Source organism: Poecilia mexicana, unplaced genomic scaffold (assembly GCF_051168715.1).
Source record: "Poecilia mexicana isolate PSO_F unplaced genomic scaffold, ASM5116871v1 scaffold_16, whole genome shotgun sequence".
NCBI classification, from domain to species: domain Eukaryota; kingdom Metazoa; phylum Chordata; class Actinopteri; order Cyprinodontiformes; family Poeciliidae; genus Poecilia; species Poecilia mexicana.
This window is the reverse complement of record NW_028263385.1, coordinates 8,403,109-8,525,004: the sequence shown is the minus strand read 5'-3', so window position 1 is coordinate 8,525,004 and position 121,896 is coordinate 8,403,109. Positions and strand designations below refer to the sequence as shown.

General features: G+C 39.0%; 10 protein-coding genes, 1 non-coding gene and 1 pseudogene across 11 annotated transcripts; 9 read left to right on the top strand and 3 right to left on the bottom strand.

Annotated features, from left to right (window-relative positions):
* The first annotated feature begins 964 nt into the window (after positions 1–964).
* On the top strand, positions 965–14,768 carry lin28aa (lin-28 homolog Aa). The gene is made up of 4 exons (XM_014972545.2): positions 965–995; positions 1,442–1,614; positions 8,552–8,736; positions 12,314–14,768. Exons 1-4 carry the CDS (start codon positions 965–967, stop codon positions 12,531–12,533), a joined length of 609 nt encoding a protein of 202 aa, XP_014828031.2. The 3' UTR covers positions 12,534–14,768.
* An 8,979-nt stretch (positions 14,769–23,747) lies between these two features.
* mecr (mitochondrial trans-2-enoyl-CoA reductase) lies at positions 23,748–28,297 on the top strand. The gene is made up of 10 exons (XM_014972959.2): positions 23,748–24,036; positions 25,657–25,754; positions 25,853–25,984; positions 26,073–26,216; positions 26,431–26,533; positions 26,645–26,747; positions 26,841–26,914; positions 27,014–27,074; positions 27,813–27,885; positions 27,982–28,297. Exons 1-10 carry the CDS (start codon positions 23,846–23,848, stop codon positions 28,143–28,145), a joined length of 1,143 nt encoding a protein of 380 aa, XP_014828445.2. The 5' UTR covers positions 23,748–23,845; the 3' UTR covers positions 28,146–28,297.
* A 197-nt stretch (positions 28,298–28,494) lies between these two features.
* On the bottom strand, positions 28,495–32,858 carry smpdl3b (sphingomyelin phosphodiesterase acid like 3B). The gene is made up of 8 exons (XM_014972843.2): positions 32,669–32,858; positions 32,346–32,559; positions 31,153–31,250; positions 30,917–31,060; positions 30,641–30,810; positions 30,058–30,238; positions 29,847–29,980; positions 28,495–29,689 (listed from the first exon to the last, which is right to left on the bottom strand). The coding sequence occupies exons 1-8, from the start codon at positions 32,727–32,729 to the stop codon at positions 29,327–29,329; spliced, it is 1,365 nt and encodes a 454-aa protein (XP_014828329.2). The 5' UTR covers positions 32,730–32,858; the 3' UTR covers positions 28,495–29,326.
* A 1,322-nt stretch (positions 32,859–34,180) lies between these two features.
* Positions 34,181–41,822, top strand: rpa2 (replication protein A2). Its single transcript, XM_014973058.2, has 9 exons — positions 34,181–34,338; positions 34,534–34,628; positions 34,888–34,989; positions 35,838–35,951; positions 37,604–37,678; positions 37,902–38,018; positions 40,463–40,600; positions 40,733–40,827; positions 41,358–41,822. Exons 1-9 carry the CDS (start codon positions 34,326–34,328, stop codon positions 41,443–41,445), a joined length of 837 nt encoding a protein of 278 aa, XP_014828544.1. The 5' UTR covers positions 34,181–34,325; the 3' UTR covers positions 41,446–41,822.
* A 3-nt stretch (positions 41,823–41,825) lies between these two features.
* Positions 41,826–51,312, bottom strand: themis2 (thymocyte selection associated family member 2). The gene is made up of 6 exons (XM_014972741.2): positions 51,179–51,312; positions 50,684–50,824; positions 50,166–50,591; positions 46,971–48,184; positions 46,716–46,818; positions 41,826–45,660 (listed from the first exon to the last, which is right to left on the bottom strand). Exons 1-6 carry the CDS (start codon positions 51,279–51,281, stop codon positions 45,548–45,550), a joined length of 2,100 nt encoding a protein of 699 aa, XP_014828227.1. The 5' UTR covers positions 51,282–51,312; the 3' UTR covers positions 41,826–45,547.
* Positions 51,313–53,781: 2,469 nt separating this feature from the next.
* Positions 53,782–58,931, top strand: ppp1r8b (protein phosphatase 1, regulatory subunit 8b). The gene is made up of 7 exons (XM_014973255.2): positions 53,782–53,867; positions 54,235–54,295; positions 54,572–54,725; positions 56,123–56,340; positions 56,720–56,864; positions 57,287–57,351; positions 57,474–58,931. Exons 1-7 carry the CDS (start codon positions 53,815–53,817, stop codon positions 57,825–57,827), a joined length of 1,050 nt encoding a protein of 349 aa, XP_014828741.1. The 5' UTR covers positions 53,782–53,814; the 3' UTR covers positions 57,828–58,931.
* On the top strand, positions 54,350–54,504 carry LOC148154971 (small Cajal body-specific RNA 1). The gene has a single exon (XR_015765752.1).
* A 3,131-nt stretch (positions 58,932–62,062) lies between the features above and the next one.
* On the bottom strand, positions 62,063–69,167 carry cyp4t8 (cytochrome P450, family 4, subfamily T, polypeptide 8). Its single transcript, XM_014973370.2, has 12 exons — positions 68,910–69,167; positions 67,793–67,937; positions 67,649–67,693; positions 67,419–67,546; positions 66,388–66,512; positions 66,107–66,261; positions 65,922–66,028; positions 64,040–64,230; positions 63,769–63,902; positions 63,220–63,284; positions 62,776–62,858; positions 62,063–62,507 (listed from the first exon to the last, which is right to left on the bottom strand). Exons 1-12 carry the CDS (start codon positions 69,099–69,101, stop codon positions 62,330–62,332), a joined length of 1,548 nt encoding a protein of 515 aa, XP_014828856.1. The 5' UTR covers positions 69,102–69,167; the 3' UTR covers positions 62,063–62,329.
* Positions 69,168–71,317: 2,150 nt separating this feature from the next.
* LOC106907636 (uncharacterized) lies at positions 71,318–75,474 on the top strand. The gene is made up of 7 exons (XM_014973481.2): positions 71,318–71,571; positions 71,672–71,983; positions 72,087–72,368; positions 72,476–72,697; positions 74,298–74,414; positions 74,534–74,574; positions 74,683–75,474. Exons 1-7 carry the CDS (start codon positions 71,493–71,495, stop codon positions 74,809–74,811), a joined length of 1,182 nt encoding a protein of 393 aa, XP_014828967.2. The 5' UTR covers positions 71,318–71,492; the 3' UTR covers positions 74,812–75,474.
* Positions 75,475–75,555: 81 nt separating this feature from the next.
* On the top strand, positions 75,556–78,040 carry med18 (mediator of RNA polymerase II transcription, subunit 18 homolog (yeast)). Its single transcript, XM_014973584.2, has 3 exons — positions 75,556–75,891; positions 76,113–76,206; positions 76,976–78,040. Exons 2-3 carry the CDS (start codon positions 76,134–76,136, stop codon positions 77,530–77,532), a joined length of 630 nt encoding a protein of 209 aa, XP_014829070.1. The 5' UTR covers positions 75,556–75,891; positions 76,113–76,133; the 3' UTR covers positions 77,533–78,040.
* A 6,084-nt stretch (positions 78,041–84,124) lies between these two features.
* LOC148154970 (forkhead box protein O6 pseudogene) lies at positions 84,125–87,036 on the top strand (annotated as a pseudogene).
* A 30,785-nt stretch (positions 87,037–117,821) lies between these two features.
* Positions 117,822–121,250, top strand: LOC106907798 (forkhead box protein O3-like). The gene has a single exon (XM_088013889.1). It carries the CDS (start codon positions 117,895–117,897, stop codon positions 119,482–119,484), a length of 1,590 nt encoding a protein of 529 aa, XP_087870015.1. The 5' UTR covers positions 117,822–117,894; the 3' UTR covers positions 119,485–121,250.
* The last annotated feature ends 646 nt before the right edge of the window (positions 121,251–121,896 follow it).

Sequence of the window (121,896 nt, the reverse complement as noted above, 5' to 3'; positions counted from 1 at the left end):
ATGTTCGATTTTCAGTTTCAGACGAATCAATGAAACGTGACAATAATAATATTACAAGATATTTTTTTCAGAATCTCAGCTCATGATCCATAGTCATTTTACCAGATTGCCATTTTTGTTGCAAACATTTAGGATAAAATAAAACAATACAAATACTGAGAAAGTATTTTTGAACTAAATTGCATGTTAAATTTCAGACCTTTTTGCACATGAGGACACTTTAAGAGCAAAATAATGCAGATTCAGCATGTGTGGATCAACTGATGCTGCAGTTTGCCACAGCCACCCCACTGCTGCAGAAGTCCAGCTCTGAATGGAACATCAATTTATTCATTTTGTGTTGATTGGTCCTTCCATCACACAATGCATATGCATCCTTGGGGACTGTAATCGTGAATCACGTGGACATGACCGAGAGAGTGCGTGGGGGGTTTGTCGGATAAGAAATTGTCATTTGTATTGACCAACAGTGCTGACCACTGCAGGGGAGCTAAAAGCAGCGATCCAGGAGAGAACAGCAGTGGGAACTGGGACCGAACTGGCCCACAGGCATGGCAGAAGGTAAGCTTGAACGTCGGGATGCTTTTTGCAGAGTTTTATCTTTAAAGCGTGCTCGGAGTTGCCTTATGGAGGGGCAGGGTTTGGTTGCATTGTTTGGAATGTTATTGGGGTGTGAGGTAGTGGAAGTGGTGGTGGTGGTGGAGATTCTTCAGCAAAAATTCTCCCCCTCCCCACTTCTCATTGTTGAGCAAAGGAGGGGGGGATAGGTTGCCAGCCCCCTTTTGTTTACCTCCCCTCTCCCGCTTTCCCTCTCGCTGCGCAGCTTCTGCTTTTCGCAGCATTTTGCATGAAAGTGGCAATCTGTGCGGATTACCCAGTTTGAGGGCTACAAATTAAAAAAAAAAAAGAAAGAGAATATTGTATCTTGGGTGCTGATTTTTGACTCAAGGCTGAGGCAGAAGACATGGGTTCCGTTTCTAACCAGGAGTTCCCAGGTGGAGTAAACTTCATGAGCAGCACGTTAATGTTCCGAGTTAATTAAGCTGTTTTCGGATCGACTGTCTCACTGATTGTGAAGGAGCGTTGTAAGGCATTGTTCGCACACGTGACGAGCAATGTACTCAAATTCGACTCTTTAAATAGTTGCATTTTCTGAAAGTTTTGCGCACATTTGAATGAAAGTTTTACGCATATTTAAAAAAAGAAAGTTTTGCGCATGTTTCTTGAACAATGTTGTGCAACTGCTGGCGTTTAAATCGAAAATATATACTGAAGCCTCTGCACGGCATGCTCAGTCATTGATTCATATCGATTACTGATCCGCAGAAATTTACATTTTTACATTTTTACAAATTTGCGTTTTGTTGGTTAAAGCGGGGCGAGTTTTTTTTTTTCTTTTTTTTTTTGTAATCCTTATTGTGAACAAATGTTGAATTTGTAGGAGTGTGCAAGACGGAGGTAGATGAGGGACCGAGCACAGAGGAAGACACGCAGTCCTTCCATGGGGCCGGGGTGTGCAAGTGGTTCAACGTCCGCATGGGCTTCGGGTTCCTGTCCATGACCAACAGAGAGGGAGTGCCGCTGGACGAACCGGTTGATGTGTTTGTCCATCAGGTAGGTCTGGCCGCTCTTCCTGCAGAATCCCAACAAAGAAGTTCCAGGCTCCTCTTTTCTTTTCCTCTGATCACTTTTAGCCCACTGATCATTCGTTATGTCTCACTCGTTACTCGTTTCTAATCGAACACAATTAGTTTAAGTGTCTTAATCTTTTGTTCTTTTGCTTCTTGCAGCAATTGATTATAGAGTTTTGAAAAGGGACAAGTTTAGATGCATAAATTGTAAAACTGACTCAGCTTTGCAGTCTAGGGTAGAACGAAAAGACTAATTCACTTGACTTAGATGGATGTTTGCTGTAAGGTGTGAAGTTTTCTTTTGAAAAAAAAACAACGTTTTGTAATATTAGGATATCTCTTGGCTTTCTTTATAAAACTTTTTGGAACAGGAAATAAAAAAAAAAGACGATGGAATCACAAGAGGCACAGGGGCGGATTTAACAGGATGTGGGTTTCTGTGCTGCAGTTTTGGTGCCCTACTCACACAAGTTTCAGTTCAGGTGATTTGCACAGATCCTAATAACGACCAATGTCGATTTACAAGACTAAAAGATCCACTTTATATCCATGAATATATTTGGAACAGATGGGAATTGATGTATGTGCAAAACTCTTTGTGAACTTTTTCACTGAATTGGTCCCAATGTTGGTGCTAGTGTCGGCTCCTAACTGATTCTTAAAAAAAAAAAATGGTTTGCTTTTTTCTACAACTCATTATCTGAGTCAGAGCCTCATCTCATCTCCCTCGATTTTAAGTTTTACTTAAATTTTTATGGAGGATGGTAGAGCAGAAAGTTTGACTACACAAAACAGATTGTTAATTTCTGTAAGCTGTTGACCCCTTATTGCTGCTATAATTTTATTTTCACTGTTTCTTTTTTAAACAAAAAAAGGGTTGTTCGTGAACACAATCCTAACCAATGGATCACTAGTACCAGCAGCATAAAAAATGGGAAAAGAGCAATATTTACAGCATGCTTTACATAACACAGTGTTAAAGAAACTAGTTGGTAATGGCATTTATCAAACCAATGGAAAACATCAGCTTGATGCAGGTCGAAAGTCTACTTTAGCTCTGTGATGGGTGATATAAAAACAAGCAATGGTAAGATTGATTGCCTTGAGATGATGTACTGTGACTTGGTTCTTTAAAAATAAACTGAACTGGAACTGCTTGTGTTTCTCCAATTTAACATTTTTTCTGAATAATGATGCTTAGTATTGTTTTTAATTGGATCAATGTCAAAACAAACCCCTGAACAGTGATTTCTGATTGGCTGCTGGTCTCCCTGAGTCTTGATCTAGCTTCTGATGAAAGAGGCTCTTCTGTCCCGACTCAGACTTGGTATTGTAAAAGATCACTTATTTGTGTTAGTTTATCAGGAACAGAAGGAAATGATGCCAAGCAAGAATCAAACATCAGCTTAGCAGTAAAACCAGTTTGGTGGAGAAGTAAAATTGTGCACAGCACTAAACGCACCATTCCGAACGAGAAACAGGATGGTAGCGGCATTATGCTGTGGAGATGCTTTTGTTCAGCATGGACAGGGAAGCCAGTTTGAGTTGATGAGAAAGTGGTTTTAGAGAAAAGCTGGAAAATCTTGAAAGAAAACCTGCTAGAGGCTGCAAAATATTGAGGACAACAACCCTACACATACAACTAAAGCTGTAATAGAACGGTTTATATCAAAGTGTGTGTGTTAGAATGGTTTGATCAGATTCCTATTTGATCTTAATTATAATACAGCACAGTCAAAGTCAGTTAATCATATAATGTCAGGCTAAGTAAGCTGGGCCGATTGCATCGAGACTTTGCAGAAACAGAGCAAGAGTGGAAATTAATGGTATTAAACAGAGGAAACCCTCTGGCTCATTATTATCATCATCCATCTGCTACTACTGGGTTGTGGAAGAGACTGAACACACATTAGGCAGGGACACTGGTTCAGAGTTACTTTTTATCTTTTTCTTTAGATGTATTTTACTCATGCAAAGTACAATAGGTTGACAGTTAGGTGCACATAATCATCAAGGTTTTAAATTGTCCACAATTTATTTTTAGTCATTGTATGTTTTGTTTTTAGATAGTTCTCTACAAGTATGGGATTATTTCCAGAAAAGTCAGGAAACATCATCCAAAAATGTGCAACTGGCCTTGTCAGGCCTATATGTGGCAATGTGATGAATTCACCAAAATACACTAAAAACAAAGGAAGACACTTCAGGTGAATTCCAATTTTCAAAGCCAGATTTTGTTATTTTTGTCTAACAGTACTACAATTGCATATGTATATAGTTTAGCATTGCTAATCAGAGGTTATTTTACAAAGATAAAAGATTATACAAAGGCTAATTTAATTGCATAATCTGAAACCCTCATTTCCATTTTCTGATAGCTGTTTGGGTTAGCTGGTGGTAAAAATATGAGAAATTATGACCCATCTGTCCTGCTGGTAGATTTAGTTTCTCTTTAGTAGATTAGGAGTAAAATTTAAAAATGAATTAAATCATTGGTTGTAAAAGTACATTGTTGATCAGGGGGAGGGGGAGAACAAAACAAAATAAAACTCCTGAGGCTCCAATTTGTACAACAAAAAGTCAGCTACCTAACAGTCAGAGGGATGAAATGTCCATCATGAAGATGTGTCTGAGGTAAAAGGTTTTAGTTTGTGAGATACCTGTTTTCAAATAGTTGCATATTAATTATTGGCAGAAAAATCTAACAACTGAAACCACATGGACACTTCTGGAATACTGTCAACATATCATGCACTTATTTAAAATGATATTTTTTGAGGTTCCCAAAACTTCAAGTACTTTCCCACTAAGCCCTTGCTTAAGTCTGGCCTGGCTTACACACCTTAACAGGCTTACAACAAGGCTACTAAGCTGCACAGAATGTGTGCACATATTCATGACAATGAAAACTAAATAATCTTTTTTTTATATATCATTTAAAACGGTGCCTTTCTTCTGAATTGAATAACGGCTTGCCGATTAGACTTGTGATCCATGAACACACCTTAAATAAACTGTTAAATATCACTGCTTTTCTTATTTGTGCCCTTCTCTCTCTGACTTGATCATAAAAGTTAAGACGGCTACTTTAAACTTTGCCAGCAACAAGTTTCTGCCTTGCTCTCATATGTGAGAGAGCGCCTCCACTTCTGTCTGATAAGACGACGTTTAGCATGTGAATGAGAGGAATCCCTACGAGCTGCTCATTCACCTCAGAGTTCCTGTCATAAAATGATTAAAGGCTCTCTGCTGTCTGGTCAGCCCTTCCACCCTCCTCCCTGTGCCTGTGTGTGTGTTGGCAGTATAGAGGTACACTACAATTTATTGCTAAACCCTTCTTTGAAAAGGACTATTTTTAGGTGCCTTGTCTTGTTTATGCACCAACAGTCTATCTTGGGCTGTGAAAACATTGGACCCACTTGCATGAAGTTTGTATGATTTCACATGCAGCCCCTGTTTCAGTCTTTCTACCATCTGGCCATGATGGCGCTTACAGAGTTATAATTGTGAGTTTTTGTTTTTTTTTATTGTGAAAGCTGCAGGAAGCTGGGCATGATAGAAACCTGCAGTTTAGATCTCCAGTAGTTAGAGAGTTGAAGCCATCTGAAGTTTTATTAATGTTATTCTGCAAAGTTCCCCGTTGTCAGCATCCAATCCTTTATCAATTTCCATTGATAAGCTTTGGTATTACTACTTTAATCTACTAACCCTTCAGAGACTGATACAAGAATTAATAGCACAAACATTCAACCTTTTCAAAGCCAAACATTTTATATTGGATTGTTTTAAATGAAACAATAACTGGACTATTTTTTTTTATTGTATCATAATTGATACATTCGGTATTTTGTTATTATCATGTACTGTGTCCTCCTCAACCAAAAAGACACGGATTGCATGTTTTTAATAGCATAAACCTAATAGACAAACAATTGATGCACTGACCCCTACTCCCTTCTAAAGAACTTATCATTTTTATTACACCACATTATGAAAGACTATTTTACTGATAATCCATTTTTGAAATATCTTCTTTCCTTGTAAGCATTTGAAAGGGCCTTTAACTCCACAAAAACTTCTTCTTAGAAGGTGTCCGTGTCCATTATTGATTTAAATCTTCTACCTGAGGGAAGAAGACAAAAGTAGGACGTAACAAAGCAATTTTTTGAAAGCAGTAGCAACTTTCTTCAAGAAGGCAGAGTTCGCAGAAATATGTGTATCAAAAATCGTGCATTTGGTCTAATGGAGTAAAACCTCACATTCTGAATGGCAAGATTGATAGAAATTAGATATTTAAAGTGGAATTAAATTATTTCTCTGCAAACTTTACTCAGGTTGTTTTATATATTTTTTAATGGTATCACATCTCAGATCAGCTTTAACTTACTGGCTTTTATAATGGTGACCTTGTATTTCTATTGACAATACAATTTTTCAAATTAGCTTGTTAAAAGCAGGGTATAAAAAAAATAAGAAAACGCAGTCTTGAAATCTTCTAACAAAACCACTTTTCCAGTAACTGATTTCAGTGTATCATGATTGATCCATTAAGCTTTTCTCATTGTGTATTTATCCCATTTTCCGTAACCAAATGAATCTACAAGCACCTGATTCACTACACTGACCTTTAAGATACACCTGAAAACCTCAAGTATCACAAGTAATACACAGACTTTCATCACAGTTTTCTTTAAAATATCTATTGTTGTTTGAGTTAAGTCACATCTGGCTATCTTGGACTTTGGTCCTCAATAAGAGGCTACAAGATGAGAATAGCATGTGATACAGCAGGAAAGGCAAAGTACAAACATTTTAAAGAGGCAGAAGCCTCAGTAATGTGCATTCAAAAATTATATGTTGGGTGTTATAATAAGCCATAAATAAAAACAACCTGCTGAGTTAAACGTAGGTTTGTGAGTTGCATCGATCGAAAAAGTAGTAATGTTTACTTTTTTTCATTAGAGAAAATTGATGCAGAGAATCTGACAAAAAGTAAAGCCATGCATCCTAAAATTAGTGGCCACGCGTCGAGGAAAAATTAAGTCCCACGGTTCGCTGGCCTTTGTGCCGGTGGACAATAGAGCCATGCATCCGAATCAAGCACCCCTCAGCCGTGCCCCGAGCCTCTCTTTGTCCCAGCAGAAGTCTTTCTATTGTCCCTCTCCACTCTGATGTCTTTCTTTGCCTTGCTTCGCTTCCAGACATATTCTAATGTAGTTTACTCTAGACCCCACAAATAGCACCTCCACATCAGGTCCTTGAAGGATAAAGAGAAGAAAAGAAACCCCCCATCCTGATGCTTTACCTGTGTGAGAGTGGCCATGTGGTAGGTTGAGGGTGAGTTATGGGGGTGGGGATGTTCACACGTTTGAGAGAGGAAGTGGATTAACGGTCACCGGGTGAAGAGTGGTTCTGGGACGTCCATGTTGCCAATCAGATGTTATTTCTCACAAATGTTGTTCGAAATGTAAAATATTATACAGACCATGCTTGTTTTTCAAATGAGGCTGGGTGGGTGGTGGTGGTGGGGGGGAGGTTTGCAGTTCACCGAAACCTCTGATTGTCTTTTTCAGGAGCAGCATTTAAAGATTTAATCCATGTTTTCTTAGAAGCCCATTTCTAAAATGACTTCCCTTACAATGAATTGCATGTTTTGTTGGGTTCCAATGAGTTTTGACCTACAAAACATCCAGACGTTTATTTATAACACAAAAGGATGAAGCTTCGCTCCAAAATAAAATCAAAGAGACAGGATTACCGTTTTATCAAAGCAGATTTGCTAAATTACAGCAGGCTGTTCTTATGTCAACAGTTTGCGGCCTGCGTGACAATATAATCTTACAATCCCACCTAGGGATTTGTTTTTTGAGGGGCTTCCCATGATGCGTTAACCAGTCTGAGGTATTTCTCCACAAACCTGTGCCACACCTTTTCTCTGTTTTTATCTTTCCTGCATTTTGTTTTGGAGGTGGAAATGCTCTTTGCACATGTTAAGGAGAGGGCTCTTTTCTCTTCAGGTGACTGTGGCATCAATAAAAAGGCAGTTAAACATTCAAGCCTGCAGGCCCATTGTTCATTAAGTAAGCAGATCCACCTAATGTCATCAAACCTGTAACAAAGTGAAGTTATCAGCTCCTTCCCACAAAGATCTTGAGTGAAAACGATGCTATCAAGGTGAGATATTGGTCATTTGTGCTCCTTGTGAGTTTATATCTTTTCACATCTTTCTGCCAAACAACTATCCGAGGAATGTCACCCTGACCCCCAGCCTTCACAGAGAGATGCCTTGCTTGCCGTGTCACCCCACCCCCAACGCGAGCACCAACCCCTGCATCCTGTAGTTTAGGGTTAGTGGTGGTGGTCAGTGTGTTAGTGGAGCTTTGTGATGTGGGTGGGAAAAAAAGGTGGGGGTGGGGGCGGCAGTGTGGAATGCTGCTCCTCCGGTGAGGATGGGGGATGAGGAAGACTGGAGGTGGGGGGGGGGGGGCTTGATTGAAGATTATCCTCGTCAGTTTTTTTCTCCTAAATGCAGAAAAATAATAATATGAAAATTCAGCAGTGGGTCACCACCACTTTTGTATTGCATGATGTGAAAACTAGCTGTGGAGAAGGAATGATGAGCTTCGTATGGCTTATTTGGTTATAAGCATAAAATACCACATACTTGATAAGAGCGGTTGGGTTCTGATTTTAAACTGGGATAAATGTTTGGTGGTCAGAGTTTCTACAAGCCAACGGTAGCCAGGATCTAGTCAATGGGGGCAAAATCATCTGCAGTTTTTCCCCATACAAATGAGTTGAAGAGAAATCAAGCACCCCCTTCTATCAGATTTACTGTGAGATAAATGATTTCCACATTTGGAGTTTCCCAAACAACAAGAGGTTAAAGTTGAATGAGCTCTTGCTTTTTTGCCTTTCAGAGCAAGCTGCACATGGAAGGTTTCCGCAGCCTGAAGGAAGGCGAAGCGGTCGAGTTTACCTTCAAGAAGTCATCGAAGGGCCTCGAGTCGCAGCGGGTTACTGGTCCGGACGGCATCCACTGTGTGGGCAGCGAGCGGAGGCCCAAAGGCAAAAAGGTCCAAAAGCGCCGCTCAAAGGGAGACAGGTATGTACTGGCAAACTGGGAGGTTTCAACGCAACAGAGGTTTTAACTCTTTCAAGGTTTTGAATAAAAGAGAGTGAGGGTAATTTGAAAGAAAAAAAAGGACTACATCAAACCTCAAAAATGGAGAAAATGACCCAAAAGGGAGGATTTTAATAGATGCTGCACAGGAAAAGAAATATTCCTAAATAATATGCCTGAAAATTTCAGTGACAATATCAATTACAACACACATTTTTCAGACTCCTCTTCTTTCACCCCTCTCCATAAGCTTTAGCACCTTAGCCATTAAAAATACATATTGAGTGTTGACATTAATGACCAATATCCTGCTGATCACATATATTATCAACTGACAGAGCCTGAATCTGTTGCTCACAAAATATAATACGATGTCCAGGCAGCCCATTAAAACTGCAATATTTCACACAGTAAGGCAGAAATGATTGCACATCCATGTATTGTGGTTTCCTAGTTTTAACCCTTTATTACCTGAGGGGACAGATATCAAAATGTATCTACATTTTATAAATTGGGCAAAACATTTTTTTTCTTTAAAGTCTGTTAAGTTAAATAACGAGACTCACAATTTCACTTCAGATTTTTTGTGAAACATTTGGTCTTTTTGCAGTGAAGAATTACTTCATGTGTCCTAATCTTGGAAGAATTTCATTTAAGAAAATAACTGGCAAAGCCATAATTTGATACCAAGACCTCAGTCAGGGAAGAAATAGTATTTTGAACTGAGAATCGCATACAATTGAAGTTGTTGTAAAGTGTTTGTGATTTTTTTTGTGTGTGTGTGTGTTCTGCTTGGATCAGATGTACAATGGTGTTTGTAGTTTCTCCTCACTTTTGTGCCTTTCCCTGGATCCCAACCCCCCGCTTTGAGCTCTACCCAGGGTCACATCAGCAGGGCCTGACGTGTGACCTGGATCAATAACTGTTTAAATCTGCTCGTCCCTGGTGAATTCAGATCTGCCCACTTTCTCCCTCTTCCTACCAACCCTCCTCAACGGACAGAAGTTTTCCTCTAAATCCAAAATTAATCCTGCAAAGACAGACTTTAGATTTCCCTTTTACATTTCTCAAGATAAGATGCAAGTTTGTTGATTACTATAGGTGATTTTGTTTGGATATAACTTGATGCACACATGGAGGTGTCCAACAATCCAGCAAACAACTCACACATCGTAACTTTATCCAAATCCATGTTTTGAGAGTAAAAAGAAAGATTTAATCTAATTGGTCCAGAGGCAGAAATGGCATAAAGGGATTCGCTTACAAAGCCAGAATTAAAATGTATCTTTATCTTAAGACCCCAAGATGGACTACAAGGTAACTATGTGGCTCTTATCAGGCGAAACTAAAGGAGCTAAAGAGATCAGTGTTTGCAGATCACTCCGAGTGTCAGTATGATGCAAGGTTAGAGGTGTATCAACTTCACCACATGTCAGTTGTGATTACAACCAGAGCGAAGTGAGTGTGAGAACAGAGATCATTATGGCCTCAGAGTCCTGGGAGGCCGTCGTGGTTCAGTACTTCTCCACAGACCTCTCTGATTCATGGATAAGGTGCGTTTTCTCTTCATCGCTTTGTGTTATGCAACACTGGATTGTCCTCCACGGATTGGGATTAACTGATTACCTTTTATTAATAAACAGTCTATGTATGTATATAAATTAGAAGCACTGTGAAGCAGTTCTGACTTTGTATCTTATTTAGAGAGAGTCACTGTTCCAGCTTGGTTCAGATCACTGATAAACTCGCATATCTATCACTTTGCAAAGGAAAAAAGTTCCTGTTCATTTAATTGATAACAGATGCAGGAGCCCAGGCAAGGGGCGTTAAGGGTCATAGTTGTCATAGCAACCATGTATGAATAAAAGGAAGAGGGCTGGGGGCTTGGATGGGATTGGAGGGAGGTTGGAGGTCAGGGTTCAGAGGTCATTACTGCAGCTTTTTTAGACAAAGGGACCACTTCCACTTTCCTCCTGATGGATGCTGATGTGAGGAGCCTCTGTGATGGTGACGGTATAGACCTTGACACCACTCAAACAGCCAGGGCCACAAAGCCAACCTGACCCCTCAGCAGCCGCACCGTCCAAACCTCATCTGCTGCCACAAAGGTGGCCGGGGGGATCCAGGGAGGCACCGAGTAACTGCCCCACGCCCACCACCCATCTGTCTTCCACCCCTGTACGCGTGGCCATTCTATAACTGATGTCCAAACAGCGGTGGCCGATGGCAGCCTGATGCCTTCAGCTGACCCCCATGCATAGAGTCTAACTAAAGTTCAATGGTGATGACACTAGAGCCACACTTTGATTGAACTGGCCCCAACTGGAAGCTTCTCTCAGCGACAAGCTGACAAATAGCACAAACTGTACAACTCTAAAGAAAACCCTCCAGTAACTTCACCAAACTGCTTGCTAAAATATTGCCTTGAATTGCAGTTGTGTTTCCTAACCTGGGATTATTTCAGTGACAAACAGTTTTGAAATGTTCTTAAATCTTGTTCTCCTCATGAAGGTCTACACCATCCCCTCAAATGCCCTTTGAATTGGAGAGTTATGTAAAAAGTCAAGCTAGGGTTTAGCAGGTGGAATATTGCCATCTAGAGGCGGAAATGTATAATTTAGGATCCTTGAGAGTCAAAAACAGTCCCAACTTACTTTATTAAAATGCTTCTCCAGGAAGGTTTATGTATTTTATTTTTTTTGACTTAATTAAAAAGTGTTTTAGTAAAGTAGAAAATTTTGGGGAGATTTTAAAGGAAATATGATAGACTACAAGTTGTTGGCTAATGTTTTCCGTAAAACAAACAAATGGGAAAGTAAGATGTCTCTTTGAGGCATCTGTGATTAATATTGTAGAATTTATTGCATTAAAATAATATATTAATAGGAACTTCAAGATATGTTAACTCGGCCCTTATACTGGTGAAATTAGATTTGTTGCAATAGACCAACAGTTGAAGGAACAAGATACATATTTTTTCTTTAATATAAAAATCTGAAAAGTACAAAGTGCACCGTTGTCAATCCAGCTTTACTCTGACATGCTTAAATAAACTCCAGTGCCTTCAGAAGTCACTTACCTTGTAAGTATCTTCTGTGTAATTTCTTGTCAGTTTAATTACAGCTGTTCTGCAATGAGGGAGCACAGCAGGCAGGCCAGGGATAATGTCGAGACGTTTAGCTCACCGGAGCGAGTAACGAAAACAATATCCCAAGCTTGGAGCATCTCAGTGTTCACTGCACAACCCATTATCCAAAAACAAGAGAATCCTACACCTGCAAAGCTACCAAGACATGGCCGTCCAACCAAACAGATGGAGCCAAATAGAAGAACATTAGTTAGGGAAGTTGTGAAGGTGCAGCTGCAGAGATCCGCAGCTAACCCACCATGCAAAACCCTTACATGTCATGATGCTGTAAATCCAACAAAAAATTCTGACATGTTCCGCACCTTACAGTGTCCATACTTTCTCAAAAGAGTGATTTCATTCCATTGGATGCTCACGATATGTTCTTTCTCAGGTTTATGTCAAACGTAAACTTCATGTATTCTCTTGTAGATGTTATAACTGTGGAGGCCTGGATCATCACGCCAAAGAGTGCAAGTTACCACCCCAACCCAAGAGGTGCCACTTCTGCCAGAGCATTGACCACATGGTCGCCAGCTGTCCAGTAAAAGCACAACAGTCCTCACCAGTTTCTCAGGGAAAACCGTCCCCCTTGAAAGGAGACGAGGGGGAACACAGCCAGCCAGCGCCACCTCCTGAAACCTCTGATTAAATGGGAGATTGAGCCTCGCCGAAGCACAGGAGCCAATCAAATTGCTTCGACGGTTGAGAGAGGGGACAAAATTCTCCTCCCTTGCTGTTGAAGCTGCTTTTGGAATTACCTCAGGTTAAAAACACTCATGAAGAATGTTGTCTTTATTACTTTTTATTTGGTGTAACACTCAGGAATAATGCTTCATTGTTGCACTCAGGAAGTTTAAATGTATGAATCCTTGCTACCAGGAACATTGGAATACGTAGAGATAATACTGAAAGGTGTTCACAGGCATTTGCAGATTTCTTTTATGTAACTGCACTTTCCTTGTGAGTTTTATTAATCAGTTTCGTTTGCATTATACTCAGTGTGTTGAGAATAGACCTAAACTTTTGCTGCCTTACTGTTCAGTATCCTTCCTGACTGTTACACCTTTCTGTCGACAAAGCACAGATGTACCGGACAGTGTCTCTGTGATGAATGTTAGCAAATGGGTTGCGTGGGGCGGGAGGGATGGTGTGTTGATTTGGAAAGAAAAAAAGAAAAAAAAAACACAAAACGGGTTTAAGGGTATAGGTATAGGCAACGCACTGCTGTGAGATTTGCCAATATTGCTGTTGACCATCCAGATTTCTGGGGCCAAATGAATGTCAGACCAAAAAGTGTTTTCTGGGTTTTGGTCAATTATTTTGTTTTATAAGTTGATTTTTATCTTTTTAGTACTCAGCATTTTGCTGGCTGTTCTGGTCTACCTCACTAGTGCATGTTAGGTCTGATATTTATAGATATCTGATTTTAGTTGGGATTAAATCAAATCCTTTTTGCACTACAGAATGTATACAGGATGAAAACTATTCATCACATACCACCACAAAGAGTAACTCAACAACCTGACCTGCAGCGATTCAGTTTCACACTCTGCTGCACTCTACGCGTGTACTTTAAGACCTGAGAAATTAAAACCGCTTTGTGGTTGCTGGGTAAAACCATGAGGTCAATAGACTTCTGAAACACTCTTTTCATTTCAGCCAAATCTTGACAGCACAAAGCCAATATTCTCACCTCATCAGAGTGTCAATCTTGTTGCTTCGTTTCCTGTCACGATGTCCGAACATCAGAAGCTTGCGAGCGTACCGAGTTTAAAGCTCCAGGGCAAAGTTGAGGCCACTCAGCTTGGTTCTGTGATGTATCATTTCTCACTTTTAGTTATGCAAACACCATCATCTCTTATGGATGAACCACGAATGCCACCGAAAGGTCTTAATTTCAATCATTTAATTCAGAATTTGAAACTTGTTAAATATTCATTATACACAGAGTTTTAATAATCTCAAGTGTTTTATTTCTGTTAATTTTGAAAACGATTCAGTTTTTTTTTTTGGACAAAATTAGAATATTACACAAGATAATTATTCAAAAATAATATTAAGTAGAGAAACACCTGCTAATATAGGTATGCTTTGATCGGGTCTGGGCTCCTTTTGGGATAAATTGCTGTATCGATGCAGCATAGCATGGAGGTGATTAAACAGTGGTGCTGCAGAAATGCTCAGGATGTATAGCTTGGTTTAGAAGCAACTTTCAGCTCGTCTGCATTGGTGGGTCTGGCGTCTCATCTTCCCCTCGGCAACATCCATTGACCTTTTGACCAGGTTTAGGTCAGACAAGTATACTGAGCAGAGTAACACACTGACTTTGTTGAGGACACCAGTGATTGTCTTCTAGTATAACTAGTATTACGCAATACAGTAATTTTCCTCATTTATTGATTCAGTATCATCAAATTGAACAGAAAAAAAAAAACTTGCTTAATACATACCTCTGTGTGTAATGAAGCTAAATAATTTTCACTTTTTAAATTATTGATGTAATTTTTCGGTTGTTTTCACATTTGAGATGCACCTACATTCTTGCAAATCAATCAAAAATAGGCGAACGCCCGGCCTACAGAGGGCAGCACAATGCTGCTGTTTGGCTTGAGTTCAGTCGGTCTTCATTTCTGGGTTTTCTTACACACTTTTATCTCTCTTTGAACAGTATTCTATCTTTACTGGCTGATCTGTAAAAGTTTGTTGCTTTATGACTACTTCAAGTTGGATTTGACTGAATTTTCTCAGGATTAAATTATACGTACATGGCATAAATACTTGAGCTTCTACTGAGTTACTGAGGGCTCCAGCTTTACTCTGGATGCTTAAAATTAGAAACAGAAACGAGGCAAAAATCAGACATGATGTTTCTTGTGAGCTCGCTGCTGCTGTTACTTTTTTATGTCCAGTTGGATCTATTTCTAGGTAGATATTTAAGACACTGTGTAGGCTTTTGACTCGGGAGCACCCAGCCTGCAAGGAGAAGCATGTAGACCTAGCTAGTCAAACAGCATATTACTCCCGTTTTACAGGAGATGCTGACTGATACTTTAACACCCAATTAATATATATGTAAAATTATTCTAAAGCCTTTTTAAGAAATGCATACTACTTATTTATTTTCATCCAAAAGCAGCGCATCTTCTCCCTGTGCTCCTTTTGAAGCCTACCAGCAATGAATGTTTGAGTAGAGATCATCATGTAAAACACAAATGGGTCGGTGAAAGCTTGAAGAAGATCTGGTTTACAATCTTAACATCATGGTACTCTTGCTGCTGTGTACATATGTGCTTGAAAGATCATTCCCTTAATTTAATTTGACCTGAATGCAAGGTAACAGTACTATATTGCGACATAAGAATATGAATATGCAATACATACTGTGCAGGTACATAGAATAATGACGACTGATCTAAACTGTGAGGATTTTCTTTTCCTTGTTTATCCTTGATTTTTTTTTTCTTTTTAGTATATTACTTTTTTTATGCGCAATGAGCCTTTTAGGAGAAAAGCTCATTGTTATTCCTATCTATGCCAAACCCAATGCAATGCCACTCTGCTCTAATCATGTGCAAGATGCATTAATATGTTTTCTATATTTCATTTTTGTTGCGCCTGAGTATGTTTAATGTTTTTATATCAGATTTTAATGTTTTTACACGCTATAAAAAATACCTCCTCTTAAGCTCATCTCAGGGATTGCTAATCTGAAAACTCAGGGATGGTTTTAGATTGAATTTGAGGAGTCAGTGTTAACTCCAGAACAAGCAAGGGTTAAATGCTCATTTAACAAAATGTGAAAAATGTAACAAAGAAGCCAAACTACTGAAAATGGCTTTGTGAGTGTCTTGGTGCTTATCTTGTTTTTCTTTTAAACATGGTGAAAATTTATTGGTAGATTTTTTTAAACTTTTGGTCAGGAAAGCAATCTTGCCCTAACATTGTATATCAACACAGAGTAATGGTGTTTTTTTTTTTGTTTGTTTTTTTTTACATCTCCTTTGCCTAATATGAAGAAATGTTCCACTATTGTTGTATTCTTTCCTCTGTAATTGTTGTAGATTGGGATAAAAGTAGGATATTTTAAAGGGACTGGGGCTAGTAGTATATAATCGTTGTCTCATCTCAACACGTTGATAATTGGTGTTTCAGACTATCAATGCTTATGACAAAAAGAATGTGCTACAAATGACTTAACACACAAATGACTCCTTTTATTCCAAGTGGATTTCCCACAAATTCAGAATATGTGACGGAAAATCATTCAAAGGTTTGATTTAGATGTTAAATCATTTCACTCAAGAATTATCGTAATGTAAGACCTTACATTAAGTGAATATATTTCATTTACACTGCTAGTATTTACATCAATTATAACAATTTACTTTCTTTTCCTTATTTGTCACTTATCTGAGCACTGACTTCATTTGTTAAACTGACTTAGGCAATGTTTACATGTAATTCTCAAATTTGGAGTAAGCTAAACTTCTATAATGGGTTAGGGATTAATTAGTTGTACTTTGCTATCTCAAATTATAACATTGAAACTCAGAATGTATAAAAACCTACAAATTTATTGTCAAGTACTTGGTTCCTTTAAAGTTCAACAGCTTGTATGACTAGCTCAGGGTAACATTTGAAGCAGATCAAGGCGTTTCAATATTTTTTTGTTCTTTTTGTACTCATGTTGTTTTTGACCATCAGTCAGTTCATTTGTGGTTTTATTGTATTTTATAAGACAAATTTCTACAGAGCTACTTCAGAAAAATATGCATTTACTATTAATGAATGTATTAGTATTTACTGTCATAAAACTCACAATTATCTTTAACTCAGGAAATTTAATGATTATAGTCTGTCAGTGATGAGCAGCATGTGAGATTTTCAAAGTAGTTTCTATATGTAAAATGTTGCTTCATTTCATAATAAACTTGTCAATATTATCATTTTTTTCAGCTTTTCATTTTAAAAGAGGGGGTTGAGGGAGGTAATTGTTGTCTTACTTCTTTTTTTTTCTTAATTGTTTTAATTTTTGACCAGGAAAGATCCAGAGATTTAAAATTTCACAGGAGTGCTAACAACATAAAAGCAGCCCACAATGCACCTGAAATATAACACTCAGAGTCGACACAGTAAATTACATAAAAAGGTTTTCATTTGCAAACTTATCAATTTATATAAAAAGGTTCTGCAATGTTGAAAGATTGTGGTATAAATTCAACGCAATATGGAGCTTATTCTATAAAGTATAATATCTGAAGGCTTAAACACAAGCTACTTGGCACATTTAATAGGAATAGGTGATATAAATAAACCTGAAACTATTGCACTTTTGAGGAAATAGGAGTTTTAGTATAAAGGAAGAAAAACCTTTCGATTCAACATAAGAATATAATGTGGAATGAAAACCATAAATTGGTAGATCCTACCAAGTGTATGTTGGCACTGTGGACATACAGCACACAGACATAAATGTAGCATATATACAAATCGTTCACCAGCTCTAAAATAAAATAAGGTTCTAGAGCAGTTTTATCTTGATTGCTTTATTACCAACTGCTTGATGTGTGAGAATCAACAATTAGTATTCCTACATTTTTTTCAGACGCTAGCTCTGTCCTCAAAACAGAATAAGGACAGTAAATTCAGAGTACAACTGCAGTATTGTCAGCATAAAAATATTTTTAAAACCTGGTAGTATATAACATTTATGAGAGAATTTGTCTCTGCAGAACACAGAGTTTTTGGCTTAGTTAAATAGGTTCTACAACTGATATGTCAAAAGGTTAAAAGAGGTCACTGACAAAAGCTGGACTCTTGTTGCCTTTCACCTCCTAGAGCTGTTGTGTACTCTTTTCTAAAACCAAACAGTTTTTATTTATTTCACTAGATATGCACAAATATGATATTTTTTAAAAAGTAAATTAAAACAAATTTAAGTCTCCTATTTATATCTGATGTTCTTTGTTTCTGATGCTCTTTCAACACAACTACTTTGGCATATGAAACATACTAAAAATGGTGCCTGAATCATTCCTACATTCAATTTCTTTCTCTTTGACATGTTTCCTGTTGCTGATGCAGCACAGCCCACAGGGCCAACTAATCTGACCTTTCACTTCTGAATTCTTTAGTAAAATGACTCCTTTTGTGTATTTATTATAATGTCTTTTCTTTGTAATGTCCTTAAGAAATCTTGTGGGAGTGAGTTGGTTCATGTAAGGGCTGTTATTGAGACCTTGCCCATGTATTGCACATTCCTTTACTACATTTAGAAATAATAATCTAACAAGATTTTTTTTATTCAACAGCCCTAAAATAAGAAAAATAATAAATAGAATTTTAAAAATCTGCAACAAATCCTCAATAAAAGACTCCTTGACCCTAATTTGTGGCTCTTCAGCTTACATTTATAGATGAGAAGCTTCAGTTGTTTATCTGTTGTAGGGAAAATGCAAAGGGGCGTGACTCTCTTGCCCTAAAAACTGAAATTGCACAGGAATTTGAATAAAAGGAATAAGTCGTGTTTCGTAAATACACTCGTAAACTTTGGCAGTTCTTTCATAATTGGTGCTGAGTGAGTCCTTCCTTCTGTTGACCTCCAAGTAATCAAAATGAAGAAAACCACAAAGCACATAAAATATCCCCCCTTCTCAGCAACAAGCAGGGGATGCTAATACGCCATTGATTGCAAACAGATACATGTATCTATTTATTTATGATATATCTATTAGCTACCTTAGCTATACCTATCATTAAATCCTGGTGAATCCAATCCATTTGGAAGATCACAGCCATTTCTTGAGGAAATACATTAAAATCTTGATGACACTAAACGTTCTTCTTTTACCAAAACATAAATTGTCGTTTTTGGATCAGAACCTCTGATAAAGACACTGCTTAGACAATCACGTGATGAGGATGACATTAAATTCATAAAGTGAAGAATTTCTGATATTTTTGACAAGGATATGTCACTTAAATCCCGTTCTAAACAAGGTTTTAGGATTTTCTTATTACACCTCTGGAATATTGCCAAAATTAGACATATCTTACCCAGGAAAAATTCATCCATGCATTTGTTAGTTCAAGGCTGGACTACTGTAATTCTTTACTATCAAGAACCCAACAAAATGCAGTTAAAAGCTTTCAGTTGATCCAAAATGCTATAGCAACAGTTCTGATGAAAAAAGTTAATATTTGGCTTCCTCATTGGTTTCCTATTAAATACCAAATATAATGCAAGATTCTCTTACACCTAAACCAGTCAATAACCAAGCTCCATCAAACATCAGAAATCTGACTGCTCCATATGTTCCTAACAGAGAACTGAATGAAGTTTTGGTAGATTTAAACAATCCAAATGAATTGATAAAGAAGTCACTGTTTGTCACTGTTACGTCCACCAGGCTCGTTTGATGGGGTAACATTAAAAGGAGACCACACAAGGATTTAGTAACTGAATGAAAATAGAATTTATTAAATTATATTAAAGAAATAACCCTGAAAAAAGAATACCTGTAATGAGAAACCAAAATAGATTAACGCAGAACCTATAAGTGACCAGAAATGAACAAATGCTAAACAAACCTAACAAATCTCCACCAAAAGATACAAACCAAAACCAAATGGGGTTCTGAGGAGAGAGGAGGGAAAAGCCTCCTGACTGCTGCATGCCTGGCAGTTTTAAAGCTGCAGAACACCAATCAGGGCAACACGCATCACCTGCAGAGACCTGTCTGCAGAACCCTAAAAGGAAAAAAGGGCAGAGACCCACTGAAGCCGTAACACCTTCCCCCTTAAATCAGAGGATCCAACCAGGACCTCTGTAGGCATTTTTTCCTGTTAGTCTGGTCCATCAATGGCACGAGACAATGCATCAGCCAGCACATTTTCAGTGCCTCGAATGTGCCGAATTTCAAGGTTGTAAGGCTGTAGAAATAAGGCCCATCGCATCAACCGCTGATTGGGGCTCTGTAAAGAGTGCAAAAAGGTCAAAGGGTTATGATCTGAATATACCACAACAGGAAACTCACCCCCACCCACATACACATCAAAGTGCTGGAGTGCCCAAATAAGAGCCAAGGCCTCTTTCTCAATGGTCGAATAATTAAGTTGATGTTGATTGAACTTCTTAGAAAAGAAACACACTGGATGGTCAACCCCTTCTTCATCAGTCTGCAACAAAATGGCTCCTGCACCCACTTGACTTGCATCAACCTGTACCTGGAATGGCCGGTCTAATCTTGGAGCAGACAAAACTGGTGCAGTGCTCAAGAGGAACTTGACATTTTCAAATGCCTTCTGACAAGCTGTTGACCATCTAAACTGGACTTTAGCTTTTAATAGGTCAGTTAATGGAGCCACTACAGTAGAAAAATTCTCACAAAAGTTTCTATAGTAACCCACCATCCCCAAAAACCTCATCAACTCCTTTTTTGAGGAAGGAGGTGGGAAACCATCAATGGCTTGGACTTTAGCTCTCACTGGTTTCACTTGTCCTTGCCCAACTACTTTTCCCAAATAAGTCACTGTAGCTCTTGCAAACTCACATTTAGCCAAGTTCACAGTTAGACGAGCATCCTGAAGACGCTGAAACAACTTCCGGATACGTAGCACGTGTTCATTCCAGGTGTCACTGAAGACCACTACATCATCTAAGTAGACAGCACAACCTTCCAATCCAGCCACTACTTGATTCATCAACCGCTGGAAAGTGGCAGGTGCATTTCTAAGGCCAAAACTCATCACAGTGTAAGAGTATAATCCAGATGGTACAATAAAGGAAGACACCTCTTGGGCTCGAGCAGACAAGGGTACTTGATAGTAACCTTTGAGCAAGTCAAATTTACTCACATACCTTGCCGTTCCAACCTGATCGACACAATCTTCCATCCGAGGAAGTGGATAGGAGTCAGGCTTTGTAATGCTGTTCAGTTTCCTATAATCAGTACAGAATCTATAAGTACCGTCAGGTTTTTTAACCAGCAAACATGGCGAGGCCCAACTGGAACAAGATGGTTTAGCCAGGCCATTGTCCAGCAAATACTGAATTTCTGACTCCAAAAATTTACTTTTCTCAGGAGGAATACGATAAAAATGTTGACGGATGGGCTGCGCATCTCCCACATCTATGTCATGCTCGATTAAATTAGTACATGTCGGAATGTCACTGAACAAGGCTTGAAAATCCATAATGGACTGCTTCAACTGCTCACTTCTTTCTGCAGACAAATGACTCAATAATGTTTGTATGTTAGACAACATCTCAGAGTTTTTAAGTCTGGGCTGGAACACAGCGTCATCTGGAGTCTGCACATCCTCATCTAAGCCTGCGTTGCAGCTCAAGTCTGCCTTCACAGAAGCAGCAACTGCCTTGACATCTTTATCTTCCAAAGTACAACCAAAGTAAGGCTTCAGTAAGTTTACATGGCAAAGCTGAGTTGGTCGTTTACGGTCTGGGGTAGAAACCACGTAGTCTTGGGCTGACACCTGTCTCAACACAGAATACGGACCATAAAACTTTGCCTGAAAAGGTGAACCCTGAATGGGGAGTAAGGCAAGCACCTTAGCTCCTGGATGAAACACTCTGTTTTCAGCTTTCTGGTCAAACCATCGCTTCATTTTTCTCTGAGCCTTTTTAAGATTCTCAGAAGCTAGTTTGCCAGCCAAGAAAAGTCTGCGACGAAAACCATTGACGTAGTCAAACAGGTTTGATGGTGGCTCAGACCTCTCCAAGTTAGTTTTTAAAATAGCAAGAGGACCACACACATGATGTCCAAACACTAGTTCATTTGGACTGAATCCTGTGCTCTCTTGTACAACTTCACGAGCTGCCAGAAGTAGCCAAGGCAGACCTTCTTCCCAGTCTCTACTCAACTCTGTGCAGTATGCCCTCAACAATGCCTTCAGGGTTTGGTGAAAACGCTCTAGCGCCCCCTGGCTTTGAGCATGATAAGCACTGCTTTGTTGATGGACTACACCAAGTTGTTTCAAAATCTCACCAAACATGCGTGAAGTGAAATTGGTACCTCTGTCAGTTTGAATGGTCTTTGGGATTCCAAACACTGAAATAAAATTAGACAAAGCTTTGACCACCGACTTTGTTGTAATGGTTTTCAGAGCATATGCTGCAGGATAACGAGTGCTTTTACACATAACCGTCAGTAAATACACCGATCCTGACTTTGAAGGATTCAGTGGGCCAACACAGTCAATGATCAAGTGTTCAAAAGGCTTACCAACAGCGGGTATTGGAAAAAGTGGAGCTGGTTTCAAAGTCTGATTAGGTTTCCCAGTTAGTTGACAAGTGTGACAGGTTTTCACAACATAAGCAACATCTTTTTTCAGACGTGGCCAATAAAAATGACGTAAAACTCTATTATAAGTTTTATTGACTCCAAAATGACCAGACAATTCTCCATGAGCAGTTTTCAAGACAAGGTTTCTGAACTTGACTGGAACAACAACTTGATAAATTGGACCAACAATATCCTTGTCACTGTAAGGTAACCATTTACGTACCAACAGATCTTCTTGTAAAAAATACCCACATGACGTTTTTGTGTCCTGTTCAGCTGTCTGGACTTGGTCAAACAGAGCAGCTAAGGTTGTGTCCTCCTGCTGGGCTGCAATCAACTCACTGAGTGACAAAGGAACAGGAAGAGTTGGCAAACAGGCAGTCTTCTCAACAGAACTAGGCTTACCAAACTCAACCTCCTTATCAGCCAAAGCACGACTGATGGCACGAGTTACTGCACAAGCTGGAAATGCCTCAGGAAAGTCTTGAGCACATTTGTCTGACATGGAAACAGATGGAGACGCTCGGACCACTAGAGGAGGTGCAACATCTCGCCACACACGTCCACCTGCCAGATTGTTTCCTAAAATGAGAGACACACCTTCCACAGGCAGAGAAGGACGAACACCCATCGTTACATGCCAATTGCCTGTATTGCCTGTACAGGCAATACAGGCAATACAGCCTGTATTGCCTGTAACCTGCAATACAGGCAAACCAAAGTCAGGGGCACGTAACTGCAACCTGAACACAACAATGAGGCCAAACAAGCCTAATTAGTCCACATATCCCGGACGAGCCCCCACAATGTTACGTCCACCAGGCTCGTTTGATGGGGTAACATTAAAAGGAGACCACACAAGGATTTAGTAACTGAATGAAAATAGAATTTATTAAATTATATTAAAGAAATAACCCTGAAAAAAGAATACCTGTAATGAGAAACCAAAATAGATTAACGCAGAACCTATAAGTGACCAGAAATGAACAAATGCTAAACAAACCTAACAAATCTCCACCAAAAGATACAAACCAAAACCAAATGGGGTTCTGAGGAGAGAGGAGGGAAAAGCCTCCTGACTGCTGCATGCCTGGCAGTTTTAAAGCTGCAGAACACCAATCAGGGCAACACGCATCACCTGCAGAGACCTGTCTGCAGAACCCTAAAAGGAAAAAAGGGCAGAGACCCACTGAAGCCGTAACAGTCACAGAATCAATGTGTTTCTTTTCTGAATTGAAATACCTTAGTAATTAAACTTTTCGATGGTTATCTGACTAATTGGTAAGCACCTGACCTATGAATTAGGATTTACTTGTCTTATAAAAGCAAACATGAAGTAAACATGAACATCATCTCAACATTTTTGGTGTGACTAAGAAAATGAGTAATTAAGGTTAGTTGTTGGGTCTCTCTTATAGCTTCATGTTTCATGAAGTGAAAAAATAGGAAAAGAAATGAATTCCTCTCGACTTTGAGACAGAGTCATGTTATAACCACCAGGGGCGCTAATCTCTGTTTATATTTTCAATGACAACCTCATGCGAAACAAACATGGCTGCCGCCGCTACACTAGCCTGGCAGTCTAATGCTGCCTTAAATTACAGCTATTAATAAAAATATATTTATTACTGCTAGCTGTGAAGTTGTGTTCTGGGTTAAAATGGGGCTTCCGGTTCTCTCGGCTATTTTCAGAAGCCGGGTAGTTTGTCAAAGAGGCTTCGTGGCTATTTTAAATTGTCCGAAGCACATGAAAGCTAGCGTTTCTCTCTTCAGCCATTCAGCTGGACGCTGCACACAGACCTGTCAAGCTCTGATCTACCGAAAACACGGAGACCCTTCTGGAGTGGTTGAGTAAGAATATACGTCTGAAAAAAAAGCATTAAAGATTAAGTTTTTTCTTTATTTTGCAAAGACTTACCCCCCTTTGCATCCATGTTGCTTACTTTTTATGTCTCCTCTAACGAAACTTAATGCCACATCTGTTGCAAACCAGAAAAATCTCACCTCTCTGTGGTTGTCGTCTTTCTGGCTTTGTGCTCATAAGTGTCCGCCGAGGTTCTTGTAAGGGAAATCCCTGAGTAGCACCGAGTTTGTGGTGAATGTTTTTCCCCTCGAATGTGCCCATCTCACCTTCCGGGGGACTGATGGGCACATTGCAGCCCACACACCAAGATTGAAAACATTATGCTCAAAGAAACATAAAACAACATTGTGTGGTGGATACAATCACGCCTACCATATGAAAACGCAGATGTTTTTACACCTCAATATAAATTAATGCTCTTATATTAATAGGAACGTTTTGAATTTATTTAATAACCCCAAAAGAAATACCTTGAGTTTATGTTATTCACTATATTTATTGAACCCTTTCACATTTATTTCTTGAGATAATAAATTCCTGTCTCACAGTTTCATAGGACTGGATTTACCACTTTTCCAATCCCACTTTACTGACATTGGTTTTGATTATTAAGAAAAACTAAAACTTAGTAATTGTCCAAGGTAACAATTTTTTTTTACTCATTCTGGGACAATGAGAGCAGAAAAAAAGAAGCAATTTTAGCACAAAACCAAACATCAGAAACCAGAACATAATACTGTTTCAGGGAGGAATTTCTGTTCAGACCTTCCTCTGGATCTCTACTTTCAGCAACGTAATATTGAGGTAAAACAAGGTGTATTAGTCAAATTATGAATGACTCCAGGCTTGTCTGTTGACAGTTTTGTGTATTTTTTATTTTTTTTATAACTGCTAATATTTTGACAGATGTTTTTAATTCCAGATGGAGTCATTGACAGAGAGTTATTGGCAGTTTTACTGATGTGTATTTGGGGTTTTTTCCACCAAAGGAAGCACTTAGTTTCATTTTTGGCTATGTTTTCTCACTAACTTTCTGTGATCTTTGTTTCTCACTTTGAGAGAAAGTAGTTCAGTCTACTTATGTGCCTAGCTGTGTATATTTCCTGATGACATTCTTAAGTTTGCTACCTCTTTAATTTTTCTTTCCCATAGATTTCACTAAATCATTATGCCTGATTTATGAGGTGTTTTTTTTTTTTACCTGGATTGCTGCAACTTACTGTATCTGTTCCTTTTCATTTCCCATAAAGTACCCTTGGCTCAGTGGTTTTGTGCTTAACTATATCTATTTTTTCCTGCAGTGAAGCCTTTCACAAAGCTGTTATTGAAATTAACCTTATGTGTTACTGTGCTTTTTTGTTTTAAATTCCATTGACGGTACCGATGGGTACAGATGTTTTTGTGTAGCAAACCTAAATGGAAGGATTGATTGAGCTATGAACTCTGCTTTCCTTTTTTTTTCATAAAGAGTACATGTGGCACAGTTTTTTTTTTCACTTTTTCCAGATATTAATGTTATTCTGACTGTAAAGCAACATAATAAGACTAAAGATATCATGGTTTGTGTTTTTTAACTGAATCTTGTATTGTATTTTTTTCCATTCCAGGTTGGAAGATGTACCAGTGCATCAAACAGGTGCAAAGGAAGTCCTGGTTAAACTGCTGGCATCTCCAATAAATCCATCTGACATAAACATGATTCAAGGTATTGGTTGGTTTTATTCCACATAATGCAACAACAACAACAAAACTACATTCTTATGAAACTACTATTGTATTTCTAACAGTTTTTTGTGGGTTTAGGCACCTATTCTATCCTGCCAGACCTTCCTGCCATTGGTGGCAATGAGGGAGTGGCTCAGGTCATAGAAGTGGGCAGTCAGGTGAAGTCTCTTAAAGCAGGAGACTGGGTAATCCCCAGAGACGCAGGGCTCGGTAAATTAAAGCTCAAGATTTCTTCGTTTAAGAAAGTAACATTTTCTGTTATCTTTTTGATCTAGTGCTGTTTGATTTGTGCGGGCAGGAACATGGAGGACAGAGGCAGTGTTAGCCGAAGATGACGTTATCTCAGTGCCAAACGACATTCCTCTGCTCTCTGCCGCCACACTGGGAGTCAATCCCTGCACCGCCATCAGGATGCTGTCTGACTTTGAAGATTTGAAGCCAGGTAAGCTGCTACACACGTAGTCCATATGTTCTTATTTCGCCAAACTCTTAAGTCATTGGGTTTTCTAGTTTCATAAAAACACCTCAGTAATCATTCTGAGTGAAGACATTTTTCATTACATTTATTACAATTTTTCTTATGATAAAAAAAAATTAAAAATAGTTGGGAAGGTGTCTTCATAATATAATTTTTCCTCAATTTTCTGCCCTAATAGGAGACTCTGTGATCCAGAATGCAGCCAATAGTGGAGTAGGGCAGGCTGTCATACAAATTGCTGCTGCAAGAGGAATAAACACTATAAATGTTATTAGAGACAGGTAAAATGCCATTTAAGCACCCAAATTTAACAGGATTTTTATTAACCTTTTAAATATTTTTTCTTGTTCTAAACCATGCTGAGGGTCTTGTTTGTTTCATGCTCTTCAAAGGCCCGATTTCACACAACTCAGTGACAGGCTGAAGGCTATGGGTGCCAGTCATGTAATCAAAGAAGAGAGCCTGAGGCGACCTGAGATGAAGGAACTATTCAAGGTCTGTTGCTTTGAAGATAAGCCCACTGATAAAAACAGAAATGTGATGTGGTTTGAGCCTGTTGTTCAACGTATGACACCTTTTTTTAAACAGACATGTTCAAAGCCTAAACTGGCTTTAAATGGTGTCGGAGGAAAGAGTGCAACAGAACTGCTTCGTCATCTACAGTGAGCATCTTAGATAGTCTTTATTCATCTGTCTTTTTTATTCGGTCTGAACAAATGACCAGTTATTTTTCTTTTTCATTCATTTGGTTCTGTTTCTAGAGTTGGAGGGTCTATGGTGACATATGGAGGAATGTCTAAGCAGCCGGTGACTATTCCCGTGGTAAGGCATGATAACAACAGATAAAGATAGATACAGTGACTTATAAAAGCATTGATACGTCTTGAACATTTTCACATTTTGTCACATCACTACCATGTATTTTACTGGCATAATTATGAAGTGAAGGAAAATAAAAATCTTAAATGTATGACATAAATTTTTATCCAATGGTATTTTTTAAACTGCAACAAAAAGAACGACATTTTGTTGCAGTTTTGGCAGCAAGTATTTTGGCGCTCGTCTCTGCTCGCTTTTCCTATCTTGGAACTAAAATTACTACCAGTTCTCCATTAAAACAAAAATGATCAGACATTGAAAGGAACATCTTGTTTAAATTTAATTTTAATTAATAGATTCTCAATTTGAAGTAGGTCTGGACATTGACCGGGCAACTCTAAAACATAATCGAGCTTCAATCTAAAACATTGCTCTACAGATATGGCTGTATGATGTAAATCTCTACTGGTTACCAGAGGACTCTTGGCTGCATGTCTGATTAGAAAGGCTCTCCAATGATATGCTGTCAGCTTATAGGCGGATGGTTATGGCTTGGGTGGTTTGTAGTTTGAAAACAAACTACAAACAGATGACGATCCTTTTCAAACATTCAGATAAAATCAGAAATGTGAGAAAAGTTTAGGGATATGAATACTTTTGCAAGTCACTGAAAATTAGATTAGCTGTTGCTGAAATGTTTTCCTATTGCACACTAATTCAATGTGGTGTCTGTGTCTGCAGAGCGCTCTCATTTTTAAGGATGTAAAAGTTCGGGGTTTTTGGGTGACACAGTGGAAGAAAGATCACACTCACGGTAAGCAAGCATATTACCTGCAGTGTGAAATGAGAGTGAGAGTATCACAAAAGATTTTTAAAGTAGGTTTGCTGTTGTCATTTTTTTTTTCCCTAGACGGGAAGGCATTCAGAGCCATGCTGGATGAACTGTGCTCTCTCATCCAGCAGGGGAAGCTAACAGCTCCTGCCTGCACAGAGGTGCGCATACAAGACTATAAAAAGGCGCTGGATGCAGCCATGCAACCTTTTTCTTCCCGTAAGCAGGTCTTAATTATGTGAGGGTTCTGCTTTCATTAACCAGTCACCACAATGTCGTGACAGAAGTGAGAGTACTAAGGTGTAACCTCAGGCCCATGTCACATTATCGTTGATCGAGTTACCAGTAAACCAGTTACAGTGCTCAATAAACATGCTTTCTCAACAGCCTCAAAGTTCGCTGTCTGTCTTTTCACCTCATAGTAATGCATCTCAGTGTTCGGTTTACAAGCAGTAACAAAAATCATATCAAACCTTTATTTGAACAGAGGCGATAACAGAAGCTATAAAGATACTCAGATAACAGCTGTCTTGCTCAACAACAGATCACTGCGCTTTTAAAAAAAAAAAGAAAAAGAAATATGAAGAGGAGTGACACTGTTATCAGGAAGTGTATTTATTGCTGCAGAAATAACAGTGCAGTGAGGTTTTTTTTGTTGTTTTTCCCTCTTCATTTAAATAACAGTTTCGGTGGAGAAAACATTTACCATAACTTCATTCAAAAGTTTGAGTTATGAGAATACAGTTGTTATGCACAGTCTAATTTAAGCTGAATGTCAATTACAATAATTTTTTAACATGTAGGTAAAAATCTGAAACCACTTCTACATTAGACATTTACAAGAAATGTCACCATAGACCTGTCACTGTTATATATGGGGACTGTTATTCTGGAATCTCCAGCCTCCACCCCTCTATGTTCTAAAGTGTTTTCTCAGCTTTTATTTTAGGTGTGTAACATGTTTGATGTTCTATCTTCCAGTAGGGTGTGACACATTAAATTCAGCTGGTCAACTTAAATATGCGTTAAAATAAATGAACACTTAATTCTCCATTAATATTGATGGACACAGCTCTCTGTGAAAAGCCAGCTTCTTTAGCAATTAACTTATGTGTATTGCCCTCGTTACTGAGGGTGACTGAGCTTCTGGAGTTTTCTTCTTGATTGTGTAGGCCATGATATAGAGGCAGCATATTTTTATATAAATATTTTTTTATGTTATGTACAGTTATTACTTTTAGGAAACTGATTAGCCATAATCATAAAAATGAACAAAAATAAACATCTGAAACATCATTTGAAATTATTCTGCTTATGCATTTTTGGATTGAATGCCTAAAATAAATAAACTTTTTAATAATATTCAAATTAATTTAAGTGCACCTCTAAATGTCTTAGAAACAAACTGCGATGCCAATCATCTCTACCAGCCAGTGATCAACACAGTAGCTGTCATAGAAACAACCAACAGCAGCCCTCCATAAATAGAAACGGCTCCTTCCTTCAACAGGCATTGCTCATACCTCTTAAAATCTACTTCTCTTGCTGCACATACATGGTCAACACGGCAGTCGCCGTCACACGCTGTCAGGTCGTAGCTGACAGAGTTGAACTCGTAGTACTTCTGCAGGTAGCAGGGATCGGCCGCCATGCGCTCCAGAACCTGGTGCATGGAGCCCGGAGAGGCATCGGGTACTCTGAAGCTCTCTGTCAGGCGGTACTCTTTCTCCCAGCGTTCTGCGTCTGCATTGGCGTGTGTGAGGTTCAGATAATATGTCACCACATCCTGTTCACACAAAGGGGTTGAAAGACAACACGAAGCAGAACTTTAAGCGTGAGAAGTATTATTTTTCTGAAGAGCTTACAAACTCCTAGCATAGAAACGGTGTCACCTGCAAGCTACGGCTCCCATTGAAACGATTGCATGAGTGAGCATTACTTACTTTCACCAGCAATGTTTCAGTGTCATATTCAAAAACACGAATCCCGGGGTTGTTAGCTCCGTCCTTGACACCAGGAAGTGTTGTTTCCCACGGTGTGACCCCTGGGCTCAGAAACATTGCACTTATGGGCAAGCCTGTGGAAACAGAGTTCAAGTCTAATAGTTGCAAAGAAATACCATTTCAACTGCAGTCGTGAAACACTTTAATGTACCTTCTGTGGTATAGAACATGCGAAAGCTGTCAGTATGATGATGGCCAAAGAACTGCCCGATTATAACCGAATGATGCTTCTGAATCAATTCCAAATATCTCGTGTTGAACTTTTTCGTGAACCATGATGTACTTCTTTTCTTCTCAAAGAAACCTGGAGGAATATGACCAATGATGTAGACCTGAGAAAGTAAACCAAGTAAAGTTAGCCCAAATCATCTGTTTAGGTTTCTTTATTCATGTTAGAATTGAAACAAACTAAAGAGGTTTAATATTTCAAACATGGCCATTTTTACACATTGCTTAGTCATGTGAAAAAAATATGACACTTTGTTAAATACTCTTTTTTTTTTTATTAAGAAATGTCCGTGTCATTTTTATCTCTGGAAGAGAAAGTGATTAAATTACAGGTAAATCCTTCAAATGTCATTCTTTAAAGAAAATATATCAACAGAAATGTCCATCCTGTCCACTAATAACTAGTGTGACTCCATGCACCCACATTTTTTAGCGTAGGTATTACATTTTAACAGGTTCTGGTTTTTTCACGACTGTTTATACACATACAATGTCATGCTTTATACCTTCTCTTTGTTGTTGTTGGCTGCTGTAAGGGTCTGATCCAACCAGCTAAACTGACCTGCTGGATCATCATCATTCATGGTCTCCTTGTTCTGATAGTAGTAGAGGTTGGTGTTGAGGACCAACACTCTGTAACCTGCTCGGTTCAGGAGCTTTTCTGTGTAATATCCACCTAATCAAAAATATATACAGTATATTTCACTGCCTAGTTTTGCTATGAACCATGCAGTTGTTAACATTACAAGCTGATCTTTGGAGAACAAATGTGCAAGAGTCACCATTTTTAAATGATTCTTTGGAGTCTGCCTCCAGCCAACCATGCCACATTTCTGCTATTTTGTCATAGATGGAGTTTGGGCCTGGAGGAAGTTGACTCTTGGGGTGGTAGTCATGGTTCCCCAGTGCAGAGTACACTTTTGTATCTGTAAAAGATCAAAACATTTCATTTCTTAGATTAAATGTGTAGATATCGGTGTTAAATTGTTTTCTACATAAGCACCCAATGATGTCTTACGTGGAAACACCTCAGTTATGATCTGAGTTAGATTGCCAATGATGCTGATCACCTTCTCTTCTCCTAGATCCTCATTTTGGACATGCGGTGTGTCATCTCTGTAATATTTCAAAATACCCATTTTAGGGATTAAAGACTCTAAAAGAGGGAACTGGTTGTTTCAATTAAAAAAAATCCAGTGATGGTTTCTGGAATCGGTCATAACAGGTGATGACAGCTAAATTAGTTCATTATTGCTTCTTGGTATGTCCGCTAAGGCGGGATTGGTAGCCCAACTGCGTTATGCACATGGTAGGCATTAAAAAAAAAAAAAAAAAAAGAAACACACGACTGCATTAAGTTTGGTATTCAATGTCATGTGATTCACAGATTATTTTTGTTTTTTAAATCTAGATCAGAGGACTGCAACCTGCATCTCTGGAGCCACAAGTGGCTCTTTGTAACTCTGGCTAAGAAGATGAAGAACAACTAATGTTTATAAATACAGACGCAATATCAACAAAATGCAGGCTTTGCATTTGCTAAGCAATGTCAGTTTTTTCTTGACATTAGTTTGGAAACGTGTGCTTTTATTTTTTTCCCCCACAATTTTTAACGAATACCAAGAAGACAATGTCTCAATCTTCTTTTGTCAATATTGGTTTTAATTTTATTTTACCAAAGAAGAGAAATAAAATCTGTACTCTTCAAAAGTTGACAGCAGATCTCCGACAATACATATTCATCAAAAATGAGAAGTTGTTTTTTTTTTCTTCAAAAGGTCTTGTAGAATGTGGTTCTAAACTTGTTTTTTAGCTGCACTTAGGTTAAAATTGGCTCCAGAACCCTTTGTCTAGACTGCTTTTGAGATTTCAATCGCTATATTTTAGTTCTCACCGTTTCTCATAATGAGGAACAATGAGAACCAAAATAGGTGTTGAGCTTGAAGGGGGGGCAGCAGGAGGACATGTCAGCCCTGGACAAAGTTCATGCAAAAACCGCCACTGCCAACATATTTGGAAAAGCAAAATGATAGCATATGGTTTTCATATAGTTGCAGGGCAATGACGAATCATAAGTCAGATATTTTCCTTTATTGTTTTGTAGAAAGGCAAACTTAAGCCACGTCTCCTTTTATAGCGCTTCGGGTTAATCGGATTTAACCAAAAAGATGAATCCGGTTTTCCATCATAGCAGATCGATACATGGCCTACCCTGTCCACACAATGAAGTCTGGGTCTGGTAGAATCCTCTTCATGGCGTACACCGAGGAGTTGATCAGGTGCCATGGCGCGTCACATGCATAGGCTCCAAATTTGCCAGCACTGAGCGCTGGACGGTTACCGCTGGATGCGCACACTAGCTTCGGGTTGTCCGTTAGTTTGTACGTCGGGTCCCAGTGCAAATCCGTGATATGCCAAAACCTCCCTGGATAAAACCAGCGCGTAATTACCCACCGTAAGTCACCTCTTTAAAGGTCATCTGATACCGGAGAGATTTAAGAACTCTCAAAATGTGCAATGACTTTACTTCTTACCTGACAGTGCAAGAGCTTCTCCAAAGAATAGACAAGATAAAAGCAACCTTACAGGAGACATGTTGGACACATCGACAACGGGAAACGTTCGGCAAAAGCAAAGGAGAGGTTTAAAAGGCAGGTGATTAAAGGGCAAAGGACGATAAGATATCGGGACCTACACACGTCTTCGCCTTGACGTTTATAGATAAATCTCTCATGAAATCACTTCAGATTAAAAATAAACACGCGCATGTTGTGACGTTATCATTTTCATTATGCGCAATTAATGCAATAGATAGAAGGCAGAGTGACGAATCAATTTATTTGGATCTTTGACCCCACACTGATTACTTCAGTATATGCAATACATGGGAGAAGGAACTGCCAAGAAAGGCATTCATACATAAACTATTTTTATGTGGGCTAAAGATATACAGATACTGTTGCCAGTTAAGTAAGATCATGCTTCAGTCTACAATAAAGTGTCCAGAGTAATCTGTGTATCATCTCTGTATTACATAAGGCTTTGGGTTTATTTTGTCTTTGAATTATGAGAAAATGTTAAAAATAGTTTTGATTCACAAATTCATTTAAAATATGTCAACACCACACATGTACTTATTACACGAAGAGCGATATGGTCAATTGTTGATAATGATGTATGTGGTCAAGTCAATGAAAATTCTGAGTAATCTGGGATTTCCATTGTCAGCAAGCTATCATCAAAATAAACAGAAACATGTGACAAATGTCTCTGTGTGTGAATCTAGAATACATATTTTATGACTTCAACTACCAAAATAAGTTAATGTTTTTATTGACATTCTAATTACTGAGAAACACATAAACAGATGGCATAAACGGGATTATTCCAAATAGTGGCTCCTGTGTTGCGTTCATGGTACAGTCCTTTTTAATATCGCTTATTTCAGAGCAAAACTGTGGACAGTGAGATGATTAGAACTGAAGTGGGATCAAGTACAAAGATCATTATTGTAACAATGTCAGCGGCAAAATGTTTACTAAAACTTATTTTTAAATTCTAGGATTCAGAATTTTGTAACACTATTTTATTTTTTCGTGTATGTAATATAAACTATTTTAATTGGGAATTTAAATATTTACGAATGCACATGGGGAAATCATAACCTGCAAGATGTGCAGAGCATACCCAATATTTACAACCATAGACATAATATAATATAATATAATATAATATAATATAATATAATATAATATAATATAATATAATATAATATATCTTATATTATGTCTATGTTTACAACAGTGAACGGTGTCTTTTGCTATATTTTGCCCTGATGTTTGTCTGCGAGGTTTCCAATATCATATGGTAAGTCTTACTTCCTACAGAACCACTAAGTAAAGATATCCAACAAGCCTTAAATATATAATAACATCAGTGGTTACCTTCTTAACGAGACAATATTAAAATATATGATCTAATGTACGCCTAGCAAGCAAATATCGGGGCTAAAATATACCCACCTTCACTCCGGTTTCGCGGGATTTTAGGTTGTGCGCATGCGTCTTGCCTAAAGTTTAGCGCGGGTACACACAAGTAGGATAACAGCTGCTAATCCTCGTTGACTACCTTGGTTAGCAAAGTTTACAACGTTCACATCAGTTTTTAATACGTTATATCCGTAGTGCCAGTATGTGGAATCAGGGTGAGTTCACTTTCCACGCTGTTCTGTGTGTTTTTAAAGCGGACATTATTTTGTTGGTGCTTTCTCCCTAGGCTAACATTAGCTCAACAATCGTGTTGTTTTGTTGTTAATGAAGTGATTGTAGGTTAGAGTTGAATCCGATTTTGTTGGAATTAAGGTGGATATGAAATAAACGCCCACTTTTCGTACTTCCAGGAGGATACAGTGAGTCTGGGATGGTGGGGGGCTACACTCAGTCCCCTGGAGGCTTTGCATCCCCTTCCCTATCCCAGGGAGGAGAGAAGAAAGGGGTGAGTGATTATGTGATGATAATGTTAGAGTGTAAAATATAGTGGTTATGAAATCTAAAACTATTAAACAATTGTTAGTATTTTGTAATTTGTTACAGCCACCTAACTTAACATGCTCCTGTTCCCTTTTGTACATGTCTTTGCTTCCTATGGATGTCTTTTCAGCACGTTATGTTGAAGAATATAGATGTTAATAGACTGAAAACGGAATTACAGGCCCTTAAATATATTTCTATTTCTTAATTTGTCATCAAATTAGAGGACCAGGGCCACACAAATAATCCCCTGCACAGTGTCCCAGCTGATGTCCGCCTCGCAGGTTGATGAGGTCTTCAGAGTGGGAGATGTGGAAGTGACACAGGTATGCTGAAGAAAAACAGGGTGTGAATCTACATGTCGCTGGTTAATGTTCCAGATAAAAGAGGCTGCTCTTGTTTGAATGACCAAGTTCCCCTTGAAAAATCTACATTTTAATTATGTAATTGGTACTGCAACAAGCAACATAAAATCCATCCACATTTTCTATTGCACCAATAAATCAACCAGTTTATTCCAAGCTAATTTTTTTTTCTTTATTGGCACTGATTGGAGATTTTTTTTTTAATTCCATTAATCTTATTAAATGCATCAAAACCAATACATTGTTTTGAATTTATTAAAAATCAGATCAATATTATTTAGATAAACTTTGATTCTTAAATGTGTAATTCCTTTATCTAATGGATTGAAAACTATTACCACTGTTAAAGAACCTGCAGCGGTTGTTTATTTTATTGTTTGTTTCTTTTGCATGGTTTGGTCCTTGCCATTCAAGGTTGGAATTAGCAGGTTAGACGTAAAAAACAAACAAACATAAAGGATGTCATTATTGTCCATCAAAAATTTTATCAGTTAATTTTTATTGATGATGTAAAGAACCTGAAAACTCTAGAAAAGCTTCTTTAGCAACCAAGCACAGGTGGTTGCTGCCTAATAGCATAATTGTCTGTTTTATTGATCAATGTAGATAAACTACAGTCTCAGACATCCACTTGGTCCTGTGAAGAACAAGAAATTCTAATATTTTTGAAACAAATATTTTTATTTCTGTCCTTTAGTCAACAGTACATAACACACAGACGCATAAATATGTTTATTTATAAATATGAGTCTTTATGTTTACTTTATTTTTTTGTTTTTATGATTTTTTTTTTTGTATGTTTGTTCTAGGTCACAATTGTGGGCATCATTAGAAGTACAGACAAATCTATGACCAACATCCAGTACAAGGTGGACGACATGACTGGCGCTCCTATGGACGTGAAGCAGTGGGTAGACACAGAGGTACGTGGTTGACGTTTGTTGAGAAGTTTATATTTGCTCATCATCAGCATGACCGTTCATTGTTAGTGAAAATAATGAAGAGACAATGTACCGCCCTGGAGCAGATTTTTATTTATTTATTCACATTTGCATATTTTGTATTGTGTTTTGAATGTTGTAGATATTGAATTTATCTCGTATAAATACAATAAAGATACACTTGTGTCCTCATATGACTTTTATGATCAACGCTCTGCATTATAGTACACTTGAAAATGTTGAAAGTTATAAACTTTTACTCAGAAGAGATGCTGAAGTCAGAAGCAGCCGTCTAACTTCTTACTGTGGACTCAAAGTCTTGTTCATCCAAGCTTTCATAGCCTCATCACCACCAATCAAAATGTGAGGTTTGGGCTCATTTGCGAGCTTATTATCAGCTGCTTTTCCTCTTGTGAAGCTAATGGGTCCATGTACATTTAGGCAACAAAAACACTATGTAGAAAAATAAATGGCACTGGCGTGAAAGCAATGCATTGGGCTACAATGTCAGCCATTGGTGCAACGTGTGCTCTGTTTTGTCCATAAGGTAATGATTGCTTGGAAGAGTTCATACACTTGGTTGCTAGTTGTGTTGCTTGATTTTAGTTTCATATTTTAATTATTGGGTACAGTTCCTTCCGTTTTCAAACAAAATGTGTCACTTTGGCCATAAGTGCCGCTGTTTTTGTTTGAGGGTTAACTTCTTGAAAATGTGGAGCGTGAGTTTGCAGCTATATAGAAACAAGAAAGAAAAACTGTCTGTGATGTCACATTTAGCACTATGTACACACATTTATAAGTTGTGATAAGAAACTTGGCTAACAACATCAAATTGTCTGGGCAGACATGAGCTGACCAATTAAAACATTTAGAAAAAATGTAGTCGTAACAACAAAGAATTAAGCAATCAAACAAACTAACCACTGTAAAACTTTAATATTAGGAAATAATAATTCTACCCATATGTTTTAAAAAGAATAGGCAAACATACTTTTTTCTCTTGGCTCTTTTTATGGCGCCCCTGGACTGCTGGCACCCTGAGCATGTGCCTGTACTGCTTAAGCCATGGCCGGCTTTGGCATCACCATAACCGGCCACCAGTGAATCTCTATCTTTGAGTTTTCTGTGTCAGTAAAGCTAATATTTAACCAAATAGCATTAACTTGTCGTCAAGGAGGTTTGTGCATCACTGTTGCAGATAGAGGAGCTTTACTGAACTTTATAAATTGCTCTCAAACATCAGAGTTTAGCGTTAGCACAGCTAGCATCTGTCTGTCTTCCTGCCTCATAGGGAAGATGCTTACAAATAGCTCTTTTGTTAGGCTCGTCCACTAAGCAGGTTGCATGTGTATTTTTTGTCTGTTTTTCTGAATAACTCATGTTGGCAGAAGTCAAAATGTTCAGCACAAATTCATTGCTTTGATCAGACGGGTGGCTGGAGGGAGGGGAGGGCCTGAGTGTCTCTGTCATTGCACTTCTGCAGCAGAAAGAAGTGCAGCAATTTGGTCAAATGAGTATCTTTGAATATATATTTTTTTTGCATTGAATATATTTAAATAGATTATGTCTTACATTCCTACAGGAAACCCTGTTTTCCTCAGTTTTATTTATGCTTTTTATATATATATATCTAGGACCCGAGTGTGGACAGCACAGTGTTGCCCCCAGGAACCTATGTGAAAGTGTCAGGAAATCTGCGGTCCTTTCAGGTAAACAAGTTTGACCTTAAAAATGTAACCCTGTAGGGCCAGATAAGAGGTTTTATCTGCCACAATAGCCAGAAGTTTATTTAAATATAGAAGAAGTCTTTGTCATGTCAATTTTATATGAGGAAGCTGCTGCTGTTGTTTGTTTTATAACGATGTGAATTGATCCAAACTAAAGGTGTTTTTTTTTCTTTTTGTTTTGTTTTGTTTTTAATACATCCTCTAGAACCACAGATCTGTTGTGGCATTCAGCGTCAGGCCCCTGGAGGACATGAATGAAATTACATCGCACATTCTGGAGGTTGTCCATGCGCACATGGCACTCGGCAAACCTCAAACCGTGGTGAGACACTGACTGCTTATCCTGACTGAGTCAGTTATCTATTACTAAAACGTGTGAATAAGGAAGTACGATTCAGTTCATATGTGTCACAGCTTTGTTTGATTTCCTCATTTAAGTAAATACTGAGAAACCCAGTAGACCATCATGCGATCAGTTGGTTGTTTTATGAGGTGTACTCAAGCAGAATCTCACTTTTAGAAACTAAAGATGTTCGTTAAAAGCCGAGTGACTGTGGTTTAGCTTCTGCGTCGGTCGCAATTCAGAGAACAGCAGCCTGAATTTTAACACAGGAACTAAGATGCATTGTGTTTGAGTTACTAAGTGCATATGACTGTCAAGTCCAACATGGGTATAGCAGTGACTTGCAAAGGTTTTCAGATCCCTCAAACTTCATGGTTTGTGACGTTTTAACTAGGGCTGTTGTAAACGAATATTTTAGTAATCGAGTAATCTATCGATTATTCTTACGATTAATCGAGTAATCGGATAAAAAAAATTATAAAATGAAATATTGGTAAATCTGGCATAATACCGGTGTTACTATCAGATATCAATATCAGTCCAATTTTTCATATTTGAGCATCCCTAACAGTTGCTTTTTTGTAGTTTAGAAAACTAACCTGTAACAATAATAGCTCACTTTCTAAGTTAACCAGAAGAAAAGTTATAGAAAAATCTGAAATTATATTGAATTTAATAACAAAGAGGCAGGCTCACAAATATGCTTATAAAAAATGTCTACAATCCAGCTTTTAATTTATGTATTCATCTTCAGTGAGTTTAATAGATTAATTAAACTCACCTTGCCACCTAACCTGTCACGCTTTGGGTTTGAAAATACGGGAAATGCCGCCTGGAGTGGGAGGAGAGGGCGAATGAACGAACGTAAGATGGGGTGGAGGGGAGGAAATAGACCAGCGGACTGACGAACCGTTAGACCGGGGGACGAACACGGGGGAAGCAATACGGGATATTTACGACACCTTCACTGGTCACACTCAGAAACTCATCTACCAGCCATGTACGATGCGCTCCGCCACCCGTTTCTTCAGACCGGGATATGAAATTTATTGTGCGGTTCGTCGGTAAAGCTACATTTACACGGTAAGCATCAGCTACTCAGCCGCCCGCCCTGTTCAGGCTATCCGCTCACCTCAGCGCTCTTCCCGCCGTTCACTTTCAACCAGCAGCCCCGGAGGAGAAATGCTGCCGTACTCCAGGCATCCCCCAGTCATTTTAAGGATGCTTATTGGTTCCCCAAAAACGATAAAAAGTCGGGCATTATCATCAATCAATAAAATCCCCGGGCCAATCTTGAAGATTGGACTTTATGCCGCTGAGACTTAGCTTTTGTCAACAACTCAGAGGCGGAAGTGAGAGCTCCGCGCAACGCAAATGAAGTCCCAGCCGGAACACGGTGCGCTAACTAATAAAACATAAATTAACGAAGCTTCGAGGCAGGTAAATTTTCCTCGAGGAATTTTAGTAATCGAGGTACTCGAATCATTCGAGGAATCGTTTCAGCCCTAGTTTTAACTGCTGTGCGTACATTTCATTAGAACTATGTGGCAGACCAACTGAAAGTAGCAAGTAATTGTGAAGTGGAAGAAAAAAAGATGCACTCTTCACATTTTTTTTTCTTACGGTATAGCATGCTTTATTATTCATCCCTATTTACTCTGACACTCCTAAATCAAATTAAATGCTACCATTTTAATCTCTGTATTAATACAGATGTTCTTTGAAAGCCACTGATGTTCTTTAGATATTTTTCCACCAGAACTGAATGGTTGAGAGAGCATGATTCAGAGAAACATTCAATATAGCGGAGGTAACTGTGGAGGGGGTTCAAGGACCCTCAGCTACCGTGAAGCTAAAACCAGAAGCAAGGATTTCAGTTGCCCACAAACACAAGGTCACTTTAAACACTCTCAAGTCCTATGAGGTGGTGATGACATCATTTTGCGGTGGGTATTTTTTTCCCAGCAAGTACAGAAAAGCTAATTTGAGTTGCGGAGAACACAGATGGAAACTAATGAACCGTAACCCTGCAGGAATACCAGTCGAAACACCTTGGGTGGGCGACGTTCATCTTCCTACAGAAAAACAACCCTAAGTAGACGGAGTTAAAATGGAGCAGATAAGATCAAACTGTAATTCATACAGGATGTTGGAATGACCCAGTCAAAGGCCAGAGCTAAAACTTTTAAGAATCTTGGCAAGACACACAGATGCTCTCTAGCTTGACTTGTTCTAACATCAATTTTGATACATAGAAGAACACTTTGTAGAATTTCTCCCACAGGATTTTAGCAATAAACACACTGTTAAGGAATATAATTGCCCTCAACTCTCTCTCATATAAATGGATAATTGCATTTTAGGACTTGCTGCAGATTAAGGGAAAAAGCCCATCTGTATCACTTCTGTTTTTCCTCCAACAGCCAGGTATTGGTGGAGGAATGGCTGTAAACAGCATGCCAATGCTCCATCAAGGGCCGGGGATGAACGCAGGGAGCTACACAGGCACCAATGAGAACCCACTAATGGTCATTAATGGGTTAAGTGCAAATCAGAACCAGGTCAGTCTAAATAAGGAACAAAGTGTTTCCAATCATTTCAACCTAATAAGCTTCCATGTTGCTTTTATCTCTTATTTCTTTTTTAAAGCTTGGTTAATAAATAAATGTTCTTTTTCCCCCCCCTCTGACAAGGTGCTGAGTTTGATAAAAGGCTGTCCGGACCCTCAGGGTATTAGCATTCAGGATCTGAAGCAAAGGCTCAGCGGCATCGGCCTTGCAGTGATCAAGTAAGATGCATTTTGCTTAAATGAAGCAATGTGATTTTTCTATTGAGAACAACCAAGCTAGATAACTTGAATATTTCATTTTAGTCATCATTGGACAGATTTGTCTTTTTTTTTTCTTTTCTTCTTTTTCAATGTCACAAAACTGAGATGGTAAGAAAAACACCTTTTGAGGAAATGTCTAGTTTTCTTGGTACTTCCTAGCAAAGTAAACCGACTTTTATGTTGCTTTTTTTTCTAAATGTAATGCTAAATAAATGAGTTCAGGATCTTAATTTGACCTTCGGTTTATTTGAAAGAAACATTTAAAGCGACTTTCTGAAAGGTTACAGTTTCATAAATGTTTAGGTTCAAATTCTGAAAAGTTTATTATTTTTTTTTTTCACTAAAAAAGCTCAAAAATATGATATTTTTGTATTTTAAACAGTTAACTTTTATCATCTTTCTTCCTTTTGAATTAGGTTAAAAGCTACTACCTAAAAATGTTTTTTTTTCCATTGGTGGTGAGTTCAAATGTCTCTTTGATCTAATAGGCAAGCAGTGGAATTCCTGAGCAACGAAGGCCACATCTTTTCAACCATAGACGAGGATCACTACAAATCAACAGACAACGACGACTAACCCACTTCAGCAGCACTTGCGGAGTTAAATATTTGAATTTAAGCTGTTGGCTTGATTAGTAAAGAGCTAAAAACTGCAAGCGCCTGATGCCTTTACCAACAAATAACTAAGTGAAACTTTGCCGTCATTTATTTTGAGGTACTCTGGCCAATGTTTGAAGAAAATGGGGTTTGAGGAAACTTTCGATTTCACATCCTGTTTTCCCTGAGCTCACTTCTGCCTCTGTGCAAGTCAGAAAAAGAATCCATATATGTTTCTTTTTTTATATGTTCTGAAGTACTGCCTCCTGTAAAACAATTTTTACTTTTAATAATTTGCAACATATGTACTTTAACATGTAAAATTCACGTTTGATAAAATAAAAGATTCTACCAAAAGACTGCTTTCTTGAATATGTTTATTACTTCTTGACATTTTAAAAATGAAAGAGAAGGCACACATATACTTTTCACCATTTTATTGCATTGACTGTTCAACTTGATGCGTTTCATGACACAGTTTTTGTTTTGTGCAAATTTATTACATTTTAAATGACGGCTTTAAAGTAGATTCTCTACTTCAGCCTGAACCACAACATGAATTTGTATCTCAGGATCACACAGAAGTTGTCGCGAAGCACATTTGAACAGTTTCCAAAAGCCATATGGAGCCCAGTGCACTCACTGACACTTTTCTTTACAGCTTAAAAATATTTAATCAAAACCAAGTGCAGAGTTTTAACATGTTGTCTTTATAGATGCTTGTGGTTGGCGGAAGAGTTGAACTTTCTGAAGTGGTTTAGTTTGGCTCCCGTCGACTACTTTCTGTTTAGTTTGCATTGCCACAAGAGCACAATGACATACACAAAAAAATGCCTTTTCAGGCAAGTACAACCCTTACCTACTCCAATGAGTCATAGCAGTTTGCATTTTTAAAAGAGGAAGCTATTACCTTCGTCGTATAATTGTCTTTTACGTTTTGCAGGTGCTACGCAAAAAACGCCCTATATACAATAGATAATTGCTTAGTATTGCACTATAAATACAGGAACTGTACAAGTAAATACAAAAGTCCTCCCGACATATACACCACACAGGAAAAAAGATCCCCTAAAAGTTTTTTGAAACACGAGGATAGTATTAGTTTGAGTTTCAGCGTAGTAATCACAGGAGACTCTTGGACTCAAAAGGCAAGCTACAAGTTTTTTTCTTTTAAATAAGCACCACACCCAAATCTAGGAAGTTCTGCTCTTTTTATTTTTTTTCTCTTTCGAAGAAAAAACATTCTTCATAAAAACTGAGTATTCCAAGTACCACTAACCTTTGAGACATCTTAAAACTATAATAGAGAAGCAACTATAATTCTAGTATGAATTCTATGAAAATGCCTATGTCTGTTCAGCGCAGAAAATCATGTTGAAAATAATGTCGAAATACGCTTCATATCCAAATATAGCCAAAACAAAGACATTGAAGCTTGGTTTCGGTCAGCTTGTTCTTATTGATGTTTTGACATCAATAACGTCTGAAGCAACTTTTCAAGCACAATGTCCCTTTGCTTAGACATCGTCTGTTCCATGAAACAGGGGCTGCATGTTTGCAGGATGTGGTTTAACTGTGAATTTTCTATATACTGAAACGCCAGTATTTCCATGTTTCAGGCTGTAAAAGTAAATTGTCCTCTGAAGTCTGAACCACGGTTTGTACAGTTGGTGATTTCACAACAACCTAGACTTCAAAGTCCAGTATGGCTGCTGCGCGCTTAGAACGTACATAATATCTGCGCTTCTGGCTGTCTTCATCTCAACAATTTACTCCTTTCTAACACTGCAACTTTTATTAAAGAATATCTTGCTACAATTTCATTCAAAACATTCAAAGAACCATTTTTATTGCCTTGTATTTTTCATAGCAGTTGGCCTGGCCACTGAACACAGCACAACACAGCCAGCAGAACTCACTGCTTCACTTCAGCTTCTTATAGAGTTTCTTAAAATGTCTTGCACAATAACTGCTTTTTAAGTAGTTGTGACTGAAGCAAAGAATTATGTACTTAAGCAGTTCGCTTTTTTCGCTGCTTGTGCCTATTATATTTTTACCACAGTTCAGCTGACAGTGGCTTTTTCTGTTCATATTTATTTCCAGGCCTTGCAGAAGTGTGAAATCTATGTCCTACTTTTTGCATTGACAGGCCCAAACTAATCCTTGATCGAGACCTACAGTAGATCCAATTGAGGATCTGCTGCAAAACTCAAAAACGGTCCCATCCGAGCTGACGGACTGGAATAGGCATAAATGTCAGTCTCTAGATGTGCCAAGCTGGTTGAGAATACTGCAAAAGATTTGCAGCTGTAAATGTTGGGGAAAGTGAATCTGTAAAAATATTAATTCTGACTAAATACAAACGCATGCCACGCTTTTCAGATTATTATCTGTTTCCTTTTTCTCAAGCTCTAACATTAGTTACTCTTTTTTTATTGGGAAGTCACGTGTTTTGGGGTTGCAATGTGACAAAGCTATGAGATACCGTTAGTTTTTCAAAACAATAAATATTCAATACCTGTATGTCTTAAGTAGCACTGAAATGTCTGCAAGTAAAACCACTGATACCACTGAGTATCTGTACATCAGTTTGAGAAGTGTAGATAACTACTGTACAGCTGTAGGTTTTAGCAGCTGCAGACCTTAACAGCAAGACTCCATGTCTTGAGGCAACGCAAGACACGTTGCCTCAAGACACGGAGGCAACACTGTTCAGACACACTGTCTCTGAATAATGTTAACTAATAACTGCTGTCATGCAAATATACACAAGATCACTAAGAACTATTTAGTAAGTGAAGTGACTGGCAACTGATAAGAGAATACAGAAGTGTTTCGAAGCAACAGCCTCTTTCCCTTTAACAATGATGAAGCTAATCATTTTTGACAGGAGGGTACAGCTCCACACTTTAGCCATCAGAGTGGCAAAGCAGAAATGGCCAGTAATTTCAAAGAGCAACTGCATGAATTTGGCACGACAGCGCAAAACCCTACAAGATTTTGAAGTAATTAAGACCTCAGAGAAAATTGCCCATTCATCACTATTGCCCCATCAAAAGCAACAGTGAGGGGCATTTGCTTTGCTTTGACAATTTCCTAATTTAGATGGAGATTTATCTGACTATCTATTGAGTGATAAATACACATTATGATCCTATACCCCTGGACTTCTGAAGGTATCCATTAACTGGACTTGATTTCCCCGCAAATCCCACGTTTTCTAAAACTTGCTGTGCTCCCCACATGGTTTGAAGAACTTTCCTCACCATGTGGCTGGGTGTGCTATCCGCTTAAAGACACCAAAGCAATCAGGCAAGTATTATTTGTAACAATGCTTTGGTAAGTGTTGCTGCTGGTCTCATAGCAGCTTCCCTGTGGGTGGCATGCATGATGTCAGAACCAGCAGTGATGTCGTCTGCAGCAGTTTAAATTATAGTAGCTTGTCTGTTGACTCAAACCACTGGTCCGTGCCTTATCTTCCCCATGAAGCAATGAAACATGGTGCTTGTTCCTCACTGACCCACTTTTGATAAATAATTACCACCAAAGACTGGGGATAACCAATAAAAGCTGCATTTTTGGAGTTACTCAGACGCAGCCAAAATGTAGCACTCTTAAACTTTCTTGGATTCTTACACTCAGCACTGCTGATAGCACATCGATGTGACATTCAAAATTGACCTTGTTGCCTAATATATATCACCCTGTAACAGGTGCAAATAATGAAGAGATAAGCAGAGTGACTCTTCAGCTATCAGTGGTTAGAGGAAAAGTTTGAGCCTCACTCCAAACGAGTCTGCTGTGAAATAGGATCGTACTGGTATAAAGTTTTTCATTGGCGGAATAAAGAGGTAATTCAGGGAGGAGTCTTGCTGAACATATGAGAAACGCAAGTACAGCACAGGTACTTTCTCAAGACTGTAATATTACACTGTTACTCTGTACTAATAATAAAAGACTGAAGGATATGATCGCATCGTCTGAAAGTTCATGAACGATGCCGAGGGCTCAACTCTTCTAATTTAGTCCCTGTCTACATCAGATCCAGCTCAGAGGAATGTTTGCAAGATAGGACTTTCTTTTTAATAGAACATCACGTTTTCTTGAGCTGTCTTAACCACAGCCACCAAAGTCTCATCCACGGTTTCGTAGTCATGGTCACTTTCCACGTCTGCAGCCACATCACACAGTTGGTCTGGGAAAGAAAAAAATAGATATTTTAATCAAAGAGAATATTTCACTATATCCCTTTTCATCTCCAACCATCTTATTGTGAAATGTTGCTTTTTCTACAACGTGTGCTCAAAGAAAACTAAACAAATTCTGTTTATCTGAATAGCTTTGAATAATCAAGCCGAATGTTTTTTCTGAACTTCTGACAAGATGGTAGAGGCTCTTACGTGTCTGTCGGGTTTGTTTTTGTAAATGTGTATACCGTAAAATAATTTTTTAATTTATCTGCAAACTATCTTATCGAACGGAATTAGGAGAAGGTTAGTTTAATGTCCACTACATTATATATTCAAAGAGAAGGCAGTCACCGTTACAAAAACTGTTCATCTCTCCAAAACTGAGGAAAAGAAGAGACTGAAACTAGTCAGAATAAGCTGCAGCATCTTCTGGGAGGTACTGGTTATGTTTTATGTGCAACAATAAATATGTAGATAAAGGGTTATGGTTGACAGAACAGTTAAAATGTCCCATAGCCTTGCAAGAGTGTGTGTGACTTGGTGTGAAGGATCCAACATGGAACTGTTGGCAAACAAACAAAGTAAAAAAAAACATTTTGTATTTTATGGTTTTTATGTGGAAACAATGCTGTGAAACGATCATGAAAGGTTACTTTTCCAGATGTAACTGATAGTTTTGACAGGACGATTGATGTTTTAAAATTCAGATTTGATTCAAACAACTTTTCAAGTGGGTCTTCTGAAGAGAGCTTCTGACAACAGTTTTCCTCACAGTCTGAGAAATATGGAGAACTTTTATCATGTTGAGTGATCACATATTGTCAAGTCAGATTGTTGGAAGGTAATAGAAGGTAGTAGTCTCCAAAAACAAAAGACTAACAGCAGCAACTAAATGTTTCTTCAACTAAGTATTAATTTAGGGGTTTGCACTCTTTTGTTACCATGATTTGTTATGAAACCGACATTTTTAAATTCTCTTTGACTTCACAGATAAATTTAGAGAAAATATGTTAAAATTTTAACCTGGAAAATATCTCAAATATAAGAAGAAAATTCTTACCCCTTTTTAATGGTTGGTTTATCTTTACGTAAGTGTTTGGCTTGGCCTTGCTTGTGATATCTGCGGCTGAGCACTTTCGCGGTACAAGTGGAGGAGGTTCATCCTGCATTAGAAGAGGAAGTCAGAAATCTTTTGGTTATTACAGAAAATGACTGTGACCGCAACAAAAAAGAAGACAAAAACAAGTTGAAGCTTCTAAAGACAAAACGTTGCACTGAGCTTTAAAGAGAAATACGAAAACGGGGGTGTACTCACTGGAGGCAGTGGAGCCGGGGGCCGTTTTTTGTGATTCAACGTCAAGTCATTGAGCTTCTCCGTCAGTACACTTTTGTCTTTGTTTTTCTTTGGCTTGGAGGATTTCTTTGTGGATTTAGATTTTTTTGTGACTAAGTTTGATGATGACATGTCTCGTTTTGGCGGTCGAGGTGGAGGAGCCTCGTCCGAGTTACCCTTTTTGCGAAATTCATAAAAGAATGTGTCTGTCATCTCACTAACCTTTTCCGTGAAACACTTGGGGAATTGGTCCCGAGGCCAAGGAAGAGCATCTTTGGTAAAAGAGACGGACAAAGAGAGCCACTGTGGGAGGAGATGGAAACAGTGGTCGGGTTTGTCTGTAAAGCTTGCCTGAATGCTTGGCTCCAGCATTGCTCCCTCTATCCTCAGACAAGGAAACCCAACTAGTGGATCAGTCTCTAGGTCAGTGTCTCGACTCACCACTTTGACATCCAGTGGCAAACTGAACTCCTTACCCAAATCACAGAGTTTATACTTTTTGTTTTCACCAAGAACCTCTACAAAGTGACCCTGCATGTAGAGAGGCAGTAAGACCTCCTCTTTTGCCTCCTCCTGTTTATCCTTCTCTTCATCCTCATCCTCTTCGTCGTCCTCCTCGTCGTCTGGCTCTTGGAGACGATGACACAAAAGAGCCTCGACAGACTGCTTCTCCCCTTTATTGTTTTCAGAAGGCAACTCCATTCTAGTGCAGTCCACAATCTGTAGCCTCTCCCCAACGCTGAGGCCTGGCAGACCCTCCTCCTCGACTTCCTCACAGTTCCTCGTCACGCTCACCGTCAGGCTGTGTGTCTGCGTTGAAGCAACATACACCTCGTACACCGAGTTGAACTCTCTTGGCCTCCTCCGAAACCGTCCACCGTACTGCTGGGACACAAGGAAGTACTGCTGAGTCTTCCGGCCCTTCAAGCTGGACAACAGGACCATGGGCGTAGTTCCTTTCTTGTGCAAAATCAGGTTGGTGCTCTTGACCAGCCTTGGCAGCCACGCGCACTTGAAGAAAGAGCGGCTCTCTGGCTCCTCTAATATCTCTGCCACCACAGGAAATGATTTGTCTGGCTGAGACAGGACCTCTGTCAGGTTTAGAGGTGTCACAAAGTTTGCATCTTTACACACATCAGTGACATCGACCACATCCACCTCCAGGCTGGACGGAAACCTTAGTACGTTCTTCCTCACTGTGCAAATGAGAGAAAATACAATGAAGAGGCAGACAATTCATGACGTGAATCATAAAACACCTCCTTTCTTTTTCAGTATTTAAACTAACATTTTGTGATGCAAAAATAGCAGCACTGTTAATTGAATATTTCCATTTACTGCCCTTAACATCTTAAGGATTGAAAGGAATGTTTTACATACACTGACATTAACATGCCAGTGTTAATGTCAGCAATCTTATATCATAATATCAAACAGCTCAATGTTTTTGGAAGACTCTCATTCAGAACATCTGAGTTAATTGCAGGACACATCACTTCCTTTTATAATGTTATGGGAAAATCAGCACAAATCAACCAGTATGTCAAGAGAATTCAGATGCCTGGTTCATAAATCAGTACAACTGCCAGATGTCTAAACAATGTAAATATCTGGTTTCAGCTGTAACCTAGGAGGGTAGAAAATTGTAGAATGATTGCAATGGAGGGTTGCAGTCTGACAGTGAGAACATTTTCAACTCTGTCACCTCCAGCTCAGCGTCCTGAAATTTAAACAGTGCTTCTGTCTACAAACCATATATTACAGCAGCTTACACTCCTGTGCTGCAGTATTTCCTTTTCCTCTTTCAGGCTATCTCATTGTCATGTACGTCACTCCTGTCCTGACACTCACCTCCATCCAATCCACCCTGTCTGCAATCTCTTTTTTCCTGCTGTTTTTCACGGTCAGCTGTTTTCGATAAATGACCCCAGCTATGTGAACTCATCCACTTTCACTACTTTTGCTCCTTCCAGCTTCTTCACCTTCCAAGCCATTATTCACACACAAATATTCTTCTGTCTTGATCTTACCGACTTTTCTTCCTCTTCTCTCTCAGCAAACCTGCATTTCTCTTGTTGTTCTTAATTTGCTCTCTACTTTTACCAGAATCATGACGTCACCTTCAACCATCATGGTCCACAGAGCTTCCTGTCTGACCTCACCTATCAACTTATTCATCACCACTGCAAACAAGAGGAAAGCTGATCCTTGATGCAACCCCGCACCTACCTGAAGCCCATCAGTGACTCTGACGCATGCCTCACCACCGGGTCACTCTCTTCGCACATGTCCTATGTTATTCTAGACATTTTTCTGCCGTCCCTGACTTCCTCATACCATATCACCGTTCCTCTCTGAGTACCCTCTCGTGCTTTCTCTATAGGTTCACAAAGACACAGAGCAAAAACTGTATCTGTGGGATATTTTCTGCGCATGAAACCATCCCCCTTTTTCTTGAACATCTGTACCAACACACTCCTCCTCCCATCATCCATCATCTTCTCACTCTCCAGGATTCTGATAAACAAGCTGGTCAAAAACTCCCCTGCATTCCCTTCTGGACATATCTATACATATCTATACATTTTTATGTATGTAATCCAAACAAGTGCCTTTCCACACTTCATTGTACTCAAAGCTCCTATAACGCATTTCTTACTAATTTCACAAGTTATAAGAGGATTAAGGAATGCATGATCATGTTTTTTTAAAGATTCGTTGATATTGATCTCTTTGAAGCACAAGTGAGCTGCAAAATGGCAATGATGGTCATATAATAAAAACAAACAAATATGGATATACAGTGCCACCCACAATTATTGGGGTGGCAGTTCTAGCAAGAATGGCACCCTGGTATGACCCTAGCTCTGCTTTGATAGAGACAGCTGCTGTTATTTTTCTTTTTCCTATTCTTTCCAGACGAATCTCAACACTAATATGTGAAAAGTACATCCATTCAAATCAAACTTTTGTTTCTACGCTCCAGAACAAGAATATATTTTGTTATGATAGAGCAAATTGTGTTCATTTTGAAACAACCTTTTTTTTTTCTTTGTGCCTAACTTGAAATACATAAAACAACACTAAAAACAACTGAAAACATATTAATTATTGTCAAAACACTGAAATGTATGTTATTTTAAAGCAAATATTCAGTACAGAGAAGGTTATACTCACTGTTCATGATGGCCTGGACTTGATAGACTGGACTCAGGACAAGAATCCGCTCACACTTGGTGGTCTTAACAAAGCGAAATCTTCGACTGCGCAGGCAAGGAGAAGCCATGATCTCCTTCAGGGTGTAGGATTCCTCACTCTCGCATTCAGAAAATTCCCCTCGAGAAGACAGAGGAATGCACACCTCGGCTGAGGCCTCCGTTTGGCCTTTTACATGGCAACGCACCATATCCTCTTCACCTTCACGCTTCTCGATTGAGAGCACGGTCAGGGCTTTGCCAGCCCCCAGCGTGAGACTGCCGAAGGTCACCTTGGAGTGGCTGACGAAGGTAAAAGGAAGGGAATCATCCAGGCCCACGGGCCTCAGACTCAACATCTCCTCGACTGACGTGTACGGCATCTGCTCGGGGACCACTTTGAACAATCCTAGAAAAAACTGAAGTATGTTAGTGAACAGCAAATAGATTTTTTTTTAAAAAACGTATACATTTTATTCAAATTGTGTATTTCCAGCCAACCTGTGTGAGTGACTGGCAACTCAAACTTCTCATTGTTAGTGACATCTTCACAGGAAACAGATTGCAGTTCAATACCAATGACCTTTATGAGATCCCCAGTAGAAAAGCACACTTCACTTCCAGAAATTTCATATATCGAACCTGATAACAAAAAATAAGACAAGAAAAGGACAAAAGATAGATTTAGTCAGGAAAGATCCTGTATTTTATAATTGTTTGTGACTCTTTTTTCCCCCTCTTGAAACTCGAGGAACATGAATTTAAATCCGCAACAAATTCTTGACTGTCGTATTTGGAAACAGTAACCAATGATCCATAAGTAACTGAGGAAAACATACTCACATAAAGGTTTGCAAAAGACTTACACTTATTTAGACAGCCAGACACAATTAAATCCAGTCTAATCTCATGTGATAATTTCTGATTGTTTAATCCTTGTACTCGGACAATGTCAGACTTGAATTTCCCACCAATAAAAAAAAAGGAATTGCTTACCTTGGAAATACACTCCAGAACAAACTTGCAAAATTTTTGGCAAACTGGTGTTGTCCAGTGAGGCGATGAATTCTTGAAGCGGCAAAGCAATGTTGCCTGCCATTGCTGCTCACTGAGCTGCAAATAAGAAATGAAGGCAGGCGGCAAATGACGAGTGCAGCAAAAAGAGGAGTTGCACTCACAGCTCAAAACCACAGAAGTGAATGAGGAAGTTACAGGAGCTAAGCTTTTGCACAAGGTTTTTTTTTTTCATTTACTGAAGGAGTCTACGTGCTATTACTTGGGCACTGTTTTATTGTAAACGTGGGAAAAACTGGCTTTTAACATTTCACTTTTAATTCATAATTTACTCATTCATTAATTTCACTTTTGGGGCTCCATTACTTTGAATACTAACTGAAACAAGAAAAAGAGGGACATTTTTGAAGGAAATATGCTTAAATTGAAAGAATACAATCTATTTCTGTGACTGACAAAATATCCAGTAGCTGAATTTGTTATTTTGTCAAAACACAAAGCTTTTACATTATATTATGTCTGCTTGAATAACTACCCATAAGCAAAATAAATAAATAAATAAATCTTGCTCAGCCTGATGGAAAGTGCTGAAAATAAAATGTTAAAAACAGAGGTTGTAACTTAAAACACGAGCCAGAGAAAAAATAATCACCAATTTAAATTAATAAAGCATCAGCATTTTCCAAAAATATTAAAGCCATATGACACATCCTTATGCTGGGAAATTTAAGGCAGACTGACACATGCAAGGAAAAGTAAGCAGCCCCACTTCCCTATGCTGCAATGAGACACTACAATGCAGAAAGCATTCTCCTGTCTCTCTGAAAGGCCTAGAGTGTAAACCCACAGTTTTGAAATGAGGCAGAAAAAACCTCAAACAACAGCCTGATCTGCTGGTTTGATCCCCCTCCCCCATCACCATCAAACAAAAGGTGCTACGTCCTTGCAGCAAATATAATATTGCGAGAAACTTGTGGTGCTCAGGTTTTCAAACCAATGTTACAAAATCTTTTTTTTTACGGTGCCACTTTCATGCTGAGAAGTTTGGAATGAGGAGTTGGAGACCTCTAGTGCTTCTTTTTAGAATATGATCTTTTTTTTTGTTATTGATAACTTTGCAGTTGAGATCAGTAATATGTTATGAAAAGCAAAAGGAGGTCAAGGTGTGATCTAGTACCGAGTTCAATCAAGAAAAGACATATCTAATACTCTGATTTTCTGTGACACTTATTCCCTTTCCTTTATTTGTTTGGAGGGAAATTATCTCTGTTTTACTTTTGTCTAATGTGAAAAGTGTTTCCAGCAACAAAATAAGATCAGATTTTTAAGATACATGTTTGGGGGAGTGGGGCGTGAATCAGATCATCAGTAAAACATAGGAGATGTAAATCTCCTAACACCTGTTTTTTCCCACTCAGAAACAATTTAGCATGTTTTTGTCCTGTTCTGTTTAGATCAAAGCATACTGCAAAGCATTTCAGCCCAAGTGGGATTCGAACTCTTGGAGGAGACTTGAAAACCAATTTTTGCAGATGCTCAAAATAAGATCAGATTTTTAAAATCCATGTTTGGGGAAGTGGGGCATGAATCAGATCATCAGTAAAATATAGGAGTTGTGAATAAAAGCCATATTTATCTATCTCCACATGTACAAACTTTTAAGAGGCTTATTGCAAAAAATATGCACCTGTAATTGCAGTAAAAGGTGGAGCATGGAACCGGAAATGCTGAACTTTCATTTTCCTCTTCCTTATCAATTGTACTTTTTTGAGTAGGTTCATTTCCTAGGAAAAAAAAACACATTTAAAGTCTTTGAGGTGTAATGTGAAATAAAAAAATAAAAAAAATCAACTGCCCTGCTTCAACTGTTTTTCACGTTTTTAATGTTTTTCTTAGAGAATACAAATATCAACAGATTGCATGCGAACAATAATATTTTAATACTTTATTTGATATGTTCTAACCTTGAAATTACATGGCTTCATTATGCTGCACTAATCTGGAAGAAACTTCCAGAAATCTGCCAATCTGCTGAAACACTGAGTTCCTTTAGATCAAAGATAAAATCCCATTTGTTTAGAGCTGTGTTTGATTAATAACTGGGACAATTCTACTCTGTTTATTACTTTTCTTTATTTTGCCACTGTAAAGTAATGCTTCTTTGTTGTTTATTCATTGTGATGTTTTTATCATGTAAAGCACTTTGAAGTGCATTGTTGCTGAAATGTGCTATAGTCTATAAACTTGACATGATTTGACTTTGTTACACTTAGATAAAGCATAAAGTGGCGATTAAGGTACTAAGCTGCACATTTCTGAGTAGGTTAATAGTTATCAGAGTAATGTCTTTTCTACATTGTATTATTTTTTAAATATATCCCGCCTTTACAGTTTCTTATTTTTATATTGTGCGAATATTCATGCTCAGTTGCTGTTGTAACACCTGCATTTTCTCACTGCGTATGATGAGGGATATTTGTGTTCTATAATATTTTATTCCATTCAAACGTTGTGGCTTAGAAGCGTCGGTTTCGGGTAGAACAATAAAACTACAACTCCCAGCAACACAGAACACGGTTCTCCCAAGATGCACCTCGGCTGTAATGCGCTGAAGCAAGATGGCGAGTAAAACAAGCAAAGACGGTCCTCCTCCTTTTGATTGTCCATCATGGTGAGCCAAATGCACACGCCAAAGTACCAGCACGATGTTTGTAGATCATTATTAGTTGCAAACCAACAAAACAACAAACTTTAAAGTGTATGTGAGACTTTTATCAGAGATAAAATCATATCTGTTGCTAACATTAGCATTAAATAAAGCTAGCAGGTTAACCCGTCAATGTTGGCAATGAATTAGCCAGAAAGATCAATGCATCGTGTCTTTCATTTGCTGAATCCTGTTTACCAAATTAACAATATTGTAGTTGAAATTTTGATTATTTTTCTTAATTAATTTCCTCTTTGATTTGGTAAATATGACTTCTGCAGTATTTAAACTAAATAAATCATCACAGGAGTCTCTAACCTTTTGCTTGCAGGGCAGGGAAACCACCCACAGGGCTTCATCTGGACGTGATGAAAGGGGACAAACTGATAGAGGTAAGTGAAGCTCTACAGATGTAGGTTAACGGTGGTCGTTTTAATGTTAGCAATGTGCACCAGATACGAGTCTGACAGTCTGCTGTGTCCCAGATGTGGGGTTCCTCTGTGGCTGCTTGGCTTCAAACGGTGCGAGAGCAACATCAGCCATGAGATTTAAGCCCTTCAGTGGAAGCAACACTGAAGAGTTATAACTCAGAGGCACAGATGTATCAGGATGACCCGATTTAGATGTGCTTTCAGTGTGTTATTCACAAATACTTTTTATCCTTACAGAAACTGATCATAGATGAAAAGAAGTTTTACCTGTTTGGAAGGAATCCCGACTGGTGCGACTTCACCATCGACCATCAGTCCTGCTCTCGGGTTCATGCAGCGTTAGTCTACCACAAACACCTAAAAAGGGTCTTCCTCATAGACCTAAACAGCAGTAAGAGATATTTTACAGTCGCTTTTTTATTTTTATTTTACCAATTTTCATTTGGACTTCTAAATATGTGGGTAGAGTTTTAATTGTGCAGAAAGACCACAATTGCCTCAAAGTTAACGTGGGCAAGAAAGTAATAGAACTGTTTTAGCAATCTTGAATTTTTATTGTATTTTTGTGGTTCTTAATAGGAAACTTTGCTGATTTCATGTTATATTTAAAGCCTTTAATGCATTTAGACATGTTTTAAAATAATAATATTTTATAGCCTAAACATTCTTCCTTTTATAATCTTCATGGTTTTCTTAGAAATGTGCTTATTTGCTGATTCTCATTTTAATGGACTCAAATTTCACAATAACTTAGAAATACATATGTCTAATGTCTGGGTGAATTCAAAATGTAACCTTCCTTACAGTGAAATAAAAATAAGTAAATAAAAAAAAACTGATTTCCTAAAAACAACCCAATATTTTGGGCAAGTGCAACCCAATTTTAAAGAATTACAGCATATCTTCTTTACACGTTTAGATATTATAGACAGCTGCAACTGTAACATGCACCACATTATAAGATTTTGAAATACTCATTCAAAATGTATAACAGTTGTGTCCATCTTACATTTGAGACAATGAAACCCCTCTGACTTATTGTCGTACATTGGATCATTAAATCATTCATGCGTTCATTGTAACCATAGCCTCTCTGTTGTGAAGCGTCATTAATTATTTATCAGGACCAAACACACACGAGTCAAACGGTGTGTGTTGGAATGATCCAAGTGTCTTATGTAACACAGCAGATAAACTGGATTTTACAAGTATTTATACACACAGGCAAAATTTTTACATATTCCTCATCTTTTCTTTGCTATATCAGTGATTAGTGTGATTTTCCTTTCTAAGAAAAGTGTCTATTCTCTGCAGGATATGTACAGTGCATGTGAAGAGTATTCACCATGTTTCACTTTATCCACATTTGTTATTAACTGAAAACGGATGGATGGATGTAAAACAAAAAAAAAAAGTAAGATAGCACATGAACAAAGGGATTCACAGCCTTTGCCCAATATTTAGTTGATGCAACAAAGAGTTTGGGTCTTACATTTTTATTTAGTGGGTCAGAAGCTGCAAAGTTTGGGAACCAATTTCCTAATGGAAAAGGGGCCATTACACCAGCATGGTGCATTCACTGATCAGAAAAAGATCTGGTTATTTTAGCTTTTTGCAGCTGGTGCATCAATACATCTCTTGGTTAACATTGCAAATGGCCTGAAGTTAGAACACTGCCTTATGAGACATCAGTATAAACTTCAACACATGTTTCTGTGTAATATAGTGTCATTAAAATATTTTTCATCAGCTTTCAAGGTTTCCTAACGTTAGACATTTTTATTTCAGCACACGGTACTTTTCTTGGCCACATTCGCCTTGAACCCCACAAGCCTCAGCAGGTTCCCATAGACTCCACGATATCTTTTGGGGCGTCGACACGGACTTACACCATTAGAGAGAAACCCCAAACCCAAGGCACCGCTGGCACAGGAGACAGCAAATTGGGGGATGAAGAGGAGCTCAAAGGACTGCTTGGACTTCCAGAAGAAGAGACAGAGCTGGAAGTATGTTATTACTACGTTATTAAACATTAATATTAGTGTATTAATATTGGAAACATGACTATTTATCCGTTTATCTGCATTTTTGTTTATGTCAATCAACCAAAGTGAAGTTATAAGCAACTATTTATTGGACAGGCTTATGTTTGTTTAGGTTTTTGCTTAAATACATAAAATATATTTTGACAAAGTTCTAATTGTTTGAGGTTTTAGCTATATTATTATTTTTTTTTTTTGTAAATCTTTCCATTTACTAAGTATATCACTTTGAAGTGAATCATGTTTTGTGGTAATATCCAGTCCAGTGGAGAATAATGTAAAAAAAAACTGATCCTTGCTTGACAAAATAATAACTTAATTTTTTTTTTTTTGTAATTTCTAGAACCTGACAGAGTTTAACACGGCTCACAACAAACGCATCTCCATCCTGACAATCGAGGAAGGCAACCTGGAAATCCAGAGGCCAAAGAGGAAACGCAAGAACTCCAGAGTTACTTTCAGTGAAGAAGACTCCATCATTAATCCAGGTAAATGTAACGTTTTGGGATTGAGGTTTGTGAGAATAGTTCAATTTAGTTGTTTTTCTTGACTCAACATGAACATAACATTGTTAAAGATACTTTACTCATAATTTCTCCTGGTTGTGTGTAGTCTGTGACCACATGAGACTGAAAAACAACAAAGTGCAAGAGTAAACACATTATTTGAAAAATTGTTGTGCCCTAAATTTAAACTTGGAGAATAAAATATTTATTATCTATGAACTGATTTTAGCAGACTCCTCATCAGAGCTAGATTTTGAGTCAATATAACAAAATATAATAACTTTTTTATGTTACATTTCTAGTTAATTACTGTCAGCCTGGTCATTAAATACCCAAATAAGTCCTTTTGTCCATGCACTGAAGTGTAACTATGTTCTTTGTTGTTGTTGTTTTGTTCCATTTAGAAGATATAGACCCCTCAGTCGGGCGCTTTAGAAATATGGTGCAGACGGCTGTCATCCCCATGAAGGTAATTCTCGACTGTATTTAAAACGATTCTCTCAGCTAACAGAGTTTGCTACAAAGCGACTCTTAGTTTGGCTAATACACTGCTAGTCTTCTGAAGTTGTTGTTCTTCCATTCCTCTTGCAGAAGCGGAGATCTGACAGCCAAAATACTCTGGGTCTGGATGACCTGGCTTCCAAGCGCATTCACGGCTACAGCTTGGGTGGGGGTCTGTACGGGGACTTGCCTCCAACCAGCCACGAGAACAAGCCAACAGGAGCTCCAGGAGGCGCTGCTATGCAGGGCGGGCTGCCTCTGCCCTTCCCCAACCCGGCGCCTGAGGTAGACCTGGCCCCAGAGGCTCCTCAGCCCCCGATAACACTCAACCCCACACCAGTGACAGCCCCCTACCTACCAGAAACCGTCAACGAGCCACGAAAAAAGAAGTATGCCAAAGAAGCTTGGCCGGGGAAGAAACCCACCCCTTCACTTCTCATCTAACCAGTTTTTTAACGCTGCTGACTCTCAGGTTCCCAGCAGGACCATCAGGGACTGTGACCTGTCAGAGGTGGAGCCCTTCGCCTCTGTTTTTATTTGTTATATTATGCGAGTGCAAAATACACAACACATCCTCCACAAACTACATCGACAGCAAAAGTATTTAGTTTTTTTTACAAGAAAATACCTGGCAGTTAAATGAACTACAAAGTAATAGACTACATGGATATAATGATGGAGTTGTGTTGAATGACTTTGAGTTGATGTAAACTTGTATTTTATACATGTTCCAACATTTTTTCACTCTTTCAGAATATTGATAAAACTATTAAAGAATTGCAAAAAAGTGGTTTTATTCGTATCTTGCTGTGAGAAGTCAAGAAGCCCCAAGACTTCAAATGTAAGCAAAATTTTGTCAGAACAAAGCTGCCTTTTATTTTTAAAGCAAGTTGATAGAATGAGATCAGACATTTTACTAAAAAATGTTTAGTAAGCCGTCAGTTGAGCTGTGTTGTATTTCCCCCTTTACACCACTTGGTGGTGACTTAAGCAAACAGGCCGGTTTCTTTTAGAAGCTGAAAACTTAAAGCAGTGCTCTGTTATACTAACATCCTGGTTTTTTTTTTCTGTTACAATAAGTGTGAAGTACTTTCTCATATTCTCAGATCAAACATACTGTAAAAAAAAATAGTTTTTACGCTTTTTTGGATTAGAGCATCGCAGATTGGAGAAAAGCACAATAGCACAATAACAATTAACTGCAGCATAAAAGGCTAAAATGTTATTCAGACTGTTGTAATGCATTATTATCTGTAAAATGCTGCCTTTCTTAACCAACTCAAGATATATCTGCAGATTAGAAAAATTAACATTAGGCCCAGCCTTTTCTTAAGGCTTTTTTAAGAAAAGGCTTTTTTCTGTTTTTAACATGGTTTTATTGAGTGTTCAAATTTGAAGAAACGTCGTTTGAATCTATGTACTAAAATGATTCACATGCAAATGCCTCAGACAAAAATTGCATCAGCAACACTGTAATTATGCTTTCCAGTATTTTTTATTTTTTATTTTTTTATTTTTTTGAAAAATAAAGTCTGGCAGCTTTGACAACATCTGGTTGATTTATAATTGCTGAATTTCATATCATCTGGTCAAGTTGGAGATTCCCTCTAAGTCACAAAAATACTGACTTTGTGGATTTTCTGGCGCAAAAGAAAAATAAGTTGTTTTATTAAGAAAAAAACTACACCAGTGACTACATTTGATTGGTTGTGTGGATTTTGTAATATGTAAATAAAAACAAAAAATACTTTTTGACACATTAGCCTGTCTGTTTCTTCTGTAGACAGTTTGTGCATTGACAACTACCTTGGAAAAGTACTAAAACCTTTAACTGATAATTTCCTCACATTACCACAAATGTTTGTTCTTTTAGGATTTTATTACACATAAAAAGGAAAGATAAATGTGATTAGTTTTGTAATTATTGAATGAATAATGGGAACCTGAAAATCTTAGTTATCTTTTATCATCCTCGGTAACTTTGATTAAAAAGTCACTGCAAATCATTCAGAATAATCCATCCCTAAAGTGGTGGCTGCATCATGCTGTGGAGAGACTGGAAGATGATAATATTTGATGGAAGGAAGGATAGAGATAAACGCAGGGCAATCCTGAAAACAAGCAACTTGTTAAAGACGGCCAAAGACATTGGATTGGTGCAGAGGTTCACTTTATAACAGAACAAATGTATAGCAAGAGCTACAACGGAATGGTTAAGAAATAAAGAGTCTTGTGTTTGATGGTCCAGTCAAAGTCCAGTCGAAAATCCATGAGCACCCTTGAAATCTGATTGTCACAGATGTTCTCCATTCAATCTGACGGACCACTTTTGCAAAAAAGAGTGGCCAAAAACATCATCCTATGTGCAAAACCGACGGAGAATCCATTAGATTAGTAATAAAATTGAAACGTTTAGGCCGTAGAATAAAGACTCACTAAAGATTGACTTAAATGTGTGCCATTCTTTTAAGTTTTTGTTTTTAAACCATTTTGAAAGCCATGCATCCTTCTAGTATTACTGCACAATTATTAGCTCCTCTGTGTTGATGAGTGACAGCCAGCTCAAATTGTGGCAGTGTCGACTATAGTGGTTGGTCCACTGGCAGGTCACACTGGAAGTGCCGCTATCTGAAACCGGTGTTGGTTTGACACCTAAACTCCTACTAAAAAACAAATAGGTTTGTGGTTGCAAAGTGTCAAAATGTGACGTCATAGGTGTGGAAATACTTTTCTGAGGCACTGCCTGTGAAAATAAAAGCTTTCTGTTTGGTTTTATATGCATCTACTAAACTAGGTATTTAGAAAATAAGGCCCAGTAATTGTAACTGTAGATTCTATGGAGACCAAGGGGACACAGTAACACTAAAACATGTATATTTTATAATTTGCTCTCTTATTCTGGTGCAATCAACACAAATTTAGATTTCTTTTTTACATCTTAATCATTCATTCATTTTGAGTTTGGATCCTGCAAATGGGCAACACAACTGTCATGGTGTCAATTTTATTTTGTTTCTATCGGGAAAGAAGTTGAATGCAGAAACACAGTGCATCTCAAAACTGTACACACACTTGTCAAAATGTTGGGGTTATATGATTCAGCATGCAGTCTTGACTTGCATCCTATAGTGCCCAGTTCAAAGGTGTGATTAAAAAAAATGCCTCATTGTTAGAGTTGTGCTTCTCAATGTTGTAATTCCTTTACATCTTGAGGTCAATTCCAGTGAGCTCAAATTCAGACTGCGTTTTATTCTTCAGACTCTCGTGGAGTTAAACCAGTGTTTTTCAACCACTGTGCACACAAGTGTACCGTGAGTGATCGTCAGGTGTGCCGTGGAAATTATCCAATTTCACCTACCGTATTTTCCAGACTATAAGCTGCTACTTTTTTCCTACACTTTGAACCATGCGACTTATAGCCCGGTGCAGGTTTTTCTGTGGATTTTTCTTCAACCACCAGGGGGCTCTTTAGCAGGAAGTGAATCATTGTAAGTCAAAATTGGAAATCAAAGAAGAACGCGCTAATTTTCATTTCGAACAAGCACATGCTAGCTAGCAGCAGTCACTATGGAGAAATGTTTTCAAACTCATGTGATGCAGCTTCTAAGTTGAGTATTGATCTGACAGTACAGGAGGGAAATAAGAGCCGCTGCAGAGCCGGTTTTGTTCACTCGGCGTGAGCATAACCGGATTTGGAAACATCCTTCATTTATCAAGCAGTTATTATGACGCAGCCCTCTGCTGGGTCCTTATGGAAAACCGAGAGCGGCAGAGATACCAGCGGCCTGTAGCCCGGCGCGGCTGATATATGTAAGTTTCCAGGCGAGGGGTTGGGGGAGGGGGGTCAAACATTTGAAGGTGCGGTGAATGGTGCGCTGATAGTCCGGGAAATACGGTAATGGGTCTTAAATATTTTTTAAAAACGAATATTTAATTATCTGCAAATAATGCCATCTTTGAGTGTCTCTGCTGTAGTAGTGACTAGTGGCGCAATCATGTAATTTTATGATCACTAGATGGCAGTAGGTACAGAGCATTTTACTTTTAAACAAGAGAATTAGTGTTGTGGCCCTGTTCAGGTGTATTTTTTGAAGTAGACATGTTAAGTGCAATTTGAAATAAGAAATGTAAAATATGATAAAATATAAATTTTGTGTTTGATTCCTATTCAAGACACTTTGATAAGAATGACTTTATATATAGGCGGCTACAGAGTGTCTTTGTTTACATTTTTGGTTGGTGGTGTGCCTCGTGATTTTTTCAATTAAAACAATGTGCCTTGGCTCAGAAAAGGTTGAAAAACAATGAGTTGAACATTCACTAATGACCTAAATTAAATGGAGAAATGTAACACTGAGATTAGGTAACACAGCTCATAAATGCATACAAAGTAACTCTTTTTACTCTGCTACACAATTTTAGTTAAAACCTTGTAGGTTATTTAACCAACCTGGACTAGTTTAAAAACATTACACCCTTTTCTTTCCTTAAATGTTTAGTATTTTAACCATCAGTCTTAACTATTGAAGTTTCCATGACAAATAAGTGTGTGTACTTATTTTCTTTTTCTGTTTTATTTTGCCCCAACAACAGAAATATAACATATTCCTAGCTGCAGAAATGAACTGTTAATTAATGTAAAAAAAAAAAAAACATTCAATCCCACTATTTTAGACACATTCTACAGTATTACAACAATGTGCTTTATTATAATGCAATGCTTATAGTTTTGCTTCAAGATGAAGCTTATCTCTAAATATATAACAAACCCATTTTAAGATAAACAGTGCAAATATTTCTAGAAAAACAGTTTAAAACACAAATTTCCTCGTCATGAGACATTAGTGTAAAAATTTCCTCAAATTGCACTTCAGGTTTTTTTTTTTTATCCACTTTCTAAGCAATTTGTTTCTCTTTGATTGAATCCATCAGATTCTTTTTTTCCATCACATTTCTGGTTCCACTGGTTTGATCTTGATGTGGATGCCATTAAGAGAGCGGAGAACCAGTCTGGGAATTATCTTGGGCTTATTGTCGGGATCCTCTATCAGCTCGTAGCGCTTTAGTGTCAAGGCCGTCACCACCTTCAACTCATTCATGGCAAATGTCTGGCCGATGCAGTTTCTAAGGGAAGACAACATTAAGAAGGACATTAAAGGGTTAAGCAGAAGATGAACGATGAAAAACAAGTTGTGACAGAGCAGGCATGTGCTCACTTTACCTTTCCTCTGCTTTACTCTAGCACCAAACAACAGGACTTTTATTATGCATGTAAAACTAGGTGTGTGTGCTACGTTACACATTCACAAGCTGCAGGCTGATATAAGGTTAAAGACAAAGTGGCTATAAACTGAGATAAGTCAAACAGACACAGTGTCCAGTTTTTCCAAACCTTGGTCCAGCTGAGAAAGGCACAAATGCATGAGGTGACCTCTTAGAGACATTTTCTGGGAGGAATCGCAGCGGGTCAAAGACCTATGGCAACACAGGCGGAGAGAAAACATCAGGTTTTCTTACATGGATACCAAAGAAAATGCATGTCGAAAAAAAAAAAATCTGATCTAAATTTATTTAAATCAAATTTGTATCGTATATTAATTTCTTAATTTTCTAGGGAATTAAAAACTGAGAGTTGCAGAACCTGTAATACATTTTCTATGTTTTCTTGTTCTTTTTGTACACTCCTCAGGAGAAAAAAAAAAGATCAAAATAATAACTTCTGAACAGCCTGATCTGTCCTTTATTAATGCAGTGACTGCTTTTCTATAGCTTCAATCCATTTAAAAATTTTAATTTCCAATGCCATTATGGTTATAATAAACTTTGCATCACTTACATCAGGGTTTTCCCAGACTGTTGCGTTTCTGTGAGTTGCAAACATGCTTACTCCAATGTGAGAGCCTTTAAAAAAATAAAGCTGTACTTTAGTTAGGACAGTGAACAAAATGCAAAGGTGAAGTATGTGTACACCTCTTCTTCAAACATGCCTTGAAGTTAACATTGAGTCATCACTGTAAAGCTGCTTGTGTCAATACGTTTCCTAACATGTTGCAGGGATGAATTTGGTTCTGTATAGAAAGTGCTTTATAGCAATCTGCATAAAAAAATACTTATAAAGTCTGAAAGATAATATTTCAAGAAGTTTTTATGTGACTAAGTTACACAGTAACAGGGAGTGTACTGCACAGTGCACATGGGAAACAAATATTTTTTTCGCAACCACAGATTAATGTGTGCAGCTTTGTTAAGCTTGTTTTATAATGAGTTCCACATTAAACCAGTTCAGCGGTTTAGAAAGTTAATATTTTATTTTCACTTGTAAAGTTTATATGCAGTATCCGTCAACCTCAGCGTTTCTTTAAAATAACACACTAATGCCACTGACCTGCTGGCAACGTTCTTCCATCGAAGAAGGTGATGGGTTTAGTGATCTGCCTGGATATTCCCGGTACAGGAGGATAAAGACGAAGGGATTCTTTGATGCACATTGTGGTGTATGGAATTTTATTAAGATCCTCCCTTAATATGGGACAAGAGACTTAATGTTATTCACAGAGAGGCGGTAAAGTTGAGCATAGATTAGATTTAACTATCAATCTAGCACAGCTGAGGACCAGCTTTCTTATACAAGCATCATTTTCTCAAAGTTTTCCTACCACTCCATGGTGTCTTTGCCTTGTAAAGCTTCGCAAATTTCATCCCTGCAGAGCTTCTGGTGCTCCGGGTGGCAGGCCAAGCAGTAGAGGATGAACGAGATGCCGCTGGACGTGGTGTCGTGCCCCTCGAACATAAAAGTGTCCACTTCTGCTCGCAGGTCTTCATCCGACAGGCCCTGCTGGTTTTCGTCCTGCAGAAGGAATTAAAAACTAAAAGTAATTGCAGACCGTAAAGGCTACGTCGCAGGTCATTAGCCCAAGAATTTTTACAGGGACGTGCAGACTGCTTGGATGCGCCACATGTTTAAAATTACTCTGCATGTTATGTTTTCAACCAGTAGTAAAAATGCATCTGATAAAAACAAACAAAAAAAAATATTCAAAACACATTGGCAAACATTAAACACTTAGTCTCAATTATTTCTCATAGCTGTGACTCGAAGCAGCTTTTAAAATAGTGACATTCACAACTGTCGGTTAACCACACTGTTGCTATTAGTTTCATTTTATGATTCTGTAGTAAATTTTCTTTAATCTGTAGGGTCATTGCCCTCATACCTCCATTGTACCTCTGAGCTTCAGATAGAGGACGGCAACCTTGTTGTTCTGAAAGAAATCCTTATCAGCTGCTCAGAGTTGTTAAAAGACTGCAAATGTTGCAAAAGGAAATATTTTTTTTTAGCTCTATCTAGTTTTTCCCCTCAGCTTTTTAGCATAGAGAGACAAAATGGTGAAAAACTGCTTTAACAGAGAACATTAGTATGCAGAGCATGTTTACTTGCTGAGTCACTTCTGGCTGCTTTAATGCTCTGACCTTGTGTTGCCTCATCTCTAATCTGTTATCAGGTTTATATAATTCCTTTTTCAATTTAAATTTTATTTTTCAGTGCTGGCCACATTGATTGACAGCCTTGTAATGCAATTTAAGAAGCTTTAATGTAAATTAATCTTTTTACTGCACTGGCATAAATTCTACTTAAAAAAATTAAATGTTAAGCCATTTTTATTTATAACATCTCTTTTGATCGATTAGAGTTCCTCTGTTCTCGCTTATTTTCCTTCTCTTCAGTTCACCCAACAGGTTTTCTGAGGTATTTAGATTTGGTAGACATATTTGAAGAGTATTTAATGTTATGCACTCTAACAGGACTTTGGGAGAGAGATAGGCCCACAGCATCATAGATCCTTCACGAATCAACTGCACATGAAAGGCTGTTTTGCATATTAGTTCATTTGATTTTTGTTGTTGCATTTTTAAGTGTCAGATTTCATAAGCATGAAAAAAGTCTTCATTCTTTTAATGGTTTTACACATCTTTGCCCAACCTATCATTGGGAATGGTTCTCCATAAAACTCTAAATGTCATTTCGTCACTTTTGTTAAGAGTCCTTTAAACGTTAACATTGTAAGAGTCTTATCACAATGTATGTAGGTTCCTAGAAAGTCATATTAACTTTTAAAAAGTGAAAACAAAAATGCATGAGACATTTATTTAAAACTGTTTCATTTTGGGTACCAATAATTGTGCCACTGATGATTTCGTTAAAAACATTGTTCTGAATGCTTTTTCCTCCTATGAATAAATATTTTTTTAATGACTTTTTCTAATCTAATACCAAAAGATAATTTTTTGGGGGGGTTATTTATGTGTCTTCACCAGTTTTCCCTGTAAATATGCCCTAATTTGATGCATTTGGTACTTGCTTTACAATTATTTGCGATTATGGTGTTTGATAGTGTGTTTTTTTTTTTTTGCTTTAATCTTTCTTTTAAATATCATTTTATCTAAACCTCTGGCAGTACTTCAAGTCAGCTCTCACTGAACAAATAAACAAAAGCCACACTTTTGCTTTTAAATCAGATTTGAATTGATGTCACATACTCGTGCAAAGAGAAGAATGTCCAGAAAATCCAAGTATCTTTTGGCCTGTATGCGGCTCAGTTCCGTCTCTTGGTTCAGTGCCTCTTTCCTCTTTTTGATGACCTCATCTTGAAAAGAAAACAAACGGTTACTCTTTAAATGGACAGGTTATATTAATCAAAGATTTCACTGGGCTCAGGGCTTACCTGTGTGACTTTGAGCCACCTTGTATGCTTTCCTGTATCTGAAACCATGTGGGCTGAGGTGGAAAATGAGATCGCTGTGGTATGGAAACATCCTCACCCGGAGGTTAATAAGATTGGTGAGCTCATACACTGCTTTGATGTAGGCATTTGTTCCCCTGACAGAAAAAAAAAGCAGGGAAACATGAAAGGTGATATCTTCCTTCTGCTTGTTAATAAAGCATCTGAACTTGTTTTGGATGGACGCAGAAGCTGAAGGGGTGATTTTTGTTACGGTTACTCACCCCTCTGTCTGACAGTTGCTGTTGCAGCTAAAGGCACACTTCATGATGCTATCCAGTGTCATCAGGCTCACATGCTCAAACAATTCAAAGGACTCTTTAGAGTTGGCATAGCGTTCCCATTTGTCCTTAAAAATACAAGGACACAAATGTAGCATGTAAGCAGGAAAAAATGGGATACAAGGATTAAGCTCAGCTCAGGTTCAGTCAGAGATTACACTCAGCAACAGCATAAACTGCATATTAATCTGAAGCTTTCATTGATTTATTTATTGGTTCTTTTTCAAGAGTTGGAAAAAGGACACTACACAACTTCAAGACTTTCATTGGTTTAAAACTATTAGGGACTTTCTCTAACCCACATACATACTCAGAAATACACCCACACTGATATTTAGATAATTTGTTCTATGCAAGTTGCAGAGAAACCACAATATTGGTAGCCTTAAAGATTCTGGCAAAATTCTCTCAACATATGTTGCTAACCTAGTTCTGATCTATATTTTTTTTGGGGGGGGGGGCTGGCACAGAGCTGGTTTTTAAGCGTAGTTCTTATTTGTTCAACAGGGTTCGGGTTGACTAAAGAGGTCTGTTCTATCCTTCTTATTCAAAACCAGTATTGATGTGTATTTGCAATATTTGAGTCATTACAGCGCACAAGGTGTCCAAGTTTTAACCATCTGATTTATTCAACTATCTACCAGTTGAAGGACTTGTTGAAGAATATTGATTAAGATGTTGAAGAATAGCTCAAGAATCACCATGTTGTATTCCTGTCATAATGTGGAAGATGCTGAAACACCTTGTTCACGTTAAAGTGAGTTTAACATAACCATGGCCTGAGAGTGTGCTGACCAAGAAATAAGCCTATGCTTAAAAAGCAAAACCTGCAAGCTGACCACATCAGCAATCAGAATGACTTCAGGAAAGAGGTTGTTTCACAATTATTTCACTCTTGAAATGGGGTAGGATTAGGACAATGCATTGCCTTGTTAGCAACATGTCTAATCATTATTCACTCATAAATTACATACCAGCATTGTTTTGGCAGAGTCTGACATCAGTTTCACGTATGGTTTTAAAACATCATAATGGAAACCTGGAGTCAGGAGCCTCCGGTGGCGAAACCACTTCTGGTCTTTTGACACCAACAAACCATTTCCTAGAGAAAAAGAGACACAATGAGAGCGAGTCAGTAAAATGTTACAAGTTAACCCTGCATTAAGACAAAACAAGCAAGTAGGATAAAGCAAAGTATTCTTACCGATCCAAGACTCGATAAATTTATATGCAAAATCATCCTTTGGCTCTTTTATAAAAAAAAAGTAAATGAAAGCCAAGTTAAATTGATGTTTACATCACGGTTATGATGCTGTAATAAAGAGTTAAAGTAAAAATATGTTCCCACCTGTTGATGCCAGAATAGTTTTGACATAATCTGGGTGGTGAATGTTGAGAATACAAATAGACGGGCCGAACCACATAGGGAAAGCATAGGGATAGCTCTCCGCCCACTTTAACACTTTGATAAAGTCGGTCCCATCTTGTTTAAACTAAAGAAGCAATAACAATATAAGACATGTGAAAATACACACACAGGTTTACACTGATACGCTGCACAAATTTAGACATTTACACACACTGGTTCTAATTTGCATAGATTAACAATTATAATTAAAAAGCTTTAATATATATTACTTCATTTCAATTTACAAAACCCAAAGATGATTAAGTGGTATCCACCAATATTATCAAATTCTAACATGTTCCACATTCTCCAGATTATAACAACTTGTGATATTAATGCATTGCAGATTTTAGTTTGTTTCCAATTTAGACCATTGAAAGACCTAGTTGATTGCGAATTATAATTGCATTTGCATTCATCTTAAGTTTTTAGGATTTCATCCTCTTACTGTTCTCACAAGTTGAGGATAATTTTCCCTTAAGTTATAAGGGGGCACAACAATGGAAGAAAGTTATTCTCCACTGTTTTCATTACCTACTTGATTTTACCCATTTTGTATTTTGTTTGTATAACACAACACACGTATTTGATTATATATATTTTCTAAGTTGCATATTTTTATTGCTTATTTCTGTTATTTTGTCACATTAATTTGGTAAATTAAACAATGATGGCTTTTTTGATGTTTTTTCTTTCTCCGTTGTGTTATTTTTATTACTACTACTTTAACTAGTAATAGCAGTACTATGAATAGCATCATTACTGATATTTGTAATATAATTGTATTCATTCCAGTTGTTATTTAACAAAAGGGTGAATGCTTTATATAAACTTTATGCCTCTCTCTCAGCAATATTATTATTATTATTATTATTAGTTGTTATTTATATAAAAATTTGAATGAACTACAAAGGTTGTATGAAACTTTAAACAATACTTCAATTAAGAATTTTAAACTTGATTACACACAATGAAAAGCCTTAACGTTGAGACTGTTATAGCTACATAAGGCTGCAGCTGCTGCATTTAATTGCTGGATGCCACTGAAACTCGTTACCTCCAGAACATTTCCAAACAACACGTGTGCCGGGGGTCCTGGAAAGGCTTCAAAGCTCTTCAGAAGAGCCTTCCGTTTGAGGAGGATGAAGGTTAATTTGTACACGGCGGCAACGAGGCACAGCGCAGATAAAAAGTAGTGCATATGAGGCCAGGCCAGCTGGTATTTGAGGAGAGCTTCTGTCAACTGCATCCCGACGACGTCCGTGTTGTGCAGGAGGAGAAGTGACGCTCCCTCTGTGTGCGCAGCAGCCGGCAGCCTGCGGTTGACTGAGGAAGGCGGTGATTGCGCATGTCGGGGCGGGGTCAGCAACCGCGCCTGCACTTGCTGACGGATATTTAAAGGGATTTGGGCGATAAACACTTAAAATGCTTCTGATTATTGCCAGTGTTCAAATAAGCAGCCCGTTTGATACCGTCATGTAATTTGGTTGAAAGCTAATCCCTTTTTACTTAATTTAATTTTGGTCAACAAAATGTTTAATTATAGTCGAAAACGACTTAAATGAGAAATAAAAAATGTTTTTGACGCGTCCTACATCTAAAAACATAACTTTTACTTCCTAGGTACATCTCAGTAAAATTTATTATATTTTTATAAATCAAACGTGAAAAAAAAATCTATGAATTTGTAATGATTACAGTGACATATTTAACCTGTTTATTTCTGGTTATACTGATGAAATTGGCTTAAGGCTAATAAAAACCTACAATTAATTTTCTCAGACAATTCAATATTCCTGACAAAAATTAGATTTTTAATAAAGAAATGTTGGTATGGCTTGTTAGTAACAAGATTTGACATTTGTTCAGTAGACAACAAGAAGACTAAACCACAAATTCTCTTTATTAAAAAAGCTGACTGTTCACAGAATGCTGCATAGCAGTGGGAAGTTTAGTGGAAGGAAACATGTCAGAGTACATGCACAAGCAACATAATCTCAGCCTTGAGAGGATTATGAATGAAAGTCCATTCATTCAGGACTCACGGCTTCGAGGACCTCCACACTGAGACACATCCTGGGAAGAATAGTTCTTTTGATTCTGGTTTTCATCAGCTTCAGATACTGTTATGAAGGAGATTGTGTGTCAAAGCAAAGCCAGGTTACAAGTAATTGGTGTCAAACTATTATTTGCTGTTTGTTTTTGTACCGTATTGATTGCACATATTGCTTAATCACTAAGTAATTGGCAAATTCTTGACTTTATCTGTGTGTCAGATTCAGCACCTTTGTTGTTATCGGTGGAGTTTTGAGCAACATTCCTGATTTCATTCCTGTTCTACCTAAAAGAATGAAATGTACATCTTCCATGCCCAAATATGAAGGATGTTTTGACATTTATAATATCTGGCAGATTTTAATCAGTACATGATGTACTCTATCCACTCAGCAAGCCAATTTTCCAGACAAACTATACATCAGCCTTCCTACCTCTTGATCTTTCTCACAATTTGCTTTACAACAAAGAACAAATCTTAGTCTGTTGTATGACAAAGAATCGTATGATTGTAATGTGGAAGTGAAAACTTGCTATTGTGCAAATAAGGACTTTTGCATCAATTACTAAATAAGGGAATAAAAAAGTTTCTAGGTGCCATTATTAATAATATGTAAATAAAACAAATAGAAATAAACATTCCCTTAAGATTCCTGTATGTTTTCTATCTGAGACTTACTTCTTGGTTGAATGAAAATCATTTTAAATCTAAATCTACTTTGGCTACAAAGTTCGGAGATAGAGACACTACTGCTTTCAGTTCGGTGTGTTCAGTGTATTTATTCCTCTTGACCTAGATCTTCCTTTTACTTATAGGCTCGTCTTAATTTATTTGATTTACTTTTAATTATTTTTTTTATTATTATTTTGTAAATATACTTTGTAATTCTTACCTTGTGCTGCACACGCACATTTGAATTTCCTGTAAGAAAAAAATTCTAGTTATATTTGGGGAACATTTCAAAAGACAGATGAGAAATGCCTTGAGCCGTTCCTGGGTTTACTCTGCTTGTGTGACTCACGTCTGTTTCGTGGTGCTCATGATAAGCGAATGTTTCCACTGTTGGTTCACTGTCAGAAAATACCTCTAAATTTAGAGTTTGCAAATTAACTTTTAAAACATTTCAGACAATCAACTCTAGGTGTTTAATCTTTAGTTTAGATTAAAGTTGGTTTTCACAAAGTCAGTCAATCTTTTTTCTATAAAAAAAAAAATCATAAAAAAGTTATAGTAACATATGCACAAAATTATGAAAAAGAGTGTCATGAGAGACCTGACACCTCTATATGAGAAATCAAACTTGTTTGTGATGCACATGCTGTATCTCGACACCTAGGAGATGCAGAAAGCAAAATACGTAAGGCGCAGCGATAGACAAAAGCGTGTGGGCGAGAGCTTTGTTAAATTTCCTATGCAGTGGCTGTTGGACCACTTCCTATGTGTCAGCCTCAGCTTAATTATGACACTCAAACTAAAACCTTGTGATGCTGTACAGAGTCTCTGAACTGTTTTGATGAGCTGTGATTATGGTGTGACTGGAGGAGTCTTTGAATTGCTTCACTCTGCCTTCGTTTATGCAAAGACATGACTTCATCGCCTCGAAACGCGTTCATTTGTGTATTTTTTCTGACTTACTGGAACGCATGCATTTTCCCAGGAAACGGTAAGTAGCTGATAAAATCACTGTCATCTCAATGTATTTCAAAAGCAGCATTTTGAACCTGCCTGTTGCCTTTATGACTAACTGAAAACGGATAATTTAGCTGCAGCACATCGGCGTCGATCCTGGCTGGGATGTCAAGTTCTGATACACTGTCAGGGTCACAGTGCTGACTCAGGCTCTTTCAAATGGTTTTACAAGGAGAATGAGCACAGTAAGGAAATCCAGCTATACTTTCAGAATAAGAATGGAATAAGACACTATGATGCCAGTCGTTCAAAAGCAGAAATTACGGCAAATCGGTCTCTGGTTATAAATAATTTTAATGATAAAGATCAGGGCGACTACTGGTGTGAAAACTGCCTTCAAGAAACCTGCAGCAGGGAACCGTCCAGCTTCATCACTATGCAGAAAGGTTTGAGCTGCTGTCTTTAATGTAAAAGTATTAATATAATTCATTCAGTTCCAAAGTTCTGTATCTTACAATTTCATTGTGACTCTGTTTGTGTTGTTTTTAGAAATTATAGATGAAATTCAAGAGACATTTTACATCCTTCACGGCAGCAGTTTCACCCGCTCATGCCCAGGTGAATTTATTAACTTAAAATGGACATTTGAAGCCAGTAATGCAGCCCAGAGGGAATTAGAACCGAGATCAGAAATGGTTACTGTTACTACCAACAAGACCTTATATATTGGATCTGTCAAAAATATTAATGCTGGGAAATACACCTGCTGGGTGAATAGATGTGGTGGTCCGAATCAGAAACCGCTCACAATCAACTTATGCGTCATCACAGGTGAGAATTTGATATTTCTCCAAAGTTTTGTTCCAAACTTTCTCACTTCTTTTAGATTTATTAGATGAAAAATGCTTGTCTTACACCATTTGTTTGCTTTCTGACAGTTTCCCGCAAAGGGCATTCTATTTTTTCTTGTGCTGCGACATGCGATGTGGGATTAAATGATCTAAAAAACATTTCAAGTCTTCTGATGAGCAATCAAACAATATCGGTGGACATAGATCCATCTGGGTCCTTAATCTGTAACTCAACCGAGCTCTTGGATGGTCAGCCTACAACAACTACAAACAGCTACACGGTGTCAGCTGCTTTAAACACAACAATGGGTGGGCATTTTTCTTATACAGATTCAAATATGTTTGTTGGTACCGTTGTAGCAAACTTAAAAAAAACTTTAAATAAATTCATCTCTTATTGTAAAAGTACTACACAGTCCCAATAAAATGCTTAGAAAATACTATCTTTAATTTGAGTACATGTACTTAACTAGAAAAAAATAAATCCATGTTAAGAAATAATTGTTTGTAACAAAATAACCTGTCAACAATCCTAAAAGTCTTATTAAAATAACTATAGCTAAAGCTCATTTGTGAAGTTTATACTTTACATTTTAAAGTGTAATTTTCTAATAAAGAATCTGCTGTTAAGAACTGATTGAATTTTGATTTTCGCTGCTCACAATTGGTGTCTTATACTACAGTGTTCATTCCTGATTGTTATGGAATTTCCTCATGTTCTGTTACATGATATTTTTGTCCCTGTATTTTCCTTTGTCTATTTCTATCGGTATTTTTCCTGCTACTCACTTGATTGTTCTGTTAGTGCTAATCACTCTGCTCTATATTTATTCTCCTCCTTTCTACATTTTCTTTGCTATTACACTCTCTGATTATTGCATATGTCTCTTCCCACTGTACTTATTTGTAAGTTTATCTTTGTCCTTAAATTACTTCCAGTGTGTTTTGCCTATCTCATGACTGGGTTGGGTCCTTTACCACATATGGTGCACGTTTCTTTTTGCCGTACTTAACTGAAGAAGGAATCATCTTTATTTTGCCTCCATGTATGATGAGCCAGATGAAAAGGAAGGTGAAAAATATCCCCCAAATTTTAGAGTGCTGCAGATAACGGTATCTTTGGTCACAAAGTCTTCATAATAACCATCAGATACTGCTTGCATCTCAAACCAAGCAGGTGTTTTGGGGGTGTAAACATAATTTTTTGTCTTGTAATACCATGATGAGTTTGCTCAATTCTCTTCCAAAGAATGTGTGATTTCATGAAATGACATTAAGCTTTTCTGAAACGGTCGCTTTAATGTAGGCCTGGTGTAAAACAATGGATACATATGTGGGGAAAACCCTTTACATCCATTTTTTAGTAGGACTGAAGCTTTGTGATGTTTTGGGTCAGTTTCTTGTGCATAAGTAACTTTTCAAATCGCTGCAACATTTTAACTAAAAATCTTGTGTAGTCCACAACTTAATGGCAAATGTATTATTATTTGGTCTTTTAAGCAGAAAACTTATTGAAAATACGTGGCACAAGCTGTGCATAAACATCCTGCACAGATTGTGAAACATTATAAGACGAGACTTAGCATTGTGCTTCATGGAGTTATGGTTTAGAAGTAAGAACAGTAATGGTATCATTACTTTTGTTGCCGGAGGTCTTGTTAAAAACAAATATTTTTCTTAACGTGGATTAAATTGTCAAAATACTAAACTCAAATGTTGAACTTTTCAAAAAGTTTCAGTGTGAGATAATTATGTTGCAATAACAGATTAATTTAATTAGAGATTTTCTGTGCATTTTTACAGCAACGTTAGCAAATATGATAATGTTTGTATGTCTCTATCTTTAAAAACTATGTGAAAATGACTTCATATTGAGGATTTTTTAAAGTTTGTTTATATTGTTTTACAGGTGTTTTTGAGAAGACTGAGTCTTTGATGCCAATTATTTATGGAGTAGTAGCTGCCTTTACCTCTTTTATTTTACTTGCAATTTTAACTTTCTGTTTGAAATCAAGAGTACATGCTGGTAAGGCTGCAACAATTTACTTTTTTTTTTTAAACTTCCTGTGTTTTTTGCACACCCGGCAGTTTGCTGTCTTGAAATTTATGCGCCCCCCAAATCTCTGTGTTTCTGTTTCTCCTTAGCATTTCCTTTTCGCCTTTCATGTTGTGGCTTCACTCGTGAGGTGAGAACAAATGCAGATAGATTCTGGTTACCAGTGAACTTTGTACAAGCTCAAAAAGGCATGGCACTGTTGTCTTGACCACATTATGAAACTTGTTTTTTCATGCAGGCAGAAGAGGAGTCCACAGTAATTTATTCATCTGTTATCATCAAGACACCGGCAAAAGCAAGAAGTCAAGACACAGATCTTGAAAGCTGTATTTACAGCGAATTAAAGTGTAGAGGAAATACCATTTAGTGCTGATAGAAATCAACACTAGATGGAATTTTTGGTGATCATAATTTCCACACTGTCAATAGATTTTGTAATGGATTCCACAGCAGTGACTTGTGTTTCATGACACTTTGAAAACATCCATACACCCACAGGGAGTTTTTCATCCAGTTTTGAAACTACTGAAGAAAGATGATGGAATCTATTTATTATTTTACAATTATCTTGAATCAAGAAAACATAAGCTGCTCTGTTTAGCGTATGTTAGTCATAAATACATTCTGAACCATTTTCCAACCAAAAATTATGTCAGTTAATATAGAAATCTAAACTATCATTGTGTTTCAATGTCATCTTATAGATAAGTGGTTGAACAATTTTCTAGAATTATCTAAATTGTATTTACAATAAATACTCACATGGATATAATTACTCAGTTTTTTGTAATTTTACATCATCCATTCATGTTATATTTATTATTATTATTATTATTATTATTATTATTGTAGAATAAGTAGAATTTAAATTAACATGTTGCTACACTTAGACTTTTGATGTTATGGTTTTATTTTTAAAAAGCCCCTTTTTACATGACAAAATTGCAACAATGAATTTATCTCACTGTAAAAGAAATCTAAAAGAAAGAAAAAAGAGATTGGAATAAATATTTGCTTGGAAAACCAATAATCGAGTCTGATTTTGATTTTACACCCACTCTAAGCTCTAGGGGGCAGCAGTAACCTGGATGAAGTACGCCTAGTTTGTCTTTACTGAGCAGAAGAAGAAGAAGGGAAGCTGTTTTTCTTTCAGGCAGTAGTTGCAGATGTAGCGAATTGTTTTGTGGCGAATAGTTTTGTTTTGATTGCCAACTTCTTTCTCTTTTATTTTTTTTTTACAATCTTGTCAAATGTTCAGACGATTATTGGCGTTACTGCGTTGCGCCTCAATCGCGATTAGTAAAGTAGCTCTGAGCTAGCTGGGAAGCTACTAGCCTAGTGTTGAATGGGCTAACACTGTGAGGTTAGGCAAGGAGATACCAAATATACCAACATTTCCCCGGTTGTCTTCATTAGGCGGGGAGAAACATTGTCTTGTATTTTTCAGGTAAAAGTTTTTAAAACACGCTGTTCATAAGCGATGTACATAACGGTTAGCTTTCTCTGCTAGTTAAAATGAAAGTTAATAGATTGGTAACGCTCTGGTTTACATATATTAAGAAACACATGTTACAAAAAGATTATATTTTGCCCTGAAAACAATAAGTCAGTGTGTTCGGTGCTACTTTAATACTATTTAATGTATCGACTACGTTTTCGTCCTTTAAGCTCCTTGAATCCTGAGACGAGATGGAGGCTCCTCCTGTTACTGTTATGCCCATCACCAGTGGCACAATCAACATGATGGAGTATCTACTACAAGGTAGGATGTGTTTGATACAGCCACGAACAGAAACAAACAATTATATGCAAGTGTTCTCAATGAATCCCCTTGTATTTCTAATCTTGAATCAAGAGCACGCTTTCAAAAAGTCAGATTGAATTCATTTGTCATGCAGCTTGGAGAAACATATTGATTGTTTTGAATACATAAATACAAAAAAATGGTATATTTCAAACCGGTTTAAGTCTCTTGACTCTTGATTCATGGTTTGAAACTGGACTTATGATTCTGCAGTCGTTATGATGGGAGATTTTACAAACTAAATAAAGGTAAGAAGTTCTTAATGTAAACATGTTAAGGAATTTGAATTATTTCCAAAAAAGTCGTGAAATGGCATTGTGCCAGTTTCAGAATCAACACCATAGTGTTTTATGATTTGATTATTTGAATTAATGAACTCTTTTACAGTTCAGTCTTAATATTTTATACCCGAATGTCCGATATGCAACTAACTTGAAAACTTTTCAACATTTAGTCTGAAGAAGTGTTAAACTTTGAAATGAGAAATGTGTATGAACCCTGCAAAGAAATAAAGGTTTCTCAAATCTCAAACTGTGCTGGTTAAAGTGTGTATTTCTGTGTGTTTTTAAAAGGAAGTGCTAAGATATTAGAAACTGTGTAGTTTTAAGGTCTTGTAGCTATTTGTACTACATAAACAAGCTATTGATTTTTAGCAGATTCCAGTGGCTGTTTTTGCATGAAAATATGTCGTCTGTATTCGAATCATCTTTTCCACTTTTGATTCCAGGCAGCGTGTTAGACGCGGCTCTGGAAAGCCTGCTGCATCGTCTGCGTGGTCTGTGTGACAACATGGAGCCGGAGACGTTTACAGACCACGAACTGGTGTACCTTTTGAAAGGCCAGCAGGGGAACCCTTTCATTCTGCGCGCTCGCCGCTCTCTCTCCCACCCCACGGCTCCGTGGCACCTCCGCTATCTGGGTCAACCTGAAGTAGGAGACAAGAGCCGCCACGCCCTGGTGCGTAACTGCGTCGACGTGGCCGCCTCTCACAGCCTTCCGGATTTCCTCAATGAGATGGGCTTCCGCATGGACCACGAGTTTGTGACCAGCGGACACATATTCCGGAAGGGAGCTATGAAGGTTGTGGTGTGCAACGTTTCCCGTGTGTTGGTGCCCGGGAACACAGAGAACACCGAGCGAATGTCGCTTTCACATTTGGTTGAGCTGAGTGTTTTGGCGCCGGCCGGCCAGGACACCGTATCGGAGGACATGCGGAGCTTTGCTGAGCAGCTGAGGCCTCTGATTCATTTGGAGAAGATCGACCCGAGCAAGCAGAGACATTAAGAAGGTTTCAAAATGGGGTCCTGGTGAACGATAAGAAGCAGCTCCCGTCTTTGCTTTAAGTTAATACCTTCATTGGTGTCTTTATTTAGGTCAAAGAGAGGCCACAATCAAAGGTGATTACTATCTAACAGGTTTGTTTTAAAGCAGTATTTAGTAAGAACATCTATCTTCCTAAAATCATATTTTTTTAGAATAATTGTCATAAAATAGTGTTTTCACAAACGGCTGTGAACATTTTTAGATTAGAATCGTAAAAATCATCTGACTAGGCATTAACATCAGTCTTCTGGATTAGCTAATCTGAATTTATAAAATGAAGACACCAAGAGAGCTAGCTGCTGTTTGTAAGAAAACTGCTGCTAAGCTTTTAACAGAACCTCACATTAAAAACTTTGACGTATTAGTTATGTCGATCTAGTCTGTTCTGAAAGCAAAATGTCTTGTTTATTTTGTACTTAAAATATTTTTTGCTACAGTTAATAAAATACAGTACAGTTTTGACTATGCAGCTATATTTCTGGTTGATTTGTTCTGCAAGTTGGACAAAAGATAATCTTTTTATTGCCATTGGATGTCTTCCCATATTAAGGCCAACCAAGAATATAAAAATGTTTGGTTTCAAAGACACAAACACTTTTTGTTTGTATAGTTTAAATTCCTTTTAATCAGGTGGGAGAGGAAGTGGTGGAGTGGTGTTAGTAGTTTTTTCCTGCTCTTTGTTGCTCAGTTACTCAGAGCTAAGCCTCCCCTGTCTGCACACTGCTGATCGGCTGCTTGACAAAAGGCAGCTAAACTTTTCGCTTTGCTTAGAAGGCAAAGTTAACATGTTGGAAATGCGTCTAGTCTCGAACATATTTACAGTCGTGGTGTTGAAGCTAGAGTAGTCCCACCTGCGAGTCTCATTAGGGACGTACTCTTTTGACAGCAAACTTTGACGGTCTCTCATACCTGTGTTACTTTGTGGGAATATTTGTTGCTTTTTTTTTGTTGTAGGTAAAAGTAATTGAATAATATTCTCTTTTCTAAACTTTGCTGTAAAACAGTGTGGCTTTTTCTCAAATATCAGTGCTTTAATTTTTACAATATTTTTTTTTCTCTTATTTTAGTAATCATATCACATTTTTTTTTATATAAAAAAGAAAACATATATGCAAATATATTTTCACTTGTGACTACAGCAAACTAGTGGTATCTGTTGCCAGGGAGTTGTTCGTTTTATTCCTTTTCATCTTCCAAACAGTAGAACAAAATCTTTCCACGCTTTCAAGATGCAAAACTCCTTCAAGTCAAACTCCTTTTTAAAGTGAATTCGTTTGTCAAAGCCACTAGGGGTCGCTCTTTCTCTTTTTTTCCAGCCTTGATTGGCGCACACTGAACGCCACCTCTCCTCATCTACAGGAGCTCTGGTTGCCATGGAAATAATTAGCTGCGAGATCCGCACATCTTTTACCCTACTCTAATTAGCTTTCTCAATTGCTTAATGATACATAGACCTGTGAAAGCCTTTCTTTCTTCCCTTCAACAAAAGCATTGATTTCCACTCTCTTCCCCTCTCATTTCCACTGTTAACCCATTAGTGTCCCTTTTTTTTTTCCATGAACTTGAGCTGGAAGTGTCACACATGTAAACCCTGCAGCTGCCTCAGGTTCTTCCGTGTCCATGTTGAAATCAACAAAAGGACTCTTCACTGGTGCGTCAACATTAGGGGCCAATTGCCAGCAGAAGACGGAAGTAACTAATGCACATCCTGTCGGTTATGATAATGATGTTGGCAAAAAGACGTGAGTGCTTCTAATAATACGCTTGCAGGAAGATGCATTTGCCGGAGTTCAGATGCAAAGTGACCGCGTGCATGTCTGAGAGGAGAGCTCCAGGGCCTGATGGCTGTCTGTGCACGTTGACCTACCTGCATGTCAAGGCTGATGAGGACAAGCTCTCTCACTGAGGTGGAAAGGTGAGGTGACTGTGCTTCCACATGCATTTAGTGCACTTTGAAAGCCACTTGTCTAAACACACGCACAAAAAAAGAAAAAAAGTAATAATTGGAGAGATGTTTTAATCACTTTTTTAATGATCTGTTTAGTTGGATCTAATTTTGCATTCAATTACTGGTTAGGCTTAAGTTTTGTCTTGGTAAGACTGAACTGTATGATGGAGACAGTTTTATGTTCCAACAACACCAAGCAGAGCGCTGGCCCTACGGACTAAAGTATGATGCTTCAGCTCCAAGTGAATTATGTATTAAAGAGACAGATGCCTCCTTGCCTAAGGCTTTATGTGTCCAGCAAGGATACACTACAGTCTTCTGGCTTTTTTCCACTTAAAGTTGTGTTTAGCGCAGTGCTCTTTGGTGATGAGCTGGTCTCCCACTGCACCTTCACTCCACAGTACCTAGAGAGCTCAGGCATAGCTGGACTAATCAGTGTTTTGGCATCTGGCCTGCTTGGCTATTGTGAATGTTACCAAGCACTGACTTCCAAAAGTGAGAAGTCTGACTTTGCTGAAGACAAATAGATGAAGTATATAGGGCATAAAATAAGCTTCTCTCAGAAATGCATCTAAAGCTTTGTGAAGATGTGTATGTTTTTCACATTTACGTTTTATGTGTTGCTTTTTTTGCTTGTTGTTTGTTGCAAAAAAAACGCTGACTAATGGGACACCTGTTTGCATTCAGCCCCTGAGTCAATCCTTTGAACCTCCTTTTGCTGCAAGTAGGCAGTAAAAGGAGCATGTTTGCCAATATTTATTTGTCAATTAGTGTAAGCTGAGTCAGATTGGATGGTGAGTGTCCATGAACAGGGATTTTCACATTTTACCACAAATTATCAAAAGAAATGAGGTCTGAACTTTGACTAGGACATGTGAGCCACCTTTTTGTAGCTCTGGTTGTATATGTAAGGTCATTTTTATTGTTTATAGCTTGATGTTTCCTTTTAACTGTGTATTTTTTGTTGGCGCCCCCTTGAAAAATAAGTTTTTAATCTCAATGGCTTTTATCCTTGTAAAATAAAGGTTAAGTAAATAAAGAAAAAAAAATCCTACTGATGATTGGATCTCTAAATCAGTCTCAGGTCTTTTGCTGTCTACAGAATTGTCCTGCATTAACTTTATCCATTTGTATATATTATTATTAGTTGCCTTATTTTTTTTTTTCAGAACATTTTTCACATCCTATTTAAATTGGCACATTTTAGATTACGTAAAATGACGAAAGAAAATTACAGAAACTACTGTTTCATGTAACTATTGTGAAAAATGTTCAAATAAAAATAACTATGATAACATCACATAGCCGCATCAGAAACACTGAAATGTGTAAATGGGTTATTTAACTCAAAATTCAGAAAAAATAAATGACTCTTCTGTAGGAATCATTTAAGAAGAACTTTGTTGCTTTACTCTACTTTGACTTGGTTTAAAACGTTTCAGCTCTAAAACACTGCCTTGAAACATCTTTAGCTTTGTTACTTTTTGTTACAAGACTTAGTCACTGACAGCCCTGAGTACGGGCACAGAGCACACAGATTTTCCAATTGGTTTTATTTGTTTTTCCCATATTTATAATTAAGTGGCTAAGTTGGGTTGTGTTAATCATATTGTATTAGACCTCTGATTGGAGATGGAAGTCATGCTATGCTTTCCAGTCTACACCGTGACCCTTTTTAAGCTGTTTGGCACCAGTAGTCTCCACAAACAAAATTTTCAGCACAGAGATGCAAATGCCAGGATGTTGCATAAAGCCGGCAATTTCTCTAAGCGGGAAGTCTTTAAGACAGCCTACCTTGGGTCAATGCCACAAAGGGGGTGAGACTGTCTCCAATGTTCCTAGCACTAAGTCGAACCACCCTCCCTCTTTTTCCTTTTTTTTTTTTATACGAGGAGAACCTGTAGGCTTGTTAGTGGGGAATGTGGGTTGTTTGCTGAGAGGAGTGGAGACAGGATGAGGAGCTTTTTAGGACAGACATCCATCTCCCAAGGGGGGTCCGCTGGATGCTGCATATATCTTGTCCAAACCCCGCTAGGTAAAATGGGGTGCAGGGATTGACATGCATAAAGCTCTGACATGTTGTTCATGTGATGCTCTGCCTCTCTGGGGGCTTTCTGAGGTTATTACTACCATGCAGAACATGCTGTTCCAGGGTCAGCCACTCAGATCTTTAGGGCAGTCTTGCTACCTCTGGAATGTCTGGTATGAAGAAAGACCCAGAGGGGACAAAGCACGGGTAGATTGTAAAAAGAAACTGCTGGCTATCTCCAGAGATTCTCAAAATTTATTTAGAACCTTTAATTTTTCGAAAGCTTGCTCTGGTTCAACTACAAATTGCCCAGGATTTTATTTGGATTTCATGATTGAACAATACAAAGTAATACATAATTTGAAAGTGAAAGAAAATGATACAATGGTTTCCATATATTTGTTCAAATAAAATTATGAAAAGAGTTACTGTGAAAAGTGCTTTTAGTGTGTCATAGAGTCTCAATTTGATTTAGGTCTAGTACTGTTCACCACAGTCTTGTGTCCAATAAGGCTTCCTTTCAGGATTGTCCTGTGTTTTGCTCCACTCCCACAGCATGATTCTGTCAACACCATGTTTCAGAGTGTTCGCCACAAAGTGCGGTGTTAGTTTCTCTCCACACAGTTCTTTGAATGCAGCTCCAAGAGTTCAGTTTTGGTCTCATCTGATCAGAGCGCCTTCTTTCTCATGTTCGTATAGCTTTTGTTCAGCAGAGACTTTCCTCTTGCTACTGTTCCATAAAGGCCAGATTTGTGGAATGAATAATGAATACTTCTCCTTTTGGTTTGTATCATGCACTTTCGAATTACTTTACCAAGAATACCAATTCTTCCTTGGTATTCATGATGTTCAGAAAAGGATTCAGTAAAGGACCAAACTTACACTGAGATTAGATACGTTTGGTGACTTGGGAAAGCAATTGGTTGCACTGGATTTTATGCCAGGATATCAGAGGAAGTGAGCTCGGTGCAAACAATTTTTATTGGTGAAATTTTCAAAAATGTCTCCTTTTTCCCCTCTTATTTCAGTTATGCTGGCTTAGGTTGATGTATCACATAAAATCTCAACAAACATAGTGATTTTTGTGGTTGTAATGTGACAAAATGTGAGAAAGTTCACAAGTATGCGCACTTCTGTACGGCACAGTAGCCCCGCCTCCTTTTTCTGTCGGAGCCCCCTCTGCTTCCTAAGAGCTTTGTCTCCCTCGAGATTCGGTCCTGCTGTGAGCCTCTGAATATGGTTGTTTGCCTTCTTGATAGTCATTTGGTTTTCTTTCACTTCCCGTGTAATCAAGGCACATTGTGTAATCTCAAGTGTCACCAAAATTATGGCTTTCATAAGTGCTACTTGAGAAGCATCTCAAGCAAAACCTTGTGTTAAAGTGTAGAAGCTGGGGGGGGCGAAAAAAAGCCTTGTCTGTGCTCACCGTTGGTCTCCTTGTTATTCTTGGCACGTAGGAATGGAAATATAATAAATCATTTCAAAGCAATCATGTCTTTAATGAGCAATTTTCCTCACATTTTTAAAATAATAAACTATTAGCAAGATGGCATTTTAATCATGTGATCCCACTGGTGCTCAACAATAAGTCATACCATGAGACATCACATGACACATCCTCCTGCATTTTAAAAGCCTGCTATTTCTGACAAATTTCTCAACATCAGTCATGTCTGAGTGCACAGTGTGGCCTTGTTATGCAACTTTTAATTACAGGTTTCTTTCATGCACACTCGAAGGCACCAAAGGGGGGAGGTGTTCGTGCAAGCTACCTTGATGCACAGGAGTTCTTTTTTCTTCTTCTGATTTTGCTTTGGGAAAGGAAACCGTATTTTTTAATGACGTTGTTGAATCCATGGGTGTGAACCGACTGTTGTTTTATTGTTTCATTGGAACTGTATTGTGCCTGAAGACGTGGTGAAATTTGAGGACACTCTTGGCAAAGATGTCTAAAAAGCCTGAAAATGAATTCATAATTTCACACAGAAAATGTTCATGGGACATTAAATTCAAGTATTTCTATTCAGAGGGAAGAAAAGCCTGTGTTTAGAAAACACTATTTCTAACAGAATCACTGCTTTTACCGCCATTGTCTGTATTTTAAATAGATATTATTTGGAACATGTAATCAGTAGTCCTTGATTTTTTGTTTCTTAGAAGTGTCTTCTTTTCTATTACTACTCTACTCAAGAAAACATGTCATTTAAGTAAGGTACGTGTGTGTTGATCTTTATATCTCAGGAAAAGGCTACAAGAAAAAATCTTTCTAACCTAATCATACCCACAGCTATACTTTGAACCACATTTCCAAAGTTTAAAACAATCCAGGGTGAAAAACAAGAATCACTGATGACCCATCAGCTTCACACAAGAGTGAGGTAAAGAAAAAAAAAATCTCCAAAACTAATATTTTTGACAACTGTAATACATGGTGTCACCTTGGTGTCATCAAGTTTTCACAGTAACCGTTAGATTCTGTATACAAAACAGTTTGGGAGTGATACTGGGAAAAGACATTATCTGTCATCACAAACAAGCATGTGGAATCTTCTTGGACTGTTGGTAAATTTATGAGATTAAAAGTTTTGCCAAGCTCACAGTTCAGGAGGATATTGTGCAAAACAGCGCAACAATGTGGAAAAAGACAAAAACATCTCATGCTGACTGTTAAGTACAGCGGAGGATCTGTGATCCTGTGGGACTATTTCTCATCCATTGATCCCAGAAACTTTGTGAGTCCTGCGTTTCTGGTGAGAAATTGCTCACCGGAAACAAAATCAATATCCTTCTGGTCCCACCTCAGTCTTCCGATTTGAATTTGTTAAAAACTATTCTGGCACTTGGATTTTTCTGAAATATTTCCTGTGAGATTTGCCAAAGAAGCTTCTTTATATACTATTTTTTATTTTATCCCTGTATACAAGATGTAGGTGTCCACACCTGCATATCTGATTGGTTATGTATTTAAGATTAAAGGCAACATTCTTCACCTAGGAAATCTGAAAGTGCATTATTATTTATTTCGGTGACTGAAATAAAGAGCGAGGTTGTTGGGAGTTGTATCCACCCAGATTTCTCTTAAGCGCAATAATGAAATTAGCAGCCAATCCGATAAGAGCACCTGTGCCTGAGCGCCCACCCAGTAGGGCAGTGAGAAGAGCGTGGTGATGGTGAACACCGACCCACCTTCCCCCCCATCCCCAACACACACACACGCACACACACACACACACACACACGCACACGCACACACACTCTTCCCCCTCCCCTGCCCACATACATCTTCTCCTTCGTGTCTCGGTCAGGACAACCACAGAATTGCGCACGCATGTCCGACCTATTGACTCTGGCATATGGTCTTTGAAACCCATGTGATAGTCTTTACAATTTTTTGTCTCACTTGGTGTGATTCTGGAGCTGAATATTTTTTTCCTCCTCTCCCCTTTTCACGATGACCTCTGAAAAGCCCCACTTCAGCCCACTCCTCCCGGGATTAAGAATCTAGGGTTACCTAATCTCCGTTAATCTGAACTAAATCTGTCTAATCGGCAGAGAAAATTACACTCACTGAGGTATTGCTCGCGAATAATCAGCGGAGGTGAAACCGCCAAGTTCTCCCTGGAGGGCATTTGGACGCAGCGCGCCGCGCGCACTGGACAATTCGTCACGCGCACGGGTCGTGCTTTTATTATTTCACATAACAAACAAACCTAAAAAAAAAAAAAAAGCATGAAGATTCGTGGAGGGATCTCTGATTCTGGCACATTCCTTTTGCTTTTCATTTCTTTGAGTCACGCGTTGAAGATAGATTGGCGCACTAAGAAATATGTTGAGTTGTTCTTAAGGATTTCGCAATAGAAATGGTGGATATGAGACAGACACAGAAAGAAAGAGCGTTAGACAGAGAGAGAGGGAGAGAGAGAGAGAGAAAGATAGAGAGAGTCGGGGATTTCGCTGTAATCATGTTCGAAGAGTATTGATTCCGTGAGCGCACTCCAATTGGCAGCATCTCTACTATATAGTACAGCGCCGGCGCGTCATCCTCGGCTCACATCGACGGGAGCGAGTTGTAAGCAAATGAGAACATGTGTGGCATCTGAGAGAGAGAGAGAGAGAGGAAGGAGCAAAAAGGAGGTGTGAGAAAAGCCAATTTTCTCGTCCCTGACAACTGGATGCGAGATTTGATTGCCGGGCTATTTTTTTCTCTTCTTTTTATATATCTATATTTTTTTTTCTTTTCCCATCCAAGGAAATGATCGATTCGTCACATGCGCACGCCTCTTCATTATAATTGCAGACAGTTGGGGTGCTGTTCAGGCTGAATGGACTTGAATATGTCGCTGCCAGCGTAATCCGTGCAGACTGGAAGATTTAATAATTCACGGTAATCACGCATTATCGCCTCAGTGGATGCTCTCTGCACAGCCCTGGTGATTTTTTAAAAAACCCCCTCCTCATCTTCTTCTTTCCTGATTCTTCACGTTGTCTTCTAGAGGATTTATCGACGGCTGCTTTTGCTTCCTTATCTGAAATATCATCTGTTGCTGCAACTGGAATGAAAAGCCCCCGTGACTGGCTGAGGAACGCTGAAGACTTAGTGTAATAGGATGAAACGGATTGAATAAGACATATTTTTTCCCCAATAATATAGCACTCTAGTTAAAATGGACAAGAAATTGCTATTATTTTTATTACTACTCTTATCTCTACACACAAGGTTGTGATTTTCTTTTCTTTTTTTTATTCATGATGATTGTCCTACTCCAGTGAATTGGCTCTGATTGATTCTGACTGAGCTTAATAGGCATATTACAAAGCAGATTCCAACGTGAAGTGCTGCTAAGGACAGTTTCGTCCCTTCATTTTGTTTTTTTTATTTTAATCTATTTCCCTCTAAAGGGGATAAATGTTGATGATGGAGGACGACGAACTGGACGCTCATCAGGTTGATCCGGACTTCGAGCCGCAGAGCCGGCCTCGCTCCTGCACCTGGCCACTGCCATGCCCGGAGGACTTCCCCGGCGGACAAGAGGTGAGCGGGGGTCTCCCGCTGGCCAGCATCAAGGTGGAGCCGGAAGACGTGCCGGCGTGCAGAGCCGGGCTCGCGGGCGGCAATCCGGCAGAGCTAAAGCACCCGACCGGCGCCCCGGCACCCACGGTCGCGACGCACCCGTGCCTGGCCGGCGCGGCGCTCGACGTGACCGGGTCCTTGCGCAAAGCCAAGTCCTCTCGTCGGAACGCGTGGGGGAACCAGTCCTACGCGGATCTCATTACCCGCGCCATTGAGAGCACCCCGGAGAAGAGGCTCACGCTGTCACAGATCTACGACTGGATGGTCCGTTATGTGCCCTATTTCAAGGATAAGGGCGACAGCAACAGTTCGGCTGGCTGGAAGGTAAGAGATGAGAGCTCGCGAACCAACGTGGCGGGCTTTGACGTGTTAATCAGTGATAATAGTTTATTGATCATTATTCCCTGATTCATTAAGCCCCCCCCCCCCTTTGTACACATGTTAGTGTGGGATTCCGTGTCAGTTACGCATGAATGGCGCCATGCCTTATCTTGTCTTAGTTCATTACTACCGTCTGTCATTCTAATATATCACCAATTCTGGATGCAACAGACTGACGCTTTCCTCCAGCGAACAGAAAGTCAAAGAGTCCTCAGTGTTTGTACTTGTGGACGATCAGTTCAGGAACACGAGGTGATTTATATAGTGCAGCAAAAAGTATTTACCCCTTACAAACCTATTGGTTTTGCCATAATATCAAGTAGACATTTCAAGTTATAAAAAAACCCCGTTCTGATAGCAGACCAAAATAATGTGGATAAAAGCAAAAGGTAGTTCTGAAATTAGTATTTTAATCAGTAAGCGTTACAAGATATGCTCAATGTGTATGAATGTGTGGAAAATAGATCTTTAGACTCACCAAATAGCTTCAAGAGAACCTGTCTCACAACATGAAGTAGGCTACAGGGTTTCTTAATGCAACACTGAAATCCATGAACAGATGGGAAGCAAAACCATTAACGTCTATCAGTCCACACATGGTCACAATGCAATTTCTAAGGCATTGGCACTCTGGCAAACCGCAGTGAGCGCAATTACCCACAAATGGAGAAAACATGGACCAGTGGCACACCTTCTCAGGAGTGGCAGGAGTGCATCAGCCACTCCATACATGAATTGAACCCAGAACAATGTTTGAGGCACAACGTCTGCTAACGTTGATGTTTATGATTCACATAAGACAGAGACGGGGCAAAATAGTGATTTATGTGAGATCCTCAAGGCATAAAGCAGTGCTGAACAACAAGAACACACGTGTTTCAGAGAAGCATTTTGATAATACCCACAGCTCAGGGTTAAATAGTTCATGGACTGATGAGACAAAACAGGAACTTATGGAAGTTAAGAGTTCTGTTGCATCTGGCGTAAAACTAACAAACCATATCGGAAAAAGAACATATGGATAGTCAAATGTGGCGGCTGTAGTGTGACGGTCTGAGCTGGTTTGCTGCTTCAGGACCTGAAGAACTTATTATAACGGATGGAACCATGAGTTGTGCTCTCTTGCTCTAACTACATTTCTGTGACATGACTTTAAACAGGCCAAAACATGACTGAATTGAAACACATCTGGAGAGAAGAGAGGAACAAAACTTTACAGTGATGTGACGGACTGATTGCTAATCATCAGCAAAGCTAGATGGAAGTTGTTGCCATCAAAGATGATACAACCAGTTATTAGGTTTAGGGGGCAAATACTTTTTAATATAGGGCTAGTTTAATTGTAGCCCTTCACAAATAAAATCATAAAGTTCAAACTACGTTTTGTGTTTTCTAGGAGTATTTTTAACATTTATTAAAATATATATTTGATGATATGAAATATTTAAGTGTGGCAAAAAAAAATGTAGTATTGGACAAATATGTTTTCACAGCAATTGCAGATGTCAGAAGGAAGCCTGTTTCCATGAGAATTGTCAGCTTGCATTCTTTTTCATCCAGCCGTTTGAAAAGGATCAGTAAATCAACAGAGTGACCCTTGTGGGAGACCACAGGTCAACTGTCCACAATGTAAATATTCACAACTGACCGCAGCTTACCACCACTGCTGACTGGCTGGCCGGCTGGCGGGGAGCCTAACCTCCTGGACATCTGCCCATGTTATCAGCCTCTCCAACCAGTCTCATCTTGTTTCTATTCATTATGGCTTTCTGAGGACAGCCAGAGGAGGGCAGTGAGAGCAGCAGAGCAGCGGTTGTTGTACTGATGGTGGAACTTTGAGCAAAGCTTTTAGAATAGGTGCTTAAAGAATTATTCTAAAAAAAATCTCCTTAATATGGTGAAAGTGATACCGGACCAGAGTCCAGGAAACTAGACTCAAATCAAAGCGGATACAAATAACCGCATAGCAGTTAAAACTAAATTACATTTTAGTCATAAGGCTTTGACTGAAACTGAATTAAAATGTGACGTCAAAATTAACTCTACATTTCTGGTCAGAGGAACCATCAGACGGGAGGAAGGCATTGCGAAAATTAACAAATTGGTGTTAAATTAAACTGCTGTGAGCATGCTTTTTTTCCCCCCATAGCTTTACTTTTTTATCAGACACTAACTGGAAAAGCTTTACACGTTTCTTTCTTACTAAGTGTTTCACTCAGGACAATCATTAGTGGCAAACCACCTCCCGCTTTGCAAAGGATGCTTGGGATTCAGTATCATAATCTAAATGGCAGGAATTCACACTTTGCAGGGCAATAAGATATTCATCCTGTTGAGTGAAATCTCACTGCAACAGGTGCCCAAAACTCACACACTGATGGTGCCCATGAGTGGATTTATCACAGCTGATGTTGTCACTGCAACAATCATTACACCATTGCATTCATTTTTCAGATTGTGCAGTTCTAAATTAAAGGCTAAAAAATATTGTTTGCATTAACTTTTTTTGACAATTTTGAATTAGTAGCTCTTTGAAGGCTGTTGATGTCCAGTTCAGTCTTTACCACCTCAGAACTAGCTGTCAACTTCGACCTCGTTGTCCAACTAACACAGAGGCCGACATTTTCCTGAATGAACATTCGGGAGAGGTATGAGAGTTTCACAGAAACTCACTACTAAACCAAGCCTTTCCCCTTTTGGCCATCTTGACTGGTGAGGTGTGTCACCAGGTAAGCTTTGTTTCATTTGATCTGCATCAGCTGCCTTCAACCACAGGGCCTCTGCCCCCAAAGCACCCAATTCCCCGCCTGCTATTTATGAAACTGCAAATTAGGGGGATTGGACAGTGGCACTCTGAGGTTGCTGGCTATTTCAGTCCACAGGCGAGACATTGACTATACCAGGTAATGACAGGGATTAGGAAAGTCATTTAAAGCAGGCATTGGTAATGTCAGTAACAGGCCTGACCTGGTTTTGGCCGGAGGCAGAGTGGTAATGTAAACATACACTATGAAGTCACATGTGGGAACCTTGGACCAAAGAACTTATTAAAAGTGTATACATTGTATTTTTTTCTGATGCATCAACTTTCTGATACATTTTAGGCTCTTTTTTGATTGGCTTTAATTTATTCATTTGTTTCAACTTTGCAGAACTTTTAGCGTAAAATAAACCCTCTAGCATAAAGTTATGCAAATATCCAGGACTGTAGTATTATATCATGAGGATTCCTGTCGCCTTTGCTGGAGCTTTTGCAAAATAAAGGATGCTGTAACCTACATATAATTTTACGGTCATAGTAAGCAATTATATTTGACAGCAATGTTTGCAATTTGGTGAGCACCACTTCTGTCATCCATTATATTTTAATCTTAGCATGATTGTGTTGGAGGAAATGTGTTTGATGTGAAACTTCCTTTTTTTTCCAGTTATGGCACGAAAAAGGAGGAGTGTGTTGTTGGTTGCTGCTGATGAAATAAAATGAAATTAGGAGCCACAGCTTTGTAGCTTGACTCTGAGTTTTAGGGGTGGGGGTTGGATTGAGGGCGATGGATTAAAGGCAAAGGCAAAATTTAAGGCAGTTCCAGTAACGCCTAAATTAGAACCAAGTGCAGAGGTTCTAGAAAAATCTTGAAAAGCTGTTTGTGCCTCTGCCACTCTTGTTGGACAAGACCCAATCCTGACTTGTTAATGGGTGCTGGTAAGGCTGCTCACCTAGGCAATACAGTTAAGCTCCTATAAATACCTAATGCCTTCTGATTTCTAGGAAGACTGCTGTCCTGAGGTCACAGGATTTTAATCAGCTATTTACTGGAGGGAGAATACCTAGAACTCTGTTGTTGTTTACCTGTTACACTTTCTAGAAGGATTATTGTGGTTTTCTTGTTGGTACCTAAAACTGGCACAATGTAGCCACAACCCTGTAATTGATCTAAACCAGACTAAGAAATCTGCTGGATATTAAAAGTAAATCAGGAGGTCCCTGAATCACCTCCACGTCAGAGCTGAACTCTTTCGGTTTCCATCCGCCCCTTTGAGACATTAAGGACAAATTTTTGGTGCATGTTTGCTGGGAGACACATGCCAGTTGCAACAAAGCATCAGGGCTTGGTAGTGTGTGTCTTTGTGGGGGCTACTGCAGGGGGAGGGGCTGTCTACAACTATAGGCGTCTGTGTTTTAACCCAGTGATCGGTCTGACAGCATGTCACTGCAGTGAATGGTATATGTAGTCTCCCTCTTGACTTCATAATGCCTCTAATGATGGAGTAGCACTTGGTGTTGGGATTGCCCCGTAGGCGTCTGGAAGTTCATTAACTTCGAGGGGGTTAGATGATGCCATTGTTATGCTATGGGCTTTCTTTATTGTATATGCCAGTATAAGTGGCTCTAGGCTACGAAAGTCCATAATTCATTAATGCTTTTTGTGTATTAAGTATAAAGAGGTGTTTGATAATCACTTCCAGGATATCAAGTATATTATTTATGTGCAGATTATGCCTACATCTTAATACTTTACATTCACATTTTGTCTTCTGCTTTATTGCGGTGGCAGAGCTTGTTCAGGCGCTTGCGCTGGTCAGATCCCAGCGGATTGTGCAGCAGGTCATTGAGAGTGCCAGGTAGTCACTCAGACGCTTTTATCCAAGGCGACTAGACTGTTATTTATAAAGCAACGTTAGCTTGAGGTTGGTGTAGGGCCAGCAGGGCAAAGGGTCAATGGGGCTTCCTTTATTGACAAAAATCAGTCAGAGCAAAATAAAAAAAATAAATACAAGCATCAAGATCGTAGCAATCTGAGAGGAAAACGGCCCCTGGATGCATATATGGGGAAATCTCAATAAATTGCTCTAGCTTAGAAAATTTAATTCAATTTAGTAATTCAGTTCAGAAAGTGAAACTCATATGAATAAATTACACATATTTTGAGTATTTATTTCTATTCATTTCGATGATTATTGCCTACGTCTGTTAAAAGAATTCATCATGTACTTTTCATCCCAAAAAACGTTTAAAAACAGAAATGTTATGTTTAGGCCTTCATTGGGGAATATTGCTAACATGACATCTTCCAAATGGAGGGTGGAGTAAAAAAAAAAAAAGATAATTGGTAATGAAGCTGGCTCTTCAGTGCTGCATCTAAGCATATTAACGGAAATCTGAATGCATGGAAAATGTGTAGATTGTATGAATAACTGTGGCAACTTTACAAAAGACTTCAGGCAACTTGGATTCTGTATCTCTCCACTCTCCTTTGACTTTGGAACTTTAATTTCTAAATGAAATGATGAATATAATCTTATCTGTAAAGAAGACTTTGGATCATTTAGTGACAATCCAGTCCACTTTCTCCTTAGGCCAAGTAAAAAGCTCCCATCTTTGGTTCAAGAGTCACTTAGCACAAGCAATGGCTGCAGCCTATGTGTACATCAGCCAAAGCCCAAGTCTTATGAATCTCCACTGAACTCTTTTTTTATGCTTCATAATCTACGTAAAGCTGTGGTTATTGCATTTTCTTGCATTCCATTTTCTACCACACATTTTCCTTCCACTTCCTTTATGCTTGGAGAGAACTTGAAATGACCTGTTGAGGCTTATTCTCCTTACAGAGGGTGTCAATAACTGTCTACTGGACAACTGTATAGAAATAAATCTTCCTCATAATGATTGTTTATATAATACTATAGCCATGGCATAACATTTCTTTATTTAAAATATGGTCTTATGTAATAATCAACATTTCTGAGAAATTATATTGTGTATTTTTATTAGATTTGAACAATAATCCTTAAAATGAGCTTTGTATAAATATATATTTTTGTCTGTATATCATTTTGTATGAGTTTAAATGATCACAGTGATTAACATTTCATAATCTTTATTTACAATAATCTCTTAATCATGTCACTAAGGAGTGGCTCAAGAAGGTTCAGTCAATAGAGAAATAAAGAAAAGAAAACATGACTGAGTAGACTTGAAACTTTCAGTGTATGGCTGCATGTCTGATTTGTTGTATTTCTATGTCCTGATATATGCTTGCTCACTTGATGATGGTGGAGAAGGCTGGGGGGGTGAGCAGAAGCCTTCAGTTGACTCACAGTTTATCTTCCGTGTTGGCTCAGAGGAGCTAACTTATTTGGGAATGTGACTGAAGCATGCACATGCTCACACTCACTTAAAATGAGAGCATATCATGCATGCTGGACGGATTTATGGTGCAGGATTATGAGCACCTTACATCTCCCCCGGGCTCTTCTACCTGAGCCAGTTTGGGTTCGAGCAGTACATTTCGTTTGAATCAAGTATCTGATGCCAAGAAGCCCATTTTCACCCCCCCCTTCCTACAGCAGCCTTCAGGCAGCCGTGACAGTTTATTTCTCACTGAAATGATTAATGTACATGCAAATTACTAAGGCATGGGCATGCATTCAAATATGGGAGACAGCGATCAGGAGAGAGTAATATGAAAAACAATATTCCTTTGCCTTTGATATTATTTTGCCGCCTCTTATCTCAATATCTACCAGACACCCTTTTTATCTCCCCGTTTATCTTCTTGTGTTCTTCTCATGCACTGACTTTCTATCCATTAGACATTCTATACATTCTTTCTGTCTCAGTGGTTTTAGGTATAAGGGCCAATTGAGGTGAAGAGAGGGAGCTGCAGCGTCAAGGTTTTGAGCTTTAGCCACGATCCAGACTTGCCTCAAGCAGTGTTCTTCTTCTTATTTGAGGGAAATCTCATATCTGGCATTACCACAGAGATGGAAGGATAACAACGCTGAATTTTGTCCAGATCAGATAGCAACTGGCTTTTTTGAGGAGGAGATTGTCATTCCCATTTGGACATATTTGGGTTAATTTGTGTCTCATGCTTGTCTGAACTTAACTTCAGCTGCTCAAGCAGTTTTTTGTAACCCATCTCTCTTTTAGTTTCAGATCCAAATAATTTGCGATATCTTCATGGAGATACTTTGCGATTTTTGAAGTGGGGTTATTTGAAAAGGTTGAGGTCACTCAAAAGCAAATCTTAAATCTATTCTAATTAGAAGGTCAAAGCCACTGATAAAACTACCCACTGCTGAAGTCCAGTAATCTGTCTCGGTGCACTTGAACTTGGCACATTCAATGTGGTTTAAGGTGCTGATTATGTAACACTCATGATGTGATGTGTTATTTTTGTATCAGCTGGTATTATCTTACAAGACGTAGGTACCGCTCTTATTTATTTATTTATTTTTTATTTTATTTAAATCCAGATTAGCTGAAGCTGAGGGTTATCAGAGGGGTCTGAGCCTAAGTGGAGTTCTAATGTATTAAAATGACTCCAGTCACAAAAACATCAAATATTTATGCTAATGCTATTTTATGAACTTGTTTAACATTAGAATGTTTACATGTTTTCATTTACACAGAAGCCAATGATTTTTTAGACAGGAAATGGATGTATGTGTTTTACATGGGAAGATCATTGTAGGTGCTCCACTTCATGCCTTAATTTTGGGTGTAGATAATCATCAGCTTTGTTCAAATATCCACCCAATACAAATGTCTTAATGATTTTTCTTTTTCTTTCCTTCATTTTTTTTTTAGAATCTTGTTTGCATGACTTCTTTGAAGTTTTTGAGACTAGAGTTGTTTTCGCAGGGTATAAGCCTGCTGCCAGACTAGCTGTTAGCTTCAGGCCTCCATGGCCAACTGATCTGGATTTATACTAAATTAAGACATCAACAGTATTTTATTATCTACTTTTAACAGAACCGCTCTTCAAAAGTCCTCAGCAATGCCTTTAATTGTGGTTTTTGCTTTCCTTAGCACACTTAAACTTATGCCTATGCTATTCTGTTCCCATTGCACCATTTAGTGGGTTGATTTCCAGTATTCTCTCTGGCTCAGGCACACATATTTGTAGAAAACACACAACTGTATTACTACCTCAAACCACCCATGGAGGAACACTCTGTTCTTCAGCGGAAGAATCCTTTTTTTTTTTTTTGGATACAAATGGGCTGACTATCTGTTAGTGGAACCAACTTTCAGCTGTGTTTCTTCCTAGTCGTATTTGTGTATATGTTTTGCAACCTGTTCGACTTTTTGACAATTGCCACATTGAGAGGGTGTGGTTGGGTTCATTAAGCTCTTGTGGGTTTTGGACAAAGCCATTCTTAGCTACGGGGACAGAATACAGTGTTCATTTCTTTTTGAGGCCATGTTTGGTTTGATACCATGGAGATTTAATTGGCCAAGAGAGGCCTTATGAGTTACCCCACTGGAGTGATCTCTTTTTATTTCTGTAGAACCCGGAAGGAAACACAGAAAAGATACAAGTTGTGGGCTTGCACCTGAAATACCCACATTTTATAGATGGAGAACAAATTTGCTTCTTCTTGGTTACCTGTCAGTGAAACTCTGGTAACACCATCATCTCTGTTCCTTCTAGATCTGTTAATACTCCACGCAAAATCTACTTGCTTTTTAGGGGTTAGTAGCTGGTTAGAGATCAGTGGTGGTTCACAAGAACAAGATGAGGAAATATGTCTAAAAATCAAAATGGCTTATACATATTTGTTTTTGTTTTTAAATAGGTTTCACAAATCCATACTGTTTTGTAATCAGTGTAAAGCGGTTCAGCTGGTCTGTACCAGTAAAAGCTTCCCCCACGATGCCGTACAAGCTAAACGAATTAGAATCAAAGGTCAAATTAAGAATGCTGTGTGGGATATTTGTGTATCTCACGTCAAATTGTATTGTTCTAAAACAGTTGTCTGATTTAAGAGAAATATTTGTGGCGCAGTTGTCAGAAATGGTTCAGATTTCCACCTGTGAGTTGACTGTTTTGGCCTTCTCTTGTGGTTGAAGTTTTGGACGCTGTCTGTAGAGGCACGCTTGTTGCTTATCTGTGTCAGTGTGCACGTTGTGTGATTGCAGATGCGAGTGCCTCCCTCTCTCCTCTGTCCTTTATGAGTGCGTCTGCGTGTGCATGTGGGTGTGTGGTAGCGGTGGAGGTGGTGGTGTGGGGGGCTGATGGGCTCAGTGGGAGCCTGGGTCCTGGGGGAACAGCTCTCGTTAATAATTCAGACGAGGCTCATTATCAAGGCAGCGCAGATTTCTCCCTGATTCCACCTTAATTGCAGGCAGGCTGCTCCACTCAGGCAGGCGGTAGTCACGCTGGGTTGACTCTCTCTTGTCTTTTTTTTTTTTTTTTCCCTCCACCACTACAGGGCCCCGCTCTGCTCTGCCCCGTCTTCGGGACTCACCTCTGTCACAGCGAGACAGCCTCAGGCTAGTCTGCTTCATGTTAACGTGTGCCTTAATAGCGTATCGTACAGCAAATGTGCTATTTTTACTTGTAATTAAAGATATGCTTCATGCATGTCCAATTAAATGCAGACTTTGTGCATTGCCATGAAATGTTTTAGCATCTTGGTCAACAGAGTCGGCCTGTATGATGGTTTATGAAGCCCATTATTAAATTAATGGTGAATCCAAACAAATAATCTAAAATGTTGTCATTCATAATAGGGGTGGGCTTTTATTGTGTTGTTTACCATTTATTGTGAAAGGTTTTTGAGCATAAGAATTTTTCATCTATCACTGTCATGATAAATTTCACTTATTAATGTAAAACAAAATGCAAAACACAACTGACAGTATAATCTGAAATGTTATTTTTTAGCTATTGTCTCCCATTAATATCAGCAAATTCAAAAATATTATTAAATGCCGTTACTGTGTGCAACTTAGTGACAAAATTTACACTTTTTTAAGTAAGTGGCATCCTGAAGGAGCCTCATGTGAATTAGAACATTTTGCAGGAACAATATTTGTGTGCTTGGTGCTACGAATGCTGTGCAATACGGTCAGTGCCGTGCAGTTACCTAAAAAGTACGTAACAAAAATGAGATTTTTTAAAATCTTTCTTGCTGTCACAATCGTACCATAAAATACCGCAATAAAATCTGTAAAGTCCATATCACCCACCGCTAATTCTTAATAAAAACAATCCAAACATTTCAGTAAAAAGAAGATAATTATTTCCCGCTCTTTTGCATATTGTTTGTGTTTAATTTTTACCGCCTTGCATCTTGTTACAGATTCATCTAAAAAATGGGCCATAATACCTTATGAAGCACAGAAAATTCCTAATAGGTTTTTCTTTCATTATAAGCTTTGTGAAATATTATAATGGTGGGTTTATCCTTGAAATCGCCCATGGCATATTATCATACTGATGACATTGTAGAACGTGATTGATATCACACTACAATAATACCCTTCTTCATGCCCATCTATAAGCTTATGTAATGCATCTTGTCTTCATACTGTAATTTACACTGACTGATGGCTTTCCATTCAGTCCATTTAGTGAAGCCCTGCAGAGAGATCAGCATAATGGGCCTGATCTTGTCATACATGTATATGAATATTTCAAATCATGCCATTGTAACTAGATGGGGGGAGCTTTAGATAAACAACACAGATGCTTCTTCCTCTTTGGCCGCGCTTGAAGATGAAGTGCGCTCCAAGCTGTATTTTCTCTCCCTGCCTCAAAACTGCCTTTCCACAAATCACGGTGCCCATATTTCCTAATTCAATTTTTCTCCCTGTCTGATACCTCTTCCTGTATGCAAGCGATTGATGGCTTTGCGCTCGTGCGTGCGTGTTTACGGGCGTGCACGTTGCCACGTCTGTCCCTGAGAAAGAGATGATGTACGCCGACGTAAACGATGTATTTCACAACACTCCATCTCCAGACCCTTCCTGGCAGTGGTGTGCCGGGTCGCTTGCTTCTCTGAGCCTGTCCATCAAGCATCCCTCCCCACCCTCCTGTCACGGGCCAAAGAATTGTGGGAGGAGAAAGTGGAGCGTGTAAGGGGCCGCCGATCAGTTTACCTGAGCTTGGCGGTCCGGGCGAGTGATGGAGAGCCGCGGCATAAAGGAAAATATAGTTAATGCTGACTGATTGGAGCAGGTGGATGGAGGAAAAAAAAGAGGGATCATATTAGAAAGGAGAGGTAGTGAGAGTTATGCTCAGGAAATATGCTTGTTATGCTAATGGTGGCTATACTGCAGCCGAACCATGTGTTCAGGGCTGATGGATGGAGCTGCAGAGGTCACATCAGGTAGCAGAGGGTTGAGGACCCTGCTGAGCTGTAACGTCAGCTCACTTCTGCTGAAAGACCAAAAAGCCATAGGAAGAAATCACTTCATATTTTAAAAGCTTGCAATGTAACAGTGTTCCCACCCCACAGACTGTGAAAATATTTTGTCAAATTCTAATTACAAACTGTTTAATGTAATAGACTAACAGAATCTAGTTCAAACATAGAGTGCCTTCCATATTTTTTTGTGAAATTTGTTTATATTTGTCAAGCAACTCATGCATGAGCAAATTTGCTTGGGAGAGTCGTCACGTGTGTGAGGAGGTTACTGGATTTGTGTGAGGTTAGGGGGTGACTGTAAGAACAGCTGGGATTAAAGGGCTGACGGTAGGGGGCCCCTGGGTTACAGATACATTCGGTCATGCATGGGGGTGAAATTCTTTACGGTTCAGATTAGTATGTCAGTTGCATAAATCTGGGTCAGGACACTGGCTCCTGTGTTTAGTATGCTGACCGTGTGAGGTCTGGACTCTAAGTCTACTCATAGCCCTGAATGAACTCAGCTCTGTCTCCAGACTGTCTCCTTTACCTTTCCGTCTTTCTCGTGGACTCATTTTTCAGCTTCTTTTTTCATCTGAGGTTCTTTCCACTCTTTCTCCTCAGTTTTCTCTCTGAGCCAAGAGCATTCTTCCAACCCCTCTTCTGTCTCTGTGCCTTTTTTCTCCCCGTACTCTAAGTTCTTTTTTTCTCTTGACTACACTTCTCTTTTTTACTGTCAGTCACTCACAGCTTTCCCTTCTTCCCTCTCTTGTTCTATTTCACACACACAGTCCTCCCCACAAAGTAGCCTTTTTATCACTCATTTCCCTCTTCCCTCGCTTATTTCTCCTGCTCCTTTCATGTGCTTTTTGAAATTCCCTTTTCATCTTTAGCAGTTTTCCTCTCTTGCCTGTTCTCTTGCTCACACACACACGCACAATGACACACACACACACACACACAGGCTCATTCAGTCATTCTTTTATTATCCCAAAACTAAAGTGATAAATGGCTCTCTTTCTTCTCCCTAAATGTCACTCGGGGAATTGTCTCTGCTCACTGATTGACTGGAATAGAGGGTTGGCCACACATGCACATGTGCCAGTCATGTGCACATCCAAAGTTGGGGTAAAATGGAAGAGGAAAGCAAGACAGAGAGGTAATGTCTTATTGGAAATATTGACTAAAGTTGAGTAGGGTTTCTGGAAGTTTCAGTAAGTTAAATTTAAAACACATGAGGCCACTTATGAACGATTGTAAATTTACTGTTAGAAAATGCTAAATAAACGTTCTCATACCTACTAGTGTTTTTTTTTATCTTAATTTCTAAAACATACAATAAGCTTGTTTCAATCACAACGGCAAATCACACACGCACACACAAAACTGTTTTAGTTTAAATTAACAGATTAATAAACTTAAGACTTGCATTAATATGATTTGGACCTAGTATTAAAAATCTGTATATATTTAGGCTTTTTCAGAACATCACATCTGCTTTCTGACCCTCCATTTCAGAGATAAGTCTCTTGTAAAAAAAAAAAAAAAAGAAGAAGAAAGAAATAACAGAAAATAAATGTCTTGGCAGATAACTTGGGACTATTGACCTTCTTCATTCTGCTTGATCTAAGCCTTTGACACCAAATCCCACAACATCCTGCTGAGCAGCTTTATAGAATCACCAACACATCTCTTAACTTTTTAATGTTTTCATCTCTGGTTGCACCTCATACAGCTGAAAATTTTCAAACCCAGGTCACACACTGTTGTTACTTCTGGTGTTGTCCAAGGTTCTGTCCTGGGACCTCTTCTCCCTTTAAGATTTATTTTCTGCCATGAATGATAAATGGACTGAACTTATATAAGTCTCTTACCTCCCTCTATAATTGTTTTCATTAATAATTGTTCCCAAACAATTTTCCTAAATTGAGCAGTCCTACAACAGAAATTTTCAGAAATCCATCTCAATCAAACCTGAGTTTATTATTTTCATTTTATTTCACAGACACTCTGAGAGAACCTGCATTCACAAAATATACATACCATTTATGTGACGTCACAGTTTATTGTTTGAGATTCTGTGCAACTAAAGAAAAAGACATCTGAAGAGACAAAATGTGTGTGATAGTAAGGGTTAATAATGCTCAGTCATTTTCCTAATGTCTCACTCACCGTGCCTCGGGTGCTGGAGACTGAAAAAGGTCAACACGACTGGTGGTTGCATGTCGCCTTCCCTTATTTCATTCTCTTCACTGCTCAACGGGAACAGAGAAGAAAAAGAGAACCCAGAGCTGAAGCAGCAAGGATGCTGCTCTGTGTCATCTTTACTTTCCAAACCAGGATAAAGAGATTTAACAGGGAGACGGTCGGGAGACAGACAGACGAGACTAGGGCATGGAATGAAGAAGGGATGAAAAATTAAATTGATGGAGATACGGATGGGGACAGAAGTGGGGGAAATGGAGAAATAGAATAGTAGAGAGTAGATTATAGGGCTTCTATGCAGGACTGGAAGTTAGACTTGGTTGCACTTCAGCTACACTCTGCACACTTCAGCTCAAGTGTGGCTCCATTAGTGCAGTCCCACTGCACTGAGAATGCCATGCACTCTAAGATGTAACACACACATATACACGCATACATACACAGTCAGAGTAAATGTTACATCCACTGTTCTTCCATGTGCATGCAAAGCCCCACAGACGTAGTGTACAGGTGATTTACAGCGGCATTGCTCTCAGATGCACATTTGCCCAAAAAGCTACACTGACCTCGTGCTGCTCTCCGTTTCTCTTTTCTCTTCTGTCCCATGCCTGCATACATACATACATACACACACATTTGCAATCTCTTCACTATCCACCAGATTGCTTCCCGTCAAAATAAATAATTAAATGTCTGCAATAACAGCTTCTGAAAAAAAAGATCCCTCAATTAGTGCAAAATGGGTAAATGGCGTGGGGTAAGGATGGTGGGAGGGAGGGTTGCACTGCATGCACACACACATATGAGCTGTTACATAAGGCAAATCATGACCCATGACATTTTTTGCACAGTTGTGCAATGGTAATTTGCCCCCTTCCCTTCCAATCAGCTTAGAGAAGTCTTTTCTCAAATCCTTACAAGCGATCATACAAGAGATCGACGGGGTTGAGATCTGAATGAGTGGCAACGAGGTGCCAAAAGGGCAGCTGAGGGGAAGCTGCTGAGGTCTAGGCTGCTTGTGTGTGTGTTGTGCGTGTTTACAACTTTACAACAAATATCCTTAACCCTCTTGCAGTCATAAGAGACGGAGTCATTTAGACCTCATGAGTTTTTTACTCTGTATGCAGTCCATTGGGGTCGTGCTGACCTGGTGTGCGCTTTTACAAGACTTTGTGTGTGTGTGGTTTTGGAAATTGACAGCATCGTTCAAAGAGTGTGGGAGGGTCAAAGAACCCATGTTTTTAGCCAGGAAAAAATATTTTTTTCTTGAGAAAGGTTTGACATAATGAGTTATCAACTGGAAAATGTTAAACACTACGGTACGGTTCCCATTTGGATCGTTAAATCCAGGTGGAGACTTTTCAGTTCAGGTTCTGCTGGAGTAATTGTCCTTTGAAGGTTCACTTTTCTTCCATTTTGTAATAATAGCTCTTACCGTGGTTGAGTTGAGAAATGGCTTTAAAACAGGAGGCCGTTTGTTCAAATTACTCTTATCTGATATTATAATTTGTTCAGTTCACAAAGAGAACAAATATTTTACGGGGGAAATGTTTTTACAGGAGTGAAAGAATAGAAGAAGTGTAGAAGTGTCACTCTCACCTATGAAATATGTTACATGTGTCTAAATAAGGCTATAGTGACGTTTTCATGTCCTCTGTTTCAGTGAGTCAGTCTAGTGCATTCACTCTCAGCCTGATTTCATATCTGACTCAGAGCATCCAAAATCTCTGCATTTTAGCTGAGCTGGCATCTGTCCAGGTTACTTTGCACAACCTCATGATATTGCTGTCCTGCTGTCATCAGCTGGGTTGTAGCGCTTAACTGCACCCACAGCTGGTGCCAACACCAAGCCCACTAATGTTTCACTGGGACAAGTGTATTACAGAATCGGCCCTAATCTGTGTGTGATAAATGCTGTGACGGTAATGCAAACAGATGGATCACTGAGCGTGGAAACATTTTGAGCTAAGCGGAACCAGGATGGACAAATTTACACTTGTGCTAACAGAGCTAGCCTTCTAGAGATGGCTATGTTTATTTAATTTGTCTCACAGGTTGATTGTAGTATTGAGTTTGCTTCACAGGCAGCGGAGGTCTATGAATCTACAGGTGATACACCAGTACCAACTAACTCATAATTGTTAAGTATTAGAAAAAAAGGTACGCTGATACCCCTAAGTAAAAATCCAGTGCAGCCAGGCGTCTTCATAATTTATACTCATTTGTATAAGTTGATGTCAATAGAAATACGGCTGACTCTGGGCCACTGGATAGTACTGAAGCGTTTAACTGCCAGAACCTGCAAATAAATTCAGGAGCAGCATCTTGTTATCACAATAACGTGATATCTAGTTTTATAACTGGATATAAAACTCATTAAAACTAGAACACTGTATCGTTTAAATGAGGTATAAAACTGGTTATGATGCAATTTATATCTCATTAAAATCAAAATATCTTCTTATTTGAATCAGGAAGGTCGTAACGGTAAAACAGCAACACCTCTTGAGGTGTTTAAAATTCATCTCGAATGCAAGTGTCAAATTCAAGGCCCTCGGGCCAAATGCGGCCCACCATAGCAATTAAGGCGGCCCAATGGAGGCTATGGCCACCTAAATTGAACTTTAAGATAACATTTGTCCGGTTATTTATTTATTTATTTATTTATTTATTTATTTATTTATCAGTCAACTCAATTTTCATTTGTACAGGACCAAGTTACAATAATGTGAAAACATTGTAAAAATTTTTACATTTTAAGAAGTTCTAGTGGAATGTGGATAATATTTTATAGTTAGTAATTTGTGATGTCGATGCTGCCCGAAATGAAAATGCACCCTGATCTAGAAGACACAGGATGCAAAGGAGTCAGAGAAAACCTCTTTATACCCTTATAAAAAGTTGTAATCTGTCGAAGTAGTGCACTTTTATATTTCTTTCTCATGCGAACGTTTTTCATTTTTAACCAATTTTGAGTTTTGCTATAATGAGAATCTTTCATTATAACAATCTCATCACAATATAGAGAGATTAAGACTTGCAGTAATGTGAAAGTTTCTCGTAATAACGAGATGCTGCTCCTGAATGCAGACTGGACACAAAATATTTTACTTGCTAAAACATTCCAAAGCATGTGCTTTGCAAGGCATCATCCAAATGTGACCTTATAATAACGCACACTGGCACAAACTGCTAGACAGATCACATTCAATGCACCTGTTTATACCTACGGATGCATTGGATGAAGAACTGCAAAACCCTGCAAGATGAAAGACAGAAACAGAAAGAAGCTTGTTCCTCAAATGTGTAGAACAGTTGTTTCACCTTGCTGCAGTCAAGAGCAGGTCAAGTAGCAATGACACTCCAGTGCAAAGAGAAGATCAGCTGTGTGAAGCAAAGCGAGTGAAGATAAAAGCAGGGGGCTGGGATAAAGTGATGGTTAATAAGAAAGAATGCAAGGTGGATCAATGTGGAGCAGGGAAAAATAAAACCTGTGACATGTGGAGCTTAAAGAGCATGACTTGGTACTGGGAGGGACAGAGCGGGTTCAGAAGAGATGAAGGGGGGAACAGGTTAAGAAGGGTGAAGGCGCACAGAATGACAAAACGGGAGACGATGACAGAGGAGGGTACCATGGCGGACCCTCTGAGGTGGGGTGATTGCGTGACTGAGAGCGAAGTGCATTGCCGTGTGTGTAATACTCTCAAGACGGATATTAAGACGTGCTGCCCGACTCACCCAGTCGTTGCCCCTCTCTCCCTTTTTTCCTCCCCTTGCTCTCCTCCGTTCTGCTCCCTCCGTCTCCACTAATGATCCTTGCGTACTGCCACACTGCAGGGCTGAGTGATGCCCACTGACAGCCGCGCTCAGGCGGAAACACTCCAGCCCCCCTTCCAGGAGTGCCAGGACACACAGACACACACACACACACAAAGGAACATATAGAGGTGTAGCAGCACCTCACATATGTGTATTAGTCCATGCAATGCTGCTGACAGATGTGTATTTACATTTATGGCATCCTGACAGTTTGTGCACAAAAACCAAACCCCCCCAGTGGTGCTCACAGCCATGCATTTATTGTAAATATGCCTCTATCTAGCGTCATCTGTCTTCAGGTGTTGGTGATAGATAGCTGGGGGCCATCAAAGTAATCATTGGGTACAGCCTGCTGGTTAATGATGCTACCAACAACTCCTTTGCCCTGTGAGTCTGATGGGGAATATGTTTTTAAAGGGGGAAATTGTGAAAATGTCCGGACAACAACGACGCACAAATGATAACGGCGTTGAAATTGCCCAACAAAGATGCAAAATTGTCTGCTTTGAAAACAAAGCATCTTTGTTTCTGTGTGCCATGTGTGAAGCTCTCTATTTTAAAGTAGATATGCACTAATAAAAGTTTTGTGGCTGGTTTCCGATGTGAGGTGTTTCAAATTTCTCTTGAAGTATTCAAAACCTGTTTTTTTTAGCCATCCTGAGCGCGCAAATGACACAAATTTTTTGTAATTGCAGTGAAAATGTGGTGATTTTTGTGAAAATCTTATGGTATTCCATGCCTTCATCCAAGGTTATGTGACTGAGCTAAATATATGCCTGAATCCTGATTGACCTCAGGGATTGAATTCTAGTTTTTTTCTTTTTCATTATTATTTTCTCATTTTAACCGCTCCAAAGTCTCTTATCTGTGAAGTGATGAACTGCATTTTCAAAGCCTGACATCCCAAATGTCTGCAGCAAGTTTTTCGTATTTTTTTGTAACATTTCTTTCCTAACATCTGTTGCTGTGCTCACTCTACGGTCTTGCAATCAAAACAATTGTCTTTGATGCTGCTAGTTTTAAAGTGTGCGTCTATAACTGATCTATGTGAGATAACGTTGTAAGAAGGATTTTCATGGCTCAGAAATGAATTTCTTTGCCAGCTCTCACTTTCTTCTGAATCAATATTAGAAATAAAGAAGAAAATAACTATTCTCCATTGTATAATATGATGCTCAAGACATGTCACGATACTGGCCTTATATGTTACAACCCCAGCTTTGTACTTACTGAATGAGCAACACTTGTCTGAGATTATGTTGTAAGATTAATTTATACATTTTTTGTCTCCGTCAGCATAAACTGAGACATTCTCATTTTATTCTCAGTTATGATATTCAGTAAATTAGAATGTCATAAAAGAAAGATTTATTTTGAAGTGTTTATATTTGCAATATTTCATGATTAAGGGCTACAGCTAATAAAAACCAAAAATTCAATTACTAAAACATACATCTACGTATAGCTCTTTTTGTATAATTACTAGATCACTGTGGTGAGTGATGGAGCGAATGCTGAGACATTACAGAAGCCCAGGTTCCCTCTCTATGGGCCTCCAACCTTTTTAGGTTATTGGCCCTCGCTGGCCCCATCAAAACACAGACCGATGTGTTTGGCTAAGCAAACAGAGATACAATGATCATTAAACCAAATGATGGTGCGTTTGACATTGTTCACAGGTGTTAAGTACTACTGTTAAAGGACATTGGCATTACGTACGTTGTGTGCTAAATGGGAATGAAAGGAAATATGCTTCATGCATCCTTATACCTCACTTTTTCTTTCCCTCATCTTTCCATCAGTATGCTCAGATGCAGCATTGTATGATCAGCCAGCAATTACCCTCCTTGTGGAAGTTATTAGGTGATTATCTTCTGGATAATGTTTAAGTCTAGATAAAGACGGTGGGCAAAGAGAGCAGGCTGTCTTGGTTTTGGACTAGATGTAGAGAGGAGGTGTGATGCTCACAGTTTTGAGCGCGATCATGAGGATTCTCTAAAACATGCAGCTGCTTACACAGCAGAGGAAATGGTACTGATAACTTGAGAAAACCTCAACCTTGCTTTTCCATAACACCTTTTCCTTCCACTCAACTTTATAGTTCTAAGCTTGACCTTTTTATGCTTACCCTTTTTGTGGAGCGTGTCAGTACTGCTGTCACTTCAGTAGTATTCTTTAAATAATAAAAAAAAAAGATCTTGTGTAATTCTGTATTTGCCTAAGAAACTGAATTTTGCTTGCATAAAATCACTGTATGTAATGTATCAATAACTTTTTGAATTTCAATTAGTGAAATAAACTGACTTTGATGATATTCCTGATTTTTAAAACACACCTGTACTTGTCTGTATAAGGGCCTTTGCATCTCCCATCTGAATCCAAGCTGATACCCGGACCCAGACTAACACACAAACGTCTGGAATTGGGTCACAGCATCCCATGCCTCTAATTAGATGCAGTGAGAGTGTCTATGCTGATGCATGGCTGTATGTCTGCATACGCGTCCACACGCCAGGCACTTTTAATCCGTCGTTGGCCTCTATGGTAATGAAGAGTCATGGGAAGACATGTTAACCTTCATTTTTATTGTTTTTTTTTTTGTTGTTGTTGAGAAAGAGACATTTCTGGCATCGCTGCTTGAAATGTGATGAAGTAATGTCAATAGAAAAGATGCTTATAAATTATCAGCAGGGTGAGGGAAAGGTCAGGTTCAGCTATCAATGTTGCATGTGAAACATTAACATTCAATGTGGAACAATCTCCAATGGAGAGGACCCTTTGGCCTCCAGTACATGCTCTGCTTTGCAAGATTATTTCAATCCATTTGTGAGATGTAACTCCAATTTCCCTGCAGAAGTGAATGGTGCTTGAGATGAAACAACTCTTTACCTTCCTCTTGTAAGTTTAGTCTTTCCTCTTCCTGCGGTGTATCTACATAGGGGGTGAGGAAAAACATACCTGCTCCTGCAGATTTAATGGCTCTTTGTTTTTCTTTTTTTTTATTTGTAATTTCACGTGTTTCTTTGCACGCCTCAACATGACTAATAAACTGGGATGTTTGTTAAAAATGAACGGAAATCTTTGAAGTTTTATCCCTAGAAAAGAATTTTATATCAGCTCTGCGGGGTGTATGTGCAGAAGGAATCGAGGGTAAATGATCAGCGTACACTTGAAGGAGGGTGGATGGGAGAATCGCATAAAATTGTGTGCGTGCGTGTGCAAGCATGCAAGAGTGTGTGTAGAAAAGGAAGTAAAAGGGAGAAAGAGTAGCGCAGGGCTAGCCTTAATTAAGTTTTCAGGAACCTCTTAAAAGGTCATGGCATGCCTGTGCAGCCCTTCACCACCTCCACCGACAGGCCCCGCCGAAATTTCACTTTCTCCACTTCCCTGCTTTTCTCGTCTCCCTCCCTCAACACCCCGTTGCGATCTATCCAGTCATCAGCCCCCCATCTGTGCACATTAGCCATTCATGAACACACTCATTAGGGTGGGAGTTTGAAGCGATTGTGTTCTCTAGTCTGCGGCTGGAGCGTGGCGATTAATATTTCAGCGTCTCCTGCCGAGGAGCTGAGAGCAAGTTTGGCCCTCTTAGGCTGGAATGGGAGAGGCCCCCCCCCACTCCCCCCTCTCACACACAGAGGCCTACCAAACTGCACCCCCCATCCCTTATTCTGTCTTTCTCAGACAGCTTCACAACTTACAGTACGTTGCCCCTCTGTATCCTTTATTACACACGCACACACACTCATGGTTTGAATACACGTTTCGCTCACACACACACACACACACACACACACACACACAAATGACCCTAACTCAAACTGACTTAATTGGGCTCTTTTTGTTTCAGGAAACGGAGACAACGGGAGGAGGGGTAGTGAATTCTGTCTCTTCTTGCCCCCCTCCCTGCCCCCATCTTTCTCATTTCTCTGAGTCGGAGAGGAATGTCCTCTCTCAACCATTCTTGATTTTGTTTCCTCATGAGCTCTCGCTCAGTCGGCCCAAGCTTTGGTCAAGGAGGTGGGAGCGGGCGAGGGGGTGTCAGAGCTGTAATGGGAGGTGGGTTGGTGGCATTCTTCAGCATTCACGCGCAAGCTGAGTTAATTCAGACTGAATCAATACCCTCTCTCGTCCGTACAGTACTCTCCCACTTAAAATATGAGAATTTGAGGCAGCCGGGGGCATTGCAGGTTATCAGACTGTCGATATTCGAAGCACAGCTTGTGCATACAGAAGTCATTTTGATGCTGCCTGAGAGCGCTCTCGTTCTCTTTGAATTCACAGACATCTTGTTTCTCTAGACTATGTCCAACAATTAAGTTGGAATGATTTGGAGGCATACCTTTTTTCCCCCCACTATTTGGGTTCCACTTTGAGTACCAACTGTTGATATTTTGCAATAAAAGAATGAATGCTTTCACATTTTGCAATTTTTTTCTCAACTCTTTTATGCCATGCATTTGTGTGAACCACTTTATCTTTTCTCTGTAAGGCACAAAAGCATTCAATTGGCTCCCATCACGTTGGAAAAGTGTCACATATTTATACATACACCATTGACAATCCTAGGAACTTAACCTGAAACACACCACATTCCTCTTGATTATATAATTTTTTTACAATACATTAGTCAGGTGTAGCATAATTTGTCTTAAAGATTTAGCTTTGTTGATGTGACTAAGCTACAGTATTCAATAAACTCGTGTTTTGATACTATGGACAGTACACATAATGCTAACATTAGCATGTTTCCAATATATTTTAATATGACTTGTTGATTTCAAATGTAAGTGTGATTCCAGCTAAAGCCTGACAAATAATGATTAAATTCTTAGATTTACCATTTTATTTTGAATGTCAGAAATGTCTTAACTGGTGTTTCAGCTACATTTTTTTTTCTCTGTCACGCTGGGGAACAGCGTGACAGAGAGTGCAGAGTAGAACCTGTAAATGGTGAATATCATTTTTTTGAGGAAAACCCAGATTTGTCAGACCAACAAAATAATGTGCATGGTCTATTGGAACCAATGTACAGAAAAAAATGGAACATGGGGTTAGAAACGTCACCATGCAAAACTAGATGCCAGGGAATCTAATACTGTTTTCGGGACATTGCCAGAGCTGTTTGTTTGACTCAGGTGTGTTGGAATGAGGAAACGTCATCATGCAAGAGGGGATTTCAAAGTGTTTTTGAAACACTGCTGGCTTGTGAAATATTAATGTTCACACAGTTTGTCTGAGTGCAAAAATCTTTTCCGTCGTTGTAGAGGATAGTGCTTGTCACTGAAGGTTCATGCTGCTTCAGACAGAACACATTTACACAGATAATTGTCCTAATATCGCTTTTAGCTAACAAAGCTTCAGAAATTTAGATCCGTACAACTCCCTCCAAGCAGGCTCCCTTGTTCAAGATCCTTCCTTTGTCATTCACCCACCTCTACCCTCTCAACCTCTCCCATGTGCAGATAAACTAAGCTTTTCATTCTAAACATGCCGCCCCTTTTTCATTCTTCTCCTCTATATAGGTGTATGAATAGGTGGGGGTCCATGGTCTGTGCGTGGGTAAGTGGAAGTCTGCGAGCTGAAGTGCAGCATGTGAGTAGGCATTCATGGGGCGCATTGGTGGGTGCAGTGCACATTGATGGCTAATGAAGTTCCCCTGCACCTCATAGCCCCATTAAACTGCTGCCCCCTACCTCTACCCACTTCACCCCCCACCTCTTGCCTTTTTTTTTCTCCCTAAGGGAGAGAGTTGGCAGGGAGAGAGCTGGCTGCTATAGCAACAACAAGGAATCCTCCCTCTCCCACAGGTCTCCTTAGCAACTGGTAGCTTGGCATTGCAGTAATGAGCGTGCCCAGTGTGCCAGGCTTTGTGTCATGTTTTCCTCTATGTGTCAGAAAGATGGGATAAATTTCTGCACAGGTGTGCAAGTGTGCCTGAGCATGATTATGTGGCTGCTGGGTACAGCTTTTTATGAGAGTTAAAATGTGTTATGACAAAGCTGGACATGATTTTTGCCCTCGAAATTGCCAATCTGATTTGACTGAAAAATGAACAAACCTAGCCGCTGACTTTTCTCGACAGACTATTTGTCTTTTCTGAATGTTTGTGCCCTCTGCAGATGTGCCCCTGTGGCCCATATTTGTATATTTGTCTTCCTCTCTGTAATTGTGGTCATTCTTCTCTATACTGTGAAATTGAAGCAATTAAAGGGACAATCTGATGAATTTTGCATGCCATGTGCATGGCTGCCTATGAGTTTCCTGCCTTGCTGAAATTAAATTAAACGCTGAGAATGATTTTTATTAAAGTGTGATCTGAGGTGTGCACTGACCTTTAGAATGTAGGAAATGAGATTCTCATTGTTATGAATGAGATTATGTGGAGCCTGAATGTGAAAAAAACCCCTTGGTCTGCATCGATTCTGTGGTTGGCTGACAGTTTCTTTGTATATAGCAGAGGGAGATTTCTGCATAACCAAATCCACACTATGGCTGTCGGCTATTAAACGGCCCGATACAAAAATATTGACACACATGCTCTCATAAATGCAGATTGACTTGCGCACGCTTGCACGCACACATATTTTGCAGATCTTGTAAAAAGAGCTGTAAAAGCCTCTCCAGAAACGTGTTGGTCTTTAACAAGAGGATGGCGAGCCCAGTGGAAAATGTTAGTTTGCTCCCCAGTCGAGGTGTGAAGTGCGAGCAGGCGGCCGGCCCCACAGGTGGCCCAGCCCAAACACCTGTTGTGTGAATCCTCTGTGGGAGGGTGTGAGGTCTGCCTACCTTGCAGGCCCCTGTGGAAAAAAAAACCACACCCATGCTGTACTGTGGCACGTGCGTGTTCATGTGCTCTCTCCAGATCCAAGGCTCCCCCATTCTGTGTGTGGGCGTCAGACGCAATGCCCAGATTGTGTCCTCTTTGCGCCCACCGGAAACTCTTGGCTGTCCCTGGCATCGGTAAAGCGGATTTTCCGATCCCCTATCAGGGTCTCAGATGCTACTCTAATCTGTTAGCATCTATTTTTAGCCACAAAAGCTGCGGCAGCCCTTCTCTATCCCACACCCTCTCGCCCCAATGCCAACCCTTCCCCTGGCGCCAGGGTGGGCACAGATGATGGGTTGCCAACCATTGGCTGCAATTAGTGCACAGTCAGGCAGGAATCCCCCACCAACTCCATTACACCCCTCTCCACAGCCACTTCCTGATCTGAGGCTACCAGACACGCTACCACACACTTGCTTTCCATTTTAAGCCTTTTTATAAATGGCACTCCTGCAGCGTTGTGGAATAATGGGGTCGAATTCAGAGCACCTTTCACTGTGCTTGGACTCACTCTGCTGTGCAAACTACAGTCAAGTACAGCAGAAGCCAAAGGAATGAACATTCAAGTTGTACATGTTCAGTTCTGGTGCAAAGATTAGGTGCAGAATGCCGAGCGATTCAACACAGATCAGTGAACGCAACTTTTTTCCCCCCTAAAATTAGAGTTGAACTGAACCAATATTAACTTTGATTTTGTAATGTCAACTTTAGCTGGTTATAATTTCTGTTTCAGATGTATGAATGATATTGAAAGACTTTTTTTTCACTTTTTTTTGACAAATGAAGTGTTTTATAAATAAAATGTTTATAGTTTAAGTACAGTATTTATTTGCTCAAAAGTTTCATTGCTCTCATTTTTCCTCACTAAAATGTTACACAAATATAGATTTGTTTTCCCGTCAAATTTATTATAAATGATTTATTTAAATATTTGAGAAGAATTTTCTGTGAAGTTTTCAATTGTTTTGTCATTGAAACTACCTTCATTAAACATCATCATTAATTATTTTTGTATATATATATATATATATATATATATATATATATATATATGTGTGTGTGTGTTAGGGTTTGACTCATCGGTTCATTTAACAGTGGATTAGATTTTTGAATTGCACAACGGCATCAAAAAGGGGATGCTTCTGTGTTTTTAGGTCTGATAGTGTTTTGGAAATTATCCCAACAGACTCACTGTCAGTAGCAAAAGTTGCTCAACTGACAAACAGGGACAAGTTAAGCAGCACTCAGGTAATAATGTTGTCCTTTAATAACCACTAACGTACCGCTACATCGCTCAGGTATGATAATTTCCATTTTATGTGCTTAAAATTGCTCAAGCCAGCCAAAACAGAACAGATGAGTGGCTAAAACTTAACCTACCACCATTTTGAAAATGATGTTGCTATTTTAAAAAAAAACTTACTGTGGCACAGTATCTTTTTGCCACAGGTCAGAATTATCAAGGACGATAATTCCACAGAATTCAAGCTTATCATTGTCCAATTCCCTTCATCAGTCTGATTCTAACTGCAGCTCTGTATAAGATGGCACGAATAAGACCCAGATATTTTTTTCGTTATTTTTATTTACAGCTGCTTTGTGTAACAGATAAGTGTTGCAACCACTCATCAGTATTACAACAGTAATGCACTGAGATTCATGTATTTCCTAATCCCAGGTTTGTTTCTTTCCCAATGAGGAACACAATGTGTCTTGCATGCCAATGCAGTCGTGACCACTGCTGTGGAGGCGATGATGGCATGTGGCAGAGAAGTAACTGTTTCTCACCTCCTAATAAAAGAGACTCCTTTTTAATCTTTTCAATTTGATTGCGTTCCAAAACAGGCCTGTCTACCCATCTGTCTCTCTTAAAGAAGCCTCCTAAAGGGATTTTAATCATCTGGCTCTGGGCTTCTCAGGCAAATAACTACATCTCTCTCTTTTCCTCTTTCATGCACTACCTCTCATACACACACAGTCAATTTCAAATTTTATTTCTTGTACTGACTGTCAAAGGTTTGCTTGTCTTTTCTCTTTGATACACCGTATCAGCAGAGCCTCATCGTGCCATATCTGTGCCGCCATCAAGGCCCTACAGTCACATTTTAAGTCCCCCCTCAGACACATGAAATTCCCCCAACTCTGTCCCTTTTAATCCACATGGCTTCAAATTCTTTATTTTCCTTCAAAGGGACAACTCAAGCCGTAACATCAATCAAGGAAAGCGAATATTTAGCTGGCGCTAATTTCCACCAATAGCCTGGAGACAGGCTTAGCTGACAAAACTCATTCCTGTGCTGAACAAAACTGCTTGTGTTGAAATCTCCCCTCCCCCTGATCCCTCCTGCCTTCTGCACGGGCAAAAACAGCATCACAATAAACACAGTTAGTGCTTCTGTTACTCCCCGTTGATTTAGACTTATCAAATGAATGTGCACCATGGAGGGATACCCTTTGACAATACATAATGGATCCATTCTGCATGAAATGGTTTGGTAATACCAGTCGAGTGTGGCAAACGGCTTTACCCGGTGCCACTACAAGAACAGCTGCTGTGTTCTTAGCTGGGCAAGCGCACCGCACTGTTTCACCCTTGAGGTTGTTTGAATCGGGTGAGTGGTTTCTTTTTGCCTGTTCCCAGACTCCATTCACACTTCTTGGTTTCTCACTAGGTTCTGTTTGAATGAATGCACATTTGCCACAAGTTGAATCTTCTAAACCATTTGACCCGTTTCCTTGCCCCTCTCTGTGTGAGCGGGAAAAAACCCAGTGGATACTAACAGAGGCCTAATAAAGGGGGATGGGCATTTTGAGGGCACTTCTTTTGTATAGTTTGGAGGGGGCCCCTTGTGGTACCTCCTATTCCCTCCCCTTTATGCACAGCACCCTCCACCACAGCTGAACCCATGCCAGTCAATCAAGTTGCTTCAGACGAATCAATGGGCACTATAACAAACCCTGACCAACCCCCCCACCGCCTCCCCGTCTACTCGTATTTTCTCCCAACTCACACTTGGAGTGGGGGAAAGAAGGGTGTGTGTTGGGCATGAAGCCGAAGTGGCCAAGTGGGCACCATCAGTTAACAGACAAGCTGGTGACGGTTAGGCATTGTTATGAGAACAGTGAGGTTTATTGAGCACCCCTACTGCCTTCATAATGCCGGTGGATTGTGTACTTCAATCAGACCTTGATGTGTGCTGAGCTCCAACTCTGATAGCCATTAAACTTCATTGATTCTCACCACTAAAGAGGCCTCTGCAGTACCTGAATTAAACTGAGTTTGAATGTTTAAGAAGAAAACAAGAACAGGGAAGTAGTTGATCAGTGTTACAGGATTTGCAAGAGCCAGATGAATGGATTTTAATGAGGACGCTCAGGATAAATAATCACGGTTTCTAAACAGTCTTAAAAAGTCAGAAAATATTTTCAATTCAACTGAAGTATTTTTAGGTCTGCAGAAGATGGAAAGAAAGTAAAACATTTTTTATTTCCTTACTTGGATACACATTGAAGGGTCGTATACACACATACATACATACATACATTTATTTATTTATTTATTTATTTATTTATTTATTTATTTATTTATTTATTTGTCATCCCAAACCCTCTTTATCTGATGAATCCACCTGCTAGAGAGATACATACATGCATACATACATACAGCTAGAAATTATGATGGACTTTTCCATTTGTACACATCATTTGGAAATTAGCTCTTAAAATCTGTGGTATTTTTTATTTGAAAATTTTTTGCAAGACCCAAAATACCTAAAATCTGTTCATGTGCAACCTTTGTTCTATCTATTTTAGTACAATTTCCTTCTTTTAAGTTACAAAAGCCCTTCCAGCATCTAATTCAACGTGCCTGTTGTGGAAAAGTGTCAGCATGTCAGACTTGTTTTTAAAGACCCTAAGCTTTTAATCTGAGGACAAAGAATCCCATCCTCTTATTTCGTATCTATTATCTAAATATCTAAATCAGCTATTGGGATTTTAAAGACTTAATGAGAGTTGAACCCAAGCTGATTCTGCTATATCCTCGAAACCCTTGTTCACCTTAATTGGCTTTGATTGCCCTGTAAGCCATTACCCTTTACCTCTTTTGCTTTATGGCCAAATTAAGTTAGTTGTGATTGAAGACTGATGAGGGTGGATGTGCCTGATTGATGGGAAAAAAAAAGAAAAGTAACAGATCTACTTATGACTCCATCTGTTCATTCCAGTATTAGGGGACCAAGCAGTGCATCTTTCTGCATAAGCTTTGCCACTGGTTCATTCATTATTTAGAGCCCTCTCCAACAGGCCCATTGTATTAAAGGGGTATGATTTGAATAGGAAGTAGCTTCTTGGGCCCAAGCGTGTGATGTGTGTGTTCCTCTGTCATTGTATGTTTCTGTGGGCTTCATTCGTCTGTCTCGGCGAGCCAGGGGGCTGAAAAAGAATTTCCATTTTATGAATATTTAATACATAATAAAGTTTTCAATTTTATTCTGTTCAAGCTGTAGGGGTAAAGAAAATGTGACAAAGCCAACCCTCAAGGACAGAGCACAGAATAAAGGTGGTTGATTTGATGGAAGCATCAAAAATATGGTTAACACCGGCTTGCTGCTTTATCATCGACTGTAATATACAAAAATATTAGTACCACCTTACTTCAACATCCTATAAGGGTTTTATGTCGTCCTTTTTTCTGCACTTTATGCACTCCTCTTATGCAGCATTACTATAGGATCATAGTACAACCACCCTGTCCGTTGCCTCTGAGTTGACCTGGCATAGCTTTGTGTGAGACACCCAGCTGGGAGTGCCTCTGAATCAACTTGGGATTAGCCCAGGATTGTCTGGGATTACTCAGGGATGGAGGGGGATTCGCAATGACTGCCTGTTTCGGGGGCGTGAGGACTTCAGGCTGGCCAAATTGCCCCTGACTCAGAGAGCAGAATGTGAACGGAACCACACCCACGGCGGAACCACCTGCAACCTGAGCTATTCTTAGATTCCTGAACATGATCGCACACAAAAACAGGATGTTTTGGGGACAAGAAATTTGTTGGCATTTATGTAACAGATTTCCGGCAGCCAGTTATGATCATGGTGTTGATGCCATGGCTGGCCACCATCCGAAATCTCTCAAATCTCTCTAGCAGGTGGATTCATCAGATAAAGAGGGTTTGGGATGACAAATCCCTTCAAGTTCAGTGGGGCTGCTCTTCTTTTACAGAGGGATAAATCGAGATTTGAATCGGACAGGTCACACAGAGTGGCAACACGAAGTGGTTCGGTTCTCTGAAAGATGTCCCATTTACAACCGGCTTACATATGTTTTAATTTAGGCATGCATGGGGCTTGGTGGGGGGATGATTTGGAGTGGTATGATAGGTGGATGATCCAGAGATCGAGACAGGGAGCTGGCGCGGCACGTAGAGAAGCCGTCAGATGCAGGGAGCGGGCATCCCCTGCGGACCTGCACTGCCAAGATGAAAGGCTGCTTAGTGTTGGAGCAGCAGCATCAAACAGCCGCTTCCTCTTGCATCCTTTCACCATCCCCCCCGCCCCCCGCTCTCCCTCCATTTCTCTCTCTCTAACTCTCTTGACTCTCACCACAATATGATATAGTTACGCTGCTTCACGTTTACCCGGTTGCCATGGCTACCCAATGCCGGAGGTGTCACAGCAAGATAACCCAAGGAGGCATTCACAGATCACCTGAATTCAGCTTGCCTCCTATTTATGTGTTTTTCCTCACAGCAATTTGATTTATTTGTTTCCCCGCCGAGCAGTTCCATGTGAATACAAATAATCTGCAACATAATAGAGATAGTCGAAGAGTTAGAACCTCTCAATTGGAAATAATCCATTGTACAAGTATATTCTCAAACAAAAAAATGCTTTTGGTTTGATATTTTTCCTGCTTAATAGTCTAAACGGCTCATACAAACTAGGAGCAGAACTGCGACAACAACAGCAGTCTTTGAGATGCAAATGATAATGAAAAAAATACACTTGATTTTATGAATTACTGAGCCATTGACTGTACTTGCAGGCATAAAGGATAATGGGAAAGTAATTGGTGGCACACTTTCTAATTGAAAGGATGGGGATTGAACGCAGAGGTGGAAAATGACTTATGTTCAAAGAAGTGTGTAACATAAGAAAAAGGAAAATCTAGACAAGTTGAAATATGTAGCACTTGGTAACAAAAGAGAAAGCAAGACTCTGAAAGGCTGCGATAAAGACGAAACAAGGGAGGGGAAGAGAGATAGGCATTGAAGGTTGATGTCAGAGGGTTGGATACATCCATTAGCCTTCCTTGCTCCTGGCTCAGTCTTGCAATACGCCCTCCCTCTCTTCCCAATTCAAGCTAGAAGAGCAAAAGAGACAGGGCTGGCACAAAGCCAGACTGGCACCAACTTCAAACATAGAGTAAGCTCAACCTCGGCGGCTTACATCAGCCCAGCTGAAGGAAGAAATAGAAGGGGACAGATGGATTGATGAGAATGAATGTGCGAGAATTGATGTGCAGAAAGAGAATCTCTCAAGACTGAGTCTCAGGTCACTTCAGGTTGGATGAGGCTGACACGAGTCTTGCCTCATGCCAGTTGAGGCTGTCCTCTGAATTTAATACTTTTGAGATGGCTCTTATGATTAGGCATGTTGACTGGAAAAATACCTCTGTATATTTTATTTGTAAGCAAAAACTGCCTCAACATCTATGTTCATATAAGAACATTATTGTAGATAAATGGAAATGTATTTTAAGTAAATTACTGTTTAATTTGAGATTTTACTCACTTCCTCTCTTTCATCTGTCTTTGCAGAACTCCATTCGACATAACCTTTCCCTCCACACTCGATTCATCCGGGTGCAAAATGAAGGAACAGGGAAGAGTTCCTGGTGGATGCTAAACCCAGATGGAGGAAAGATGGGAAAAGCCCCAAGGCGACGGGCGGTCTCCATGGACAATAGCACTAAATACTTAAAAAGCAAAGGCAGGATCAGAGGCAAGAGAGTAGGCCGTCCTGGGATTGGAGCAGGATCTGCTGTAGGGGGCCTTCAAAGCTCCCCAGACCATGGTAGTCCATCACAGAAAGCCCTCCCAGGCCCGGGAGTTGCATCTGGGACAGATGGAGAGTTTGACGCTTGGACTGACCTCCATTCTAGGGCTAGTTCGTCAGCTTCCACCTTAAGTGGACGTCTCTCACCTATCCTAGCAGAGGGAGAACCAGAGGAACCAGAAGAAGGTGGTCTATCCTGTTCTGCCTCCCCTCACCTTTATCCATCACCAACCAGTGCCCGCTCGCCATCAATGGGGGCAGGAAATCACTGTCCTCCACTTGAACAGCTGCCTCAACTGGCTAACCTAGCAGGTGCCATAAGTTTAGATGAGCAGATGATGGAGGATGGTTATCATCATCATTGTCCACAGCAACATCAACAACATCCTGTTGTTGGCCGAAATAAGCACCAAACTCCTGTGTATCACTACAACTCTGGAATGAAGGGGCAGGTCTCCTATGGTGGAGGAGTCTACAACACAACAGGGATGGGTATTCTTCGTCACCACTCACCAATGCAGACCATTCAGGAGAACAAGGCTACCAGTTTTTCTGGAACCATGCGGGCATATTCGAGTACAAATGCACTGCAGAGTTTACTGACAGGAGGTTCTGCGGTGCAACAGTACGGTTCTAAAGACCTGATGCTGGGACAGGAGAGGGAAGGCCATCCTATGTTGGGTCAAGCAAGTAATGGAGTAGGACCCAACCACCACAGCCACCATCCTGTGCACCACAATGGAATTCATAACCATAATAGAACTCACAACCACACCACTGGTCATAATCACAACAGTGTAAGCAACCACAACCCACCTCACAGCCTTGCTCACAATGGTCACAATCTCAGCCGAAGCCACACCCACACACCGCCACGGGCGGCGGCTCTGACCCCGTGTGGAAACAGCAATCAGCTACAGACTTATAATCACAAAGCTCCCTACTTGTACAGTCCCCCATCCCATGCTCACCTTCCTGCTTCTACAACCCTCCCCCCTAACCCAGCGGGTATGCTTGGCATGCCTCAGGATTCCTGTCACGTGGCTTCCACCCCACACCCCCGTCACAGTCATTACCCAGACTCACAACACCAGGGCTTGGCTAACGGACCCTACCATCATGGCCAGGGAATGGGTAACGGCAGTGTTGGTAGTAGCTACCATGGCTATCACCAGCCTTACCCTCATGACAGATTACCAGCTGACTTAGACATTGACATGTTTCATGGTAGCTTGGACTGTGATGTGGAGTCCATCCTCCTACATGACATTATGGACTCAGGGGAGGAGATGGATTTTAACTTTGACTGCTCCCTTGCTCAGGGGGTTGGGATTGGAATGGGAATGGGCATGGGTGTGACTATGGGCATGGGAATGAGCGGTCTGGCTGGTCCACAGCAGGCCCACAGCAACCAGAGCTGGGTACCTGGCTGAACTGAAAAACAAAACCTCCAGGACTGCGATCCAACTTTTGAAGCACTGTGCCCTACCATGACATTCCTGGCTCTGAACAAAGCCTATAGGACCAAGCACCCCCACCCTATCTCTTTTTGTTGTCTTACTCTATCACCCCTACTCTGTTTAATCCCCTTCTTACTGAGAGATCTACTTCATGTCAGATTAATTTTTTTTTCTTGAATCAGCTGTACTGTGATGACAATCTCTCAGCTGTGCTTGCCCGGCATCGCTTCTCATTTACCATGAGAACTGAACTCTGAATGCACTTTATTGCAAGTGGGTCACATCTCACGGTGCAATGCCTTCGCAGAGCAGCTCAGGCAGAACTTGGCTTGTTTTCTAAGGTGCATGCAACATTTGACAGGAACAAGCAAGGAACACAACTAATGAAAGCGTCAGAAATAGGAACTAAAGAGCTGGATTTTTTTCTGGTGCAGCAGAGACTAATTTACAAATTTCTACTAATGTTGATTGGATGCTTGATTACAGTGATTCTGTATTGGGGTGCAAAATGTACTTCTTTAAACTTTCATAATTTCTTACCATATTTAAAAGATGAGTTCTGACAGTGATTAATTTGGACTTTTTTTTTAATTATGGTTAAAATTTATTTCAAATAAGTTTATACACATGCAAATTTCTTCTGCAGCCATGTTAGTTTTATTTTTCTACATTACGTTACGAAAGTTGGATTTTTTTCTTGAATGTAGCGTATAAAGACTGCATTGCCATTGGTTACTAAAGACTGTCATAGCATTAAACGCATGCCATCATTAGTGGCAAGCATGCAATTTGGCAAATTACACATGTTTTATTACTTTGCTTCACCTGCGCTTCTTTAACCAGTTTGTCTCTCCCCTGTCTCTGTCTGGTGTTGCAGACAAAGTGACCATTCCTCACAACAAGCCATTAATGTGGCTTGATTGAAATTCAGCATCTTGCTTTTAATCTCCAAAGTGATGCAGAGGCAATGTGTCATTATTGAGAATTTAACGTGTTGTCCTTCCTTCCTCACCCCCAGCTGTCTTTAGCATAATGCACCAGGAACGTTCAGACAAAACGGTGATTAACTTTATGTCACTCTGCCTGCCGCTCTGCTCTGAGAAGGGGCAATGTCACTGTCCACTTCCCTGCTCAAAGAGGGTAAATAATACAGAGAACAAAGCCTGTTGTTGCAGTGGGATCAGTTAGTCTCAGTTTTTATGCTCTTTGGATCAATGTGTCTGAAAAACAGTAGTGTACTCACATCGTAAATGATCTCCATCATCTGTGTTATGTTCCTTTGTTTTCAAATCTAAAAACCTGATGTTCAAACTGTCAAACAGGTGCAAAGGGAAATATTTAAAGGGATAGGTATGGATTTTTGAATTAAGGTTCTGCAAAAAGGTTAACTAACTTCTAAAATCATACGTGAAATATATAACTGTCTTAGCATCTCCATTAAGTCTACATCAAGATTAGTTGAGCCTAGAGGAACAAGCTAATTTCTAGTCCAAAGTGGACTTATTTTGTCTTGAAACAAAACCTTTGATCTGAAAAATGTGCAAACTCTATTTTATAAACCTTTAGACTATTGTCACATTTGCATTGGACAGTTGTTGGGACTTACGAGGGAAATGATGGTAGGTGGTGTGCCACCAATGATCTTCCTTTTATAGAAGGACACAGAATGGAACGTAAATTGCTTTTCTTCAGAGTAACCACCTAACAGAATGTGTAAAAGGCAATAAAATAGTTTTCACTTGAACCACTATAATGTTTTTTGCTTTTTACACTTATCTTGTGTCTTAAACATTTACTCTTACCAGAAGTGCTTTATAGCTTCTGTTCTCAGTATGTGTTTCGCACAGGAAGATAATTTGTGGTGCATTGCCTCCCACCTGTTTTGTGTAAAAGCCGCTCAATGCGAACATGACAGTGACAGATGTTTCAAAAGGTGGCATGGAGGTGGTGTGGGGAAAGAGGGGTGAGAATGATATACTTGAGTTAATACACCAAGATTTGACAGAAGCCTTGCCAAATTTCAGACATGGTATGTTGTTTCCATTAAATATAGGCTGACTTTATTTGCTTTTATCTAACCTTAATTTAACCAAGTGAACTACATTTTTTTACAGGGGTGTCCTGTCATAATAATTGTAGGTACACGAAACTCACTATAAACAATAGACATTTGATTATTGGCCAGCAATTTGGCATTCCAACTGCTAAGTAAATGAATAAATAACAACTGTCGCAATTCACTAAAACTTATGCTTAATGCTCTTAAATTCATAGTCATTAAATTATGTTCATTAGATCTTTCTGGCGAGGCAGGGTGACTAACGGGTCTAGCCAAGGTGTTAAAGGTTCATAAAATTAGTGCTTATATTAGACATTTTTTAGACT

Excerpts from the sequence above, each read along its gene's own strand:
- lin28aa (XM_014972545.2), top strand. The coding sequence starts at position 965 with ATGGGTTCCGTTTCTAACCAGGAGTTCCCAG. Across the intron at positions 996-1,441 it reads TTCTAACCAGGAGTTCCCAG|GAGTGTGCAAGACGGAGGTA; the intron begins GTGGAGTAAACT and ends TTGAATTTGTAG. Across the intron at positions 1,615-8,551 it reads TTGATGTGTTTGTCCATCAG|AGCAAGCTGCACATGGAAGG; the intron begins GTAGGTCTGGCC and ends TTTGCCTTTCAG.
- mecr (XM_014972959.2), top strand. The coding sequence starts at position 23,846 with ATGGGGCTTCCGGTTCTCTCGGCTATTTTCAGAAGCCGGGTAGTTTGT. Across the intron at positions 25,985-26,072 it reads CCCCAGAGACGCAGGGCTCG|GAACATGGAGGACAGAGGCA; the intron begins GTAAATTAAAGC and ends TTGTGCGGGCAG. Across the intron at positions 26,748-26,840 it reads AGATGAAGGAACTATTCAAG|ACATGTTCAAAGCCTAAACT; the intron begins GTCTGTTGCTTT and ends TTTTTTAAACAG.
- smpdl3b (XM_014972843.2), bottom strand. The coding sequence starts at position 32,729 with ATGTCTCCTGTAAGGTTGCTTTTATCTTGTCTATTCTTTGGAGAAGCT. Across the intron at positions 32,560-32,668 it reads AGAAGCTCTTGCACTGTCAG|GGAGGTTTTGGCATATCACG; the intron begins GTAAGAAGTAAA and ends GGTTTTATCCAG. Across the intron at positions 29,690-29,846 it reads CTGAAACATTGCTGGTGAAA|GATGTGGTGACATATTATCT; the intron begins GTAAGTAATGCT and ends TTGTGTGAACAG.
- rpa2 (XM_014973058.2), top strand. Across the intron at positions 37,679-37,901 it reads GAAATCTGCGGTCCTTTCAG|AACCACAGATCTGTTGTGGC; the intron begins GTAAACAAGTTT and ends TACATCCTCTAG. Across the intron at positions 40,601-40,732 it reads TAAGTGCAAATCAGAACCAG|GTGCTGAGTTTGATAAAAGG; the intron begins GTCAGTCTAAAT and ends CCCTCTGACAAG.
- themis2 (XM_014972741.2), bottom strand. The coding sequence starts at position 51,281 with ATGGCAGGCAACATTGCTTTGCCGCTTCAAGAATTCATCGCCTCACTG. Across the intron at positions 50,592-50,683 it reads GTTGCCAGTCACTCACACAG|GATTGTTCAAAGTGGTCCCC; the intron begins GTTGGCTGGAAA and ends AGTTTTTTCTAG. Across the intron at positions 46,819-46,970 it reads CCCCGGCTCCACTGCCTCCA|GATGAACCTCCTCCACTTGT; the intron begins GTGAGTACACCC and ends CTTCTAATGCAG.
- ppp1r8b (XM_014973255.2), top strand. The coding sequence starts at position 53,815 with ATGGCGAGTAAAACAAGCAAAGACGGTCCTCCTCCTTTTGATTGTCCA. Across the intron at positions 54,726-56,122 it reads CCTCATAGACCTAAACAGCA|CACACGGTACTTTTCTTGGC; the intron begins GTAAGAGATATT and ends TTTTTATTTCAG. Across the intron at positions 56,341-56,719 it reads AAGAAGAGACAGAGCTGGAA|AACCTGACAGAGTTTAACAC; the intron begins GTATGTTATTAC and ends TGTAATTTCTAG.
- cyp4t8 (XM_014973370.2), bottom strand. The coding sequence starts at position 69,101 with ATGCAGTTGACAGAAGCTCTCCTCAAATACCAGCTGGCCTGGCCTCAT. Across the intron at positions 67,547-67,648 it reads ATTTATCGAGTCTTGGATCG|GAAATGGTTTGTTGGTGTCA; the intron begins GTAAGAATACTT and ends CTTTTTCTCTAG. Across the intron at positions 64,231-65,921 it reads ACATTCTTCTCTTTGCACGA|GACGAAAACCAGCAGGGCCT; the intron begins GTATGTGACATC and ends TTCCTTCTGCAG.
- LOC106907636 (XM_014973481.2), top strand. The coding sequence starts at position 71,493 with ATGACTTCATCGCCTCGAAACGCGTTCATTTGTGTATTTTTTCTGACT. Across the intron at positions 71,572-71,671 it reads ATGCATTTTCCCAGGAAACG|CTGCAGCACATCGGCGTCGA; the intron begins GTAAGTAGCTGA and ends CGGATAATTTAG. Across the intron at positions 72,369-72,475 it reads CAACTTATGCGTCATCACAG|TTTCCCGCAAAGGGCATTCT; the intron begins GTGAGAATTTGA and ends GCTTTCTGACAG.
- med18 (XM_014973584.2), top strand. The coding sequence starts at position 76,134 with ATGGAGGCTCCTCCTGTTACTGTTATGCCCATCACCAGTGGCACAATC. Across the intron at positions 76,207-76,975 it reads GATGGAGTATCTACTACAAG|GCAGCGTGTTAGACGCGGCT; the intron begins GTAGGATGTGTT and ends TTTTGATTCCAG.
- LOC106907798 (XM_088013889.1), top strand. The coding sequence starts at position 117,895 with ATGCTAAACCCAGATGGAGGAAAGATGGGAAAAGCCCCAAGGCGACGG.